The sequence below is a fragment of the Balaenoptera ricei genome, chromosome 2, assembly GCF_028023285.1.
Source record: "Balaenoptera ricei isolate mBalRic1 chromosome 2, mBalRic1.hap2, whole genome shotgun sequence".
Lineage (NCBI taxonomy): Eukaryota > Metazoa > Chordata > Mammalia > Artiodactyla > Balaenopteridae > Balaenoptera > Balaenoptera ricei.
In genome coordinates, this window is record NC_082640.1 from 140,631,160 (window position 1) to 140,755,149 (window position 123,990).

Here is a 123,990-nt window from a genome sequence, read left to right on the forward strand (position 1 = left end):
TGGGCCCAAGTGCAGAGCAGCAGCCTTGCTGAGTAGAAGAGGCAGAGGTCAGATTTGGGCTGCTGAGGTGGCTGCAATTTGCGGGTCAGTATACCCAAAATGACAGAGCTGTGAAGAGGGTAATCTCATAGGAGGTCATCTTCAGGACTATGGCTACGTGCTGGACTGCCCATATGCAAGTCAAGACCATGTGAGGCCTGCCAGTAGTGACTGTTAGGGGACTAAGAATGTAACAGAAATACCAGTGCTGAAAGAGTGTGGAATCCAATCCATTCAGACTGGAGGGATCTTACTGAGTACCTTGAACATTCAACTGAAACTCCAGTAAGGTCCATGCCCTACATTAAGGACAAAACCGGCGTAGGATCAAGGTGAATCAGTGTAAGCAACAACCTGCCAGAAAAAAAACTCAACACACTTTAAAGAAAGACAGTATCATACAGTTCCTCACAGTGTAGCAGCCAAAATTGTTCCACATACAGGAAGAAACTCTTAGAAAAGTAACTCAAGAAGCAGGGGAATGTGACCCTTAATCAAGAGACAAGATAGTCAATAGAAACATAAGTGACCCTGGATGATGGAATAAGTAGACATGGACTTTAAAGCAGCTGTTATAAATATTTTCAAGGGTTTAAAGCAAAAGATGAAGTTTTCCTTGAAAAGTGTGAGTGAACAGATGGGGAATCTCAGTAGAGAAATGGAAACTAGAAAAACAGAACTAAGTGGAAATTCTATAAGTGAAAATTGACAGCTAAACAGAGCTTCAGGGGAAATTTATTGTCTTAACTCCTTCTGTTAGAATTGAAGAAAGGCTGGAAATTAATGCTCAAAGCATAAAACTTAGGAAATTAGAAAATAAACAGCAGAATAAACAAAATGTATGGAAGGAGACAGTAATATAATAAGAGAGGAAAATAATAACATGTAAACAAATTTATACAAGGCCAATGTAAGAGTCATAACAACAGCAAACTTCTAGCAAGATTCATCAAGAAAAAAAGAGAATGCACAAGTAAACAATAATAGGAATGAAAAAGGAGGCTTAGAAGTGCTTCCAACATTAAAAAGATAAGATATTAACAAGTTTATGCTAAAAACTTTGAAAATTAGATGAAAATTGATAGTCTTAGAAAATATAACTTCCTCCAACTATCTCAAGAAGAAAGTGAATCTCTGAAAAGTAGTTCTGTAGCCATGAAATACATTGTCAATTAAAATCTTCCTGCAGAGCAAACTTCAGACCCAGAGTTCTACCAGTCAAGTAACAAACAGTTCCAATATTATATAAACTATATTGGAGAATAGAAAAAGAGATGAACTCCCCAACTCTGTTTATAAAATTGATATAACTTTGATATCAATATGTCAATGTAACTTAAGACAGTAAAGGACCTGTCCTGACCAGAGTGAAAATCTTAATAGTGAAAGTCTTAAATAAGTTCAGTTAGGAAATGGAATCTGACGTATGTAAAAGTGATAACACATCATTACCAGGACGGGTATATTTCACAAATCCAGGATTAGTTTAATATTAGAAACAAAGCGTGTATGATAAAATTCAACACACGATTTTTTTAAAATGCTTCTTAACAAACAAGGAATAAAAAGGACCTTTCTAGCCAGATAAAAGTTACCTACCAAATACAGCAGCTAACATTATTCTTAATTTGTTATGTTGAAAGCATTCTCTTTAAGCTCAGGAACAAGTCAGGTAGCATAAAGGAGAGAAGATCTAAATGGATCTCAGGATGAGAGACACCCCTGGAACTTTACCACACTGTGGCCCAATGTAAGGAAATAAAGAGATGTATCATGTTTATTGAGTATAAGACTCAATATTATTTTTAAAATAATTTCTTCCTAAATTGATCTATAGATTCAGTGCAATTTCAGTCAAAATCCAAATGAAGTTTTTGTGTGTGTATATGTATGTGTGTAACTTGTCAAGCTGTATCCATAATTGATATGTAAGAGCCAAAAATACACTTGTGAAGAAGAACAAGATGGGCAGAATTACCCTACAGATTACCTTATTAAAATATGTAGTAATTAAGGAAGGGTGATGCTGGTTCAGGGGTAGAAAAAATGACCAACGGAACAGAATAGAACACCCAACCAGAACCCTGCCTAAATGGAAAATTGATTTGTAACAGGCTTGCTTTGCAGATCAGTTGAAGAAAGAATGGACTTTAAAGAAAAGTGTTAATACAATTTAAATGCGTGACGCTAGACCCCTACCTCTCACCATGTGCTAAAATAAATTCCAAATAGATCAAAGGTCTAACTGAAAAGGGCAAATAATAAAACTTTTAGAAAAACACATAGAAAAATATTTTATGGTTTTGGAGTCCAAAAGGATTTCTTAAAGAAGAGCCAAAAAGTATAAATCAAAAGGCAAATATGACAGCCAAGACAATCTTGAAAAAGAAGAGCCAAAAATTGTAAATCAAAAGGCAAATATGACAGCCAAGACAATCTTGAAAAAGAAGACCAAAATCGGAGAACTTACACTTCCCAACTTCAAACTTCACTACAAAACTACAGTAATCAAAACAGTGTGGTATTGGCATAGGATAGACATATAGATTAATGGAAGAAAATGGAGAATCCAGAAATAAACCCTTACATTTGTGGTCAACTGATTTTCCTCAAGGATGCCAAGACAATTCAATGGGGAAAAAATAGTCTTTTCAACAAATGGGGCTGGGACAATTGGATATCCACATATGAAAGAATAAAATTGGACCCCCTACCTCAACTATACACAAAATTAACCAAAAATGATCTAGAGCTAAGTGTAAAGAAACTATAAAACTACTAGAAGAAACACTGAGTAAATTTTAGTGACCTTGAGTTAGGCAATGATTTCTTAGATACCAAAAACACCAAAAGGACAAGTGATAAGATAATAAATTTGAGGGACTTCCCTGGCTGTCCAGTGGTTAAGACTCCGTGCTTCCAATGGAAGGAGCGCAGGTTTGATCGCTGGGCAGGGAACTAAGATCCCGCATGCTGTGCCGTGCAGCCAAAAAAAAAAAAAAAAAAAAAAAATTGATAAATTGGACTTCATCAAAATTAAAACCTTTATAGGGCAAACTATACCATCAAGAAATTTAAAGACACCCCACAGAATGGCAGAAAATATTTGTTGAGGGTGGCAAAGAAAGCTCTCTAGCAGTGCAAGAGATGCAAATACTGGCAGTCAGGAAAGCAAGCCCTATTAATGTTGAGGCCTGAAGGCATATGGGCAGGGCACCAATAGTACCTGCTGCACAGTCCCAGACTCTCTTCAATAGTATTAGGCAGGCCCCAGTCTTAGCTTGGGTTTCCCCAGCAAGTATACATAGCCTGAGGCAAAAGGCTTATGTGGTATCACTTTATTAGGGCAAGACGGTCCAAGAAACGGGAATAAGAAAAAGAGTGAAGCAAGGAAGGAGGGAGAACCAGTATGAAATTGCGTTATGGAGTTGGCCATTATTAAATGCCATTGCTTGCTTGATCTCTTGGAATAGTCCTTAAGAAGCCTTAAAAAGCCCTTGGACTTTATATCCAAAGACCCAAAAAGCACCTGAATACAATTTTTAAAAGAATGATCAGTTTTCTCCCAAAGGTAGTTAATTGATATCTGTAAACTAAGACTCTCTTAGACCTCCTTCATACCTCAGGTTCCCTTTAATCAACATCCAACACATAATTGGTAGAAATGAATAGCAGGGATAATCGAAATCCACAGAATAATAGCTACCATTTAGTAAGCACAAGGCAGTTTTATATAATGTCTAATCCTCACAAAGTAGCTTTTGTTATACTGATTTTATTAATGCACAAACTGAGATTCAGCTAACTTAAGGAACTTGGCCAAGGTCACAAAAGTAGTAAGTAGCAGACCAGGTTTGGGAACCAGATCTGTTTTTTTTTTTTTTAAACTCTCAAAACAACGCTCTTTCTATTATACCATGAAACCTCTTAGAAGAAAGGATTGAGATTCCTAAATCTCCTCTTTGCCAATTTTCTTAAAAAAGGTTATTTGTTTTTTAAAAATAGGTCATACAAACACATGGTTCAAAATTCAAGAAATAACGAAAGGGTATCCAGTGAAAACTCTCCTTTTAACCCTGTCTACCCATCACTCAATTCCTCTTTTCAGGAGCAACTGATGTTACCAGTTTCTTGTGTATCTTTACCAAAGCATTTATACATAAATATAAATATTCTTTTTCACCCTTTTAACAGAAATGACATAAATACACACTATTCTCACCTTGGGTTTTGTTTTTTTTTTGCTTAACAATATATCTTGGAATTCACATCCATATCCGTACACAAAGCTTAGCTAACACTTTGAAATGTTCTCGTCACTATACCTTTTATTATTAAAGAGTACAAGATATAGTATACTAAAGTTTATTTGCTATTTCCCCTGTCCTAGTATCCACCACTGAAAGAATAAACAAGAAGCAAAATGGTTAAGGGTCAGGCAACAAGAAAGGAAAGGAGAAACATGAAATACACATAAGCTCAACAGTGGCTCTTAAAAGACTTTTCTTGTCTTCTCTCAGGTTGCTTTGGCCCTAATGCATCTGTAATTTTCAGGTGTGTTTCATAAAGTACTCTTCCCTTCTGCTGTTTTTGTTTATATGTATGAGTGGAATGTGACTATATGTTTGTCCTTCTGGCAGCTCAGACCATCTGGCCCCAATGTTCCAAGGTGAGAAGATAACGTTGTGAAAGTGAACGGGAAGCCTAGCTCTTGTTCTCCAAATTTCATAGTCTTGAAGTCTCCATCACACAGTATAGCACTTGATTGCATTTAGTCTAATGCTTTTCACTGGTTGTTTCTTTTATGTAGACTATTACAGCCTTCAGGGCTGAGACCATACCTCGCAGCATGGTGCTAAAGCTGTAGTAGGTGCATATTAGTAAGCACAGGAAGACAGAAGACAGATTTGGTGGTCCTGATACTTCCTCCTGCATTGAGAAGAGGCTAAGAGAGCTGGTGGGGGATGTGGAGAGAGTCAAGGATGGAAGTAGATTGGAACCACAAGGAAGATTCCTCAGATATATGTGCTAGTTCACCCACACTCCTATATCAGCATCTCAGTTGGGGAAGGGAGAGGGGAGGGGGATATATATTTTGAGAAAGCTTCTTAGATGATTCTCATATTCCTCCATCCTCATACCCCTAATTCATAATTGTGGTTAAAAGAAAGGAGAGGCACAAAGCAAATATCAAATACCCGCTTAAGCTGAAAATTATTAAACAATTTATTTTAAAGGGAAGAAGACAGGGCTTTCTTTTTCTTTCCTAATTTTCTTCTTATCATAGTAACACACAGAAAGGGCAAATGGTAATAGTGAAAGCTGCCCATACACATAATCTAAGAGGCTCGGATGGCCTGTTTTTGTTTTTTCCAGGTTATCTAATTTGTTTGGTTAAAGTTGTTCTATCTTCTTTGTCTTATCTTTCCAAAAGATTCACTCAGAAACATCCTGAATCCATGATGTTAATGTCCAGTAACATATACACTAATATTTTCTGATCTTCTAATTCAGTGGTTCTTAAACTTGAATGAGCATCAGAATCACCTGGAGGGTTTGTTAAAGCACAGATTTCTGGAATCCGTTCTCAGATTTTCTGATTCAGTACGTGTAAGGTGGAGTCCAGAAATCTTCATTCCCAACAAATTCCCATTTGATGCTGATGCAGCTGTTTGGGGATCACACTGTGAGAACTGCTGTTCTGGGTTGTTGTTTTTTTTTTTTTAATAAATTTATTTATTTATTTATTTATTTTTGACTGTGTTGGGTCTTCGTTTCTGTGCGAGGGCTTTCTCCAGTTGCGGCGAGCGGGGGCCACTCTTCATCGCGGTGCGCGGGCCTCTCACTGTCGCGACTTCTCCCGTTGCGGAACGCAGGCTCAGGAGTTGTAGCTCACGGACTTAGTTGCTCCGCGGCATGTGGGGTCTTCCCAGATGAGGGCTTGAACCCGTGTCCCCTGCATTGGCAGGCAGATTCTTAACCACTGTGCCACCAGGGAAGCCCCTGGGTATTATTAATTTCATACTTTCTGCTGTAGAGGGGTAGGGAATCCTGGGAAGTAAGAAGAGTGATTGGGAATGGCAATCCCAATAAATGTGAATAGGAGAAGATGTTATAATGCACGTTTATGAAGAAGAAATGCTCTTTTGGCATAGTAAGGTCCAGAAGTTTCTCTAGCATTTGGATGAGTCTTCTACATAGTCCTAGTGAGAGCTTTTGACCTAAAGTCCAACCTCCCAATGTGAGAATTCTCATTTAAAAAAAAAGGTGGAAGGAGAAGGTTACAACCCATCTTGATGTTTCTTTTTTCCAGTCCAGCATGAAATATGTTTTGGGTACACCTACTTTTCTCCATCTTTGTTGCCGTGATCCTGGTCCTAATCACTGTCATCTCTCACCTGGATACTGCAAGGTCTCCCGGTTACTTAACTTACTACTTAATGTGTGTCTCATAGACCAAGAGCATCAGCCTCGGAGCTAGGAGCTTTATAGAAATGCAGGATCTCAGACGCCCTCCCCCTCCCCCCATGCCAGAAACAGCACTTTAACAAGATCTCCAGGTGATTTGTATGCACATTAATGTTAAAAAGCAATAAATGTGCCTAGCTGTTCTATCAGATATCATTTTTGCCCCCTTCAAATCTGTTCTCCACAGCTGCAAGAATGATCCTCTCAAAACAAATTAGATCAGGCAGTTCCCCTCCAACAAAACCCCTCTGATGGGGTCCCATGGCTCTTGAAAGTCAGACTCTGGTATCTTGGCCCATAAGGCCTGAGGCGAGCTGGTCCCTTCCTCTCTAATCCACCCTCATCCTGCGTCTTGTTCCTCTCTCTCACTCATTGTGCTCCAGCCAAACCTTACTTCTCAGTTTGTCTCACAGGTGAAGATCTTTCTTGCCTTCAAACAAGTCGTTCCTTCTGCCCGGAACATTCTCCTCCAGCATCCCTTGCAAAATCTAGCTCCTTCTCATCTTTCAGCTCTCAGCCCCCCCAGAGAAATTTACCTTGGCCATCCAATTGGTACCCCACTTCCCATTATTATTTATTTCCTTCATGGTACTGATTTATAATTATTTAATTTGTCTGTCGACTTTGTGGGTCAAACACCACCCTTAAGAGGAAGTAAGCCTCTCTTGGTCACAGTGTCGGGTACCCAGTATGCATTCAGGAAATACCTACTGAAGGAATGACTCCTTGTGTCTTTACTGAGCAAGGGAAAATTGGATTGGAGGAGGGGAATAGTCTAGGATTTTAAAGATCACAGAGGATATAGGGCCTGTATATTTTGAGGTAAAGGAAGGAAGCGGGGAGTTCAAGAAAAAAATAAGAACAAAAAACAAGGTAGAGGGAGGTAAAGGGAAAATTTTTTGTTGGTTGAGGCATTATCCACATGGGGACACTCCAAAGGGACAGCTAAGCCCACTTCTCTCGTGTGGTAGCGGGGCCAGGTTGGTGAGTGAGTTAGCTAACTCCTTAGTTTGGTGCAACACCTGACTTGTGCTGCACTCACCGCCTACTCCCAGCCCCTTGTCAGCTGAATGGTTTGAATTCAATGGTTTGAATTTGAAATCGTTGGCTACCAAGGATAGAGAAGGAGGGAAATATGCTTCCACTTCAACAGTGGCCACCTGAGATGCCCTCAGTGCAGGTAACAGGGATGCTCAGAGTCCCACCCTGTGTGGAGCTTGCACTCACATGGTTAAAATTATACTTGTACCTAATGCTTCTCTCTCTCTCCAAAGGATATCTCCAGTCTTTCCCCACTCGCCCAGATTTTCTTTTAATACAGTGATATAATTCTCACTTGCACTACTGCATCCTATTTTGTGGTTGATAGGGTTAATTTAGATTAGAATGCTGATAATCAGATTTCTTAAACATATCTACTTCCTTCTGTTCCTAAACATCTCGAATTTCTAAATTAAGAAGTATTAACCTATAAGACATACTTCATTCACGTGTCAATTTTGTTGATGCTGACTTCTAATGTTCTCAAAAGGTGGTTGTGAGTAGTATACCATAAATAAGGTAGTGACAATGAGGTTAGTGTGGGTTTTATTTTGTACTGATCACTTAGATTTTTATAGAGAAAAACTGACGTGGTTATAAATACCTCAGCCAGTTATTCAGAACAGTGTTTTTCAAACTTGAGAAACGAACAGCCCTCCCATAAATACTCCTTGTAAATCTCTAAGAAGATGTCAGCAGAGAAATATTGACTTAATAAGCTAAAAAGGCTTTTTGTATAAAAATACCTTTTTTTTTTAAAATGTATTTATTTTTGGCTGCTTTTGGGTCTTTGTTGCTGTGCGCAGGCTTTCTCTAGTTGCGACAAGCGGTCTTCTCATTGCGGTGGCTTCTCGTGTTGCCGAGCACGGGCTCTAGGCGCGTGGGCTTCAGTAGTTGTGGCACGCAGGCTCAGTAGTTGTGGCGCACAGGCTTAGTTGCTCCACAGCATGTGGGATCTTCCTGGGCCAGGGATCGAACCCATATCCCCTGCATTGGTAGGCAGTTTCTTAACCACTGCACCACCAGGAAAGCCCCAAAATACCTTTTAATTGTGAATTCTGATGAGAAATAATTTACAAGTGGTAAACAACTGTTTTAAAAACAGTCGGGAATTTGGGGACCCTAGTTTAAGAAATCTTGAACTATGTACCAGTTGAGAGAGTGAAGCTGGCATAGTTACTCCTCACCACTGATGAAAGAACAGTTCCATAGGCTTGTCTGTCTCCTCGACTAAAATAAATAATCATTAGAACAATGTAGAAAGTTCACTAGAAGAGGTGAGAATAAGAGACACTTAACTCTGAAGATGACAGAAATCTTCCTGGAGGATGTGACATTTGAACTGAGTTTGGAGTTTATGCAGGACTTTAAAAAGCAGATGGAAGAATGAAAAACATCCATCCCAGGCAGCAAAAAAAACAAACAAAAAAAACCACTATATGCAAAGATGGGGGTGGAAAAGATCATGACTCATTTAGTAACTGCAAATCGTGCAGGATATTTGAAGTGCAAGACACGTGTGGGGGAGTGGTGGGCAATGAAGCTGTAAAGATTGTTAGAAGTCAGATATTTCATCCAGAGGAGCTTAGACTTGATGCTGTAAGTGATGGGGAGCCACTGGAGGAGCTTAAGCAGAGGCACCATGATCACATTTGCACTGTTAGAAGGTGTACATTGCCAGCAATGTGGAGAATGAATCGGAGGGGGTCAAAACAAGAAGCTTGGAGACAAATTAAGAAGTTATTGTTAAAAAAAAAAAAAGAAGTTATTGTTATAGCTCTACATGAAGATAAGGAGTGTCTGAACTAAATAATTCAAAGGGGGAATGAACAAGATGGGGCAATATTTAGACATATTAATGGAATAGAATTGCTAGAACTTAGTAGAAATTGGATATGGGTATGAACATGAGCGAAGAGTCACAGGTGAATCCCGAGAGTCTGGCTTGGATAACTGAGTGGTTTACGGTGTGATTAAACAATACGAGGAAATAATGAGGAACTGGTTTGGGAAATGAGCTCATAGTTTAGTGTTGGGCATGTTGTCTTAGTTGCTGCGAGATGTCTATAGATAGAAAGGTGGAACAAGGGTTCAGAGAGGAGGTCAGGACTAGAGAAAAAAGACTGAAAATTCTTGGTGATGCCTACCAGTATAAGGTTGCTGTCCGTGCTCTTTAACCTTATCGCTGGGCCTGGTAGTTCAAGTCCAGATGGCGGGTATAGATGAGGTTGTACAGTGAGAGTTACAAAAGGTGAGAAGAGAGCAAAAACGAGACCCTAGGAAACACTAATGTTTAAGAGATGGATGAAGGAAAAGAACTTGCAAAAGAAACTGGGAAGTAGAGAGGAAGAACAGGTGAAATCAGCTGCCTTGGGGATGGGAGAAGGTGGTGCAGAGACAAGAAATATAAATGAGTGAACTGGAAGGTTTTAGGTGTCAGAAATTAATAGGGAGTGATGGGTACTTTGGAGATTATGTCTCCTCCAAAGTGGGTAGCTGCGCCTTGTCACAGGAAAGTAGCCCTGATGTTTTCAGATATTTTGATTTTTCAAAAGACATCGGGAGTTTCAATTTTTATGCCAAATCTCTTCTTATACAAATGTTGATTCAAATTATAAAGACAACAAAAACTCTGTATGACCATGCTTGGTGGGATCTTTGAGATAAGAAAACCAGAGAATGGCACCATCATTGGATATACATTATTAGAGAATATTACATACCTGTACAAAGCTGCTTAGGTAAACCAAAAATGAAAGAGTTATATTTGATGATGGTATTTCCTGGGATTAGTCTACCAAATGTATACTATTGTTAGACATCTGAGACTATTAACAAGAATGGCTATGGATTTTAGGTTTTTTGTATATCAGAATGTGTAAAAAGAACTTTTCCAAGATGGCAGCTTTTGATGAATTCTGTTCAAACTGTAATTTATTATTATTTGCCATGTCCGACTAGTACCTCTGCTGCTCGATATAGCTTTTGTTTACCCTCTCTTTTCTGGTAAAGAGCCAGATAGTAAATATTTTAGGCTTTGTGGTCTCTGTCGTGACTACTCAACTCTGCTGTTGTAGCACAAAAGTAGCCATTGACAGTATGTAAGCAAATGGGTATGGCTGGGTTCCAATAAAACTTTATTTACAAAAACAGGCGATGGACCAGATTTGACCTGGAGGCCATAGTTTGCTCACTCTAGGGGATACAGTACTTTTTTTTTTGGCTGCGCCACAAGGCTTAAGGCCACAGCAGTGAAAGCCTGGAATCCAACCACTATGCCACCATGGAACTCCCTAGGGGATACTTCTTAAACTGAAAAACACACAGTAGTGTACCAGCAGATCAGCATGATGAAATAAAGCCCTGATTTGTACTGTTTGTCAATTTGGGGAGTTTAAATGCTGCCAATGAAATAGCTGATTTCAGGCTTACAGCAGTTTAGCAATTGGATTGCGAAATTCCTGAATATTTAACAGTTGGCTCTCAGGAGCTGGTGAGAGCCAGTTCCAGCACACCACTAGATGCATACCCCTGGGATAAGGACAATGTACTGGGAATAGGTAAAGCCAAAGAAAACATAGGGAGAAAAAAGTTTATCTTTTTTTTTTTTAACTAATCTTAAAGGGCTTAACACACATAAATAAGCAAAATTAGTTGATTGTCCTTTTCCATACTCACTAATGTTTATGTTGTTTTTGTTTGATTGTAAACATGGAGGGAACTAAATTTTATGTACATGAAATGATCACTTTTGCATTATCAGGAAATCTGATGGTATTAGCACTGAAGTTAAGTCAAAGTGAAAAGGGCTGGAACAAAAAAATGTGTATGTGTGTGTATACAATACATGCATGTATATATTATGTGTATATGAAAATTACATATATAATATTTTATATATATTATTTTCAGGTCTTTTTCTGGTTCAGAACTTGTTACTTTTTTCTATGTCTAGTGATTTTCTGTTTGATATCATAGATTATAAATGTTATGCTGTTGAATGTTTGCCTTTTGTTGTCTTTTTTCAAAGAGTTTTGAAGTTTGTTTTGGCGCACAGGTTAATCTTTAGGTTAGTTGTGGGTCAACCTGATAATTGAGGATTATTTTAAGCTTTGTTGGAGTGTGCCTAGAATAGGCTTTATTCAAGGGCTAGTTTAGCTTTAATACTAAGCCGTGACCCCCTCCAGGGTTTCTGTTGATTGCCCTATGGCTCAGTGAGGTCTCTCTACTCTGGTTGGCTAGAATTTGAACATCTTCTAATCTTCTGTGTGCTGAGAAATGTTCAGTTTGCAGCCTCTGGTAGTAATTCTTTGCCCAGCCTTGTGGAGGTTCATTCTGTGCTTGTGCAGATTGGTATTCAGCCAAAGACTCAAGAAGACCCCTGTACAGATTTTGGAAGCTCTTTCTCTGTATAGCTCCCTCCTCTCTGATACTTTGTCCCACAAATTCCAGCTCCCTCCCCTCCCAAAAATCCAGTCTCTATCTCCTCAATTTAGTGAGACCACTGTGCTTTGTTTGAGTTTTTCTTTGCTGTGCTGTAGTCTCAAATTTGCCACCAGGTAGGAAGCTGGAGCATTTTATTTTCCTTCTCTCAGATATCAGAGTCTTTGCCTGTCATTTGCAAACAGTTGTTTCATACCTTTTCTCCAGGTTTCTGGTTGTTTACTGTGGAAGAGCAAGTTCTGTGCCACTTACTTTATGATCAGTAGTGGAGCTTAGCATCTTTATGATGCTAAATCTTCTGATTCCTGTATATTTATTCAGGTCTTCTTGAGATTTTAAATAAACTTTTAAAATTTTCTCCATAAATTCTCTGCATAGAATCTAATATTTAGAGTTTGATTTATTCCCTAGCTTTCATACTTTTATGCTATTGCAAATGGTATTTTTTTTTAACCTACGAGTTGCAAGTATAAAGGAAAAAAATAAATTTTGCATATTGATTTTTCTACCCAGTAACTTTGTATATTGATTTTCCTATACAATAATTAATTGAAGTATTATTTTGAATTACTTAGATATCATTTTCAAATAATGAACAATGATAGTTTTGGTTTTTTAATTCTAATCCTTATATATATTTTTTTCTTGCTCTACTTCACTGTTTAAGAGCTACAGTGCAGTGTCAAGTAGTTGTTCCTTTCTATTTCTACTTAGCTAAGATTTTTAAAAGTCACAAATGTTGAATTTTATTAAATGCTTTTTTCTGCATCTGTTGAGATATTTGTATGATTTTTCACTTTAATCTGTTAATGTAGTAAATTACATTGTTTGGTTTTTATTCTAATGTGAAACCAACTTTGCACTTCTGAAATAAAACCAACTTCGTCATGTTAGATTTTCCTTTTTATACTTTGTTTGATTTGCTTTGCTATTATTTTGCTAAAGATTTTTGCATTTGTGTTTGTGACTGAGATTGTCCTGTAATTGTCCTTTCTCTTACTGTTTCTATAGGTTCTTACTTATATGTTACACTAGCCCTGAAATATTTTGGAGTTATTTATTTCTTTAATATTTAATAGAACTTGTCCAGTAAGCCATCTCAGACTGTAGTTTTGTGAAAATTTTAACCTCTTTATCTCTATTAAGGCTTCTTGCCTTAAAGTTTATTTTGTCTCATATTAATATGCCATACTAGCTATCTTTTGGTTGGTATTTGCACAATGTATATATTTTAACATCTTTTTACTTTAAACTTTTCTATCTGCCTTATGTTTTGGATGTCTTTCTTTTACAGAGGGTATCATTGGGTTTTTTATTTTACTTAGTCTGATGATCTAACCTTTTCACTGGAGCATTTAGTCCATTATTATTAAGTATCATTTCTCATATATTTAGCTTTAAATCTGTCATTTCATTTTGTGATTTCTATTTGTAAAATTTATTTATTTTTCTCTTCTTTATTGAATTCTTTTGGGTTGATTGAATCCCTCCATGTTTTTCCCTTTATTTGGAAGGTATACTATACTGTTTCTCTTCTTCAGTGATGACTAGAAATTTCAACATGCGTATTAACTTACCAAAGTCCTAAAAAGCAATACTTCTGCCTTTGGTATAACATAAGAACTTTAGAACACTTTTAACTTCATTTATCTTCCTCCTTATTTATGTTATTGTGATTGTGTATTTTAATTCTCTCTTTTCTTTACTCCATAAGCCATTATTATTATTTTATATCTGTACAGTATTTACCAATAAATTTGCCACTTCTTTTTGCATCCCAGACCATATAGACAACTCCTTTGGTTAATAACAGTCTTCATGAGTTCTCTTCTGCTATCTGTTGTTTCTGTTGGTTCTTACTCATGAGTCCTTGTTTCTTGTGTGCTTGGTTATTTTTCTTACTGTAAGCTGCTCATTTCCCTGAGAATTATTTGTGGTGATTCTGTGAGGCCTTGGATGAGGGTGAATTCCCTCAAAGAGTGTTGTACCCACTTCTACCAGGTTCTTAGAGTTCTCCTAATCCAGGACCACTTTAAAACTGTAGCTTGAGGTGTCAGGAATCATCAGGTGGTGTTTTAAAGAATATTTTAAATGTTTATTAAGCATTTTTATTTGTCTGTGGGAGGGACTGTCTGTATAAATGAGTATGCCATATTGAAATGGAAGACATTGTCTACATTTTCTTCTGAGTTTTTAAAATTGTGATAAAATATACATATCATAAATTTTACCATTTTTACATGCATGGTTCAGTGGCTTTAAGTACCTTCACATTGGTGTGCAACCATCACCACCATCTATCTCCAGAATTTTTATCATCTTGCAGAATTGCAACTCTGTACCCATTGAAGTAACTGCCCTTTCCTCTCCACCAGCTCCTGACGATTACATCTACTTCCTGTCTCTGTGAATTTGACTACTCTAGGTACCTCATATGAGTGGAATAATACAGCATTTTTCCTTTGGGATTGGCTTATTTCAGATATTTTAAGTTTCATCTGTGTTGTAGCAGTTATCCTTCTAAGAGTTTTAAAATGATTTCTTTCATAGTTAGATCCTTAATTAACCTAGGATTAATTTGTGTTGAGCTGTGAGGTACAGATCTAAATTTATTCCAATATTGATATCCTGTTGTCTCAATACCATTCGTTGATTATTCCATCCTTTTCACATTGATTTGTAATGTCACTTCTGTCATATATCAAATATTCATATAAATATAAGCCTGTTTCTGAGCTATATGTTTTGCTCAGTTGGTCTATTTATCTATTCTTATACCAGAAAACAGTTTTAGTTATTAAGGCTTGAAAATAATTCTTAATATATGGTAAGGTATATCCCTCCATCTAGTAAGTCTAGGGTTACCAAGCCTCAGCTCAACTCATAGGGAGCTGCCCACAGTCCTATAGTTGAGGGTTGAGAGAAGAGCAGGAATGTGGTACTGTCTGTGGGCCGAGTGTAAACCACCTGCATTGTCACTCTGCTTGTGCATTCAGGTCCTGTTGGGTTCAGTTCAGATATATTGTTTCGACCTGACTTCTGGAAATGGCTCAGGTTATAGCTAAGTGGAGCAGAAAACACCCACCTCATGGCACTGCTTAGACTCGGTGGTCTGCCAGGGTCCACTGTCTTTTCAGAGCCTAATAGCTGCCTCAGGAGTTAAAACATTCAACATATCCATTGAGTAAATATTTATTGAATGCCTACCATATGCTGGCACTGTGGGTGTAGTAACAATCCAAGCAAATGAAGTCTCTGTTCTCATGACATTTATGTAAACTATTCTAGTTTATTAAAAGGGAAGTAGTTATTTTTTTGTTGGGTTCAGTGCTTTACTAAAAAATGCTAAGGGTCTTCTACATGATTATTAATGAAATTTGGGCCTACTGGTCTTTGTTCTCTATATTTCACATATTTCTGAGGATATGAAGACATGTTGATTTGAAAACTGCTTGATTGCTGGTGATGAAATCTTCAACAAAGATCAGTGTTTTAAAGAGCATAGCATTCACTGGGCAAAAATTTACAGGCATTTGCATAATTGAGGCCAAATTTATGACAGCAAAAAAAAAAAAAAAAAAAACCCTGCAGGAGTGGGCAAGGCTGCCACCAAAACCTCGGCACACTCTGAACACACCTACCCGCCTGCGTCCTTCCTGAGGATACCTTACCCCAGAGAATGTACCTTTTTACTTTCTCAGTCTGTGAAGTGGGGTGGTTTAAAAACAAAAGTAAATTTTGCATACAGTTTTACTAATACTAGCCTTTTAATGCAAGCTAGTCAGTCACACAAAGAAGTAACTGAAAAATTGCTCTTTTGGATAGATATATGCTGGCTCAGGGGAAAGTACTGGCAGGAATTTCTTTGAGCAGGTTTAAGTTATTTCCCTTCATAGAGAACCAAAAAGATATCACAACAAACTGTTAAAATCTAAATAAGATGAATGGGGACCTCCCTGGTGCCTCAGTCGTTAAGAATCTGCCTGCCAATGCAGGGGACGTGGGTTCGAGCCCTGGTCCAGGAAGATCCCACATGGCGCAGAGCAGCTAAACCTGTGTGCCACAACTCCTGATCCCACGTGCCACAACTACTGAAGCCCGTGCGCCTAGAGCCCGTGCTCCACAACAAGAGAAGCCACCGCAATGAGAAGCCCACGCACCGCAACGAAGAGTAGCCCCCGCTCGCCGCAACCAGAGGAAGCCCGCGTGCAGCAACAAAGACCCAACACAGCCAAAAATAAATAAATAAATAAATTTAAAGTAAATAAATAAGATGAATTACTCCATTGTTCATCTTACAAAGTTGGCTTTATTTAGTAGATTCAGCTAACAACTGGAAGGCAAAATTATACATTTCTGTACAAGATTGCTGTAATTAACATTTATCTTGGCAACTATGAGTTATTTCAGATTCTTCACTCATATGTCATAGAAATTATAGTATTCATGGTAAAAATCATCATCTTCAGTCATCTTTCTTTTCTAAACAGTTCTCTGACAGATACATCTCTTAGATTCTAAGATAGACTGACAAAGTATCAGAGAATATTTTAGCCCAATAAATGACATAAATGTCTTACCTTCTTGCCAGGTAATACTTATCAAAATGTTACCAAAATTAGGCTGCAGTGTTGCATTCTATCACCTCTTTTGTGATGGTCTGTGTATATCTTGTCAAGGATTAGCCTGCCATAACTCACAAAGATTAAAAAATTGTTTGCTATTTATATCTCTATTTTTATGTGAATCTAGGTTCTCAAAATCCTGTGACTCAAAAAAAAAAAGAAATTGCCTGGATGGTAAACTTATATTTGCTATTGGCTTCCTTTTAATTAGTGTCCAAATTTGATATACCTTATAGCCTGACAAAACAAATGGGAAACTCTTTTCCTCCTTGATGCTAAATTAAAAACCATTTTTAATATTAAAACAAAAAAAATGGATCTATTGAATAGATACAAAATTGGCATGAATTGTTAATTGTTATCCTGTAGCAGGTCGCTTGAGGCAGCTAATGGTGGACTGCTCAAATGTTTCCACCAAAGTGCCTGGAAAAGCAGGGGAGTGTGGATTAAGGGCTGCCTCTACCTCGGTGTATTGTCACAACAGATTAGGTACTTTACCATCACATTTTCATGATAGTTTTTCCATCAGAATGGACAAGTACACCACGTTTCATTTATTCCACAGCTGTATATTAGTACCTGGTATGTCCAAGGCTCTGTGCTAAATTCTCTGAATATAATGGTGAATAACTAAAATACATCAGAATATTCAGAGGTAAGGACTTTATCACCATTTGACATAACAAAAAACTGTCTCAGATTTTCTTGTGAAAATTAAATAGGAAGACCTGTGTAACCTGGGACAGAGTAAGCACCCAATAAATGAATGCTTCAAAAACAACATAAACTACATGTAATTTGTAGTCCTTGATTGTTTTTTTAAACAGCTATAAAGGACGTCCTTGGGACAATTATGGACATTTGGATTTCAACTGGATATTAGATATTAGGGCATTCTTGTTGATTTTCTTGAGTGTGACAGTGACACTGGGGTTATGAAGGAGAATATCCTTGTTGTTAAATGATGCTTGAAGTATTTGGGGGTGAAGTGTCATGATATCTGTAACTCAGTTTCAAAGTTTCAGAAATAAATATCGTTACATAAAGAAGAATGTTAACAATGGTTAATGGTAGGTGGTAGGTGTATGGGTGCTAATCATACTATTCTTGCAACTTTTCTGGATGTTTGAAAACTTTCAGAATAAAAAGTTGGGAAAAGCGTTTAGTCCCTTTTTCTCTTCCCTGTTAAGAACAATGTATGATTATGCATTTCCCCAAAGGGAATCTATTCCCCGAAATATGAGTTAGAAATTGGAGATCATACAAACTTAAGTCAGTTTCAGAAAGGATTTTGTTGTTTTTCTTTTAAGTCTAAGTTACATCAGTCAAGGGTAAACTCAGGTCTTAGGCAACACTCTTTCTGAACGTTGTCACAACAGTTACTTAACCTTTATTTGCCCAAGCCCCCTTTTACCTTGTACATTCACATTTGCCAGAGGAATTGTGTCTGCATAGCCCCTAGCAAGGTACTTGTCACTTATTCCACAGAAACGTTCCCATTATGACAGGCCTGGAAGGTGGGGGGCTGGCCCCAAGCCATCAGAAGATGCAACTTCACTTGGCGAGCTTACAGTTTAGTTGAAAGGTTAAGCATGATGAAGCTGAAGAACACACTCAGAACAATTTAGAAAGTACAAATGAAAACAGTGCACTTCCAGAGGGGGTTACAGAAGCTGTTCTTAATATCAGCGTGGAAGCAAAGTGTTGTAATATTCTAGATGTTAACAGCGATTGGACATCCATAGACTTATCTTTCCATAGATTAAAATTTTCCTCAAGTCCAAGTAGATTCAGGGTACCACCGCTGGAATTTTTTGATGCTACCTGCGTTTTCAACCCAGGCATTATTTTCTCTGAAGTTGAAACCAGGGAGTGACATTGTGTTTTAATCATGGAGAAATTGTGTTTTTATTCATTCATTCATTCATTCATTTATTTGGCTGCATCAGGTCTTGGTTGCGGCATGCAGGATCTTCGTTGCAGCATGTGGGATCTTTTGTTGTGGCACGTGGGCTCTTCGTTGCGGTGTGTGGGCTTCTCTGTAGTTGTGGCGTGCAGGCTCCAGAGCATGTAGGCTCAGCAGTTGCGGCACGCAGGCTCTCTAGTTGTGGCACGCGGGCTCAGTAGTTGTGGTGCACGGGCTTAGTTACCCCGCGACATGTGGGATCTTAGTTCCCCTACCAGGGATGGAACTGCGTCGCCTGCATTGGAAGGCAGATTCTTAACCACTGGACCACCAAGGAAGTCCTGAGAAATTGTTTTTTGACCATGGTTTTCATCAAGTCCACAAAGCCTCAAAGGGTAAAGAATACCTCCAGTATGCCAAATATCTATTGTACACTACGATACATCGCATTGTTAAGTTATCGTGACATCTGTGGTCCTTAGAGTCAGACTTCAGATAGTGTCATGGATTTTCTCAAGCAATGCCAATTTTCTCAAGGTTGATCCCCTAAAAAAGTGATGGTAGGAGGGCTTCCCTGGTGGTACAGTGGTTAAGCATCCGCCTGACAATGCAGGGGACACAGGTTCGAGCTCTGGTGGGAAGATCCTACATGCCGCGGAGCAGCTAAGCCCGTGCACCACAACTACTGAGCCTGTGCTCTAGAGCCCGCGGGCCACAACTACTGAGCCCGCACGCCACAACTACCGAAGCCTGCGTGCCTAGAGCTCATGCTCCTCAACAAGAGAAGCCACCACAATGAGAAGCCCATGCACCGCAACGAAGAGTAGCCCCCGCTCGCCGCAACTAGAGAAAGCCCACGCGCAGCAACAAAGACCAAACACGGCCAAAAATAAAATAAATTAAAAAAAAAAAAAGTGATGGTAGGGAAAAATGAGCTAGATTTACACAGGAGCTAAGAACTCTTGCAGATGCTGTGACAGATTCATTTTAAAAGTTTGATCCTGTATTATAGAGACTATTAAAATTCTAATACATTTACTCAGGCAACTTTTGCTAATATAAAATTTATCAACTTGATATTTTGCTGAAGACTAAGATTGCTTGTTAACCTAGGGAAAATGTATAAAAGTATTTCTTTTTACCTCTAGGTGGTGCTGTGTATTGTTTTATGTTAGGCACAACACTGCCTACTTTTGAAATGGAAAGATTCTCAAAGATTATGCATCTTGTTTTACAGATGAACACATGAGACTCATTGAAATTTGGCCTGTTTAAGATAAAAATTCTGGTTTGAGGCAGAGCTAGGACTAAAGCCTCTTTTTTTGCAAAATGTTTTAACGTATGATTTATTTGAGGAAAAATTAGTCATTCCATAATTATTTCGTACAGTATTATGTATACTGTTGTGACAGGTTTAAGAGTTTATTTCACTTTATTGATCCATGAAGTTTTCTTTAGGAAGTTCTAAAAGAAAATAAGTTGCCCAATTAATGTGAAAATAGATTGTAAGGAAAGATAATGGGATATTATATATATATATATATATATATATATATATATATATATATATATATATATATATATATAATGTCTAAATTACTTTACCAAAGAAGAACTCTCAATGGTTGAAGGATCCAAAGAGGAATATAGATTGCTAGTAATTATGTGAAAATATATTACAACGCACTAACAATCAAATCAAAACTGAAGAGCAGTGTAGCGCCTCTAAAGTCTGTAACCCTCATCCTCAGAGATATGAAGGCAGTGGTAAGACGGGCACCTCATTGCTGGCAGAGGGAGTGTAAATCGGTACAACTTTTCTGGAAGTTAATTTGACAAATGTTAAAAAGAAACTTAAATTGTTCAAACTGACCTAGTAGTTCAGATTCTAGGCTCCTCTCTGTAGGAGTAATCAGGAATGTGGACAAGGGTTTACGTACAAAGATATTGATAACAGCATTATTTGTAGTATTTATAAATAAGAAAATCATTATATAAATTAGGGTGGGCTTATGATATAAGGCAGCCATTTACAAACTACTTGCAAAATAATTTTAAGTGACAAAAGAAAATGTTCATAGTACTTTACTGAATTAAAGAGGTTAAAAATCTATAAACATGGGTTATCTCATATAAAATATTACTGCATTTGGAGAAAAATAATGAAAAACATAGGCAAGCATTAATAGAGGTTACCTGGATGTGCCTGGAGATGAGTGCTTTTCTTCTTTTTATTTTCTCTCTGTTTTTCAAGTTTTCTACAAAGTATACTTTCTACAGAAGTATAAGAAGTATGCTTATAGACAGAAAAAATGTTATTTTTTCAAAGAAAGAAGTAGCATTTTAAATGATTTTGAAACCTGTCACTCTGTGGATCGTCTGAGGCTGGCAGCTTTTCTGCCTTCCTATTTTGTCCCCTTGTACTGATTGTCAGAGGGAGGAAACCCTACTACATTTTTTCCCAGAGCCAGAATTACTGTGTCTGACTCGCTTTCCCTTTTATCTCTTTGATTAAGAGTGACAGAAATCTAAACCCCAAAGTCTGAAGTTCATTTTGGACAGTGGTAAACAATCACCACGTCTAAACAAACCTCCCTCAAAATATGTTGTCCACTTTTCTTCTTCAAGATTTTCCTTCTCCCTTCTTCATTTTATTCTGTGGTTTTTACTGACTCAATTTTGGGGATCTATTTTTGTGCCTTAAAATGCATGTTAAGTTTTCTAACTAATATAAAGTTCACACATTTAGATATTTTGCTAGCTGTTCCTTAGTTCGTTCTTGAACTGGTTACTGAAAGGTTCTCAGTTTAATTGAAACTTAAGCTTGTTAAATTCCCAATCCCCAACTTAAAACCCTTCATTCTTGTCATAGGAGGAAATGTTGGCTCATCTGAACTTTCCTTTTTAAATTCAGATTGTCTTGTAATGATGCAACTCATAAAAAACGTATTCAGTGTTATATAGTGAGGAAAGGCTAGAACTAAATTGCAAGAGACCTTGACATTTGTCCCGGGGACTGCTTAGAAGGACAGTGAGGAATGAACAGTTGAGCATATCCATCTGGCACTAATTACTTGTGTGATCTTTGGCAAATTATTTATCCTCAGTTTCTTTGCCTATAAAATTAAGGTGGTGGCCCAGATGACCTATGACTCATGATCTGACAGAGGAGCAGAATATTTGAAATTGTGCTTGCAGTGAAAAATCTGGGTCACAAGTCTCCCATAGGTTTAAGATTCCTTCTGATTCTGAAATGCTTTTCTGGTCACAGTGTCCCTTTGAAACCACACAATTCAGACTGGGACTTGAACCCACTGGTTGGGACTCAAACCCAGCCAAAACTCAGACAGACTTGAACCCACTGTCTTTTCATTGATTGCACACCTGGCCTCAGGACTTGCTGAAGTCTCAGCGCAGAAGGAATTCAGTGAGAGGCATGGTGATAGGTAAGAAGTAAATTTATTGAGAGAGAGACACACTCCGTAGACAAAGTGTGGGCCATCTCAGACGGCAAAAGGCCCTGAAATACGGGGTGGTTAGTTTTTATGGGCTGGGTAATTTCATAGGCTAATGAGTGGGAAGATTATTCCAGCTATTTCGGGGGAAGGGATGGGGATTTCCAGGAATTGGGCCACTGGCCACTTTTTGGCCTTTTACGGTCAGCCTCTTGGAACTGTCATGGCACCTGTGGGTGTGTCATTTAGCATATGCTAATGTATTACAATGTGCGTATAATGAGGCTCAAGGTCTACTGGAAGTCGAATCTTCCGCCATCTTGGACCTAATTGGTTCTAACCAGTTTATGTTGTATTCTCAACAGCTATTTCATTCTTTTAAAGGTTGTGCCCTGCCCTCTTCCCTCCTGTTTCACCTTCATAACAGTATCTACAGCAGGAGCCTCCTGGGTCCTTGTCTTTCAAGTTTGCTCCCAGATCCCATAGTTTAGAGGCCACTGCTTCTATTTTCTTAGTTATTCAGAGAAGGAAGTACTGCAGCTTTGGAGCTGGTGGCATAGGAGCTGCTACTGAACTCCTAAAATAATGTATCAGCTGCAGCCATGAATACATCTGGAAGGGTACAGCAGCATATGCACGAATGTTCCTTTATTTTTACAGGGATGTGTTAGCAGAAACTCTAACGTGTAACAATTCCCTAATTCTCTCTATCCAGGGCCTGCCTTCAAGTGGACAGAATACATAGCTGGCATGATTTGAGGGGACACCAGACAGGGTGCTTCATTCAGAAATACTCTACTGCCTGTTAGTCCAACATTATTAAATAGATTAACTTTGGCTCTTGAAAGCTACCACAAATGCTTTAAAAACACATCTTTCAAAAACTGGAAAGAAATCTAATCTTAGAAGAACAGGAACATTCATAGAATACAGTAGGTCAAGTTCAAACTAAAACTTTGGTGAGGCTTCAGTGAGACGTTAAGAAAGATATTTCAGTGTATATATCCTCTGACAGGAGGCCAAGGACATCTACTTCTAACCCCACAAACAAGTACATCAGCATCTTCACATCTCACATTTCTCGCTATTCGTCCCTCGGTTATCAAGTGTACCATGCTTTAATGCTAAGTCACAAAGTCTTCTCTCAGGTTGCCTGTTTGTGTGTGAGTTGCTGTTGAAAAATAGATTTCAAGTTAAGACTTACTTTGTGCCTGTTTTTAGAAGTATTTATTTGATCTGAGTCATGTTCCATTTTTGGCCATCAATGTGTTTATAGGCAAACTTCTTACACTTATTTCTGGGTGCTTTGTTTTGACTACCTTTAAAGGCATTGATAATGAAATAAACGTTTAAACAAGAGATTGTGAAAATGTATTAAATATAGGGGAAATTTTTATGCCTTGGCGTTGTAAATTGTAAACAATGAACAGCTTTATTTTCTGTCAAAGTTCTTAGAGTTATTTATAGTTTATAAACATAGTGATGTTATATAAGCTTATAACATAAACTTATACTTTTAAACTTAGCTTATATTAATTAGTGATGAAGACAAAAGTAGATTCTGAGAAAACAGAATTGTGAGCATCCCAGATGAATAGTATAGTGTGACCTTGTTTGGCCAGAGCTTGCCTGTGAGATTTATGATGTGCTTGACCCATTTTGTTGATTTTTCTGTGATTCTTCTTCCTCCTGTACATTAAAAATATTCTCTGAAGCTTTAGACACCTATCCATTGGTTCAACAAATTATCTCTTATTCACCCACTGTGTTCTGGGCACTATGCTTGTGCTCCCTGTCAGTGTGAGTGGGTGACAAAGACAATGACAACGTGATGATACACAAACAGAAATAGGTTTGAGGTTCCAAGAGGTCTCCTGGGAAGGAGCTCCTTGTTCCGCTGGAAATGTCAGGGGAGACCTACCTGAGGGAACAGCTACCTGAGGAAGACACACCCGCCATCACGAGCTAGAACAGGAGGAGGCAGGTGTATGTGGTGCGCGCTTGGCTGAGGGAGCCCTGGGAGGCTGGCCAGGTGCACCTCGCCCCGCCTGAGAGGTTCTGGGGAGGTGCTTGGAGAAGGACCCACTAAGGGTTGGAGGAAAAATATGGAATAAGGGAGTCTTCCAGTAAGGCAGAGTGGAGGGCCAGGGCATGAAGGTGTTTGCTAACTTATTCAAACAGCTCAGAAAGGCTGGGAGACAGGATTTGTGAGGGGAGTTGATGAGGGAGTGGGTGGTGGCATATAGACCTGGGAAAGATAGCAGTAACTAGTACTTACTGAGTTCTTACCATGTGCCATGCACCATTCTAAACCCTGACATGTCTTAGCTCATTTAATCCTCATGTAACTTGATGAAGTTACTATTATTATCTCCATTTTGCAGAGGAGGACATTGTGATGGTATTAAAATATGTCCACAAATTCTTTGAGAGGCTTCCCTGTAAGTATACCCTAATTCTTCTCCCCTTGGGTGTGGGCTGGCTAATGACCTGCTTCCAACTAATAAAATATAGCAGAAGTGATGATTTGTGGCTTCTGAAACTAGGTCATAAAAGGCATTATGGCCTCCTCCTTGTTTTCTCATTCACTCTGGAGGAAGCCAGCTGCTGTATGATGAGGCCACTTAAGCAGCCTTACGGAGAGGCCCACATGGCAAGAAACAGAGCCCTCCGGCCAAGAGCCTCCTGCCATCTGCCATGTGAGGGAGCTGTTTCGGAAAGAAGATCTAGCCTCAGTCAAGCCTTCAAATGACTGCAGCCCCAGCCTTGACCGCAACCTTATGAGAAAGCATGAGCCAGCACTACCTAGCTCAGCTTCTCCCAAACTCCTGATCCCCCCTCCCCAAAGCCTCTGGGATAATAAGTGTTTGTTGTTTTAAGCTACTAAGTCTTGAGGTAATTTGTTACGCAGCACTAGATAACTAATACAGACACTGAGGCATCACATATTAAGTAACTTTTCCAAGGTCACATAACTCATAAATTATGAATTTGAAATTTGAACTCAGGCATTCAAACTCCAGACTCTGTTCACCTCAGCTGTACTGTTCTGGCTTGAAAAGTAGGTGGGGCCTGTCTCTGGAGAGCCAGTGCTTGTATTACACTTACACACACACAGACATACACATACACTCTCCCTCTCTCCCTCCCTCTTTATTTTTTTAGGACTTAATCTTGATAGTTGTAGGGAACCACTGAAAGCAGTTACATGTTGGAAAGATCCTTTGGCGTAGAGGCTTGACTGTAAGGAGCTCTAACCAGAATTAGGGAGAACAGTGTCAGGTAATGGAAGTCATCCAGACAGTGAACGTGAGGTCCTGAACCAAGGCATGGCATAGAAAGGATTAGACAGGTTCGAGAAGTATTTAGTGGGTAGACTTGAAGGACCCTTACATGGCTGACTAGGTATTTGTGGTGCTGGGCTGTGAGGGGGCGAGAAGAGTCACTGGGTAGATCTGGTGCCATGGTAGGTGGGTGGGTGGGTGGGAAGGGGATGTTGGCAGCTGGTAGAGGAGTAGGGGAGGGTCGTGATGAGTTCTGCCTTGGCTGTGGTGCATTTGAGACATTTAAGAGATACCTGAGGGACTTCCCTGGTGGTCCAGTGGTTAAGACTCTGCACTCCCAGTGCAGGGGGCACAGGTACAATCCCTGGTTGGGGAACTAAAATCTCCGCATGCCGCATGGTGTGGCCAAAAACTAAATAAATAAAAAAAACCAGTGGCTATGTAAATCAACCATACTTCAATAAAATAAAATTTAAAAAAGGAGAGAGAGAAATACCTGAGAGGTGGGATCCCAGCACCCCTGGACTGGCGTTGCTAAGGAGAGGTCTGAGCTGATGTGGGGACTTGGAAGTCATCAGCCCGCCTCTAGAGGATGCTGTAGTGATGGCACGGGTGACTGCACCCTGGGAGAATGTGTGGAATGAGAGGAGGAGAGTCTCTACGAGGAGGCCTGGCCTAACCTTGACAGGGGGTGGGCAGAGAGAGGAGCCAGAGAAAAGAGAACCAGGGAAAATGGCATCAGAAAACTTAGGGAGAGAGAATTTTGGAAAAGAGAGTATTTTACAGTGGCAAATGCAGGCTCAGTATCTGACAGGTGCCACTTTCTGAGTCTGTGAAACCTGGCCACTGTGACTTCTAGGCCGACCCCTTGAAAGAGCACCCCGCCATGGGGGTCTTTCCATTCCACCCTCTGAGGCATCCCTGAAGGTTCCCCGCGGAGCTTCGTATGGTCACCTGGTCTCGGTGGATCTACTTAACTTCATTCATTTCAGTTCAACAAACATTTATGTAAACTTTAGCACCTAGTAGGCACGTAATAAATGATTATTGGATGACTAAATACTTATTAAAAATATATGCAAGGCACTGGGTAGGGCAAGGCTTGACTCTCTGCACATGCAAAAGTAATATAAGACTTCTCCATGAGTCCATTGACTTATTAAGTAGCTGCAGATTTTAGTGAGGGTTTGATGTCTCCTATAGAGTCATAAAATTTTGTTTCTGTTGTGGAAGAGCTATTTGTGTTAATAACAACAGAAAAAGGAGTCAAAGGCCACTCTGAAATTTTTCCTGATATTTTACGACTGCATTTGCGAAGGTATTCTGGAAAGTTAACATGGCTTATTAAGCTGAAATTTTAAAAAGGGTTTCTTTAATGACATAAGCTTCTTTCAACTCCAGCTGTTGTAATGGCAGCTTCCTGTCTGAGAGTCATTATTTTTAAAAGTCGTATTTAAGGTAACTGAAATAAAACTCTTTTAGTAATTAGATATAGTGATTAGATTCTCTTTTAAAATTATGCTTGGATTTTCTATTAGGAAAACCATGGCAAAGTCATAAAATAATAGATCCATAATAAAGTTTCAAAGGTCTGAAAACTTTTATGGACTAAAATATACTGAATTTTCAAAATTGAATTCTGTGGTTTTCATATTAAAGGCAAGCAGAATCTTCCCACATCTTTAAATAATTAAGACAATTAGAAAACTGTAAACCAAACTTTGAATTCTATAGCCCTTCAGAGTATGAAAGCTCAGTTGTAAATCTGCTGGATTTATTAACTGGGGGTGCTCATTGAGTAGGGCATAAGCCATATCACATAATGCTACCTACTGAGGGCTTGTTTTGTTCCTTTGTTTAAACACTTCCCCAAAGTAAAAAGACTGGGAAGAGAAAAGAGTTAATTGAGTTCATCTGGAAGAACCTCCCTTCCCATCCCCCAGTCAAAAGCTTCTCACCCTTAAATCTGACCTCCTTTGACTCTGAGCCCTGCCCCTTTCCAGGCTCTTCTCACCTGCTTTGAATCCCTGTACTCTGTACCTTGGCATGGAGCCTTTCATTCTATCATTTTTTAATTATTCTACAGTGATTTCTGGGGTACTTAGTACAGGTTTGTCCCTACAGTTTACTATTCTTAAAGACAGGGTCCACTCTATGCTTTGTCTCCATTTTCCCACAGGAGTTTAACCTATGCTGATCACTGAACTCTCTGTTTCCAGAACTGTGATGGTTAATTTCATGTCAACTTGGCTAGGCTGTGGTGGCCAGTCGTTTGGTCAAACACTGGTCAAGATGTTTCTGTGAAGAAATTTTTTTTAGACGTGATTAACTCTTAAATCAGTGGACATTGAGTAAAGCAGATTGCTCTCCACAGTGTGAATGGGCCTCATCTAATTAGCTGAAGGCCTTAAGTGCAAAGACTGAAGCTCCCTGAAATAGAACGCATTCTTCTCAAGACTGCAGCGTAGAAACCCTGCCTGAATTTCCAGCCCACTGCCCTATGGCTCACACTCCAGATGCAATATTCGCTCTCCCCTGAATTTAGACTTCACACTTGCCAGCCCCTGCAGTCACATGAGCCAATTCCTTAAAATCTCATTCTCTCCTAGTGGTTCCGCTTCTCCGGAGAACCCTGACTGACACAAGAGTTAAAAACCTACATTAAACATAGATACAATTATAAGAGATTTCAGTGGGCTGTATCATTTTTATAGTAATCCTCTGAAGAAAGTACCTTCTGGCTATCAGTTTGCAAAAGTGATACGTCTTGAAGGAGCCTTAAAAACTTAGCCAGTCAACATTGTCCCTGTCCCCAGATCATGCTACACTCATGCCTCATTGATGTTTTTTAACTTTTTATTTGGAAATAATTTCAAATTTACAGAAGTGTTGCAAGAGTAGGAATAGTGCAAAGGAAACTCATATTTACTCTCCCCGACTTCATCTAGTTTACCCATTTACTTTATCACTGTGCATGCAGTGTCTTTCCCCCTATGCGTGTGCACGCACACACATTTGAGTGTAAATTATATATAACATAACTCTTTACTTCTAAATGCTTCAGTGTGTGTTTCCTAAGAAGAGGGACACTCTTACTAACCCAGTACAGTTATCAACTAAGAGAAATTTATTACTGATATAATACTTATATCTATTCCATTATCTGTATTCCGGTTGTATCCATTGGTCTGACATTGTCCTTTAAAGCATTTTTAAATTCTTTCCCATTATAGAGTATTACAAGATATTGAATATAATTCCCTGTGCTATACAGTAGGACCTTGTTGTTTATCTATTTTATATACAGTAGCTTGCATCTGCCAATCCCAAACTCCTCATTTATCCCTCCTCTCCCCCAACGTTCTGCTTTGGTATCTATAAGTTTGCTTTCTATGTCCGTGAGTCTGTTTTCGTGTTGTAAATAGGTTCATTTGTATCATATTTTAGAGTCCACATATAAGTGATGTCGTATGATAGTTGTCTTCCTCTATCTGACTTAACTTCATGTAGTATGATAATCTCTAGGTCCGTCCATCATGTTGCTGCAAATGGCATTATTTCATTCTTTTTTATGGCTGAGTAATATTCCATTTTATATTTTTATATATATATATATATATATATATACATACACATACACTGCATCTTCTTTATCCATTCATCCGTCGAAGGACACCTAGGTTGCTTTCATGTCTTGGCTATTGTAAATAGCACTGCTGTGAACATTGAGGTGCATGTATCTTTTCAAATTAGAGTTTCGCCCAGATATATGCCCAGAAGTGGGATTGCTAGATCATATCGTAACTCTAGTTTTTTAAGGAACCTCCATACTGTTTTCCATAGTGGCGGCACCAATTTACATTCCCACTAACAGTGTAGGAGGGTTCCCTTTTCTCCACACCCTCTGCAGCATTTATTATTTGTAGACTTTTTGATAATGGCCATTCTGACTGGTGTGAGGTGGTACTTCATTGTAGTTTTGATTTGCATTTCTCCAATAATTAGCAAAGTTGAGCATCTTTTCATGTGCTTATTGGCCCTCTGTATGTCTTCTTTGGAGAATGTCTATTTAGTTCTTCTGCCCATTTTTGATTGGGTTGTTTTTTTGTTTGTTTGATATTGAGTTGTATGAGCTGTTTGTATATTTTGGAAATGAAGCCCTTGCCAGTTGCATTGTTTGCAAATATTTTCCTCCATTCTGTGGGTTGTCTTTTTGTTTTGTTTATGGTTTCCTTTGCTGTGCAAAAGCTTAAAGCATTTTTTTTTTCTTTACTATAGGATCGAGTCTCTCTAATCTGGAACATTTCCGCAGCCTTTCTTTGTCTCGTATGACATAGGAGCCATCAATTTTGATGCAAAATTTCCAGGGAAATTGATTGTTTAGCTAATGCTAGTTTTAGCAAAACTCAGAGTCAGAGATAAATGAATTTAAGATGTAATTTTCCTCCTCGGAGTTCATAAGGATCACACAGAATTCTGGATATGAAACACATACCCTAGTAATGCCTGACTAAATCACTTGATGTCCCATTGCTCTCTATTACACTTTCCTAACCTCGGTTTTCCTCTGCCCTGGGCACAGTCAGTGGGTAAGGCAGACTTTGTGTCTGAAGTCCTATGACTAAAAGCTTATTCTGAATTAGAGCTGGGTTTGCAAATTAGAACCAGATCTGGTTTTCAGTTAATTAATTCATAAGAGAAAACTAAGGGCTTGAGATAAAAAAAAAAATTAATGAGAAAACATTGAAGTCACCGGGAATAAGCTTTTCCAAAATATGCTCCCTTCAGCTTTATTTAATATATTTTGTAAACAAACTAATATAATTAAGCTAGATTTAGCCCATAACAAGCTCTGGCTTCTTTCTTTCTTTCTTTTTAAACAGAGGGGAACATTTGATTAAATTACTATTCATCTGAAAATATTATTCGATGGGAAAAAACCCATTAGATGTATAAAGACAGATAACATTAAACAGTTAATTGTGAATAAAGAATCACATGATGTAACATAGATGACTGAGAAAAAAGAGTTCTTGGTTTTGAAATACATTTTTATGCAATGTCATATAGTTAAAATCACTGTCATGCTACCTTCTGGTCCAAAAATGGAAGTCATACAGTACATCATGTAACATCCTCATTTTGGCTGACTCGCTGTCTTGGCATGGTTTTTGCTGCAGATGAGTATAGAGACGGTTCTTGTCATACTTTAGAAAAATGTCATTGTTTAATAGAGTAGAAACACAAGTGAGTAAACTTCCAAATTATTAGATTTTTTAAAATAGAGAATTTAAAGATATATTCTTATGACCAGTGAGAACTATTGTTTTTAAACAGGAAAAATATTAAATTAGAATTTGATGGGGGGAGTGGGGCAGAGTGGAGAGGGTCGTGCATGTTTAGGTGGTTAACAGCTAGCTGACTATCAGTCAAAAATCCCCCCCCAGAGTAGATATTACTTTTGTGAAGAAAGCTTTTTTTGTTTGTTTTACTTATAGAACTTGATGAATAAGATGATGGCCATTAAAAAAATACTGAGTACCACTCTCATTTAGAGACCAACTAATTGTGGGACCTATAACCAAGGTCAGGAAGTTAGTAATAAAGTTTATTAAGACAGATGGCTCAGTTACCTAATTTAGTCAACACCCCTTGCTCTGGAAACCAGAATGGCCTTGGGCCTAAGGAAGATCTTCCCATACTAAGTATAAAGCATCTCTGATGAAGCAAAGGTTTCCAGACGCATTTCTACAACATTTTCCATTATTTACCACACAGGAGGTTAGGTGTGATGCAAATGAAAGGTAGTTATTTTCTGTTTGTGAGAGCCACCCACGCTTCCCTGGGACACCTTGACAAAGGACAAAGACACTGCTTTCTCATCATGTAAAGGGAATAAGTTGTTTTGCTCTGAATGGGTCTGTACCCATCTGGCTCAGTGCAGAAGCAGTCCTGTGCCCAGGGGTGAGTTCTGGCCTTTGCCTTCCAGCTTCTTCAAGTGGTTTTCCACCCCTTAATGTACCTAAATGGAATACAGAGAGGCTACTCCCCACTCCCTCCCAGAGAGACAGGTCCTCCAGTGAGTCATGCAGACAGACACGCTCCGGCATCCTGGGCGTTTTCTCTCTAAGCAGACTGGCTTGCGTCGCACCAGCATCCCGCGTTGCCCACAGCGTCAGCTGTTTCCCAGACGAGACTGCCAACTCTGCCGAATGCCACCACCCTGAGAAACCAAGGCCTGGGTCTAAGGATCCTACGGAGTGGGAGGGAAAGGGGGTAACTGATGCCCATTTCACAGGAGCAGCAAGGGTATGTGTTGGGGGATGGGTAGAAGTGTGCTGGGTCTGGGCTGAGGCGGACTGATGGACACAGTAAATGGGTCCGGACTTTGAAGTGCCTGCAACAGTATTTCAAGACCTAGACATTGCTCTTTAAATCACCATGAATAATTTTTTTTCCATTCTCCCAAGAGAGCTCAGATGTGAGCATTAAATTTTCTCACTTTTAGAAGATTATGAACCTCTGTGCTCAGCCACTGTTGGGTTTTATTTACCAGAACACAATTAGATGATTGAATAAATTATTGGTTACTTTGCCAGTAACTATGACCCCCATGGGATTATTGCTTTTGAAATGCTAAAATTTTTTTAAACTTCCAAGATTCCTGCTGATATGTGTTAAAGAAAAAATTATTCTGATACTTGTTAAAACAGTAAGGAAAACTTTTCCAGGACTCTTGTAAGTCAGAGCATTGCAGTAGGGGAGGGAGATGAGGCTCAACTCCAAATACAATAGACAGCCGGGGATTATGGCCAAAGAGCAGAGGGAGCGGGGCCAGTGGATGGAAAACTACCACGAGGATCAAGGGTAGGGAGATTCGCTAAACCTACTTAACAGGATTCTTGCTGAAGGCAGGTCAAGGACACGTACCTCAAATGTGAGGGATGAGGAACTTGATCCCAGCAAGGATGAGGGCCGAGGTCGAGGCCTGGTAGACCGGAGTCTGACTCAAGTTTGGTCAAGGAGAGTGTCTTTGGGATGTGTACTGAATCAGGGTTTCCACTGCAGAGAGGGGAGGAGGGGCTCTGGTGCAGTTGACCTGAGAGGGGAAAGGCCCTTCTCAGACTTGTGCTTGGCAGGTAATACACACAGGGTTGCTCTGCCCAACACTTCCCTTCTGGGCCAGGTGGGCCGATGGTTCTCAGGGCCAGACAGAGCTTCCAGGCCGCTGCCCCCTGTGCCCCATCCCCACCCAGTCCAGCCAAGCAATCTACTGTTAAACTGGGTCCAGGGACACTTGGAAGTTTTTATTGTGCTATGTTCCACAGTCAAAATAGAAGAATCAGATCACCTTTTATTAAGTTTATGTATTAAAAATATTGGAAACACAATTTTATTTATTTATTTATTTTAAATTTATTTATTTTATTTATTTTTATTTTTGGCTGCATTGGGTCTTCGTTGCTGCACATGGGCTTTCTGTAGTTGTGGCGAGCGGGGCTACTCTTCGTGGCGGTGCATAGGCTTCTCATTGCGGTGGCTTCTCTTGTTGTGGAGCACGGGCTCTAGGCACGCGGGCTTCAGTAGTTGTGGCACACAGGCTCAGTAGTTGTGGCTCGCGGGCTTAGTTGCTCCGCGGCATGTGGGATCTTCCCGGACCAGGGCTCGAACCCATGTCCCCTGCATTGGCAGGCGGATTCTTAACCACTGCACCACCAGGGAAGCTCTGGAAACACAATTTTAGATTATAAACTTGACCTTGTCAAGTACAGTTTATTCAGTTTTTTTAAGTTGGGGTAAAATAGACAATAAAATTTACCATTTTAACCCTTTTTAAGTGTACAGTTCAGTGGCATTAAAGTATGTTCACATTCATCGCTATCCATTTCCAGAAGTTTTCCATTATCCCAAACTGAAACTCTATCCCCATTAAACACTAATTCCCCGTCCCCTCCCTCCCCTTAGTCCTGGGCAAACATTGTTCTACTTTTTGTGTCTATGAGTTTCTGTCCTCTGTGAGTGCCTCTAGGTACCTCATGTAAGTGAAATCATACAATATTTGTCCTTTTGTGACTAGCTTATTTCTTATTTCACTTAGCATAATGTCTTCAAGTTTCCTCCATGTTGTAGCATACGTCAGAATTTCCTTCCTTTTTAAGGCTGAATAATATTCCATTGTATGTATATACCATATTTTGTTTATCCATGTATCTGTCAATGGACACGTGGGTTGCTTCCAACTTTTGGCTACTGTGAGTAATGCTGCTATGAACATGGGTGTACAAATATCTGTCTGAGTCCCTGCTTTCAATTCTTTTGGGTATATGCTAGATCATTTGGTAAATCCATTTTTAATTTTTTGAGGAACCATCATACTGTTTTCCACAGTGGCTATACCATTTTACATTCCCACCAGCAATGCACAAGAATTCTGAATTCTCCATATCCTCGCCAACATTTATCTTCTGTTTTCTTTTATAGTAGCCTTCCTAATGGGTATGAAGTGGTATTTCATTGTGGTTTTGATTTGCATTTCCCTCGTAATTGATGATATAAAGCATCTTTTCATGTGATTGTGGCCATTTGTTTATCTTCTTTGGAGAAATGTCTATTCAAATCCTTTGCCTATTTTTAAATTGGATCATTTGTTGTTTTGTTGTTGAGTTGTTAAGAGTTCTTTATATATTCTGGATATTAATCGCTTATCAGATATATGATTTGTAAATATTTTCCCCCATTCTGTAGGTTGCCTTTTCACTCTGTTAATAGTGTCCTTTGATACAGAAAAGTTTTGAATTTTGACAAGGTCCAATTTATTTATTTTTCTTCTGTGGTCTGTGTTTTGGTGTCATACCTAAGAATTCATTGCCAAATCCAGTGTCATGAAGCTTTTCTCCTATGTTTTCTTCTAAGAGTTTTATAGTTTTTAGCTCTCACATTTAGGTCTTTGACCCATTTGGAGTTAATTTTTATGTGTGGTGTAAGGCATGGGTCCAGTTTCATTCTTTTGCATGTGGTTATTCAGTTTGCAAGCACCATTTGTTGAAAAGACTGTCCTTTCCCCATTGAATGGTCTTGGCACCCTTGTTGATCATTCACTTTTATTTTACATTGAGAAGAGGAAACTGTTAGAATTACATTTCATCTTTTAGATTTACATTTCACTTTTTGATAGGTTTTCAAAATCTATCCATCTGCCACAGTTTTTTACCAGCCCTTTGCTCAAGAGTCAATGGGGGTAGTGACTTTACCTCTGTTAGGGATGACAAAACTCTGCCAGGCTGATGGCACTTGGATGGTTTGGGGAATCCAGACTGCTCCACATTTTCTCTGTTGGGTATCCTACAGATTGAGCTCTCCTCCTAAGGAACATATTAACAAACTTCTGGAATGCCAGTGCACATGGGAGGAATAAAAAATATTAGTCACTCACATGCAAGTGTGAATTCATTTACATTACTTGCCTCCCAGTTGATTACCGAGAAGAAGGCAATTTTAACTTTAACTTGATTAGAGGGTTGGGGCGAAGTAGAAGGAGAGGGAGAAACACTATTTTAAGGACAAGGCAACATTTCAAGAAGGGCAGGCCCAGGTGTGGTGCTACCCCAGACAACATGAGGCATCGAGCACTGTGGATGGACCCACAGAGAGGACCATGGCCCAGACAGGGAAGTAGGAGAATCTAAAGATAAATTTTGCATACTCCACAGCTGTGCCAGGGAGGGGCTGTGGAGGTGAGCGTGAGTAACCCAGAGATGTGCAGAGCCAAGGCCCGGCCCTTTCATGGTTATTTTAAAGCAGTAGCCCATATTTCTCTAGGCCTGGAGACATTTCTTTTAGGTATTGTCTGTCTAATCCTTCTTTTAAGGGAAAAATGAAAAGAGCGCAGAGCTGAAGAACATCTTACTGGGGGAGTGGGAGCTCTCAGACAGCTAATGTTTCTGTGACCCTCGCCTCCACCTCCAAAACACACATGCACACACACACACACACACACCCCTCTCGGGATTTTGTCCTCATTTTGTAATGATTTTAATTTGAGTTGATTGCACATATTTACATAACAGATATTTAAAATGTAGACTACATTGTTGATGTTGATGCTGGTGTACCTCTGGTGAGTACTGGGTATTTTAAAAGTTCCATTCATACGTTTCGAGAATTAGGATGATTTGTAAATTATTAAAGATCGACATTTTGTCCTGGAAGCTCCTATTCCTAGTCAAAATCGTCCCTACTACACAGTAGAGAAAAGTAGTTCTACAATTTGGTTCGGCTATTTTTTTTTTTTAATTTTATTTATTTATTTATGGCTGTGTTGGGTCTTCGTTTCTGTGCGAGGGCTTTCTCTAGTTGCGGCAAGCGGGGGCCACTCCTTATCGCGGTGCACGGGCCTCTCACTGTCACGGCCTCTCCCGTTGCGGAGCACAGGCTCCAGACGCGCAGGCTCAGCAGCTGTGGCTCACGGGCCTAGTTGCTCCGCGGCATGTGGGATCTTCCCAGACCAGGGCTCGAACCCGTGTCCCCCGCATTGGCAGGCAGATTCTCAACCACTGTGCCACCAGGGAAGCCCTGGTTCGGTTATCTTTAAAGCATCTTTTATTCACAAAGGGAAAGATGTATCTAGATCACATTCAAAATTTCACTAATGCCTCATTGATCTAATTAATTTGGCCACATAAGACTTGACCATTGCTGGGTGTTAGTCCCATAGAAAAGTATCACAGAGGCCACATCCTTAGCCGGGAGCTAAGGGTTTTCACTTTTCTATTACAGAACTACTTATCTCTCACTTCTCGATCTTTGTACTGTTACAAGAGGGTTGACTTGTGACACTAGAGTGCAGGATATCACAAAGCACTCCAGCCAATGCTTTTTCTCTTTAACAAATCACACTTGACCATTAAGTTAACAAGAGAGGCTATCTTATGCTATCATTAGGAAGCTGGGGCTTCCACTTTCCATTATCTTTCCATCAGCATCTACTAACTTTTTTTTTTTTTTTTTCCACTTATGTTGTCCAACACTTCAGGCCCTCAAATTGTGTGACTAATTTCCCCTACTTTCAGGTAGACTATGTGACCATCCCCTTAGCTGCAAATATATATATACATCAAACAAACAAAAATATATTTTAACACAGTAGTAGACATCTTGCTTGATTAGCTCTTATATATTTCCTTTATTTACATTTTGGGGGAACACATTTTTTTCCTATTTGGAATTATTACTATTATTTGAGGTAATCTCTGACTAAAATAGCTAGAAAGTTTTTGAATAGGGAAGAATAGAATAGAAAGCACCTTTAACCTTGGAATAAGATTTTTCTGATAACAATTTTTTCTTTTAAAGATTCCAGTGTGGGGACTTCCCTGGTGACGCAGTGGTTAAGAATCCGCCTGCCAATGCAGGGGACACGGGTTTGAGCCCTGGTCCGGGAAGATCCCACGTGCCGCGGAGCAACTAAGCCCGTGCGGCACAACTACTGAGCCTGCACTCTAGAGCACATGAGCCACAACTACTGAGCCTGCGCTCTAGAGCCCATGAGCCACAACTACTGAGCCTGTGCTCTAGAGCCCGGGAGCCACAACTACTGAGCCTGCGCTCTAGAGCCCATGAGCCACAACTACTGAGCCTGTGCTCTAGAGCCCAGGAGCCACAACTACTGAGCCCATGTGCCATAACTACTGAAACCCACGCGCCTAGAGCCCATGCTCCGCAACAAGAGAAGCCACCGCAGTGAGAAGCCCGCGCACTGCAATGAAGAGTAGCCGTCGCTCGCTGCAACTAGAGAAAGCCCGCGTGCAGCAATGAAGACCCAACACAGCCAAAAGTAAATAAATAAACAGATAGGTAAATAAATAAATATTTTTTAAAATAAATAAATAAAAATAAAGATTCCAATGTGGTATCATGGGTGTATGCGTATGTCCAAATTCATCAAATTGCAACATTAAATATGTGCAGGGGTTTTTGTGTATCAGTTATGTCTCAATTAAGCTGCTTTAAAAAAAATAGCTTTGTTTCTGTCAGGTAAATAGAGACTCAGTCTTGCCAAAAAAAAAAAAAAATTCCAATAAATGGAAAGAGATACCATATTCATTGATTGGAAGATTCAATATTGTTAAAATGTCAGTTCTCTCCAAAGTAGTGTAAAGATTCAATGTAACCTCAGCAGACTTTTTAATGTGTTAGAAATTAACAAGATAATTGTAAAATCTATATGGAAATGCAAAGGACCTAGACTTGTCAAAACAATCTTTAAGAAGAATAAAGCTAGGAAATAAAGAGGAAAGTATGGAGTAAGGACAGAACAGAAAGTCCAGAAATAGATCCTCACTTACGTGGTCAGCTGATTTTTGTCAAAGGGTCAAGGTAATTCAATCCAGGAAACAATAGTGTTTTCAACAAATGGTGCAGGAATAACTGGACAACAGCATGCATAAAAATGAACCTCAACCAGTACCTCACAGCATATACAAAACTTAAGATGGATCCTAGACATAAATATAAAAGCTAAAACTATAAAGCGCTAGAAAGATAACATAAGAGAAAACATTCATGAAGTGGGGGTAGGCAACTATTCAGACAGGACTCAGAAAGCAATAACCATAAAAGAAAAAATTTATAAATTAGATTTCTTCAAAATTAAGTATTTGTTTATTAGAAACACTATTAAGAAAATAAGCAATCCATGGCCTGGAAGAAGACAGTGGCAAAGGTATATCTAATAAAGGAGTTGTATCCAGAAGATATAAGGAACTCCACAATTCAATAATAAAGACAACCCACTTCTTCTTTTAACCTCATCAACGTTTATTGAATTGTGAACCGTTGCAAATACTGCTGAAATCTCAGACTCACTCACTCCAATCCCTCTCTCAGTTTCCGCTTGAAAAGGAAGCCTAGAGAAGGACCACCCCATACACACACACACAGGCAAAGACCAGGGTAGAAGGGAGCCATGGGGGAATGCAGGGAGATGGGACATAGTGGGAAGAGGAAGGAAGGAGCAGGACCAGCATGCATGGTTAGCCTCATGGGACACACACACACACACACACACACACACACACACACACACACAGGCAAAGACCAGGGGTGTCCATCTCTGCCCCACCTGCTGGCCGTGAGGACATCAGGGAAGGACCAGGCATCCATGAGACATTTCAGTCCTTCCTGTCATGAAGCGAAAGCCCACTTTTTAAAAAATGGACAGAAATCTTAAACCCACACTTCACAAAGGAAGATACATGAATGGTCAGCAAACACATGGAAAGATTCTCAACATAATTAGTCATCAGAGAAATGCAAATTCAAACGACAATGAACTAAGACTACACACCCATTAAAATGGCTAAAATTAAAAAGACTGAGAACATCAAATGTTGGTGAGGCTGTAAGCAACTCCTGTACAATGCTAGTAGAAATATAAAAGAGTATATCCACTTTGGGAAAAGGTTTAGCAGTTTCAGATAAAAATCAAACACACACCTACGCTTTGACTTGGAAATTCCACTCCCAGAGAGAAATGAAACACATGTTCACAAAAAGGCTTGTACAAGAATGTTCACAGGCGCTTTATTCATAATAGCTCGAGAATGGAAACATCCCACATGTGCCTCAGTAGGAGAACGGATAGACAAATTTTGGTGTATTCATACAAAGAATGAACTACTGATACATCCAACAACATTGGATAAATCTCAAAAACACATGGAGCAAAGGAAGCCAGACACAAGAGGACATGCTGTGTGATTCCATTTATAGAAATTCTAGGAGAGGCAAACTAAGGTGGGAAAAACAACAACAGCAAAGCAGTGGTTGCCTCTGAGAATGGGGAGGAACTGGGAAGACATAGAGGCACTTTCTGGGGAGACGGAATGTTCTGAATCGAATGAGGAGTGTGGATTACAGGTGTGTATCCACTTGTCAAGTTGTACAGCTGAGATTTGTGCATGTCAGTGGATGTAATTTTTACCTCAAAAAAACTGCAAAAACATAATAATTGAGTGAGGAGTAGGAAGACATAAAGGTGATGCAAGAATGTCAGGATATTGGTAATTGTTAAACGTGTGTGATGGATACGTGGAGGTTCATTATATAGGTTCATATAAAGGTTCTCTTTATATGTGTTTGAATTTTTCCATAATAAAAAGTTTTGAAAGTGTGTATGAAATTAAAAAGTGAATTGATGGATGGATCATGGGTTGCTCTGGTTGCCATACTTTTCTGGTTAATGTTCAATTATCCATATTAATGGGGGAGAGCAGTGGTTGAAGATTACAAGCTTTGGAACCATTTACTAGCTCCATGGCTTTGAGAAAACGCCTTGATTTCTCCATAGTTCAGGTCCGCCATAGGGCTTTGTGAGGTTTAAATGAGACGAAATACGTGTAAAGTGCTTTGCCAAGTTCTTGCTCAATAAATGTTAGCTATTACGATTAGCGGAGGGAAGATGTGGCAGAGATCACTTTAAAAATGTATTTTTACTTGGCTTTGAAAAAATCCTTTTCTGTGTAATTTGAGTGTGACTGTTTCTAATATTTGAGGAGTCGATATGATGGGATCCCACTGGGGAAAGTTTGGCTGAGAAGAAATTAGAAAAGCGCTGCTGCCCTTGCAGTGAACTTGGAAATTAACACCTAAACTTTATCTCCATGAGGTTGTCTTCAAATTCCTAACATGAAACGATGACGTAGACAATCCCAAAATCTTTTTTTCTTATTTGTTCGCTTTTCGAATTTGAACTTTTTTTTTCTTTTCTTTTGATAGCACCTGTCTCTGGGATGTTTTGCTTGGGCCAGTATTTAAATTGGCTGTTTTGTAACTTCAAAACAGCTAGTGGTAGGGAGAGAAGGCTAAGATGTTGGGACCTAAAAATAACAAAATAAATAATCCCCAGCTGGCTAATAAAAAACCAAGTATATAACCATATTCACTCTCAGGCCTTGGAGAACACTTGACTCTGAGCGTCTTTTGTTAGCAGCTTCTAACTCCAAGCCTTCCCATTGTTATAGGAAATCTTTTCCTTTATGGCTGGAATTCGTAACCTCATTCATTCAGGGGAAAACGTTTTGAGCACCTTGTTTATCCTGGCCGTCAGGCACTGGGGAGGCGAGGCCGAGCACGGCCCGCGGCTCTAAGGCTGGGACACACTCAGTAAATAAGGATGATCTCATGGGGACACAGGAAGGGTTGTCAGGGAAGGTCTCTCCGAGATTCATGGATGCACGTCCTGTCGGATGAGAAGGGCTCCGTTGGTCTCTTTTTCTTGCTTTACATACTGTTGGGTTTTGTTGTTATTTTTCTTTAAAGGACCTAAATGGAATTTGCCAGACAGAGCTGGCTTTGAAGACTGATTTGTGGTGACACTCTTTCCACTTCCCATTAGTTTCTCTGAGCACCACACATATTTCGTTGTAGAAAAGCAGATTTCGGCCCATCTGCTCAGGGTCAAAGTTCTCCACACACCCTCACGTGTAACAGAGAGGTTCCCACGCTTGGGCTCTGGGCACTGGCCTGTGATTCCCTCCTTCCCTCGCCCCTAAGGATGCTCACACGCTCCGATCTGTTTCCGCCCTCTCCCTCCTCATCCTGAAATGTAAGGAGAGTCTTTTCAAATGGAAGTGGCCTTCCCAGGAGTCTTCTCCAGGACATCTTGTTTTGGAAGCTTCAGTGTGTTATCCCCCTTTATCTTGCATTTTTATAAAACCTCTTTTGTTGTTGCCTTTTCATCTATTTTCCTCCGCTTTTTAAAAATAGAGGCATTTATACTAATTAAGGTTATAGCTGCTGCTTTACGTGTGTGTATTATTTTCCACGTTTCTTCAGGATGATTTTGAACGGCTTGTCTCCCTCACATGCTGGTTTCCCCAACTGTACTTCTGAAATAATTGGCTAAATTTAGCTTCATTTGAATAACTCAAACACATATCACATTACTCCACACGATTTCTCTGAGTATTTTAATCAGTTGGGTTTTTTTAAATCCCTCTTTTAGGTTTTCACAAATATTTATTGAGCACCTACTATTTCCTCATGTCAGGACTGGGATTTTCTCAGTAACCTGGACCCTTGCTTCTCACCCTCCTGCCTTCAGGCACCCCCCCCCCCCCAACACACACACACTTCTCTCCGTGTCCTTCCAGGCCTCGCCGGTCCGGTGTCCCCGTGGTCAGGCGGTGCTCCGGGGCTGCTCTGGCCCACGGCCTTCTCTGCCTCGTGAGTGCTTATCACCTCCATCACTGGCTTGGCAGTTAGTCATAAACAGCCATGTGACATGTACCAAACTTCTCCTGTACTGTCTTCCACGATTACTAGAGTCTTTTCATCTCTGGGCCCTACATCACTCTCTTCCTCCTGAGTGTTCAAAATATTAGATTTTTTAAAAAAAGATTAATAGCTACTTCTCCAGCTTTAGCTTCAGGCACCTACTTTGGTTTTCAGATGACCAAGAAAAGTTTCTCCCTTTCTCAAAAGAATAGTCAACCAGGCAGCTTTACCTGCGTCACAGAGGAACTCATCTGAATTTATAGATGTGTTGGAACAAAATGAGCTGACTGGCCTCCAGTGATTTGTGACCTCTTACTTAGAGACAGAACTCAATTAGGTATTACACCACCAACAACCCCCCTTTAAATAGTTGCCTAACAGATTGCAAAAGACTGTGCCCCAGGCTTTTATGGAGCACAGCTTCTTAGTGCAGTTTCTCAGAATATAAATCAAGGGCAAGGTTTATAATCAAATCTCATAGGCTTAAGAATCATTTTTGCTTAGAAATCAACATAATTTGATCTCAAACAGTTCTTGGGACTAGAGGAAATATTTTAAATTCATTTTGTTTGCCTAAAAAACAAAAATCAAAAGACAAAAACCCTCTAGAATTTCTACATTCCACAGATTTGTCTTAACCAGTGAAGATGAAAGAAAACATCTGTCCAGTCCCCTCTTTAAAGATCTTCATAGGAGGAATTCTGGGCATGTGAAAGGAGTCAAGGTCACAGTATAGGCTTCCATCTACAGTACAGCCAGGTCTTGATAGGGCGTTGCAAGGAACTCAGTTCTGGCTTCCTGCTAAGGATAAGTAGAAGGCATTTACTCTTCATTATGTGGTTGCTTTCAACAAAATTTATGAGAAAGCGAAAGGAAGTTTCTAAACTACTGCCATATGGCAAGTACTTGGAGCACTGAAATGAGACTAAAACCCAATCAGAAAGAAGCATAACCTATTTAGGACAAGACATCCAGGCCTCTTTTGAAACTGAAGCATTTCCAGACCTTCTGTAAAGACATATAGGCTGATTTTACAAAGTTATTTCTTGAGTATAACATTTAGAAATAAAAGTCAAACCTGAGTGACAAAGATGACCTCAAAATAGTCTCCTATTTGCTATCTGTTCTTTACTCTTGTTAAGTAAGTTTCTTCCCTGTTAAAGCTACTTTTGAAGCTTCTTTTTCCCCATCTTTTGTACAGAACAACTGGTATCATCACCCCCTGGTACAAATGATGGCTTTTCAAAATATACCCTTGTAAGAACACTTGATATGTATCTTGTTTAGTCCATGATTCTATGTGTCTTTTTCCATTCTCACTGAAGCCATGCTGAACTAGTCTTACTAATCCATTATTTTTAACCTTCTGACAGTTTTACTTACTTGCATCACTCCTTATTCTGGTACTTTCTGTATGAACAGGGACATTTTTAAAACAAACAAATCAAAATAGATTCCAGCTATTTTCAAGATCGCCCTGCTATGTAAGCAGTGGCTTTTATCTATCATTCCTATCCTGTTGACTTTCTGTTCATATATTTATAAAGCACTTTCAAATCATGGAAGCCTAATTTCTTGAGAGTCAACATTTTGTTCAGAATTCCTCTCTTATAAAGTCAGCATCTGTAGAAGGCTGGATCTGAAGGACACATTTTAATACTAAGGTGGGCAGCAAGGGAAGGTGTCAAGTAAGTTCCCTGACTCCTCTGCTATGACCTGGATGGTTTAATAAGATCTGGGTTGACATCCTCACAAAGGCTTATAAGTAACAATGCTGTGATTTGTATATTGACCAGAGCCTTGAGCTTTATTTTTTTTAATTAATTTATTTAATTTATTTATTTTTGTCTGTGTTGGGTCTTCGTTGCTGCACGCGGACTTTCTCTAGTTGTGGTGAGCAGGGGCTACTCTTCGTTGTGGTGGCTTCTCTTGTTGCGGAGCACAGACTCTAGGTGTGCGGGCTCAGTAGTTGTGGCTCACGGGCTTAGTTGCCCCGCGGCATGTGGGATCTTCCCAGACCAGGGCTCAAACCCATGTCCCGTGCGTTGGCAGGCGGATTCTTAACCACTGCGCCACCAGGGAAGCCCCGAGCCTTGATTTTTAAGTTGATTTTCTGATTGAGCTTATAGATCTTTTCTTATCCAGTCCCTCATGTGACTAAGCCTGCATGTTCACAGAATAGTGGTGCCGCCCATGAGCATGAAACAGAGCAAAACCAACTGGACCGCAAGGGGAATGAACCCCTGACCCTGGGCTCATTAGCTCCATTCGTAAACCAGGGCAGCCCAACAGTCAGCCAATTAGTGATTCACTTGGCAGGATGGGCCGGACCCATGTGCTGATCCAGTCCAGATCCAGGAAAGTCTATCAGAAGAATAGAGTGGCAGCTGTCAAGAGCAAGGCTCGCTTACTTCCATTTTTAATGTTGAAAAAATCTTGTACATTTTAAAACTTGAATCATACTATGTGTTCTGCAAGCTAGATTTTTGATTCATCATTAGGTTGAGATACATCTATGTTGTTTTGGAATTTATTCACTATTTTGATTGCATTTTATGACTATTATATTTGATCCATTCTACCGTGATGAACACTTGATTTCCGGTTTTTTGCTATTATAAGTAGTTCTGCTATGCATGTTCACGTTTGTGTCTTCTGGATTGCATGTGCAAGAGTTTCTCCAGGTTCTATACATACCTAGGAGTGGAATTGCTGGCCTATAGGATACATCTTTAATTTTACCAGATGATATCAAAGTGTTTGTGCAGGGCTCTGTTCCAGTTTATATTCCCACCAAGTATTCCAGTGATTACACATCCTGGCCAATACTTGATATTGTCAGACTTTAAACATTTTACCAATGTGGCATGTGTGAAGCTGTATTTTAATTGTATTTAAAATTCATTTTTTCCTCCATTTTCTAGAATACTAGTAGAGTTGTACAGTTTTTTGTAGATTTACTGGCCATTCAGCCTTCCTTTTTTGTGAAGTACCCATTCCAGTCTTCTGTCCATTTTTCTTTTGTCTTCATCAGTGAGCGTGTGTACTTACATTCCAGATGGTAATGCTCTGTCAATTATGTGTTGCAAATATCTCTCCCAGTTTGATTTGCCTTTTTACACTTTATAATATCTTTATAGTTCTCATTTTGATGTAACTGGTTTGTACTTTTTGTCTTATTAATACACAAGCTCTTTCCCCACTGTCATATAAATGCTCTCTTATGTTATCTTTTAAAAGTTTTATTCTTTCCCTATTTAAGTATTTAATCTATCTGGAGTTGACCTGGACTACTACATTCATAGATGGGGTTAGTGGTCTAAATTCCTTCCATAAAGATAACCACCAGCACCGTTTGGTGGAAGTCCTTGTGTTTCGTGCTGATCTGCAAGGCTGGCTTTCGGAAATCAAGTTTCCCTATGTGGGCATGTTTGCTTCTGGGGTCTGTTTGGGATCTTCGATTATTGTATTTATCTCTGTGCCAACACCACACTTTCCGTCTAGTGTTATACGACTTCTTGCTGTCTGGTAAGGCCTCACCTGTTGTTCTCTAAGAACATCTTAGCTATTCTTGGCCCTCTGTGCTCCTGGAATAGAAGAAATGCTGTTTTCTAAATGTTCCTTCTAAGAGCTAACTGAATTTGCAGTTAGGCAAGGAAGATAGAAACAAGATTTAGATGTTCTGAACAGTAAATATCAGAGTAAATGTGTTTACTTGAATTTTACTTGGTCATAAAAATTAAGTTCATGAAATTTAGATTTGAGATGAGAATTTATGTTCAGAAAAAGTGTTTTTTTAAAAAAATTGTCCAGTATCTACAAACCATATTAATACAGATATGTTAAACCTGTCTGGTTGGTCGTGCTGTTTTTATCACAAATTTAATTAACATTGAACTTGGACCACTTCCCTGAGCAGTAATGTACATAATGCTTGGCCAGTGAAGCCACATGAGACTATAACTAGAGCTCATGAAATAATGGTCTCAAATTATTTTGAGTGCTTGTAATTTTTAGTAATATGCAGGCCCAGGTACAGATATCAAAAGGGAGACTCAACTAGGGGTGTGTGTGTGGGTGTGTGTGTGTGTGCGCACTCTGGTAACTGCTCACTAAAGGAATAAACAGAGAATTTTAATGTACACATTCAGCCTGGGAAACTTTGTATTGTTTATTAAATAAAGCAGAGAAAGCAAGAGAGGAGTCAGCACAGCGGGAAATAAGGTCACCAGATAAGGCTTCTTTGCTACCCTGTTTCCTGTTCTGGATGGCTCTGCCGTCCACTCGGAGTTTCATTCCTCTTGCCCAGCTTGACAATTTCCCATTTCCTGTCACTCTCTCTGCCACCTCCCCCATTCTTGAGCTGCCAAACCAAAGCAGTTCAAACAGATAAAGACACAGTTAACTTGCTGAAGAGCACAGAGCTTTCAGTAAACACCTTCTTCCTGCATAGTACTGTGTAGAGATGACAGGAGCTTTATCAGCAGAATGAGAACTGGATCAACTTCTTACTGTACATGTCTATTAGGTCTACACCCAGATAGCAAGTCAGCTCACCTCTGCCTTTCTTTGCAACTATATAGCTGCAAAAAGAGGGAATGGCTACAGTAGCCACAAAAACGTTTTGGAAGGGGGTGGCAGGATTTTTTGGAATCAGTGTCTGCATTTTTAGAATAAAGCAGAGCATAGACGGCAGCTGTGCAGGGTCATGTGTGGAGGAGAGGCATTCAGGAAGTATCAGTGATGATACTCTGTCACAAAGGGATGGATTTCAGAAAGCCCTGTTCTTATTTTCTGAATTATCAAAGTGGTGAAGACATTACCATGTTTTGATTGATGGTCTAAGAACAGCAGCAGCCCTTGTCAAACTTAATTATAGGGGGTAGAAAGAATTATGAAAGGTACAGGATAACGATGCATTCCAGAGAATCAAAAAAGTTTTGAGTTTAAGACAACCTAACATTTTACTAAGAAACTACTACATTCAGTGTAGGTACAGTTAACTCTGTGTGGTCTTTCCTACATAAATTAAGGGTCAGGAACCTAGGTTGGTCTGATCCCACTACATCACTAACTGATAACTAAAGCACCTTAATAAGACTTTTAACATAAAAAAAAAAAAACTATGGAATACAAAATGAAATAAGCACTATCTGCTACACTGTTGCTTTTTGGCCTGTGTAAGAGCAAGTCAAGAACTGCCAATTGGCTTTCCTTCTACAAAGTTCATGTCTCTGGGGTTATAGCTGTGTTAATTAGCTAGGTGGTGGGAATCCTTTCATAGTGTGTACCTCCATCAAATCACAATGTACACTTTAAGTATCTTACAGTTTGGTCAATTATACCTCAGTAATACCGGGGAAAAATAAGTTCACATCTCTAGGTACCTGACTTGAAGTTCAAGGTTTTGTAAAAAATAATTTGTACCAAGTGAAGATTACTGATTACATCAGGGGCTTCCAGCTGGTCTCTAACCTCCTGATTTAAGAGAAAGAGTCAGAAGGGTGCTTAGTCTCCCATCCCCTGAGCCTTCCCATCCACTTAAAGCTGAGTCACTGAGCAGAAACCAGAAACTATGTTGCTGCAGGCCCTGACAGTGTTCTTTTCACGGACTGGTATCATCTCTGTAGAGAGATCACCACCAATAGGGTTCCCCAGGATTCTTGAAGGCTTTGTTTTTAATACCACTGGACAGGGAGATGGGAACCAGGGTTCCACTTCTAGCTCTGCCTTGGCACTTGTCAGTTATAGCTGTGTGACTTCAAACACGTCACTTGGCCTCTCTGAGCTTCACCTATAAAATGAGGTTGAATTGCACGAATCTTTAGATAATGTATGTGAAAGCACTTAGCATGCCTCTTAGTGCACAGTTGGTGTGCCAAAAATGTTTCCTCCGTATTAAACTATGCTGAGGCTGAAAAATTCTAAGTTGTAATAATTCCTTGATTTCCAAGATGGCCATCACTATATTCAATAAACAAATGTATGTTAACTGATCCTAGGTAGAAACCATGAGGCTCAGATCCAGTCCTCAAGGAAGTAGTAATTTATTAGGGGCAATAGGATATACTCAATAAAGATGATTGCTCTTAAGTTCCAAAAAGGACCAAATTCAATGGCAGTTCAGAGTAAGAGAAAATTTTTGGCTACAAGGAAACTTGGAAGTATCCATGGAAGAAAGAACACTTGAGCTCTTTCTAAAATTTGTAAAATGCTATAGAAAGTTGAGATTTGGACAGGTGGAGACTAGAAGGTTTGGGGATGAAGACATCGCAGGTTTGGGGAATGACATGGAGATGGGCAAGTGCAAAGTGTGTCTGCAGCCGCCCAGTTTGAGTGAAGTATGCAGAAGACTGTTGGGAGATGAGGGTGAAAAAATGTGACCTGGGAAACAGGCCACAGAAGACCTCTGAGCACTTAACTGGGGACTTTTAGCTTTTATGCTGTAAGCAACCAAGAGTTATTAGAGCATAGCCTGTTGCTGTGCTGGGGCTAAATTAATCTTGAAATCACTGGGAGGGCAATGGGGCAACCAGAGGCAGGGAAGTCAGCACAGAGGCTACTCTCTCCCTTGTGGGGAGGCCATGGGACCATCAACGGCTCGGGCACGCCATAGACTAAACATATTTTAGGGCTTTTAGCAAGTGACTGTACAAGTTGGTGATCTGTACTTAAGGGAACATATTATTACCTTTTTTTTTTTTTTTTTTTTTAATGGGAAGGAGCTCTTAAATTTATGTTATGACCTGGCCTTAGAGTACAAAGAAAACCCATGGAGAATGTGACACAGACCAAAGAAACCCCTGAATTCAGGGGACGGTGAGAGCAGTGACAAATGAAAGACACTGGGCTGCATGAGGGAAATATCAACAGGGCTTGGCCTGATTAACTGCAAGGGGTAAAGGAGAAAGTCCAGAACTGAAGTTCTGAGTCTGAATGATGATGGGATAGCAGTAACAATACAGAGGAGTAAATTCATAAAAATTGTGTTTTTTGAAACTGAGTCAGTCGTTTTACTGTTTAAAACCAGTTCTGCCCAAGTCAACCAGTGCGGTTCATCTGTCATATTTCTGTTTATAGCTATATTTCTAACATATAAATATTTTACAGTTCATTCCTAAGTAGTAGGAAAAATGAGGGGTTTCTATTTAAGTGGAAGACTCCATCTTAGAGATTAAGTACGTCTGTCTGGTGACACTCCAGAATACTAAGCCAGCTGTTCTTACAAGCTGCAGGTAAGCACTTCCAAAAGGCAAAAGATCATTTCTACAAAGTTAATGCCATGTAAACAGTAAAAACAAGAAGTACAAAGAAACGTTAAATAAAAGATTTTGCTTTTATTTAAAATAAAATGCATTTATACAGTCTTTAAACCATGGATTACTGAACAATACTGGTAATCTACCCCTCCCTGGCACCCTTCTGGGCTACGTGAGCTAGGAATTTTCTGACTAGCACCAATGCAGATTGTAACAGCGCAACAGACCAGAACACAGCCAGTCCAGGCATTCGAGTTAAGGACACTGTGGCAAATCATGACTATAATGAAGTCATCCTTAATTTAGCAGATATTAAAACTGCACATTAATTATATTTTAAAGAGCATTTAATTAATGCAAAGAAGCAACATCCAAGCCATTTGCTAGTTGTGAGTAGTTTTTTAAAAAACTGTACAATTTTATAAAATTTGTGTTTGTACATTAGTTACATAAAATGCATACTTCATAGACCTTTACTTCATATTGTAATGCAAAAGTTGCATATTTTAGGCAGACAGTGAATATGCTGGTGAATACTAAAAGTGTTGTAATACAATATGGTGTAAAAATAAAAACACAAGACAATATACATACATGCTTATTCAAGGACAAAAACAAACCAGGCATGACGACTAACAGCATTTTCCTTCAAGATCAAACAACGACAGTATTAAATATCAGGCACCTTCTGCAGGCCTGATTTACTTGGGGGGGGGGGGGGGGTTGGGGGCGGACGGATGACAAATGGCGACCAGAAGTAGGCTGTTTGTTTGAAAGATACAGGTCAAATTAAACATACATTAAAACACATGCATTAAACATGATAAATAGACTTCATATAGTTTAAGCCCTGGATAGCTTTAAAGTAGATGGCTTGAGTTTCTTACATACAGTTTGGCTAGCTTGAATCAGTGATGTTTTGTTTCTGACTTGCCCACTACTTCAGTTTTCAATTCATGGCCCTAAGGAACGTGTGCCATATTCAAGTCCATATATTGTATCATGATAGCGATTAATAGTCGTGCTTGTTAGTGCACATATTAACTGGTCTGGTAAGGCAAAAATGTTTTCATGATAAAATAATAAATTTCAAGCTTACTTTATTAAGCAGCATATAACAAACAACAGCTTTTAAACTTAAATAACTGTTATGGCCATGGAGCTTCATTACACAGCGTTTCTGTTCACACCCAACCACTGGTAAGTTTGTAGAACATCTCTTCATCTAAACTCTCATTTTGGTCTTTTGCACGTGTTGAGAGAAATATGTAGCCACCAATGAATTCATGAACCACTTTGCAATCTACTTCAGTACAAATGAAGGACAATCGTACTTCATCTGCAAACTCTACAGTGACCTAGAACAAAGACAGAGAACGATCAGTCCCTGCAGAACTCCAGATGGTTGGGTCCAGGTGAAGCTACTGTGCTTAAGGTCTGTCCTTATCACAAAATACTTGCTGGTCCTCAAATATTTTTTTAATCCTAAACTAATAATGCCTTTAAGTCCAAAAGCATAAGTAAAGTTTACTAGCCCCTCCCCTCCTCCCCTCCTCCTTTTTAGTTTTCTTGTTCTGAAAAGGAAGACTGAATGCAAGGGGGCTTTAGGTCATTAGGTTCCCAAATGGTCTCTGGTGATTCAATTAATGAGAATGTCTCTCTTGAAGTCCTGGGAGAAAACCTACTTCCTGTGTTTAATATCTGCTTTAGATATTTAACCTTTAGGTTTCATGTTTGAACATTTCAGAAATACAAGATTCTATGAAGTAACTGAAATCGATACAACAAACCCAGCGACCCTAAAACAGATGACTTACTAGTAAAACATTCTGTTTATTTTAAATGATAATCATGTACTCTAAGGCTAGGGGTAGCATGATGTGCCAGGCTTTAGAGCCCTAAGTATCCCAGTTGGAATCCTGATTCTGTTACTAAATGTGTGGTCACGGACAGTGACGGCCCTCAGTCCTCTAAATTCGAGTGTCCTCATTTGTAAAGTGGGGATAACCCATCAACCTTACAGGGCTGAGGTGAGGTTTAGAAATATGGTACAAATGTAAAACATCTAGTATCATGCCTGACACAGGCATTCAATAAAGAGTAGCTGCTATTTGTGAGTGGAAAGGATTTATCCGTTATAGAAAGATAACCTTAAAGATGAGGCAATATTGTAAAATATTATGTTCTTAGAATTTAATACCTAGGCTAGTTATGAAATAGGCAAGTTTAAGGAGGAAATGAATAGAATAACCAACCATGTTTTACACTTTAAGAGGTAATGGTACAAATAATCTTCAGAATTTATAGGCCTTTTTCTTCTTAATTCATTCATTTTTAGCAGACGGACTACATACGCATTCAAGTAGCATAGTTACAGCTTACCATTTTTATTTCCCAGTTTACATTCCACTGTTTCATGTTACTGAAACGCCAGGTTTTAATTGCATCTCCTGTGCTGGCGTCCATCCTAATCAGTCTGTTGTATGCAATTCCAATAAGTTCTTCTTTTTTGCCCCCTTGGAATCTACAGCATTAAAAACATAAATAAATGTTTTAAAACATGTTGGGGGTGGGAGGGGGACATGTTGGTCTGTTTTTCTTCAAGACACGTGTGTTTTAATTCTATAAAAAGTGCTATTCTTGCACAAAACAGAAATGCAATCATTTTGAATTTTTGATGAAACAATTTTAAGTATAGACAATACCATTCCAACGGTCTTTAAATTTTACTGTGTAACAGGTTAATGGGTCTCAGGAGGTAGCTTTAAATGTTTAATTTCTAATTAGATGAAGTAGATTAAGTAAAAAGGCACAGATTAAGGTTTACACATAGGTGCTTCGTAGAACCACTGACCTTGCAATAAAGTGTGTGATGCCGAATTCTGGTAATGACTGCCAAGCTTGAATAAATCTCATCTTGGCTTCAATAAGACTCATCTGAGCTACATTCTGATGGGCCTCCAAGATTCTTGCTGTTATCTAAACATGATTAAACATCATCTTTACCATTAGATATTATTCTTTCATGGTAGAATCAAGACAAAAAAAGATTAAAACATTGAATTATGTGCCCCACCCAAAATTATGTATTGCAAGAGTTGGAATTAGAAAATATCTGAAGCTACATTTGGGAATTTTAGTAAAATAATGACTTTCCAAAATAAACCTCAATATATATTTTTTCTTAATTTTAGTTTCCATATGTCAAGAAACAGTGAACTATTAGGAGTGCAGAACTGCCATTCTTGAGACATATTCAAGTACACATACATATGATACTGCATTATAAAACTATATTTTGTAATCCTCATATACATGACGGGTTTTAAATTCAGCACCAAGATATATGATCAGAATGAGTACCTGGCATACAAGTTTCTAGCAGGAATAATATATATTTTAGCAGCTTTAAAGTACTTGAAATCACTGTAATAACTTTAAAATGTTTCTAAAGCAATCATTAGAAAGGTTAATTTTTTAATTTAAATTATACTCACTTTGGGATGACTATTCCCTCAAAGAGTAGAAGGAAATTAATCCATGAGGGGAGATTGTATGTAGGGCTTTAAATATTTTTAATTATTTCTTTTCTTTTTCTTTTTTTCTTTTATTTTTTTTTGTAAATATGGCGAACTTACCAAATCTCTTATATAGCCTGGCTGTAGATGGCAATGCGAGGAAAAGAAAAAGGAAGCAGAAAGAAAAAAAGGCAATCAGAAAAAATGGCAATGAAGCAAAGAAAAAGTTGCGGTAACCTGCAAACCAAAATTCCAGCCAAAAACCATGCAAAAAATTACTTTAGATGGAAACCAAGCAAAGTAAACGCAAGCATGAAAATGAAAATGAGAAAGCAGCAATTACTTTCCATTTAGAATACTGAGAAACACTCCACATTATTTTAGATTGTTAAGTGTTACTAAAATTAAGGGTAGAAATTTGTAGGGAGAAAATTAAGAGCAAATAACCTTTCCCCCCTCATGTACCAGTTCTTACTGGTTAGGGTAAAGCTAATTATTTTAGTAGCAAAATAAAAATTGATATTCAAAAGCCTTTAATGTTGTCTCATATTGAGTCAGATAATATATCCATGCACCGCTTTTCAGAAATAAGTTGTAGGCATAAAATAAGTGCAGTGACCATACTGTTTTTTTTTATTTACACAAGAAAAGCAAACCCCTCAATTACCATCTGTTTTTTGCATCCTTTTTCCTGGAAGGGAAAATAAAAATATGCCATACACTACAGTAGGAGTGGTGGCTATAAACATATTGGTCCATTTCAATTTGGATTAACATGGATAAGAACAATTCTTATCCTTTAAAACGTAGAACAATTCTTTCCTTTAAAATGTTAAAATCCAGTTTGGGAGTCATCTATGTAAAAAATATCCATAGCAAATTTTATTAATATACAGTTTTTGGGAATTAAAGTAGATTAACTATAACAAAGGCTATATTGATGGACCCAAAGACTTTATGCCCTGGTAGGGCTGAATGACCCCATGGCCTGCACATCTTAGACCTACCTGACTCCGGAGTGCCACTGGATCATACAGTTTAACAAACAATTACTGAGCAATATATCCAACGACTACTACAGCACCTGACACAACTAAACTAAACTAAACTAAACTCCTGCTTCTCAGCACTTACTAGGTGTCAGGGCAATAATATGACTCAACCTCCAAGTCTAGTTAGGGAAAGGAGAACTCAAAAAGAATGTGCATTTGATAAGATGCCAATGTGGAAGACAGGGCTAGAAAGATCCTTAATCTCAGACCACACACATACTGCCATCCTGCCAGTTAAAGACAGTCACACATTCTCTGTTCTCAAGAGAATTTTTAGCTGACATCTATTCAAGAACTCACCAACAGAAAAGTACCTTTTTAAAGCAAAAACTATCATTTTAAAGGCTTCTGAGAAAACAATACCTGTCTGACAACTAAACCAACATTTGGCAGTCTTCACAATTAATACTTTAAGATCTTTTTTTCCTAATACCTGATAGTGAAATGAGACTGCTAAAGATCTGAAACTATTCATTGACTTTGAAGGCAAATGAATCCACTTTTAGAAACAAGTCTCTTTATAAATAATTTTTAAATGAATTAACTAAGAATAAAAAATGAAATTAGAACTCGATTCACTTTCCCTTTTTAACTTACAATCTACATTCCACAAAGCTCCCCAGGGCAGCATTTCCTCCATTCCTCACTACTCCCACATCATATGACCGTGGGATAGACCATTTCCATACAGTTTACACAACCTCTGCAACTTAAAGACAAATACTTGGTGATTAAAACTTCTGAACATTTCTAGCTAAGTGATTTCAGATCCATATGATAAAGACTGTATTTAAAGTTAAGAATTAGTAAGTGTTCTGGATATATCACTGGGCCTTTCCAGTAATGTTTTAAAATTACTCCTTAACAAAAATAAAAATGAAACTAGATAAAAATGAAATATTTATTTCAAAGTTCTTCTTCCCTCCCCTCCTAAACTGGAGCCTTTTCCTTTTATGGCATGATGCTGGGTGTAGAGAATACTGGGGGCTATCCCAAGTGAAACTCCCCTGGCAAAGAACCTTCTTTGTTGTACCAAAGAACCTTTTTCCTAAATAGCAATCCTCTTATGGTATTAGTTTCCAGGAAAGGAATTCTAAACAGAGGGAACAAAAGCAGTGAATTTCAATGAAAATTTACCAAACTTTGTCACATTATGCAAATGTTGCTTAGGTCTTGACTGTTAATGTTAAGAAAAGACAATGTTCAACGTGGACTATATCTACCCTCGTAAAGTTTATTTCCAAAGCTGAAAAAGTCAATTTTGACAGCAAGAAGAGTCATCACAGATTTGGTTGGGAAATGCTGGCTGTGCTTTATATCAGACTTACAGAACATCCTGTTAGCAGAGTGATTTCCTCAGGTTGTTTAGAATAAATATGCTCCCAATATTCCACCTCATTATCTTTCATATTAAAATAATAAGGCTTTTCTTAAACGACCAATTTAAACTGACTGAAAGCTATTTATTTCTTATTTTATATTTTAACCACCTGATATGAAACTAAGACTACCAATTAAAATGAAAAAGTTGTGTTTAAGAGGGGGAAACTAAAGTATATGTAGAAAATTATAAAACAAATCAGCAGACAATAGCAGATGAAGTAAAATGAATCAAGTACCTGCTTGTTCTTGTACTTTTTTAGATAGCGAGGGGACACCAAACATTCAGGATTTATATCAGTTGTGATCTGCTCTGGTATTAACTGAGGATCTGGATTTAAATGCTGCATCTTCAGAAAGGAAAGAATATTTTGAACTTCTAAGTTATAAGAACTGTCCGCCATGGTCTTGCCTTTGGAGGCCAATCTGCAGGCTGCCATCCAGTGTGCATACTGTTTTTCCTGTTGAAAAGAAATACTGAGGTTTGAAATCTATCACATGATGGGTCCTTTGAGTATAAAATATAAGAATGAATGGTCAACACACTAAGTAAGGAAGCAAAGAAAATTGAGGTTTACTTTTAATCAGAAAACTTACATTGTCACAACGAAGCCAGATTTCATTCATGCCCTCTGCAACTGGAATGAGGAGTTTAATGTTAAATTTTTGGCCTGAAATGTTCACATCTGGGGTAACTTCACACCCTGTAGTAAAAAAATTATTAAAATGATCAAATTTACTCTTAAGAAATCCCAAGCCAATATAGGCAGCCCTCATTTTATGGCATCTTAACATGTTGAATTTGCTGTCGTGGAATCTGAGTCAGGGAATAAATTCTTTATGTGCGGTAATTTTGTCCGGGGGTGGAGCAAAGAATCAGATCTATATAATATACAAGAGATTAAACTGCACAGAGTTTGTGGCCCTTGATTGAGAAGAGAAGGAAAGAGTCCTATTAAAAGGATATTTTACCAAAAACACTTGCACTCCATCCCACAAGTTTTATATGTATTGTTTTAATATCATTCAGTTCTTTGAATCTTAAGTTATTTGGGATTTTTTCCCTAAGTTTCTAAATGTACAGGGATTTTTAAATATCTTTCTATAATTAAATTCTAACTTAACTGTGTTTGGGTCAGAATAAATGACTTTTATGATGCTTTTTAAAAAAGGCATGTTTCGGGTGGATTACCCAGTTTGAGCTGGAGTCCTATATAAGGGCCTCCTTAGGACCCCACTGCTCCCTAACTCAACTGCTCTCCTCTCCTATTCCTGTGTGGAAGCAAGAAGCTTAATGGCACAGGGGAGGGGAAGCACAGGATCTCCTGATTCAACTGAATGCTCCTGGGCACAGGCCTCCTTCCAAAACTCCAGGGTGTTGGAATACTTAACAAGCAGTTCGATTCAGAGGGTGATCATTTGAACAAAAATAGTTTCTTAGTCATTTCTTTGTACATATGAAAAATTAACTGTAAGCACAATATATTAGAAGTCCATCTGGTATAGAAGGTAACATAAACTTATATACATGGGAAGTCAGTATGAAAATAAGTGGCATGCAGAATTTCACTCTACTGGCAAGTTTTCAGGAATACATACATGTATGGATTATAAAAATCCATGTAATCAACTCTGTTAACCATTAGCTGGTGGCTTTACAGAAGAGAACACAGATTTATTGAATGTATATACCCAGTTAGTTAGATAATGGGACAATGGTCAGAATAAATTAGTAACCAGTATAATATAGTGAAGAAGAGCTCTGCAAGCAGACAGATTTGGGTTCCAGACCCTTCTCAACCACTTCATAATCATGTCCAATTTATTTATGCCCAAATATCCTGACCTTAAACTCTACCTCACAGGGATGCTGTAAGGATCAATAAGATAATGAACATGTCAAAGCTCCCTAAAGAGTATTCCAACTGTTAGTACTTAGTTCATGTCACCCTCAATACGTGTTAAGACCATCCAGTAGGCTCTATGAGGAAGAATGTAAACTGTTAGCAGGGCCTGCTGTTGCCTTTCTCCTTGTACTGGAGCAACTTCTCCCGGCACAGAGAGTACAAGGAACAAGATAATAAACCTCTATGTATCTATCACACAAAAAGAACATATGTTTAAATTGTCATTTTTTTCCCCCATCACATAAATGTTTTAAGTATCATATAAAAGAAACAGAACATGTTAGATAAAGGAGAGATCCTCTCATCTCCAGAATTAACTTCAATCATTCATTTGATGGACCTTCTCCCCTCTTTGCTTTCTTTTTAGAACATTTACTCCACATAAATAGCTACCACATTAACTCCTATACAATCATTAGAAACAATTAGGAAGTTGTGTGGCAATGTGTTTAACCTTCAAAGTTAAAACAAAGAGATGTTTGAAGATACACAATCTTTTCCACAAATTTCATTAATCATGCAAGTAGATTTAAAGTACCCAAGCCCATAATAATTAGACCTCTTTTTAAAGTAAAATAGCAAAAACTTAAAAAGGGAGAGACCAAGCAAGTGTTAACTCAGGCACTAGTGTAAGCACAGAGGCACTCAGTAGCCACATTTCAGACAGTATTCACCCCATGCCTGCTCCAAGCACAGGCTACCTGCTTCCATGGTAACATGCTGGACCTCACTGTAACCCAATTACTAGTCCTCTGAAGCATTAAATGCAAACAGCCCACTCTGATCACAATCTTCCATCCTAAATCTCCTCAAGTTCTTTGAGAGACCCAATCCTGTGACCCCATCACTTTCTCCCCATCACGTTTCCACCTCTTCCTTCTCTGCAGTCCAGCCTGGACCCCGCTGCACCAGCTGTCGCCTCCAACTCCCCAGACGCACTGTCTTTCCATTACACACACTCAGCAAAACCTTAACCCTAGCTCAGCCCAGCCATCTACCACTTACTTGCCTGTGCTCTGGCTGCTGAGCACTCTACGAGGGAACGGGGGAGAGAAAAGGAAATCACAAAACCGAGCAGGTAAGTGTCACCAGAAATTCGTACATTCCCAACCTGAGCCTGCCCCTTGACACTGGCAAGCCTTCTGTGTTAACAGACCTTCTCAACAATGTTTATTTCACATCTTCTCAGGCCTCCTATGCCACTCACTCTCAGGGGACAACCTCACACGTTACTTTCCCAAGAAGACGAAAGCCATCGAAAGTGAGGTGCCCTAACTTCCTGCCACCAAAGCAGATAAACCTGGCTGCCCTTGCTTCCACACAGTGGAAGAGGTGTCTGTCCTCCCAAGGCTCTTCTGTCCGAGGGGGCTGAATTTTCTGCCACCCGTCAGGAACCTTGCTCCATCACAGAGATCTTCTCCTCCCACCTCCCTTCCTTTCTTTCTACTGTGACGTTTCCATCAGCATTTAACTTCCTTGAGTCTCTCATCTTAAACCATAAAACGCCTCTCTCCTCTACCGTATACCTCTCTCTTCTATTACTGCCCTCTTTCCTCCTTCTCTGTCACAGATAAGGTGCATCAAAAAGCTATCTTTGTTTCCTATGTACCTCTCAATGACTGTACTTTGGCTCCCATACTTAAAAGCCCACTGAAATCTGCTGAATCTGTTCTTAATCAAGGTTACTAACCACCTCCATGTAGCTAAATCCTGTGGAGGCTTAATCTTACTTTTCTGTAGCATGTGACACTATTGACTACACTGTCCTTTTCGAAACAACTTTTACCTTAACTTCCATCATGCCTCATTTCCATGGTCTTCCTATATATTATTTTTTGTGGTTTATTTCCCTTGCAAGTTCCTCCTCCTCTAATCTGCCCTGTCCCTTAAACATGGGTGTCCTGCACGGTTCTGCTCCTAGCCTTTTCATATTGTAGACAACTATTCCAATGGCTACGTCTACCATTAATACTAACTGCTACCACATCGCTATCTGCAGCATGGATCTCGCCCGTGCTCCAAACAGATACCCAACCGGCACCTCAAATTTAAAATAACCCAATTAAATTAAGCTCATCTTCCTCCCCAAACTCATCTCTTCTATATTCTCAATCTCAGTATCACCCTATCCACCCAGCTATACAAGCCAGAATCAAGTCCCTCCCCGAGCCTCTCCCAGGTCAATCACCCAGTCTGTTGATCGAACTTCCTCAGAATCTAATGAAGTTGTGCCCTTTTCTCCACCCATATTGATAAACGTAATTTGGATCACTATCACTGCTCTAAAATTACTCCTCTACACTGTAGCCAATATAAATATGATGGATCCCATCATTTTCATAATAATCTTTCAGTGTCACTTCATTGCTGCCAGTTTAAAAAACTTAACAATTTTATCCTCTAATTCCTGCCAATTTCTTCTGCCATTACCTCTCACAGTTAGCAGGAATGGATTCAACAGCTCTGAAGGAAGGGTTCATCCTCCCCCCTTAAACTCCACAGTCCGGAAGCACAACCCGCCCTGTGACTGCTGATGCTTCTCTCCACGCATGTGCACACCAGTCTCTTTTACCAACTCTCCTCCTTCCTTCCACAGATCACAATTTTCTCTTTTGGATCCTAACTGTGACATTATTTCCCCCACGAAATCTCTCCTAATTCTCTCCAACGTCACTGAAGACTAACTGATACAGCACCCTTACCTCTTTGCTCCTCTGATCTATTGCTTACTTTTTAAAGTACTATTTATTGCCCGAACTGTAGCTGTTTATCTCCTGACATGCTCTAAACATCTTGAAGGATGCGACTATAATCTGTTCTTGCTCCTGTCTCTCGTACCTGGCACAGTTCATGGCAGGAGATCAATCAGCATCTGCTGAACTGCACTTTTTAGAACTGTGCATTTTAGATATCTTAGGGGCCTTAGAGAGCATCCAGTCCAACACTCTCATTACTCAGAGGAAGATACTAAGGTCCAGATAGGCTACTTTTCCAAAATCACAGAGCAGAACAGAATCTAGGCCATTTGATTTAGTTTAGTGGCAGAGCAGAATCTAGGCTGTTTGATTCTTAGTCTAGTGTTACCTTCACCAGCGTGATGTGCTAGAAAACTGCTCCTTTGAGAGGACTTGGGAGAAGTGGGATTAGGACACCCTGTAGGCTGTTCTCCATACCAGGACTTAAATTCTCAGTTATAGAAGGAGAAGACTAAGGATGTAATAGGGACAGAGAAGACAGGGGCCAGAACACAGATTAAGTCTCTAAATAAAGAGTGGATAATTGCAGCTGGTCCTGAGCAGCTTAGAAGGGAAGCAAGAGGACAGCTGCAATAGATTTTGAGAGTAACAAATAATGGTAAAGACTCAAAAGTTAAACTCGTGACTTAGAGAAAAAGACAGTGAGTCTAACTAGAAGCTGTAGGAAAATTACAGAATTTCAACCCATAGGCACAGCAATCATCCACCCAGGGCAGAGGTCTTTCTATTTATTAAAATGTGTGTAACAATACAGCAATAGTTCAGATGGCTACTGGGCAGAGTAGAGATAGGGTAGAGATTTGGACATCTTGTTGAAATATACTAAAAATATACTAATGCACAATTTACTAAGAAAAATTAAGAATACAGATCTACCGATGTAACTCCAGAGCCCAGAAGCACCTAACTCCTTTCTTAACTGCCTCTCCAACCCCTTAACTCAGGAATTCAAGTCTCACAAGAATGCATCTGACTGGAATCTAAATCTCACTGGAAATGAGTCTGGAAAACGTATTTTAGTCTTCCAGCTTCTGCTGTAAGGGAAGGCACAGTAAAAGGAGTGTGGAACGGTGAGGAGCCCATCTGCTGCATCCTCCACCAAGCATGCTGGGTGCCACGGGGGCAGTGAGTGCTGTGGGAGCCTGTGGGAGAGCAGGCTTCCTGGAGGAAGTGGTATCTAAACTGGAAGTGAGCTGGCAGTTTTAAGTAACATCACCGCAAGTGAGAGGCTCATGAACAATCTGCAAGACCAGATAAAGGCTGCAGAGAATCACAGAAAGAGGCAGCAGGATGTCTTCCAGCCATAGAAGAACCAGACCAACCTGGAGAGGGAACTCTCCTACCACCTGAACCAGTGCATCCAACAGATGAGAGTGGTGAAGGAGCAGTGTGAAGAACCAACAGAACTCACTAAAACCAAGATGAAGCTGTAACTCCACAGACCTGAACAGAAAAAAAAAGACCAAAACCAGCAGCTCTGAGCCCTCGGCCAGGCTCAGCCTGGGCCACAGGAAGCAAGCCCGCCACAGCTGCCACAGGACCGTGGAAACAGGTCCAGCAGTGTGTGCCTCAAATACCAGCCCCTGTTTTGAGACAGCTTTGGATCTGAAGAAATAAGAGGAAACCAATGAGATTCAGGTCGTCAGCTAGGAGGAGCTTCAGAGGGGTATCCTGGGGCTGCCCCAGGAGCCAGGACGAGAGCAGTGTTGAAGATGACGAAAATGTGCAGGGAAGAGGTGTTGGGAAAGGGGAAGAACTCAGCCAAACCCTGCAGGTGGCTAACCCACTGGTGAGCCAGAAAACCAAGAGACTGGGGACCTGAGCGGGACCAGCTTGTTACCAGTGAAGGTCAGGAAGAGGAGCAGGATGCTGATGAGGAAGGGAGAAACCAGCAAAAACTGGGAGGAGATGACTACAGCACAGATGAGAATGAGGCAGAATCTGAAAATTCAGTGGGCAGCTCCTGCAGGATGAGGAAAACCTAAATGTCCTAATACTGAAGAACAGAAAAGAGACATCAATAAATTTACTTGGGATAAAAGTAGAATCACACACTTCAAGTGAGGACTGCACAGAGATTACAACAAAATATTCATGTGAAATTGAATACTAAACATAAAAAAGTACCTAAAGGAGTTAAGAAACTAAAAAACTAAAAAACTTTATCCCCCAGCAAAACAAAGTTTATTGAATATTAGCTAACAGATATTCCACCATCAATACTGGTCATTCCAAGGCTTCCTCACCTCTTAGGTTCATCTGATGAGCTGGTGTGCCACTGGATTCTTCTTTGCTCTTATAGCAAGAAATAGATGTGTCTTTAAAGGTGCACCAATACTGCTTGTAACCTTTTAGAGTCAGTTTTTTTGGCCTATGTGTCAAACAGAATTAGAAGAAACAAAAAAAAAAAACACTTTTGAAATAACTTTATCAATGCTATGTTTTAGCAGCAAAGTTTCACAATGTTAAAAGTCTGAGACCAAGTTTTACATATGCTGAATTCAGTTCCCTTTTGGCCAGTGTGTTACATTCAATGTTGCTGTTACTGGATTTGCCCCTCCTTTCTCAATCTACTCAGGAAGATCTTACAGTGAGTGGGCAGAGGAAGACGGTAAGGCAAACATTCCAGTATTTCTGTCAGTTGTAGCTGTCCCTATCACTAGCAGATCACATGGAAAGCACAGGAAAATAAAGGTGAAGTAAATGTCAATAATTGGAAGGTTCCTAGGTCCTGTAATTACCTGCAAGTTCGTGATGTCCATAGGGCTGCCTTTGGAGACTCTCTAAACAAGCAAGTTTACCTGGCAAGACTAAAGTGAGGGAAGTGCTTCTCTCTCAGGCATGTATTTCAGTGGTGGCTTTAACTTGTCACTCCAATGTCAAACATGAAGCATGGGGAAGAGAGGATAAGGAAAAGTGCAGGTAGATAAAAAAGGTGTGTAAAGGGAAAACAAAGTAGGGGTAGGGAGCAGCATTTGAAATTGTGCCATTAGCTCAGAAATGTTACATATGTGGAGCTGTTGTATGTTCACCTACAGTAAATGGTTTATTCCAAAATGGCTTTATGTATCTTATATTCCACATCACCTCCTTTCCTCTTTCTGCCTTAATGCCTAGCGCTGTTGATTCTGTGGAGTATGACTAGATTGACTGTTCAAAAGTCTAGATAAGATACACTGGAACCTTGTTATAAAATGTCCCATCCACAAATGAACAGAATTCAATAGATTCTGGGGCTCTAAACAAGGAAACAGCCACTGACAATAGCAGTTCATTATGTACCGCTTTCACCCAGACGGGATGCTTTATACTGATATGCTACTGCATGTTTCAGAATCTGCATGATGCAATCCATCTAGGTTTACACAATCTCCTCCCCCACCTTAAGGAAAATGTTTATCAGATAAAACAATAAGTACTGCAATTTTAATTTGGTAAAGATGGTTATTTTCCCTCATTTGCCAGTCAGAGTAAATTTCAAAAATGTGAACATGGCTATAAAACTGACATTTATTCATTAATATTTGGAATTCCTCCTCTTTTGTACTTACTTGAAAACTTTAATATAGTCAGCAAGTTCAGGAATGGAAGTGATGTCACCCTAGGAGAAGAATTAAATCATTTTTTTCTCATTAAAAAAAAATTGAAACTCTAATGTTTAGTATCTGATATCAAGAACCAGCTTATTCAGTAAACAAGGAAAATTACATAAAACACAGATTATAAAGATTTTAAAGGTACAATCATATTATATGGTCACATAGTACAATGGAATTTTCAAATGGCATAAAAAGCTATTAAAAATTTGATCAAAATAGCAATTTATACAACCCACAAGAATATAGTGTTGATTTTAATATAGCTAAAACTGCTTATAGCTGCATATGGAACTTTTGTAACTCACAACAGTCCTTAAAATAGTGTTTCTTCTGTAAAAACTAATACCTAAGCATTTAAAAATTTTCCTGAGATCTATTTTTCTCTTCTTTTTGTAATATTTCAAATTTGGAGATCACTAAATGGATTTTACCATGACGAGATTAATTTTTCCTCTGAAGAAATATTCTCCCACTACTTGCAAGAGAATGTGCAGACTGTCAAGATCTATCTTTACTGTGTTGGAAGCACTAGACACTAGAACAATATTAATGTTAAAAATTTCCCTGAAAGTTTCTGGAAAATTGATGTCTGTATTTTCTAAAGCGCTAAATATTTCTCTGTATCCCCCAAACGCTGCATGAAAACCTAATTCCACAGAAAGGTATAAACATCAGTTCAAACTAAATTAGTAGGTAAAAGATTCACCCTACCAAAATTGTTGATGTTTTACCCCCTTCCAAAGTAATCTCCAGGTCTGAAAGGGCAGCATCAACTTCATCCACTTCTTTGTCACTGTTGTTCAAATGATTCTCTGATGTCATGATCGACAGCTTATTGATATGATACTGAAACCAGAAGTGATATTTTATTTAAATGATTGTTCTAACTATAAATTTCAAAATGAGATTATTATCTGTATCTATACTGAATATCTTTCATCACCTAATCTGAAAAGCTAAACGTCTCTAAGAATTAGAAGGATAGGAAAATAATGGGCATGGCACCTGAAATCAATGTCCTAAACCTGCTAATAAATGTTTACTCAAAAAAGTAGGGTCCCTGGACAAATACAAATGAATTCAGTTTGGGTGTCCCTAGGATTTAGAGAGTTAACACCTCTCCCACTGAACTCTACATGAGCAGAGACTTTTTTTTTTTTTAAATAAATTTATTTATTTTTGGCTGCACTGGGTCTTCGTTGCTGTGCACGGGCTTTCTCTAGTTGTGGCGAGTGGGGGCTACTCTTCGTTGCGGTGCGCGGGCTTCTCGTTGCAGTGGCTTTTCTTGTTGCGCAGCACGGGCTCTAGGCACGCGGGCTTCAGTAGTTGTGGCTCACGGGCTCTAGAGCGCAGGCTCAGTAGTTGTGGTACACAGGCTTAGTTGCTCTGTGGCATGTGGGATCTTCCCGGACTAGGGCTCAAACCTGTGTCCCCTGCACCGGCAGGTGGATTCATAACCACTGCGCCACCAGGGAAGTCCACAAGCAGAGACTTTTAACTGTCTTTTTTCCCCACTGCAGTATTCCACGTCTAAAACGCAGGCTAGAACCAACAAGTATTGGATGAATGAACAGAATATGCATAAGGTCTTCTGTAGAAATGGATTAACATTGGTTACCTTATATTACTACTATTATCCAGCAGAGGAAATTTAGTTATCACTATTATGTTGAAAACTAAAGTTCCACTTTCCCCCATCCTTAATTCAATGCTGAAAACCTGATCAGAGAGAGATGACATTTACCTTCTCATTCATACGTTAGAATAAGGTAGAATACGTTTATATGTGAATACATATACCACCACTGACACACACGAATACTCCCATAAACATGTATGTATATATATAATGAGTAGTGATAACTCCTCCTATATGTAGATAGAAAAATCTTTGGGTATAGAACTAGTCATGATTTTAAATACACTTAGGTAAGTGGTTTAGAACAAACATTAATGATTAGATTTTGATGCTAAACTTTAGAGAGGTTTTATACAAAGTTAAGCAGAACTTTTAAATCATTTAATCAGTTACCTTTCAAAGCACTAAGTAGCAATCTGTATTTCTGAAGGATTCATTCACTGAATACAATCTATTCATGGGAACATTTAATGAACTAATCCTGAGCCCAAATATCAACGTTCCTCTGTATTTTAAGATTTAGTGAATTGGTAATGACTACTCTCTGGCTGTATCTTCAGTTGTGCTGAAATGAGATCCTTATAGTGGTGGAAATTTTCATATTCACAAATCATGAAGAAAAAGGCAGGGTGAGGCCCCCAGGCAGTGGCCGCAAATAGCAGAGCATATTAAGAAGCATATGGAGAGCTGGTTAAAAATATAGATGCTTAGGTTCGTTCACCCCCAGAGATTCTGACTCAGCAAATATGGGGTCCAGCCTGGAATCTGCATTTTTACTAAGTACCTTAGATGATTCTGATGCAAAAGGTCCTTCTGAGTTACACTGGAGAAATCCTGGATGTGAATGGGACTGGTCATAAAATCCAGTTTTGCTTTCAAAGGGGCATGGGGTATCTGTTAAATGTTATAATACATGACTGGACCTAAATACTTGAAAAACAGTGTTACTAGCTTACCTAATTTTTTTAATCCACAGCTTCTTACTTTGAATTATTTTGTTTCTTTTTACTATTCTAGATTTATTTTACACAAGGAACCAGAAGCTCTAAGGAGAGAATAGTTCAGATTGTAACCTATGTCTAAAATAAAAAATCCTAGGCGTCTCCTTGCCATACTTTCAGAGTTTCCCCCTTCTTGTATTGGATGGCTTCCAAGAGGCTTTGGGTCAGTCTCTTGGAAGGCTTCTAACAACTCAGGGGATTTGTAGTCCAAAATTCTCTCAATGAATCTAGATTCTAAAATGGTCCAGGAAAGCTATGCTTTGGGGCATTCAGTCTCCATGAATTAAAATCCATGGTTCTGAGGTGTTTTTCACTGAATCGAAATGGAATATCTAATGTTTATTGGGTTGGGGTGGGAGTTGGGCAAAGCTGAAGAATAATCCCATTTCTATGACAGCACGACTGTGTGTATAACCATTCAACAAATATTTTTTGAACACCTATGTGCTGGGATATATCTGTTGGCTTTTTTAAAAAATGCATTATTTTTATAATAAAAAGATAAGAAATACTATATAAGAAAACCTGTGGTTTTCCCCACATACATTTTACATGTATTATTATTCTGTCATTAGCAAAACTTTCACTAGAAAATTATGAGCCCATACTCTAAGTGAGAAAGATGTAGTGAGAACGCTATATAACCAAGTGAGACGCTTTGAATAAAATTGCTCCAGAATTTAATTAAAGAAATTCTTCAGGTAGTCTGAATCACCCAGAAACACAATATAAGAGTCTTAACTGATTAAGCAAGTCTCTAGAAAATAACTAAACTAATTCATCTGTCATTACCAATTTTCCCTGTCTGAGCTTCATTTTGATTCCCTTCTTTCAGTGTGTAAACTAAGGAGAAATGAGCTGCTCTTCCTCTCTAAAGGACAACTTTTTTGAGTCTTAACTGAGAAACTCTTCTGGGTACATAAAAACATTTGGAAGATTGAGAGCATTTTTATTTGTGTTCTAAGGAAATAATTAAATCATTGTGATAGTGAAAGATATTCATAACTGAATGTCAACCTTGCTTCCAGTACTTAAATAGAATTCCACCATAATCTGAGAACACTCACCAAAGCCTCACTCAGATATCTGAAATTATTAATCTAGAAAAATTAATCTAGTGGTCAGCCAGACCTCAGTGTCTCCAAGAATGATTTGTGGATGCCACCTTAGTATTACTTTACCAGAGGGGACAGCAGTAATGAAGTGGGCAATTAATTTTTTAATAAGCCCTACTGTAATTCTGAAACAGGTGGTAAGCAAGAACCACATTTGGAAAAATACTAGTTTAACGTTAGCTACCTACTTCTTAAAGATTACCATTCTAAAAACTTATCTATGTTTAGTTTCACTAGTCTCTTAAAATTTTATCATCTTAAAAGGTATTAATTTCTGCCATAGCCCATTTTACAAATATTACCATCCCCAGTTATTTATGAAGTTATGCAAAGCTTCATTTCAGAAATCTGACTCTTAATATAGATTTTATTTCCAGGGGAAAATTGGACAGTTTTAAGCTTATATACATCTAGGGGTGGAAGGATATTTTTCTCCTACAGGATATAGAAAAGTAACTATTAAGTATACCACTAATCTCTTATAAAAGACAAAAATTAAATTAAATTCACACATATTTTGCCTTCTAAGTGTCTATTCACTTTCTACATAGCAAAAAGTAAAACACTACCTATCAAAATGCTACTGGAATTACTATGCCACTTTACCATTTAAATAATTCCCTACCCTTTCCCCTGAAAAGTCCCATTTACCAATACTCGCCACTACCTGCAAGGCTGCAAACATCATCATTTCTTCTTCGGTGCATTCAATTTCTTCCAAGAGAATAGCCCATTTGGCCTGCTCATAAAGCTGATTAATTCTGATTGCATCATACTGCAGCAAAAGAGATACAATTCTTTTGTAATATATTACCTTTTACATTAACAATAAGGAAAAAAGCTACCTATAGGGTTACGTATACCTAAATATATCCACATCTAATTTTTCATTAAAAATGGCATTAAAATATGCCAAAAGATTTTTACATATTCAGTATTAGAAGTAGATTCTGTATGTTATTTTCCAGGGAAATAACCATTAGGTATTACAGCCCTTAATAAAAGGAATTTAACTTGAAGACATTAAAGTAAGGTAGAACTGACTGTTTTTCAGTATTGTTGTTGCAATTTACCACACTAACATGTCATAATCAGACAGTAAATTAATTATTTCGGGGAACATCTTGCTCACTGTGGAAAAGCATACCCAGACAAAGTGGCAGGTCCTTGGAAACAGTAATTATTTTAAGAATCCAAAATAGAGGGCATACACAAACATACATAAGCACACACACACATTTGTAGAAAAGATTTACTTAAATGTTATTGAATTATCCATTTAGTTATGTTAATAAAAATCAATAGTAATACTGTAACAGTACTATCTTAGAATGGTCACAAAATACATAGCCCCCTCCCACCCCATGCAAATATAACTATGTTCCCAGAACAGCTTTGGCTTTACCAAAATTAGGTATGATATAGCCTAAAAAGGGATTAAAATGATTTTTTGTAATTCTACTATATACGTTTTACTGTTGTATGAAGAATTATTTAAGCACATAATTTAAAATGATAAATATATACATTAAAATCTAGGCTATAATCTAGACATGAGAAGGATGAGAAGCAGACAAGAGAGGTCCCCTCACCCGCAAGGATGACATGAAAGCAAAAGACCCAAATCTCTGTGCCATGTGTTTGCTGGGGGAAAACACTCCAGATCTCTACAGCAAATTTAAATCTTATCAGAAAAGCAAAGTACTTCAGTAGCACAGATGATGCCAACCGTCTGATAGTAAAAACATATTACAATGTGTGGCTATTAAATTGAGAGAAATATAGACTTAAAAAGAATTTTTTTTTGAAGCAACATCTTCTGGGATATATAATTATGTACAGTTGAAGAGAGATGTTAAAAAAAAACACATAAACTAACTTTACCAATTCTGTAGTACCTAACTAGTTCCTTTAAAATACAAATCAACCAAAAATTCAATTATTTAACAAAAAGAAAAGGGTTTAGTTATGCTTCCAACTTACTAAAACAATAGACTACTTTAAAATACAGGTACCTTTGTCCAAAGCTTTGGGTTTTTAATATTATTCAAGACTTGCTATATGTATATCCAAACAATTCCTTACCCCACCAACTTCCAAAAAGCAAACAAAAAGGAACAAAAGACATCCCTCTAAACCCTCGGTACCTTTGGATTCAAATCAAAAAAGCTGTAATACTTGAATCGGAGCAGCAAGGCCTCATTTTCCTTCACGTCTTGTTCCATGAGAGATCTTGAGGAATCAAGCCACCTGGACAAATTAACAATAGTGGAACAGAGCAAGACAAAATTAATTCTACCTCTATGTGGATAAAGAAATTCTTAAATTGTATCTATATTTTAAAACTTACTCTTGGTTGGGCGGGATAAATTAGGAGGCTGGGATCAACATATACACACTACTATTTATAAAATAGATAACCAACAAGGACCTACTATACAGCACAGGGAACTATATTCAATATTTTGTAATAACCTATAAGGGAAGAGAAACTGAAGAAGACTATATATACATATATACATATACACACACATATATATATATACATACACATATATATACACATATATATACACACACATATGCTATATGTATATATAGCTGAACCGCTGTATATGTGTGTGTGTATATATATACACACACATATATATAAGTGAACCGCCGTGCCGTACAATTGAAACTAACACAATAGTGTAAATTAACTATAACTTCAGTAAAAAAAACAAAAACAAAAAAAACTTGTAAAGTAATTGGTAAACAGCAAAAAAACAAAACAAAAAAAACTTACCCTTGGTTGATTTTTGCTTTGTCAAGAAGGGCTTGAGGCTTGAACATTTTGGCCAAGATTTCTGGTGATGTTATTGGCTGACTGACAGCAAGTATACCAGGGTTGCCTTCTGACAAAGCACTGTCACCGAACCAAGCAGAAGTTGGTGACAAGGGGCTTCCATCGTGCGCATCGTAAGTGGGGGTCATTGTTTTACTATAAAGTCCTGGGCTTGAATATATACTTCCTAATAAATAACATGAAAAACAGGTAGTAAGTATGAAGTATAGTTATCTTAGTTTTCAGTAATACATGCTATAATGATATAAAGCATACTGTGAAACACAAGCTTCATTCTGGAAAGAAAAGCTTTAGTACATTATTTTACCTCTCTTAAAAACAAGTGAAATTAACTTTACTTGTATAACATTAAGAACATGTATAACAATAAGGTCAAAAAATATAACTAAGTTGGAAACTCTAGGGAAAAAATCAGTTCAAGAGAGTTAGAATATAAGTTAAGGATATTGCTGAAGCAGATAGACCAACACTTTTGTTTTTTAATTGTGCCAAGGCTCACCTTTCAGAGGGCCAATGTAAAGAACATCAGTGCCTATAGAAAAGGAAAGAAAGGAATTCAGAAGGTAAAGAAAGGCAATAATAGGAGACAGAAACAAAGAATGAAAATGAAAAGAAAATGGGAAGAAGAAAATACAGATTTTTTCCTAATTGTGAATTATAAACTGAAGTAAATATTCCAAGTGTATTTAAGAGTAAAGAACCTTAGAAGCTATAATCTAAGTAAAACAAGTTTTGTCCAATTCAGAACAATGAGGTTGGGCTTCCCTGGTGGCACAGTGGTTAAGAGTCCGCCTGCCAATGCAGGGGACACGGGTTCGAGCCCTGGTTTGGGAAGATCCCACATACCACAGAGCAGCTGGGCTCGTGTGCCACAGCTACTGAGCCTGCGCTCTGGAGCCTGCGGCCACAACTACTGAGCCCACGTGCTGCAATTACTGAAGCCCACGCACCTGGAGCCTGTGCTCCACAACGAGAGGCCACCGCAATGAGAAGCCCGTACACCGCAATGAGGAGTGGCCCCCGCTCACCGCAGCTGGAGAGAGCCTGTGCAGCAATGAAGACCCAATGCAGCCAAATAAATAAATAAATAAAAATAATTTTTTTAAAAAGTCATTAAAAAAAAAAAAAAAAGAGGTTGTGCTCTAGTCATGTGTTACTGACAAACATGTATACATTTATCACCCTTTGAAATCACTGTACCCTGTTTTAAGACAGCTCAATGTAACTGAATAAATTCACATAAATTAAGGGAATAATTTTCTCAGTGAATAGCTGAACTGGCTCCAACAGATTTACAAATAAAGTATTCAAGCAAAGGGATATATAAATATTGCCCTAGAAAGAGGCTAACAAGGTGCATTTTATAATTAAAGCCCTGAAGCTGTAGAGATACTGTCTTTTTAATCTTCTGCTTTCTCAGTGTTAAAGGGCTAGGTATGTAGTAGAGGCACATTAAAAAAAAATTGTTGAATTAGTCCACTGATGATCTATCCTCTGTCATTTAGACTATAAAAATTAAGGAGATTAAATTAAGACTTTAAAAAAATTCAGAATGACATTAAGTAAAAGCACCCCTTCAAAGTTCTAACTCTGTTAATATATTTTATCCTGTAGTCATAATTTTTAAAAAGAAAATGTGTAAATGGGTGTCACACTGTTAATGGATGATGTTAATGGAATGGCTGTTTTCCTTACCTAATTTAGGAATATGCTTAGGAATTTCTCTCCTTTCATCTCTAATGACATACCAACCCCCAACACACAATGACAGAAACAATTACCTATGAAAAAGTGGTGGTAATGCTAGAGATTTTTGAAGTTGTCAAGACAGAGTCTAGGAAGAGAACACAAAGTGAAAAAAAAAAAAAATCTCTTAACTAGCCTCAGGGTATCTGATTTGATACCCCTAAATGTATTCTCCCAATGGATACTTAAACAACTTGTAGAATGTGAACATTGTTAAATAAGCAACAAAGAAAGCTGTGAATGCTCCTTTTCAGCCTTTAAGGAAGAACACTGGGATATTTAGTTGTACCTTTAAAGCAAGAACCTTAAACTACAAAGGCATTTTGTGAAAGAGTTACTTATTAAAAGGGCTGAAAACATTACTCCAGCTCATCTGGGCAAAGAATAATTCTGCTATAGGGAGTATACATGTAAATACCGTGTGGAAAAAAAAACATTACCTTCTAGGCAGAATCTTCTCATTGTTTATTTCAAAGATCTAGCAAACAAATCTTTTACTAAATATGTCAGAATACTGAAAATTCATTCCTGGTATGAACTATAATTACTATTCAGAACTGAGTAAAGTTAGAATTGATTTAGAAACTTCTTTATGAAGTTTTTAAAACAGAAAATATATTCCCCTACATTACACATCATTTAATAGAATCAGCCACCCAATCAATTCCCTTCCCTCTTATTTACCTATACTTTATGTAATCTACACGTCGTATCTGATCACTTCATTTTTCCCGTTTGTTCTTTTTTGTTAGGCAATCTACAGTAATAACTCATTTAATGTTCCCAACAAACCTATTATTGTCATTTCAGAGGAGCAAACTGAGGCAAGGAGAAGTTAATATACATGTCCAATGTCAAGAGCTATTAAGTTGCAGAGCCAAACTGTAAATCAGCAGTCTGACTGCAGCTAAATACACTGCCCCCCAGGTACCGTAACGTATTAAGCCATTCCCAGTTGGTGTGCATTTATTCATTTTAGAGTTTTATTACTGATGTCACCACTGCTATTGCAAACAGTGCCTTCCGATAAACAGTTTTGCACCTATTCCCCAATTCTAGCAGCACTGCTGGGTCAGAGGGCATGTGTGTTTAAGTCCCAGTTCAGTGATAATCCCAGCCAGCCTGTATTCCTGATTGCCCAATTTAAGCCGTATTTGAAGCAGAAAACGAATACAGGGTAAGATGAAGTAGCAATAAAATATGAGTTTGCTGAACAACATGCAATGATAACTTAAAAACTATAAGGATGAGAAACAAAGACTTCAACAAGCACTACAGTCTTGGGACACCTACTATAAATATTAAAAACCCAATGTAACCTAATAGCTCCTGAGAGTATCCCTATATTTTAATACAGTAGAATCTGCCTCATAACTTAGTTATTATACTCACATATATCCTTTTTAAAAAAATACTGAAGTATTTAATACACTTAAGAAATTTTTCCATCAAAGTATCTAGCTCATACCATACTTAGAAAACACATTACAGGTGAATTAAAAATATGAATATTGATATTAGATAAATTAAAATATATAAATATGAAGTAATTATAAAAGTATTAAAAGGAAATATAGAAAATTTTCTGTAATATTTGTGAAGATTTTATTAACAGTGAAAACAGAGAACTACAAAATGAATGCCAGATTTGACTACATAAAAATGTAAGACTTTAGTATAGTAAAAAAGAGCACAGACAAACTTAAATACAGAATGCCAGTATAGGGAAAATATTTATCACATCAAAAGATTAATATCACTAAAACAAAAACATAGATAAAAGAAAATGGACAAAGTCTATAACTGAAAATTAAGAGAAGAAACAGGAATGGCTAATAAATATATGAAATATTATTCAACTATTGTTCACACTCAGTGTTTACCAGGAAAATAAAAAAGTAATTCTGAGATACCTGTCACACTGGCAAACATTTTTGTAAAGATTTACAACATTCAGTATTGGGCAGAATGTAGGAAAAGGGGCACTTTCATATACTGTTGATGGGAGTGCAAAACCGTCGCCTTCATAACTCTTTCTGGGAGTAAAGTCAACCCTTGAAGAACGTGCATCCACGTTTGAACTGCGTGCATCCACTTACATGTGGATTTTTTTCAATCCTAAATACTACGGTACTACACGATCTGTGGTTGGTTGAGTCTGTGGATGTGGAACTTCGGGTATGGAGGGGTAACTACAGGTTATATGCAGATTTTCGATTTCAAACAAGGTTGACCTCCCAACCCCACATTGTTCAAGGGTCAACTGTATGTCTGAATCTTGGAGAAACTTTCTGGAGTATATTTGACAGAAAAATTAGATACTAGTTAGCTAGAGAAACAGTTAAACGTAGTTCTTCTACATGGAAAAATTTGACACTATATACATAGAAGTAGGGAGACCTCTACTCTGACACACAGAAAGATCACCAAAACATACTGTTCAATGAAAAAACTCATACTGCAGAACAATATATAATATATATGTCTCTCATTAATGTTATAAAAACAAAACTAGACATGCAAGTAGATATAAAACATAGAAAAGGTACTGGCAAGTTGTACTCCAACTGTTTACAATATAGTTATACACAGTGATTAAGAAATGGCTACTTCTTGATAGGGAGTACCAAGGGAATGAACTGAAGTCAAATTTTCAGCTTTGGTTTAGTACATTTTCTATACTATGGTACTTCTATTTTTTATAATGAGGCTGTACTAATGTATAACTTTTGTAATTAAAAAATGATATAAAGTCCATTAGTATGTATCACTGAGTGAAAAAAAACCACAGATTATAAATGCATGTATAACACAGTCCCACTTTCATCATTAAAAACAAAAACATAATTCTGTAATATTTGAATTTTTACTATGAGCATGCATCCCTTTTATAATTTTTTTTTTGGCCATGTCACACAGTTTGCAAGATCTCAATTCTCCAACCAGGGATTGAACCCGAGCCACAGCAGTTAAAGCCCAGAATCCTAACCACTAGGCCACCAGGGAACTCCCATTGCTTTTATAATTAAAGAATAGTTTTTAAAAAAATTTTTTGATGTTTAAAATGGCAAATTCCAGTTAGGAAAAATGGCATCCTGCATGGTGATTTTCCTGACAGTGCCAAGCAAGTTAAGTACTGATTACTTTCTCTGTTACTTTAGGACCCAGACTTTTCCTTTGTCTAGCTGCTTTTAAGATTTCTTAGGAAAGTTTCTAATGAAGTAATTTTCTATTTCTATTTACATAATAAATCCTGAAATTGGTAGTCTGTAAGTCAGTACTATACAGTAAAGTTAATTCTTACTTGGAAAAGCTGTTTCCCCCAGACATGGGATCAGGCTACTTAAATGGTTCCCTCCTCACAGGTATTTGGAGATTAGATATTTACCTAGTTACAGCTATGAAGTGGCAAGGCACTCAAGAGTGTATCACTTGAGCACAGTCTGTAAGCAAGGTATTTAAAAACTCAGAATTTTACCATAATTCTGTATAAGAGTTTGACTAAAGTCTGAGAATCATTAATTCACTCATGATCCTTTACCTCTTGAAACATTACTTTTAAAAAAAGCTTTGTTGAGGTATAACTTACACACCAATATTTTATCAAATGTTCGTATTAGAATTCATAAAATATTTACTTTAAATGTTATAATTGGAGAGATGATGTTACATAATGGTTAGAAACATGAGTGCTAGAGCCAGAGTAACCTGGATTTGAATCCTAGCTGTGTCCCTAATTAGCTTTGTGACCTTGGGCAAATTACTTAACCCTTGTAATGTTCTTTCCTTGTAAGTAAAATGGGAATAATGCTACCAGAATCATAGGTGTTCTGTGAGGATAAAATGAAAGATAATGTATGTATAAATAATAATCATCATTTATTGAATATATACACACATACACATAATTGTTAACCATGCTCACACTGAGATGCTCACAATTCAAGAAGCACGTGCGCACTAAGGGAAACTGAGCCTGTTTCCTCCTCAGTAAAATGAAAATTACACCTACTCCTTACCACACCCTGCAGTACAGGAACATCCGTGAAGCACTGAGCACAGTATCTGACACCCCGAAGATGTCATAAACTGAGACATATGGACCTGTTGCTAGTTATTATGGGCACAACATGCAAGTGATCATATTTTTCAGTATTTGGTCCAATAATTGACTAACATGACTGATAAATCATAAAGTCATGCAAACTAGATATTTAATATTTGTTTTAAAAATTAACCACATGTTGGGGCTTCCCTGGTGGCGCAGTGGTTAAGAATCCGCCTGCCAATGCAGGGGACACGGGTTCGAGCCCTGGTCCAGGAAGATCCCACATGCTGCGGAGCAACTAAGCCCGTGGGCCACAACTACTGAGCCTGTGCTCTAGAGCCCGAGAGCCACAACTACTGAACCCGCGTGCCATAATTACTGAAGCCCATGCGCCTAGAGCCCGTGCCCTGCAACAAGAGAAGCCACCGCAATGAGAAGCCCACGCACAGCAACGAAGAGTAGCCCACACTTGCCACAACTAGAGAAAGCTTGCACGCAGCAACAAAGACCCAACGCAGCCAAAAATAAAATAAATTAAATAAATAAATTAAAAAAAAATTAATCACGTTACTTTTCATGTGTATATGGGACTTCTTCTCTACAGATAATCAGTCCTCTACATGTCACTCTATCTTTGTGTACTTTCTTAGGATTTCACATCAACTCCTCAAATATTTTTTTTAATTAATTATTTAACTTTTTTTTTTGGCTGCATTGGGTCTTCACTGCTGCGCGCAGGCTTTCTCTAGTTGCAGTGAGTGGGAGCTACTCTTCGTTGACGTGAGTGGGATTCTCATTGCAGTGGCTTCTCTTGCTGCAGAGCATGGGCTCTAGGCACGTGGGCTTCAGCAGTTGTGGCACGCGGGTTCAGCAGTTGTGGCTTGCGGGCTCTAGAGCGCAGGCTCAGTAGTTGTGGCTCACAGGCCTAGTTGCTCCGCGGCATGTGGGATCTTCCCAGACCAGGCCTCGAACCCGTGTCCCCTGCATTGGCAGGCAGATTCTCAACCACTACGCCACCAGGGAAGCCCCCAAATGTTTTTAATTAAACTGCTTGAGTGTAGAAATGTTTTTAATTAAACTGCTTGGGTGTAGACAAATAAAACCTTTTTTTTTTTTTTAATTCTTTCACTGAGAACACAGTCACTTCACAGACACAAGAGAGCACACATAGTGTATGATTCCATTCACATAAGGTTTAAGAACTGGTAACACTATTCTGTGCTGAGAGAGGCAAACAGTGGCTATTTGGGAAAAGGCACGCAAGAGGCCTTCTGGGGTGTTGGTATCACGCTATACGCTACATCAAGTTCTGGGTGGTTACAAGGTATATACATCTTCAAATATTCATCTGTAATTTAAAATCTGTTCATTTTACTGTATGTAACACCTCAATTTAAAACAAGAAAGAAAAGAAGCCCATAGTTACTTACTCTTAAAAGATTTGGAGCTTTCCCTTGTCTTAATTCATTATCTTTTGTCTTCAAATTGTATTTTCTTAAAGCAGTATATAAAAGCTCTCACTTGCAATTCTAAGACCAATCCTGACTGATTTCAACCACTCCAAAATCATACCATAAATATACTTTTCTATGTAGCTCTTTGTCTTAAGAATTAAATGAGTTTCCATTTAAACTAAAAAATAATTTAAAGCAGGGACTGTGTCTACTGTCAGATGCCTTCATCTATATAGTCAAGTCTAAATCAGATTTTTTACCTTATTCTAATGACAGACACATTCTTTCATTCTCTTTCCCCTCCTAATCTGTAGGCTTCTACCACTACTCTTTCCCCTCATTCCCTCCTCCTCATTTTACTGGAATTAAATTTGATATTTTCTAAAATAATGATTTGTTCATTTTGTAACATATTCAGAAACCAATGACTCTACAATACACTAGCCTATATTCCTCAGCCTGACATTAAATACCCTCCAGTGTGATCCAGAAGTTCCTTGGAGGTCTCTCTCCCATGAATTGGCTCAAATGGTTTATTTACACATCTTGTACTTTTCTTTTGCCAGGATGTTCTTTGTTAATATCATTCTTTCTACTGGGATTGCCTTTTCTTCCCATCAAAATCCTTAGCCACTGGAATCCTAGCTAATTCACAAACTTACCTCCCCAATCCCAAAACTGAATATACCCTATTTGGAATTGCTTTGTCTTCTAAATTCTTATAACATTATTTTCTGCAACATTCATTTAACATTGATGTATTACCTCCTTAAATATAGTACCTGTAATTGTGCTTTTCAATGAGCCTATAAACTACTTAAGAGTAAGGATTGTCTTATTTCTTGGTATCTCCCAAATGTAATCAGTACATGAGTAGTGACATAAAAGTTACAAGGTATGTGACCTTAGACATTCCTACTTATCTTCATCCTTATATGTGAGTAATAACATAATCCACCTCAATGGGTTGTAGTGAGAATTAAATGAGTTTCCATGAGTAAAATGTATGAAATAGGTCTGGGCATACATTAACCTCTATGTTCACTGTGTACTTTCATTACCATCATCATCACCCCAGAATTTAAAAAACCAAGAATGAACTGAATAGTAAAATTAGTTTACTTATTTGCTGCTGGGATCTTTCCTAAGAAATGGATTTGTAAATGTGTGGCCAATGGAAACATGAGAAACTAATTTCCCGGGACTAAAGAACCATGTAATCTAATTAATTAGTCATCTAGCTTCTCAAAAGACACTGCCTATGTTCCTTTTGCATGGCATATGCTGAGCTGGGTCCTGGTAACAAAAAGGTAAGAAACAGTCTCTTCATGCAGGGGCTCACGATTATTAGGGGAGAACATGTAGTATAATACCAAACACAGAAAAGTCTGGTGACTTATGACAGAAGGATAACCTAATTCAGGTCGGGGAGGTAACAGAAGGAAATCTGAGAAAGCTTCTTAAAGGAGCAACACCTTAAAGGAAAAAGAGAGGCACTAAGAGACCAGCATATGCAAAGCACAGAGACAGTTTTAAGTAACCAGATAAAAACAATAATGTCTTAACTAAATACTGGTGGTTTTCACAAAATACCCAAAAAATGGAACTAAATGCTAAAAAAAAAAAAAAAACTGTCCAATTTCCACAAAGCAAAGAACTGAGGCCAGTTAAGGTACTGTCTCCTTTTGACTCTTCCTGAGCAGAGAACCAGCTTTTCTTTTTATTGACGCAACTGCTAACACCTGACATGATGATCTGCACATAACAGACTCTGATGATTTCAAGTTTGAGGGAAAAGATGCTGAGGGACAGTGTTCTTTAACTTGACCACTCTCCTGACCTACACAGTCCATTTATCCGGATCTCAAAAACACAGAGGGAGACCTACTGTATAGCACAGGGAACTATACTCAATATTTTTTAATAACCTATAAGGGAAAAGAATCTGAAAAAGAATATACATATTCTTTTTCTGATTTACACACACACACATGTATGTGTGTATAAATGAATCACTGTGCTCTACACCTGAAACTAATACTATATTGTAAATCAACTGTACTTCAATTAAACACATACACACACACAGAGGCATACAGTCCATGGTTCTCACACTGAGCCCATGCTTAGTCAAAGCCTCACCAGATCCAGGAGTGATAAGAGGCCCCTCTAATTCAAGTGCCTCATCTTCAGACTGGTCATCTAGCTTTTTCTTTTTTTTCTTTGTTGGATCTCTGGGTTTTTTCAATAGAGAAAGCTCTTCAGGGTGTCTGATATCTGTTAAAATAAAAAAACATTATTTTACTAGCATAACAGAAAATTTAAACACATTACACTTGGTAAATCTATTAATCCATTCAAGAAAAGAATTTGTAATTTCCTTCTGTGTATGTGTGTGTTTGTGTTTTGCCAGATACTAATGCCATGCAAAAGATTGGAGTATGACACTTTTAAAAACCATATACCAAAGCACTCTTAATTCATAACTATCCAATAAATGTAGTTACCTCAAAGTGGAAAGATAATAATCTACTAGGGTACAGAAAGAAAATATCAGAACTCTTATTTATATATTTTTAAATCCAAAACTGTAAGAAATTAAGGTTTATATTATATGGTAGCCCTCATTCATTCTGTATGCCATAAGTTAACACAAGATATGTGAAGTAAATGTAAAGAAAATATTTTCCCATCATTACCAAATCTCAAAATTTTAATCAACTCTAACTTTTCTACCTTGATATCGAATGGCTACAAGTTTTTGTGTTTATTCTATTCATTTTCATGTGCAGAACCTGATGAGAAGCAAAATGGTTACATGAAAGTAACAAAAAGAATTAAAAATGACCCAAATAAGTATAAATATTACATTACATATTATATATCATGTTTATAAATTGCAAGAATGGTTAAGAAGTCAGTTCCCCCCAAATTGAGCTAAAGATTCAATGGAATTCTCATCAAAATGCCAGCTTACTCTTTTGAACAAGTTGATTGTAGAATCGTTCTCATTTCCTTATAAATTTTATGAGTCAAAGCAATTTAAAATAAAGTTGGAAGACTTATACCACCTGATTTTAAGACATCATAAAACTACAGCAATTAAAACAGTACAATTACTGGCTAAATGATAAGACGTATAAATGAATGGAATAAAAGAGAGGACCCAGAAACAAACCCAGATACAGGCAGTCAATTATTTTGGACAAAGGCGTCATGGCAATTCAAGGGAAAAGGGAAATCTCTTCAATAAACAGTGCTAAACAAGAGATTCATGTATTTTTGTAAAAGAACATTAGCCCTCACCTAACACAATATGCAAAAATTAATTCTAAATGTATCACAGACCTAAAAGAAAATTTAAGTAGACAAAGGTTTCTTAGATAGGACACCCATACCTCCCATAAAAAAACTGCCCTTTACTACAAGAAAACAACACCACCACCACCCTGCTCCTTGAAAGACTGTTAAGAAAACAAATGCAAGCTGTATATTGGGACAAAATATTCACAAAATATATTATGCATATCTGACAAAGGAGTTGTATCCAAAATACATAAAGAACCCATACAACTCAATAATAAGCAGACCAGTGAGCTAAAGATTTGGACAAGCACTTCACCAAAGAATACATAAGAATAACCAAGAAGCATATGCAAAGATGCTCAACATTACTGGTCAGGGAAGTGCAAATTAAAACCACAACACACATATACACCCATCAGAGTGGCCAACATTAATAAAACTGATAATACCCAGTGTTGGTGAGGATGTGGAAGAACTGGAACTCTCATAACCAGCTGTTGGGAATGTGAAATGAGAATTTTTGAAAACACTTTGGCAGTTCCTTATAAAGTTAAACATATACAACTCAGACACTCCCCTCCTAGTTATTTACTTAAGATAATGAAAAGCATATTTGTAATAGCTTTACTCACAAAAGCCAAAACTGGAAATAACCCAGCTGGATAAACAAAATGTGATCCTTTCATATCAGTGGAATACTACTCTTACAATGTAACACAACTCATCAGTAAAAAGAAACAAACTATTAATACATGCAATAACCTGAATGTATCTCAAAATCGTTATCTAAGTGGAAGAAGCCAATTAGAAAAGGGTATATACTGCATGATTCCATTCACAATATTCCAGAAAATGACAACAAATCTATAGTGACAGAGCAGAGCGATGACTGTTAGGCTAGAGTTTGAGAGCTAATGGAAATGTTCTATATCCTGACTGTGGGAGTTACAGACATGTAAACATCTGTCAAAACTCATCCAACTGTACACTTTAAATGGGTGCAGTTTATTGTACATCAATTATACCAAAATAAAGTTAATTAAAAAATAAAGAGTGTAAGGAGAGGGAGAGCAAAGACAAAACAATAAAAGAAAAAAGCAGCAAAAAAAAAGAAGCACTAGGTCGTATCTCACAGTGTTTGGTGGCACTACCCCCTATGTCACAGACAACAAAATCCAAGTTGCTGCATAACTTGTAATGATGCAGACTGCTAAGTCACTGGATCAGAATTTGACAGGGGGTAGTCTGTACCTTCAGGAACCCACAGTATTCACTAGATTCAATCCAGCATTACAAATTCAGGAAGCTTTTTATCAGTAGGGGAACTCAAACTAGGATGGACCACACCTGCTGCAGAGCTGATGCGGCACAATTTGAGGCAGAAGCACACGGCCAAACTACCTGGATCTCAGCTCCACTATTTATTAGCTGTATGACTTGGGCAAGCTACTTATTAGCCTGCCAGCATCCAAGTTTCCTCAGCTGTAAAATGAGACTAATACTACCGCAGGAGGTTTTTGTGAAAATTCAATGATTAATATGGGTAAAGTTTCTTGCACAGGGCCTGACAAGTACTTTGTAAGTATTTATGGTTTTTTCCTAATTTAAAAAAATATACAATTATGGTATAAATTTGGAAATTATGAAAAAGTATAAGACATTTAAAATCTGTTCTTGAAAAATGGAATATGACTGTGTGAATCAGTGATCATTTTAATAGATGTATAAAATTGTATTAATATAACATAATTTAACAATTCTTCTAATACTGTGCCCATTATAAATAATGGTTCTACAAACATCTATCCATATACATATTTTTCCACATTTTATTTCTTTAGAAATTCATTGGAATAGAATTACTGGATCAAAGGTTATAATAATTTTAAGGCAAAAATGGAGGAAGATGGGCACCTGTGTTTTTTTTTTAAAGCTTTATTTTTAAAACAGTATGTTTATCTGCTTGTTTTAATTACATTTCTTTGATTAATACTGATGTTGTTACACTTCCTCATGGGTTTTTAGCCATTTATATTATTTCCTTCCTTTTACTCATTTTTCTATTAGATTTCTTCAAATCAAAGTTAAATTGCATATAAAGATTAACATGGTAGCAATCACTGCAAACCACACTGAACTTTCTTTTTAATTTTATTTTATATATGTCTTGTACCATGTTTAAAAAAAATTCAAATAAATCTTTTAATAACTATATGGATTTTTTGTTTCTCTGTTGGTTATTTGATTTTTACTATTAGGAACACTCTGGTACACATTAGGTTTTTGTTTTGTTCTGTTTATTTTTTTTTATAAGTTGAGTCTTATTTTTTTAATATTAATTTATTTATTTAGGCTGCACCGGGTCTTAGTTGTGGCACACGGGATCTTCGTTTCAGCATGAGGGCTCTTTAGTTGCAGCATGCATGTGGGATCTAGTTCCCCGACCAGGGATCGAACCCGGGCCCTGTGCATTGGGATCACGAGTCTTACTCACTGGACCACCAGGCAAGTCCCTTGTTCTGTATTTTACATGCTATTTTGGGAGGAATATTATTCTGAAACATGAAAATGGAATCAGCAGTAAAATTGTCCTGAACAAATACTTTACCAGAGAATAGGTGAACATAACTGCTCCTTACTTATTCATAAATTAATAACTTTGGGCTAAGTACATCTTAGGTACTAAACAGTAGAAATCACATTAAAAATAAATTCTTAAATTCTGTCACTTTCTTAAAAGCTTCCAGGCATGTCTTTTTCAAGTTAAAAATAGGACAGCATATTCTTTAGCTAAACTTACAAAATTATGGGACTTCCCTGGTGGTCCAGTGGGTAAGACTCCCCGCTCCCTAGGCAGGGGGCCCGGGTTCGATCCCTGATCTGGGAACTAGATCCTGCATGCATGCCACAACTAAGAAGTCTGCATGTCACAACTAAAGATCCCTCATGCAGCAACTAAGACTCAGCGCTTCATGCATGCATGAATAAATAAATAAATAAAGTTACAAAATTAAAAATCAAAGATTTTCTTCAGTCTTGTATATTCAAGTTGAGATAGGCTGGGACCTGGGACCCTTTACCAGAGTGCTTGCACCTGGACAAATGTCTCCTCAAGCAACAGAATACACAGAAACTATTAAGGGACTAAAAATAGCTGCATGTATGTGCAGTTAGGGCAATTATGAACAATAAGATACAAAAAGGCCACAAACCAACTGCCATTTTGGAGGTGCTGGGAAGCAAAACTAGGGTACTGAGCATGATCCCTACACACAGCACCAAGGGGTGGGCAGACCATCTAAGCCACCGCTCCAGCCCCGCCCACCAACCTGCCCCTACCCTCACCCCATTTAAGGATCCAGCCCGCCCTCCTCAGAGAGAGAGCAAGGGAAACTGTTGCTTGTTTTTGCTCTCCTGTGCTATAGCACAAGTCCCAGTAAAGCCTTGCTGAATTCCTTGTCTGGCCTTTTATTGATTTCTATTGATTAAAGAGTCCAAGGGCACAAGTCGGTAACAAAGTTAACCCATTTATCCTCAAAAGTAACTTTTGGGGTTTCAACCAGTAGTGCTAATTGCTAAGATTATGTAGATTCAGAAACTCAGAAGATATTTCAAGTATGTCTTTTGAGCCATATTTATCTAATTAACAGAACTGAATCATCATTTCCTAGACTACTTTTAAAAGAAACAAGACTTAACATGCTAAGAGACCTAATGATTTACGGGTTGTACTTTCAGTTCTCAACGTACCCTCAGCTTTGCTATCACTGCCATGTGGGGAGAAAATAAAGGCTTTCGAAAATTCCTAGCTTCTGAATAATCACTTGTCCCCTCTGCTTCGGTATTAAGTGTGGGCAGGGTGGTAATCTATCTCTCCACCCATTCATTTCCCCAAAGTAAATCATAAACTGGTACAGGGTGAAAAATCTAAAAAGTATGTAAGGACATAAAACTAATCACGCCTGAGAGATATGACACGCTTCTATCACAATTTACCAAGTTTAGCGGGAGAGGGGAAAGCAAGCATGTATAATTGGAAAAAGCCTCCTAAATGTTTCTGGTATGTCGTTTCTGCTTGAGAAACACTGCACTACATGATTCATCCTTTGAGATTTTTGTTCCTAGGTCATTTCCTGTCAGCTCACAAGCCAACTATTATTAGAAAAATCAGTATTGTTAACTAGCTTTTTGGTCAGTCATAGGCAGATGAAGCAGCTCCTAACTTGTATGTGCCCATGAGAATTTCCTGTGATGTAAAAATAATTATATTAAAAATATATGCTTAGGCCACACCCCCAGATAATACTCTTAGTGACTCAGGGGTTCCAACAGCTTGTTTTATGAAAGTTCTAGTGATGGATGTTAACTAAACTTACTGTGGTGATCATGTCACAATATATACAAATACTGAATCATTATTTTGTACACCTGAAACTAATATAATGTTATATGTCAATCACATCTCTATTTTAAAGAAAGCTCTATCGGTAATTTTGATTCCAACTTTTCCTTGAGAACTAGTAGCTTAGGGAAAGGGGAGGAGGGAGAAGAACGACATCTTATTTCTCTAATGACAGGTAGTTCTCTATTGGAGCAAGGTAGCCATTGGCTACACATGAAGTATGTGAATAAGTGGTTTTCATTTCATTACAACAATAACAGAAAAAGTGAGGTAAATCCATATAAAATACTACTTCATTGATACAGGAATTTAGGACTTCTTATTTACTGTGTCTTATATCAAGAAGAAATTAAACTAGTGAATTTAGGAATCTGAATCACATGTATAAGACTGGATTTGGTGAAGAGCATAAGTAGTTAAACAAGGTTTATACTAAAATAAAATACACCTAGAGGACTATGAGTTATAAAACTTTAAAATAGGCACACCAAAATACAATGCTATCTTTCCTTTATGCTAAATTATAGTTCAATAATAAAGATATACTAGCATTATGAGTCACTACACAAAGCAATAATCCAGGATCTATTTATAACAAAAGGATAAACTACATAGCAATAAAATTTAACGTTCAAAATCAATATAATGTTATCAAGTAGAATACAAATCTAGTGGAAGACAGACTACATAAATCATCTATATAATTATGTAATTATATATAGTACATATATATATCTCCAAAACTATGGGGCTGAGGAAGTGGGAAACTAAGGAGCAGAGAAGGGTTCTCAGGTAAAATAATAATCATTTTAGTTTAAAAATAAAATTTTCTGGAGTGTTTCCAGTTAAACATGTATGTTGAGTTTGTGCATTTACTTTCACTCCTTTCCAAAAATCATACCAAAATGTAAAGAAATAAAACATGAACCTAAAAGGACAAAAATAATAGGAGAAAACATCAGATAAGCAACATCAGAAGAATGCTGAGACAAAAGCCAGATGGGAAAGAAGCAAATGACTTAGCAAAGTGGACAAATAGGAAATCAAGGTGTTTGCAGGAAGTACCAATGGGAAACACACTGACTCACTGTGCCAAACATCAAGCATGATCATGTACTGAAAACAGAGAGACAAGAAAAATGAATCCTGCCCCACATCGGATTACACCTACCCCTTTGATACGCACCCTTTAGAATTCCTTAGAGGAAAATCTGAAAAGCCCTAGGGAAAAGATCTTTTAGATACTGACATTTGAAAAAGTGTGCTCAATGTCTAAATACCCTGCAAAAGGGTGACAAGCTAAACCCCGTTCAACTAGAGTTTCCTATTAGGTATATGTATGAATGGACAATTAAAATGGACAATCAATGACTGACAGATCTTATAGAAAGGACTCTGAGATAGGCAGAATTCTAGAGATATCTCCTTAAAATTCCTGTCCCTGGTTATACAATCATACGCTAATCTAGGGACTGCTGTGAAGAGACTTTGCAAATGGAATTTAGGTTACTGATCAACTGATTTTAGGGAGATTATCCTGAATTCTCTCAGTAGGTCCAATGCAATCACAGGAAGCCTGCCTAACAGAAGAGAAAGGCAGAAGAGGGAAGCAGAGGAGAGATAAGAGAGGAGAGGTCATATAGATTTGAGGAGTAAGAAGAGCTGGACTTGCTGTTGCTGGCTTTGACAAAGGAAGAGACCACAAGTCAAGGAATTCAGGAGGTCTGTGGAAGCTAACAGACAAGCCAAGGGGAGCGTCAGTCCTATAGCCACAGGGAACCCAATTCTACCATGCAAAATTCTTTCTCAGGGCCTTCAGGAAGGAACAGAGCCCTGCTGACACCTTAATTTTGGCCTTATAAAATTCTAAGCAGAGGATCCAGCTGAGCCATGCTGTGCCCAGACTTTTCACACAGAAACCGTGAGATAATAAATGTGTGTTTTAGGGTGCTAAGTATATGGCAGCAATGGAAAACTCACAGACCTTCCAATGTGAAAGAGAGCAAATGAAATGAAAAAGAACAACATATGGAAACAGAAATAATGCAAAGAACAGAATAGAATAAAACAAAAACCTCTTAATTACAAATCTCAGAAAGATAAGACAATGGCATCCGTGAGAGATGAATAGGATGTTAAAAAATAACCAGAGGGACTTCCCTGGTGGCGCAGTGGTTAAGAATCCACCTGCCAATTCAGGGGACACAGGTTCAAGCCCTGGTCCGGGAGGATCCCACATGCCACGAAGCAACTAAGCCTGTGCGCCACAACTACTGAGCCTGCACTCTAGAGCCCGTGCTCCACAACAAGAGAAGCCACCACAGTGAGAAGCCCACATACTGCAACAAAGAGTAGCCCCCGCTCACCGCAACTAAAGCCCGCACACGCAGCAACAAAGACCCAATGCAGCCAAAGATAAAAAAAATAAAAATAAAAAAAATTTTTTTTAAATTAAAAATAAAAAAACAGAGATAAGAAGGGGCTCTTGGATATTAACAAGGGGGAGGAAGGGTCCTTTCCATTTTTAAAAAGAACTATTTTGTTAAGGTTTAACTTATATAAAGTCTACAACTCTTAAATGTATTCATAAATACCTGGGTAACAAAGATCCAGATAGAAATATAAAACACTGAAAAATAAAATTTGAGAGCCACAATAAAAAAGCAACAGACAAAATATAAAGTCACGTAAGAGGATCAATCCAAGAACAATATTGGACTAATTACTAGCAACAAAAAGAAGAAAAAAAAACACAGGGGAGGAATTAGGGCACATTACTATGAAATTTCAAAATGGCAGAGAAAAAAATCCTAAAACATTCCAGAGAGAAAAAGCAGTCTACAAAGAAAGGATGAAAATAAAAATTAAGAACACTATCAGGACTATAAATAGCAATACTGGAAGCTAAAACAACTGAACAATGAATTCCCAATTCTGAGGGAAATTAATTTTCAACCCAACAATTCCTATCAAAGGACAAAATAAAGACATTTTCAAATATAACATCTCAAAAATTTACATCCCATCCACCTTTGATGACGGAGGATATAGTCCATCAAAATAAAAGAGCAAATCAACACTGAGAAAAATGCAAGGATCAAGTATGAGAGAGAAGACACTTTCCTTGGACAATGGTGGAGGGAAGTTCTGGGGCTATGACTGTACAACTTGCCCTAGAAGCCATCTACTCCAGATTGGAGCAGGAGGATGGAGGGACTTCACAGTGTGTTTAGGAAGAAAAAAAAGGAGGGAGGGAGAAGATTATTATCAGATAATGTATTTGATCATGAAAATTATAGAGAATCTAGAATGTAGAAGAATCAACAACAGAGCAGTTTGAAAACTAAGTAAATGATAAACAAAAAGGCATATAAGATAGAAAAGGTAAAAGTATACACTTTGGTTCAGCAAGTAAAAATATTTACCTTGTTAAAATAATGCAAACTGATACTGATTTAATAAAAAATTATAATAGTTATAATAAAGTGTGAAAGAAAAAGTTGAGAAAAAAGAAGTGAACAGATATCTAAAATGGATAAGTCAAGAAATAACAGCATAAGCACATTATTTAAATTATGGAACTAAACGAAACAGTAAAAAAGTAGAAAGTGGTAGGGAATGTGCTTGGGGTTGGGGAGAAATAGGACAGAAAAGTCCTTTTATGTTATATGCTTTTTTAGCTTTAACTCTGTATCTATGGCTTTGATTAAAAAAATAATTTCAAAATCTTTCTGCTTATTGTGTAAAGAATAAATTGGAAGGAACAAGGATGGATAAAGCAGACCACTTAGGGGCTGCTGGACCAGTCCAGAAGAGAGATGGTGGTGGTGTGGCCTATGAGAGCAGTAAGGATGGTAGAGATGGAAAGATGTGAAAAGATTCAAGACATATCTTGGAGGCAAAAGTAACACTTCTGGGTGATGGATGAGATGTGTATAAGGAAGAGAGTGGTGCTAAGGATCACTCCCAAGTTTCTGACGTATATCCGGGATGGTGCTTTTACTGCTATGGAGACTTCTGAGGGGCAGAGTGGGAAGGGCGGAACACAGAGATTTGGAAAGGAATACCATGAGCTCAGTTTTGAACATGTTCAGTTTGAAATTTCTGTGAAAGAAATGGTTTTGTTATTATAAATAATGCTTCAATGAGCAAATGATGGCTTTCTAAAAAAGGTACATGGCTAGAAGAAAATCAAGGATGAGTTAAGAATGGTCTCAACTAAGACGGAGTAACAAGAATTTGATTTACCCTCCTGCTTTACTGAAACAATAAGAAAGGAAAAGAAACTTTTTCAGATATTAGACAACAAGGAGCACAGGAGAGAAGAGAAAAAAAACAGAATGAGCTCTTTGACTGTACCAGCTTACTGCCTAGAAGTAGTTCGGGGTGGAGAGGGGGCAAACAGAGTCAGGTCTTGCTGAGTTGAGAGATCTGAGATGGAATCCAGGGAGGCCAAGATGGCTAAAATTTGTGGGTCAGAGTACCAGAGAGAAGAGAGCTCCACAGAGAGATCTGGAGAGCTGTAGTTATCCACTGGGATCTGGGTGAATACTGATCTGTGCATTTGTGAGGGGGAAGTCTTCCTAATACACAGGATATTGAGAAGAATCCCCAGAAGGAGATTAGCCCTGGACTAATGGTGGCTCTGGACCTGCCCTAACAGAGCTTAAAAGCAAGTGTCAGGGCTTCCCTGGTGGCGCAGTGGTTGAGAATCTGCCTGCCAATGCAGGGGACACGGGTTCGAGCCCTGGTCTGGGAAGATCCCACATGCCACGGAGCAACTAGGCCCGTGAGCCACAACTACTGAGCCTGCGCGTCTGGAGCCTGTGCTCCGCAACAAGAGAGGCCGCAACAGTGAGAGGCCCGCGCACCGCGATGAAGAGTGGCTCCCGCTTGCCACAACTAGAGGAAGCCCTCGCACAGAAACGAAGACCCAACACAGCCAAAAATAAATAAATAAATTTAAAAAATTTAAAAAAAAACTTAAAAAAAAAAAGCAAGTGTCAAAAGGATCCAACTGATTCCAAGTAATTTGACTGAAAAATTTGACAGAAAAAAAGCCAATGCTTTTTAAAATTAATTAATTAATTAATTAATTAATTAATTAATTTATGGCTGTGTTGGGTCTTCATTGCTGTGTGCGGGCTTTCTCTAGTTGTGGCGAGCAGGGGCTACTCTTCGCTGCAATGCGCGGGCTTCTCACTGCAGTGGCTTCTCTTGTTGTGAAGCACAGGCTCTAGGCACGCGGGCTTCAGTAGTTGTGGCAAGTGGGCTCAGTAGTTGTGGCTAGCGGGCTCTAGAGCACAGGCTCAGTAGTTGTGGTGCACGGGCTTAGCTGCTCCGCGGCATGTGGGTCCTTCCCAGACCAGGGCTCAAACCCGTGTCCCCTGCATTGGCAGGTGGATTCTTAACCACTGTGCCACCAGGAAAGTCCCAGCCAACGCTACTTTAAGGAATACAAAAAGAAATCCAGCCACCAACAATGAAAAATTAACAGACTCTAGCATTCAATCAGAAATTACCAGACATAAAAGAAGCGACCCATTACCAGGAGTAAAAGGGGGGCAAAAGTAGCAGAAGCAGAAATAACTAATGATAGAATAACTAATGATAGAATCAGTAATAACTAATCAGTAATAACTAATGATAGAATCAGTAATCAAAGATATTAAAATATCTATTGTAAGTACACTCCATATGTTTAAGAAAGGAGAGAAAAGCATAAAAATAAGGAAGAAAAAAATTAAAGATTTATGTATTTTTTAAAAGGCCAAAATCAAACTTCTAGTGATGAAAAATACATCTGAAATGAACACTGGATGGGATTAACAGCAGATCAGCAGAAGACCAATGAACTTGAAGACAACAATGGACACTATACAAGATGAAACATAGAGAATAAAGACCGAAAAAAGGAAGAGAGCATCAGTGACCTATGGAAGAATAACAGTTGCTCTAACATATATGAAACAAGCCCAACAAAGGATAGGTGTGGGAAGGGACACCAAAAATTATTTGAAGACCTAGTAGTTGAGAATTACAGAAATCTGACGAAAACCGTAAACCCACAAATCTAAGAAACACCAGGACCCTAGAACAGAATAAACCTAAAGAAAACTATGCCAGGACACATCAGAATTAAATGCTGAAAACCAGGATAAAGATAAATTCTTAAAAGGTTAACAGAGAAAACATTCAGAGGGGAACAAATAGAAGAGCCGTAACGGACTTTTCTGAAATTATGCAAACCAGAAGACAAGAGAAAATTACTGAAAAGAGGAAAAATCTAGAATTCTTCACATAGCTGCAATATCTTTCAAAGATTTTTGTAGACAAAGTTAAAAAATAAAATTATCACCAGCAGACCTGCACTATAAAAAGGTCATATGAAGTTCCTGAGATAGAAGAAAAAGGATATCACATGGAAAGTATTCTTACAAAGAACGGTGAAAAATGATAACTGCGTGGGCAATTATAAAAGACCATTTTTCTTATTTTTTAATATTTAAAAAGACAATTATTGTTTTAGGGGAAAATAACGTTGAGTTTTAGCATATTTGAAAGTAACACATATGACAATAGCACAAAGAACAGGAAAGGGGAAATGGAACTATACTGTTTTAAGATTATTATGCTATGTATGAAATGGTATACTATTTGAGCACAGAATGTGAATAAAGTTAAAGTCATACACTGTAACCCCAGAACAACCACTAAAAAGACAAAAGTGGTAATAGCTAGTAAGTCACAGGTGACAATAAACATAACTGTAACAAACCCCCCTCAACTTAAAAGAGGGAAAAGAAAAAAAATAGAACACACAGAAACCTTAAAATAAATACCATATAAAAAACAAATACCAAGGTGGCAGATTTAAACTCAGCGACACTGATAATCACATTAAAAGTAAATGGTCTATCAACTGTGTTTCATGCCAATTTGATAGTATCATTATAAAGCAATATTACACTTAGAAACCTAATTGTTTTCCCATAATCACTGAATTCTCTGATATCTTTTTTCCAGCTTCCTAGCATTTCCTCTCTGAAGTATTTAAATTAACTGTCCTGGATGAAGTTTCCTTTAAAAGGCAATGTCTATAAAGTCCTATGGCTTCAACATATTCAATTTTGTTTTGAAAGGTAATAAAAATAGTGGATTTCTATTCCTACATCTAAACCACTGGAAAAAAATAAAATAAATAATCGAATGGAAGCAACCTAAATGTCCATTGACAGATGAATGGATAAAGAAGATGTGGGGTGTGTGAGTGTACATGTGTGTATGTAATGGAACATTACTCAGCCATAAAAAAAGAATGAAATGATGCCATTAGCAGTAACAGATAGACCTAGAGATTACCATAGGAAATGAAGTCAGACAGAGAAAGATAAATATCATATGATATCATTTGTATGTGGAATCTAAAAAAATGATACAAATGAACTTTCCGTTTTCTCTTAACAAGGCTCGTCATTTGTAAAGCCTGCATGTCAGAACCCACCTTACATAAAAGAACTTAGCATGCTTTGCAGTGTTTCCTTCAAAAAGGAAACGAAAATGTAACTAAAAACCTCATTTAATCATTACACAGAAGCATCTTCTTTAGAGTTATGTTATAAAAAAATCAAGATAATTTTTACCAAATAAAAAACTTAGACAGCAGTCTGCCAAAACTCACACAAGAAACAGACAGTCTGAATGAGTCTATACCTATTAAAGAAATTGAATCAATAATTAATAACCTTCCAAAACAGAAAGCACTAGGGCCAGACAAGTTCACTGGTGAATTCTACCAAACATTTTTTCTAGTTTTACTGAGGTATAACTGACATAACAACACTGTGTAAGTTTAAGGTGCACAGCATAATGACTTGACTTACATAGTATTACCACAGTAAGTTTAGTTAACATCCATTATCTCATACAGATACCCAAAAAAAGTTTATTTTCCTTATGTTAAGAACTCTTATGATCTAGTCTCTTAACAACTTCCAAATAAACCATACAGTAGTGTTAACTCTAGTCATCGTGCTATATACCACATTCCCAGTACTTACTTATCTTGTAACTGGAAGTTTGTACCTTTTGACTACCTTAATGCAATTCCTCCCCTTAGGTTGTTTCCATGTCTTGGCTATTATAAATAACGCTGCTATAAACATGGGGGTGCAGCTATCTCTTCGACACAGTGCTTTCATTTCTTTTGGATATATTCCCAGAAGCAGAACTGCTGGATCATATGGTAGTTCTACTTTTAGTTTTTTGAGGAACCTCCATACAGTTTTCCATAGTGGCTACATCAATTTACAATCCCACCAACAGTGCACAAGGGTTCCCTTTTCTCTACATCCTTGCCAGCATTTATCACTTGTCTTTTTGATAACCATTCTAACAAGTGTGAGATATATCTCATTGTGGTTTCAATTTGTATTTCCCTAATGATTAGTGATGTTGAGCACATTTCCATGTACCTGTTGACCATGTGTATAACTTGTTTGGAAAAATGTCCATTCAGGTCCTTTGCCCTTTTTTTTTTTTAATTTTTTATTTATTATTTATTTATTATGTTTATTTTTGGCTGTGTTGGGTCTCCGCCTCTGTGCAAGGGCCCCCTCCAGCTGCGGCAAGCGGGGGCCACCCCCCACCACGGCGCGCGGGCCTCCCACTATCGCGGCCTCTCCTGTTGCGGAGCAGAGGCTCCGGACGCTCAGGCCCAGCAGCTGTGGCCCACGGGCCCAGCTGCTCCGCGGCATGCGGGATCCCCCCAGACCAGGGCCCGAACCCGCGTCCCCCGCACCGGCAGGCAGACTCCCAACCACTGCGCCACCAGGGAAGCCCTGCCCATTTTTAAAATTGGATTATTTGGGGGTTTTTTTGCTATTAAGCTATATGAGCTCTTCATATATTTTGGGTATTAACTCATCAGATATATGGATTGCAGATAATTTTTCCCATTCCACAGGCTGTTTTTCATTTTGTTGGTCATTTCTTTGGCCATGCATTAATTTTTTTGTTTGATATAATTCTACTTGTTTATTTTTGCTTGTGCTTTAGGTGTTATATCCAAAAAGTCATTGCCAAAACCCATGTCAAGGAGCTCTTTTCTTGACATTTGAGGAAGAAATTAAACTCATTCTCTATAATCTCTTTCAGAAGATAGAAGCAGAGGAAATACTTCCTAATTCATTCTATGAAGCCAGCATTACTCTAATACTAAAATCAAACAAAGACATTGCAAGAAAAGAAAACTATAGACCAATATCTCTAATGAACATAAATGCAAAAATCTTTAATAAACTATTAGCAAATCGAATCCAACAATGTATAAATAAAATTATACACCATGACCAAGTGGGATTTATGCCAAGTATGCAAGGCTGGTTCAACATCCCAAAATCAGTATAACCCATCACATCAAAAGGCAGAAGAGGAAAAATCACATGACCATATCAATAGATGTTAAAAAAAAAAAAAAAGCATGACAAAATCCAACACTTATTCATGATAAAACACAGTAAACTAAAATAGAGGGGAACACTTCCTCAACTTTTTTTTTTGGCTGTGCTGTGTGGCTTGTATGATCTCCCTGGTGGTCTAGTGGTTAGGATTCAACACTTTCACTGCTTCAGTCTGAGTTCAATCCGTGGTTGGGGAACACTTCCTCAACTTGATAAAGAGTATCTACAAAAAACCTTCAGCTAACAACGTACGTAATGATGAGAAACTAGAAGCTTTCCCACTAAAATCAGGAACAAGGCAAGGATGTCCTCTCATATCACTGCTTTTCAATATTGTACTGGAAGCCCTAGCTTATGCAATAAGACAAGAAAAGGAAATAAAAGGTGTATAGATTGGGAAGGAAGAAATCTGTCTTTGTTCACAGATAACATGTTCATCTCTACAGAAAATCTAAAAGAACTGACAAAAACTCCTGAAACAAATAAACAATTATAGCAAGGTAAAGGACACAAGGTTAATATACAAAAGTAAATTGCTTTCCAGCAGTGAGCATGTGGAATTTGACATGTAAAACACAATACTATTTACATTAGCACCAAAAAATAAAATACTTAGATATAAATATGACAAAATATGCACAGGATCTATATAAGGAGAACTACAAAACTGTGATGAAAGAAATCAAAGAAGGAAATAAGGGGAGAGATATTCCATGTTCATGGTCAGGAAGACTTGATCTGTCAAGATGTCAGTTCTTCTCATCTTGATCTATAGATTCAATGCAATCCCAATCAAAATCTCAGCAAGTTATTTTATGGATACTGACAAACTAATTCTAAAGTTTATATGGAAAGGCAAAAGACCCAGGATACCCAACACAATATTGAAGGAGAAGAGCAAATATGGAGGATTGATGCTACCTGACTTCAATTCTTATTGTAAAAAGCTACAGTAATCAAGACAAGGTGGCATTGGCAAAAGAATAGCAAACAGATCAATGGAAAAGAATATAGAGCCCAGCAAGAGACCTACATAAATATAGTCAACTGGTCTTTGACAAAGCAGCAAAGGCAACACAATGGAGAAAAGATAATTTTTCAATAAACAGTGCTATAACAACTGGACATCCACATGCAAAAAAAATGAATCTAGACCCAGACCACACACCCTTCACAAAAATGAACTCAAAATGGATCACAGACCTAAATGTAAACTGTAAAAGCCTTAAAAGATAACACAGAAAAAAATCTAGATGACCTTGGGTTTGGTGATGACTTTTTAGATATGATAACAAAGGCATGATCCATGAAAGAAATAACTGATAAGCCAGACTTTATAAAACTTAAAAATTTCTGCTCTGTGAAAGAAACTGCCAAAGATAATGAAAAGATAAGCCACTGACTGGGATAAAATATTTGCAAGACATATCTGATAAAGGACTGTTACCCAAAATATACAAAGAACTATTAAAACTCAACAGTAAAAAACCAAAAAACTTGACTGAAAAATAGGCCACAGACTTTAACAGATACCTCACCAAAGATGTACAGATGGCAAAATGAGCATATGAAAAGATGTTCCACATCATATGTCATCACGGAAATGCAAAATTAAAACAATGATATACCACTATACATCTATAAGAATGGCCACAATCCAGAACACTGACACCACCAAATGCTGGTGAGAATTCAAAAGCAACAGGAATTCTCATTCACTGCTGAATGTGAATACAAAATGGTATAGCTACTTTGGAAGACAATTTAGCGGTTTCCTACAAAACTAAGCATATTCTTACCATATGATCCAACAATCATACTCCTTAGCATTTACCCAAAGGAGTAAAAAACACATGTTCACAAAAAAAAAACCGGTACATGAATGTTTACAGCAGCTTTATTTATAATTGCAAAACTTGGAAATAACTAAGATATCTGTCAGTAGGTGTGGAAAATAAACTGTGGCACATCCAGACAATGGGATATTATTCAGCGCTTAAAAAAATGAGTTACCAAGCTATGAAAAGACATGAAGGAAACTTAAGTGTACATTACTAAGCAAAAGACACCAATCTGAAAAGCTACATATTGTATGATTCCAACTGTATGACATTCTGTAAAAGGCAAAACTATGGAGACAGTAAACAGATTAACAATTGCCAGGGGTTGGTAGGGGAGGGATGAAAAGGCAGAGTACAGATTTTCAGGGCAGTGAAACCATTCTGTATGATATTATAATGATGGATATGTCATTATACATTTGTCCAAAGCCGTAGACTGTACAACACCAAGAGTAAACGCTAATGTAAACCATGTAGTCTGGATGATGATGATGTATCAATGAAGGTTTATCATTACAACAAATGTCCCAGTCTGGTGTGAGGTCTTGATAGTGGGGAGGTTTTATGTGTGGGAATGAGGGTAAATGGGAACACTCTGTACTTTCTGCTTAATTTCGCTGTGAACCTAAAACTGCTGTAAAAAAAAGTTTATTAAAAAAACTGATAAATGATATAAACAGGCAATTCAAAAAAGAAACTGAAATGGCCAGTAAAGACATAAAAACATAGTTATCTTTATAAACTAAAATGAAATACTGTATTCTTTCACTCAGAGAAGCAAACACTAAAAACTGACAACATTCAAGTGTTAGTGACAACTGGAGGCAATGGGTTTTCACACATTGACGGTTGGAATGTAAACTGGTATAACCACTTGGAAGAGCAATTTGACGGTATCTGAAATGAATTACGTGTACACTTAAAACACAGCAATTCTACTTTCTACTTCTACACAAACACAAAAGAGAAATTCCTCCACACTCGTGCAAAATGGCATTAAGAAGATGCCTGCACAGCAACTGCAGTAACATTTTGTTTTTGGATATATACACTCACAGATGTGGATACATGTATGTATGTTTACATATTTTCAAAAGTACTGGAAAGATACATACTAACCTTATGACGGTAGTTGCTTTGTGAAGGGAGATTAGATGAGAATATTAATCAAGAAATTTACCTATATTATTTTGACTTAAAAAATAGTTTAGCAAAATGATAAAATATCAGCTACTAATTCTAGATAATAGGATTTAGGTAAATGTTACATAATTCTTTGTATTTTTCTGTATTTTAATTTGTGTCTTAGAAATTCCATTAAACATAAAAGAACCTTGTAATTTGAGTCATTAGAACAAAACAGTAACGTCCTGTATCTCCCCAAATCTATGGTACAATGGAATTATGTACTAATGATAAGGACAATGGTTCACATTTTCTCTGATGGTTGAATATTTCCTGTCATATGACAGAACTGGGTCAGCCAAAAGTAATCTACATCTCATTTCAGAAAATATAAACAGAACTGCTACAAGAGTGTTCAAATTGTAGACTGGTTAAGGAGGATATCACTCATGGTCATTTCCTTAGGAGCTGTGTCAGGCCTTCAATGAAGGAACACAATCTGCCTGAATCACTAAAATCAAATATTGACTTACGTTGAAGGAAATACTACAAAAGCTACATCACTCTGAAGATAATTGCCTGTTCTCTTCTCCTTCCCATAAAAATAAAGTCATCAGAATGAGGTATTAAATAATAATATATATTTCTAATAAGGAAATACTAGACACCTCCTGTTCTTCCTTAACTCAACATTTCTTTACCTTAAAGTAATATAAAAACTTTAAAGAATAAAGTAATAATTTCACAAATACACAAACACAGATAGCTTACCCCAATCCCTACTCCTTGAGATAAACTCAATGTCAGTCATCAGTCATATACATATCATGCAAGTCATAATTTCATGAATTTATCTAATACTTACTAAAAGTCTTACAGATGTCAGAAACAGCTTTGAAGACTCTGTCAGAGAAATTCACTTTCACCTTCACATACTTCATGTTGGGAAGTTGCAGGCGGAGCAGCTTGTGCTGGGGGGTGAACTGAAGCTTAGCATCTGCCTGAACGCCATACTTATCCAAGGTCCAATGTGTCTTGAGGAGCCAAGTTCTCTTCTTTTCCCACCACAGAGCATGGTCAGACCAATCTTTTTTTACATCTATTAAACAAACAAACAAAACACTTCTAAAAATCAGCAAGATTACCTTGAGAGAAATCATAAGCAGAAAACTAAATAACTGGGTATTTAATATGATCAACTAATTAAATACTAAGTGCCTGTTTTGTGATAGGTACAAAAAAATACTAAATAGCTGAGAAAACATTCTGCCCTTGAAAGCTAGTACAGAAGGGAACTGCAGCAGAATACACAGGGTAACTAGTAATGCTTAAGGTGGACACACCAATGACGAGGAGAGTAAGTACTCTCTGTAGGCATTCCGAGAACAAAGGGAACCCTGGGGACTAGAATCAGAAGGGTTAATGATGAGGTGGAGCTGGTGGATTCTGAGCCCAGCCTCGAGGGATGGACAATATTCTGATGATAAAATAGGTGAGAAGGCTGAGGTATAAGAGGCTGCAGAGGCATGCTGAGGTTAATGAGTGGTGAAAAGCAAGATGGAACCAAAGTGAACAAAACCCAATATCCTAGGTAGAGAAGAGACTGGAAAAGAAAACATCCACGAGTAACACTTAATAACTTATTAAGAGAAAACAAAAACAAAAAAACTACATTCCCAACCACACACCCAAATACATTCCAAGAAAAGTAACTTATAAGTCACACTGTCCAACTTTTTTTCCCCAATATATTTCGGTACAAGAGAAAACATTAATATCTGTTATACTCTTTAACATCCTTATGCAATTAAATTAAATGAAAATAAATTTATACCAAATAAAGAGTATAATTTACACAAGATTTGGCTACCCCCAGATACAGCAGATCATAACAATAAACTTGCAAATAAAAGCCAACTTTAACTAGTTCTTAAAGTAGCAATAAAAGTAAAGCCTTTTTGGATCAATTATATGATAAACTAAGAACCAAAAAAGGGGGACAGGATATTTAAAAAAAAAAAAAAAACAGTATTAGCCAAACAAAGCTTTCCAGGGGAAGAAAATAAAAATGAAAAATATTATCATGATTCTGATACAAAGTTCATTTTAATAGTTTTTAAAAGAACTGGTCAATTTTAAGAAGATAAATTTAAAAGTATACACTAACCTGTAATGTTTTTTTAGCACCTGTCTACCAGAAAGCTTCAGAGTAAAAAATCAAACTACCACATTGATTATGAGCCTAGAAACACTTTCTATAATGGTGAAATTTACTTGATATAATTAACTTCTCCTCATTATGGAAGAAACACATCACAGGTGGGAAAAAGACTTTCAATTCCCCCAGACAGTAAAAGAAATATTTTAATTAGTAAGTACTTTAATGGGAGAACTGTAATTACTTGTGATTATATTGCCATTTTGAAATTTCAATATTTGTTTCGGGAAAGCCCAGTCAATTATGTTATTTGAAGTTTGGCTGCAGAAATACATATTTTACAACTACTTACTTAGTTGTGACACAATGTATATAGTACCCTGCATCTTAAATTATCTTCCAGCACAGAATTTATCAACTAAATTTTAGAAACAGCAAATCTGATCTAGCTCACAAGAAGACAACCAAGGTTGGGACCTTTTCATATACTATGCGGTAAATGTCACACACGTTACAGATGGTTTACTTTTTTCTTCAGGAATAAAGAACCCAAGGCAGAAAAAGATAATTTGTAAAGAATGATAGTAACCAAGCAGGGCAAGGCTGAGCTGAACTGAATTAATTGTAGGTAGGTATCTAATACTTTCTTCCCCATATCTCAATCCATTCACTTCCGCTGCCAATATCAACCATTAAGGAAGCTACAACATATATTCCCAGTGCGGGGGAGAAGAGAGGAAAAAGCTGTACACCGCGAATAATAATAATAGTTTTGTAAATACTGACTTAAGTCATTTGGGTTCCCTTTGACTTAAATCAAAAGACAATCCTGAAATAAGAACTTTGGCACAAGTAGCTTATTTGGGGTTGGGGGGGGACCCCAGGAAGCATACCTGAGGGGATTAGGAAAAGTGAAACAGAGGGAGAAAAGTCTATTAAGGATTCATTAACTTCTGTGGGTAACTGGAGTTCAGTCCTGTGAGATACCCTCCGAGGAATCACACAGAACATGACTTAGAATTATCCCCCTAAGGAAAGAGAAAGCTGGGGTATCTATCCAATTCCTTGGTTGAGGGTTGCTCCTAGGGCCATTAAATTCCCAGCATTTCCCCAGCTGCCACGCATGGGCTGGCCTCCCTACACTCAAGCAGTTAACTCACCAAGGCTGAAATATTTACTACATGGACTTTTACAGAAAGACTTTGTAGGCCCGGATGCAATAAAATCTCAACTTTGCATCAATTAGGCTTCAAACGCTGACCTTCAGAAACAGGTACTTCCCGTGATCTTCCTCTTTAAAAATTTAACCCTCCCCATCAATTCCACCTTGGTTTTTTACACCAAAGGAACGGCACCCCTGCATCCAATAAGAATAAACATTGACAAGAAGGACATATAATCCAAAGACTGTGTACTAGAAACCTATGAATAGTTTGTTTACCCACAGAAAGAGAGAAAATCTTTTACTGACTGGCAACACTGGTAAAATCAGTCTTTTTTACCCACAGAAAATAGTAGATAAGTAACAATATAGGAAAGAAAAATTACCCCAAATAAAAGCAGAAACAGGACACCAGAAAAGATCTGAAGTGTCGATAGGGCACATGCCAAGAGACAAAAACAGAGAAAAGCAGGCATTCTGACAGCAAAAGAAGTAGTTAGTGCTAGAAGATGGAATGGTTGGACTACGGGAACCTGAGACATATGTTCAAATAGTATAATTTTTGGTAGCATTCTTGAAGACTCAAAATACCAGCAACCTAATCAGCATTAATTATAAGATAATCACTACTACAGAACAAGAACAAACAGCATCTATAAAATATTCATTAATTCCACAAATATCTGCTGAACATTTACTATGTGCCAGAAGGCACTATTCTAGTGCTAGAGATACAGTGATGAGAAGAACAAAGTTCCAGCATCTTTGAAGAAGGCCAATATGACTAGAATTGAGGAGGTGAAGCATCAGAGAGCTCGGCAGAAGCCTTGTATATTATAAAGTTGTTCAGCTTTTATTATGTGTGTGAGAGAAGCCACTAGAGCAGTGTTTTTCAGCTTGTTTGGCATTAGAATTATCTGAGCAACTTTTCAAATAGAGTAATGCCTGGACTCAGCCCAAACCACTCTGGGTGTGGGTCTAGAAATTGATTTTAAGCAGGGGAGTGATTTTTTATTTCAAAATCATCAGATAATTCTGAAGAATGCAGGGGCAGGGGTGTGCATGAGTGAAATTCAGAGGCCGTGCAAGAAGTTAACATGGGAGTGGACAGGATGAAAGTTTGAATTACAATGGTTGGGCAGCAAGGAAGGAGAAATAAGGAATACAGACAACTTTTCCTGATTATTTTGTTATAGTGGGGAGCAGAATCATAGATGGCAGATGAACGGAAAGGGGGTGGCAAATCCAAGAAGTATTTTCAGTCTTGTTTTTAAGAACGAAACCTATTTCAGCATTATTTAAATAGTGATGATCCTATAAAGCTTAAAGCACATTTCCAATTATCATTCTTTCCTTTGACTGCCCCTCCACAGAGAGTCATTGTGTCACAGTGTCATTTCAAAACTTTTTAGAGACTTGATTGAGCTCTCTTAAATATGCAAGACAATATTTTCCCACTTACTAGAAAATCTTTCTTTGGTTCTGGCTTTGTATCACACTATGTATCTTATTTTGAAACTAACAATAGCTACACATCAAGTCCCACAATTGACTCCACTACAGATGTCATAAGAATCTATTTATTCTATTCAGAAGTAGCAAAAACAATTTTACACTCTGATCAAAATCCTGAGAAAGATGATGTACCAACTGAGAATCATTAACCAAGGCAAACATAAGCGCCAACTGCACATCAAAAATACTTAACTACACAAGGTGTGTGTGTGTGTGTGTATGTGTAAAGCTGTATATCTTAATGCAATAGCTCCTTCATTTCAAACCAGGTAGATTGAAACAACTATTATAAATTTATGGCCAACAGGATCCAGGATAGCACCAGGCAATCCTACCATGTTTCTTCTATCCACCACTGTATTTCAAACTTGTCATCCCCCCTCACTGCCTGAGTATCCTCCTTCTCAGTAGACAACCACGGATTCTACTTTAGAAAACAGAGAAGCCATCAGATTGGAACTATTTCACCTAAGTGCCAACCAAATGTACAAACCTTCTTGCATCTGTACCTGTACGGGTCTCCTGCCTTTGTGTTATGATGAGAGGAGCGTCTCTCCTGTTTATCTGAAACCAATCCTGCTACCTATGCTCTGCTGCCCTTCCCACCTTCTAGAGACCATGCACTTCCCACTCTGACTCCTAGGTATCTCATCCATTCTTATGGCTTTACATGGTATCTATACACTTACCTTCCTAATTTTTATCTCTAGCCCAACCTTCTGCTTAGAGCACCAATTTATACATCCTACTGACTATCCCACATCTCCACCTGGATGTCTCACAGGCATCTCAAACTTAATATGTGCAAAACTTAACCCAATTTTCTCCTAGCCCTACTGTTATTAAATAGCCCTAACTGTCAACCCAAGTTGCTCATGCCAGAAATCTAGTTTATTTATTTATTTGGCTGCACCGGGTCTTAGTTGCAGCACGCGGGATCTTCACTGCTGCGTGCAGGATCTTTAGTTGTGGCGTGTGAACTCTTAGTTGCGGCATGTGGGATCTAGTTCCCTGACCAGGGATCGAACCGGGGCCCCCTGCATTGGGAGCACGGAGTCTTAGCCACTGCACCACCAGGGAAGTCTCATGCCAGAAATCTAAAAGTAATGAATTCTTCTCCTCCCCGTAGTCCACACATTCATCAAGTCAGTTCCACTTCCCAAAATCTCCACTTCAGTCTGCACTGGCACCATCCTGTCTTTCAGGTAACCATCATCTCTTACACCGACTACTCCAACAGCCTCCTAACTGGTCTCCTTGATTCCGTCCAGCACTTTCCACACAACACCCAAAGTGATCTATTTAACGCTTTCATGTCATTCCCCTGCTGAAAATCTTTTAACAGCTTCCAACTACACTGAGAATGAAATCCAAATGCCTTTGAGTCTACACAGTGCCACACAGTGTAACGCACCTACTCCTCCATGTTTATCCTGCGCTATTCCTCCTCTGCTTCAGCCACACCTGCCTTCTTTCTACTCTGAGAACTGTCAAGTAAATAAGCTCTTTCTTGCCTCAGTGGCTTTGCACGTGCCATTCCACTCTCTGAATGCCTAATTCCCTCTTGTCTTTCAAACTTTAGTTTAAATTCCATGTTCTCAGAGAGGCCTTTCTTAACTACCCTATCTAAGATGAGACCTCCAATGTCCTATGTCCCTCCTTTATTCTCTATTTCAGTACACTGTAATATCACTTATCAAAATTTGCATTCATTTTGTTTGTTGTTCATGGGATGGGGAGGTATCTTTCTTCCCTACCAAACTCTGAGAAGACAAGGACAATGCCTATTTTGATCACCATTGTATTTCTAGCACATTGCACAGGTGACTGGCACACATTTGATATATGAATGAATCCTCATATTGAAAATTTTAAAGATCCTTCATTACTTCAAGAAAACATTAATCCCAACGAAGAAATTATTCTTAAACCAACAAGAAAAATTATAATAAGATTTATTAATTTAGTTGTATGTTTAAAAAAATCTGTCTTATCTTCTTCAACTTCAGAATTAAAACGTGTCTACACTAACTAAAAGTATGGCACAGATTCCGCTGGACATGGGGAATCAAACCCTATCGACTTCCTCTTCTTTCTCACATCTTCTTTTGCTCAAGACAATCCCTACTATATGAAATGATTATGTTCCAAAAGTTCTTTTAAGTCTTAGAATTTAGATTTGCCACAAAGAAACATTATAAATAGGTTCCAAATCAGACTGTTACTCAAATCTAAAATAGCCCAAAGTATACCACTAGCAATATTACACTAAACTGGTATCATAAGGCTTTTGCAGAATATATGGTTGATGTTCAACTAGAGATGTAAGGAAAACTGCTAAGTGGCACCTGCAGACTGTGGGTTGGATGGAGAGGAAGAAAGACAATGTTGCTGGTAAGCTGTGAGGGAGACAAGGGCTTCCTGCTAAAGTAGGGCACCTGGCTACTCCCTCGTCACCCTTCCATAAACTCCAGGAATTAACTGGCCTCCTTCCTCTTTCCCAGCTACAATTTGTTGTCTTAGGCCAAGGTTTCTTTCCTCTACTAAAGCTCCTAAAAACAGAAGAGCTTTACCTTCTGCTTTCCTCTCTAATTCCTGAAACATACAACTATTCTAATGTTTCTAATGAAATGTTATTGCCAATAATGTGTAAAGACAAGGTCTACAAGTAAAATTAATGCTTAAGTAAGTTTAAAAAATTATCTCTATAATGTTATCCCTAATGTTTATTGAAATGTAAAGGACATTAAATATTAATTTCACTTTTCGATCACATAATCTTTTGTTCTTAAGAACTCCTCACTCTCACTCTTTTAGGTCTCTCTCCTCCCAAACTCCTTTTAATTTCAGAGGTGAGGCAGCTGAAGATACTGCTCCCTTGTTTTTAGGATGTGCCCTCTTGTTCTTGTTTTTAATCACTCAGACCTTCAAAAAAGGAAATAGGCAAAATGGACGAAGTGCTGCTCTTCAGGTACACAACCAATAAATGAATCAATAAACATTTTCCAAGGACCTACCATATGCCAGACACTAAGCTAGGCCATGGGAATATATAATTAGTTACGTAAGAATTCCCATCAAAGAGTCACTTACAGTCCAAGTGAGGGACACAGACAGTGGCAGAAAGATCAGAATCCTGTTCTAATAGGTATCTAACTGGTATCTCAACTGAAGAGTCAGCATGAAAAAATGGGCTCAAAGACTAAACTTATGTTCACTCAGCTCTGCCCAAGGTAAACAAACTCTGTCTCCCAGGCACACAGAGACCTGGTATTTCCACTTTACTTAATAATTTCTTTACCTCCTTACAGATGTCCAATCTGTCCTCTTCCTCACTCCTAAATACCTATTTCCTATAAGACTGCTATTTCATTAGGGTCTCAAAGAGCTACAGGGAAATAGTCACTCAAACCACTCCATTTCTCTGTTCCAATACTATCCATACTTTGGAATGTCAATTTATTTATATATAATGGACCCCAGTCCCCACCATACACCAAGAAACTAATCAATTCAAGATATATCCTAAGAAAGATAAGGATTACACCAGATAATTAAGGACTAGACCATGGAAACCGTGATTCAAGTGAGGGCTGGTTTCAGGAGGTCCTGCCTAGAACCGGCCAACACTACAAAGTCACTCATCAGTTCACTCTCAAAACACCAAGTGTGAAGGAATATTTATATTATGCATGTCTTTAACTGATTTAACAATGGCAGCTACAGACAATAAAACTCAAAAAGGTTATGGTTAGTAGCTATTTTACTATTTGAAGAATGCGTATAGTACTATGTAAAATTAAACTGAGTTCAAAATAAGTGAAGAACACAAACATATCAACTGCAAAGACGCAATTTAGAAAAATGATGTAATTAACCACTCTTGATTTTACATTAGAAACTAGAATTATAAAATGAATACTCTATCATCTAAAAATAATTGAAATAACTTCCAAGTCATTCCTCTCTTCCTTAAGACTGTTCCACAGAGACCAGAAGTAAATTCCTCAATTATTTTTAATCTTATTCTAGAAGAGTAACCCTCTCTTCCAGACTACGCTTCATTCTAGAGGAATAATCCCCAACAGATTCTCAGCAGTGTATTCTATACTACATTACTACAACGCTATCTACGACTGAATCAAAGTTACTATAATAGGATTATTAGTACACTAGAAAGAAGTATATTCCTGATTTTCCACAGCTATGAAAAGCAGAAACAGACTGCTTTAAAAGAAGTCCCAGAGCTAACTCAGCTGACATACTTTTGTTAATCAATAAAATGAAAACAGGAAACACTAGCAATGAAGCATGTAAGTATTCCGTAATTCAGTAACTGTCCCCCACTCACCCCGTCCATTCAACAAATTAAGGGAGACTACACCAAGATCATACAAATAGAAATTATATTAACCTAATCTTTAAATCTTTAAAATTGAATATCTCTCTCCAAGGTCTAGTTTCTTCCTCAGTTTTTCTTTCTATCCAAGTACTATGGAATTTACCTCTCAAACAGCTGTTAAATTTGTCCCTTCCTTTCTTTTTATTACACTGCTTTAGTTTAAGTCCTCAGCATCTCTTGTCTGAACTACTATAATCCCATTTTTTACAAAACTATCTGAGTTATCTTTTAAAATGCAAATTTGATCATTTTACTTCTCTACATAACTTTACAGGTCCTTCTGTTGCTGAAGTGTTTTATCACCTCTTAGCAGGTTGCACAAATCTTAACCATCTGTGCCTCACACTGCTTGGCTATCCCCAGGTACAGCTCATGCTCTGGCCCAGTTTGTGAAACAACTTGATGTTTTGTGCATCCTTGATTGGATACCTTTCTCTTCCCCCCCATCAGGCTGACAAAATCCTACACAAAAACCAAATATTACCATCTCCAAGCCTTCACTGACCCTCCTGTTAAAGCAGTTACGTACATCTTAGCACTCTGAATAATATACCACACTTCATTATAATTGATTTTATGTAACTACCTTCTTCCACTCGATTAAGGGTCTTTGATCTTATTTATCTTGTACCTCAAAGGCAGAGCCCAGGGACTTTGCTGGTGGTGCAGTGGTTAAGAATCCACCTGCCAATGCAGGAGACACGGGTTCGATCCCTGGTCCAGGAAGATCCCACATGCCGCAAAGCAACTAAGCCGTGCACCACAACTACTGAGCCTGCACTCTAGAGCTCGTGAGCCACAACTACTGAGCCCTCATGCCACAACTACTGAAGCCCACGTGTGCCTAGAGCCCATGCTATGCAACAAGAGAAGCCACTGCAATGAGAAACACATGCACTGCAAGGAAGAGTAGCCCCCGCTCGCCGCAACTAGAGAAAAAGCCCGTGTGCAGCAATGAAGACCCAACATAGCCGAAAATAAATAAGTAAAATAAATAAATTTTTAAAAAGGCAGAGCCCAAGGCCTGGCACATGGAATTAAACCAATAAATATTTGTAATATGCAGGCAACGTGCAAACTCTTAAGTGTATACAGGCAAATGAAAAAATAAAACTGATATTTACTGTACTGTAATTTAAAACATTAGAAATATTGAGAAGTGTTACACTTCTTTGTAAAAACTTACCAAGAGTAGTTTTATTCATTTATTTATTTTTGCTGCACCAGGTCTTGCTGCATGAGGGATCTTTAGTTGCAGCATGCAGACTTCTTAGTTGCGGCATGTGGACTCTTAGTTGAGGCATGCATGTGGGATCTAGTTCCCCGACCAGGGATCGAACCCGGGCCCCCTGCATTGGGAGCGTGGAGTCTTACCCACTGGACCACCAGGGAAGTCCCCAAGAATAGTTTAAATACCACTTGTCTATGCCCTGGCAAATTATCATACTCCTTTCTAGGTTTGGATCAATTTCCAACATTTTATCCTGTGTACTTTCAATGCCATGATATATCTCCGAGAGTTCCTTTAATATGCAGTTTTTTGCTGGTGTCACTTCCTCTGAGACATCTTTGTCTTTTTTGTCATACCACTTATCTCATTTATGTCGATAAGTTTGCCTTCACTAAATTCCTCTGGCTGTATATCTAGAGTCTCTCAAATGGCGACAGCACCCACATTCCCGTGGTGAGCTGTTTCTTCTATAACTCCATTTATGCTTGATTCAAATTTCAGTTCTGGCATCACCACTTTTTGGGTTTTTCTGCTGCACATTTATCTTCGTTGGCCAATTCCCTCTTTCAGTTATCCGTTTAAAAAAAAAAATCTCATGAGTTTATCAGTGGGAGAAAAAGAAGCAACACAACTACATATGCTGTCTATGCATGAACACAAATATACAGTAACCAATCATGGACAGACTGAAATATGTGCTATAACTGGTCACTGATCATGATACACATGTTATTGACACAGTGAGTTGTAGACTGAAGAGCTAGAAGCAAAGTTGGTACTTTATGCAATTACTCAAAGTATGGTGGTAACTAAAATGTGAACCATGTTGTTGGATAACTGGTGTTAACTAAACCATGATAACTGAAACATGTGCATACTGAAACTGTGCAAAATACTGATGGTTTCCAAAAATCTGATATGTCCTTTTCTTAAAAAAATGTTTTTCATCTGTTAGCATAAGCAGTAAACTGCTTCAAAGTTTACATATCATTCAAATTGCCAAAATATTTCAATTAAAATACCCCATTCAATTTTAGCTTAAGAAAATTATTGGTTTACATTAAGACTAAAGCAGATGCATCACCCAGTTTTCAAAAACATTTAGAAACTAAACTCCTGATTAAAAAGTGACTGATGTTTCTTTGACATAGCTAACTTGATTGAAAATTAGGAATTCACTCATCAAAACAAAACAAAATCAACTAAGTTTACAAATGGCCTTCTGAAGTTACTCACAAACACAAAATAATGTTTATCAATTTCAATATCAATTATTTCCTATTACAAAATACACTAACTCAAAGTAGTTGAGAAGCTTTACCAGACGACATACATGCATGCAATTACAGAGTACGCACAAATAGAAGTCATGTCAATTATTCATTTCCAGAGGGTGGGTAACTTTCTATCCAATCCAAAGGCTTACTACTAATTTAGTTCAACTTGACTTAGTTCCTAGAAGACTGGACTCAGAGTCCATGCAATGTCAACATGTAGCAAATTCTAAGAGAGTTAACATCAAGGCTGAATTTATCAGTTAGTATTTGACTCACAGAAGTAATAACTGGATTTGTCTTTTAAAGTTGGTCAAAGGCACTAGCTATTCTATAGTTCAAAAAAGAAGTAACTTAAGAATATTTTATTGGCTTTGACATTTAAAATTTATCTCAGAAACAAATTCTAATATAGGACTGGAGTGCAGACTACTGAAAAAATATTTCTTGGAATCCAAGAGGCTTATTACTGCTTGTATCTTATGTTACTGACACATATGTACATGATGAACTCCAAATTTGTAAAGATCTAATGTCTCTTCCAATTTAAAATCTATTATTGGTATCTCACAGCTCTTAGTACAACACTAAGTCTTTTAAACCTGGTTTACAATGCACTTTAAGCACTTGCTTATTTCTTAAGCCTGTCAAGTCACCGGTTCCCCAGGACCATTCCTCCATCATCATTAGACTTCTTTCAGTTCCTCAAATGGCAGCCTTCCCTTGTTCCCATGCTCTCATGCTGGGACTTCTCATCTTCTCCCAACCTGTTGTTCTTTTATCCCATGCCCCCATGCTAAGATCCTCTGTCACTCTTCTGGTTAATTCCTACTCTACCATCAAACCTCGTTTTAAAAGTAATTTCCTCCAGAAACCCTTCCCCACTGACTAGGTCAGGTTCCCCAGTACATACTCTCATAACTATTTCAATTATCCTAACACTCATCACATTATAGCAATTACTTATTTAAAGACTGTCTTGCCCCTAAGACTACAAGTTGAATGAGTGTAAGGAATAAGCTAATTTTGTTCACTTCTTGTCTCTCCCATTCATAGTATGGTATCTAGCATTCAGCAGGTTCTCATTTAAAACATTAAGTGGGTGAGTGAAGGAATAAAAGAACAGAATATCATTTCCTCACTTACTTAACTATAACTTTCCTCTCTATAATTATTATCTTCTACTTCTCTAAGCTAGTCTCCAGAACACCATAAACACTGCAATCCTCAATCCAGAATGCCTTTCTTCCTAACTTTTCACCCTGGCCCTCTTTAAATAAAGCCAGTTTCTCTTCATGCTTCTAAATCTCCACCACCTTCCTGTACCACTTATTTGGCACTTCACAACCAGACTGTCAACTCAAAGCAATCTTCTGTTTTCATTTTGGTACTAGAAAGCTGCTCACATTTTGAGTGGGGACTATGTCCCATTACCTAATATAATGGTTGGCCCTCCATAAATGTTTTGCTTGCTGCTACTACTAATGAGGTCAAGTTCACATACCTCTTTAATCCCCACAAAAGTCTCATGTTATAAACCTCTCTAACCTATTGAAAACAGAATATGAGTGTACAGACTTTAGGTAGGAATATTTACATGTGAATGTCTCCTCTTGTTCTAAAGCCCCTCTTTCCTAGTCTTAAGTTCTTTAAGGCATTTATTCCCCAAACTCATAAGGTAAGATATTTAATAGTGAGATATCCCAGAGGTCCATTAGGACCCTCAATAAAATAACACCAGTTACTCTAACAGAACTTACTATGTGCCACTGTGTGCTTTACACATACGTATTCATTTAATCCTCACAACAACCCTATGAGGTAAGTATACCATTATCTCCATTTTACTTGTAAGGAAACTAAGTCACAGCAATGCTAAATAACTTGACACAAGGTCACAAAGCTTATAGGGAGTGAAGCCAGTATTTAAACCCAAGGCAGTGTGGCTTCGGGGAATATATTCAGAGTTCAGAACCATTAAACAAAACTTACAAAAGCAAGAAAATAAGAAGGGGTTTCTGGTTAAGTACTACATAAATACAATGAAAATGAATTAGCCTACTTCAATCCACAGTTCAAATTTATGTTTTAGGTTTACATAGTATTTGAAGGACAACTGAGGATAACATTTTTTTGAGCTCTTAATATAGGCATTCTACTTATTACCAGGGATTCTGTTAATACTTTTAACACCATACTCAGTTGGTTAACTGAGTAACTCCAAGAAACAGGTAAGTAAACTAAGGTTAAGGTTAAATGAGACTAATAATCAGGATAGGTTAAAATAACATGCCAAGGTCATATATAATTCTAAGTGGCATGTCTTAGACTTAAGTTCTTAAACATTAACAAAGTTCACCTTTTAAAGAAGGTACTTGCCTAAACCAGAATATTAAATTTATTGGAAATACCCTCCATTTAAGCATAGTTTATCTATAATTTTGTACATATTGAAGCATAAAATCTACTGCTTCTAAAACATGTTATACTTTTTAAAAATATTACCCATAGTGATGCAAGTTAGCATAATAAAGTTAAAATGCATTCCTAATATGGTAGAGAATAAATCAGTACTATTTGGCTTACCTTTATAAATGACACTTTCTCAATCTTTTATAAAATATTATTTCTCTAGCTCAGTAAAAGGGAACATTTTACACAGCTACATTTCATCATCAACATAGTTACATTTACAAAGGCTATTCTAAAACACTTCATATATATTAACTAACTGAATCCTTATACTAATCCTAGGATAAAGATACTATTATTATTCCCATTTTACAGATGAGCAAGCAGAGGCACAGACAGGTAGGTCACAGAGCTGCACAGCTAGAATATGGTAAAGTCAGGACTGTGACACAGTCAGGAGGCCCTCCCACAGTCTATGGTCCACAACAAGGGCATTCTATCACAGCAACAGATTTCATCAACACCTTGCATAAAACCTTAAAATGATACAGCAATTGTTTGCTTTCTTTAAGTTATTTTTAATTTCAAAGGTTATGAAATTCAGGAACTGCATTAAGGAATAAGCTGGGAGGCACTTATCCAATAGACATCTTCGTCTACAATAAATAATGCTGGCACTTTATTGGTGATTTATTCATAACCTTGAGTGTTCCATTAAGATATCAAAACCATCAATACACTGATGCTTTAACATCACAATTGATCTTTAAAATACTTAATGTAGTTTTTAGTTACAGCATAATATAAGATAGGTAAATATCTCAGAAAAGATTCACTACAGATTCCAAAGCAAATGTCACCTCCTCTGGGCTGAAGGTTATCGGCTCCATAACCTTGAAAACTGTATAAGGGTTGCCCAAGGATACACTGAAACTGGATGGTCCTTATAAAGCTAAATAGTAGATAATCGAGACTGAAAACTGAATCGTGAAAGGAAATTGAAATGTAAACTCAACATTTCAATGATTTATTGCTTATCTTCTTCTCTTAAGTACACTGATTCACTTCGAAGCAGAATTATTGAAACTGAGAGAAAATATCAGAAAATAAAATTTTCAAAACATTTTACCATGTAACTCTGAGTCACTATGAATAAATAGTGTAGTATTCTCAACAAAGGAAGGTAGACCAGGATTCGAATAATGACTCTTTATACACAACAGTACTGTTTTAGTTTATCTTCTAGTTTAGAGAGATCACATTTGAAAAATAATTTTCAAAGAACTCTAATAACATTACAAAGTTAAGGGAACAAACATAAATGAAGGCTTATTCTGTGTTTATCTATATTGTACAAATAAGGAAACTGAGATCCTTAACGTGAAAACCCTGACTTAAAAAATTAAAAAAATCACACAGCTATTAAGTGGGATGGTCAGGATTGGAATCCAGACTTAATTCTTTCTATAACATTAAACCCTAAAACTTTTATTATTCAATGATGCTTTACTATAGATCTATTTTTATGACTAAAGTTCTAAAAAATCTAACTTTTCTAGTAGATTGATGATAAATCAGTGTTCATTGGACTATTATTTTACACCTCAGATTCTACCAAATTAAAGTTGTAATTACATTATTTTAAATTGACATGATGCAATCATTTCCTTTCTAATACATTATCACTACTGTACCTCACCTATTCCTCCTTATTAACATACAAATAGACAGAAGCTATACAACTTTCAGGACAAAATCTTTGAGACCTTGACTAGGCCAATTTCCCTGCATGAGACAATTTTTTAAAAGTTCAATCCAGAAAAGAAAAAAACTTGATAAAATGAACTTCCTCAAAATTTTTAAATTTTGCTCTTTGAAAGATACTGTTAAGAAAATAAAAAGACAAGCCATAGACTGGGAGGAAATACTGCAAAACACATATCTGATAAAGTACTTGTATCTAGAATAAAGAACTCTTAAAACTCAGTAAGAAAACAAACAACACAATTTAAAAAAATAGGCAAAAGATATGAAGATTGTTCACTAAGATATACAGATGACATATAAGCATGTGAAAAGCTTCCCATCATTAGTCGTTAGGGAAATGTGAATTAAAATCATAATGAGATACCACTACATACTTTATTAGACTGACTAAACAAAAATAAAAACAAAAACACCTGACAATACCAAGTGCTAAGGGAGGACTGAGAGCAATTGGAACTCTCAAAAAATGTTTTTTTAATTCTTATGCCATGCTGATAGGCATGCAAAATGATGTGGTCACTTTGGAAAAGCTTGGCAGTTTCCTAAAAAATTTAAGCATAGGGGGATAGTGGGAGTGGTGGTGGTGGGATGAACTGGGAGATTGGGACTGACATGTATACACTGACATGCATAAAATAGACAACTAATGAGAAACTGCTGCATAAAAAATAAAATAAAATTCAAAAAATAAATTTAAGCATATACTTAGGATACTACCCACCAATCCCTCTCCTTGGTAGTTATCCAAGAGAAATGAAAATACACATTCATGGAAATGTTTACAGCAGCCCAATTCATAATCTCCCCAAACTGGAAACAACACTGGTAGACTGGAAACACTGGAAACAAGTGGCAGATGGATAAACTGTGGTACACATCCACACAATGAACTACAGCTCAACAACGACAACAAAATACTACTGATACACACAAATCTAAAATGTATTATGCTAAAAATATTTTTTAAATAAAATAAAATGTATTATACTAAGCGAAAGAAACCACCCTCAAAGTTCCATGGTTCCATTTATATGACATTCTAGAAAAGGCATTCAGTGGTTTTCAGAAGCTGGGGTTGAGGGGATGGGCTGGTTATAAAGGAACACAAAGACATTTTCTGTAGTGTTGGAAAAGTTCTATATCTTGATTGTGGTTGTTTTACATGACTGCATGGGTTTGTCAAAACTCAGCACATTATACTAAACAGTATGAATTTTACTATATGTAAATTATACCTCAGTAAGCTTGACATTAAGAAAAAATTAACAAGCAAAAAATGCAATAATTATGCAAAAATTTGTTACAAATGAATTATACTGGATGTGAATTTGTAACCACAAACCCAAGTGTAGAATGTCATTTAAAAAATTTAAACATCTCGTTTAAAAAATTATTTTATAATATTCTTTTAGAATATTTGTTTACCTCACACTGGGCATATATACCATTTTGTAATGTGGCATTACAGTGGCATCAGCATTATTAATTTTTATTTCAGTAATATAATTATTCAAATAAAAATACTGAATACATTACCTTTTTTCTTAAACCACTTTCATCAGTTTCTAAATGGGCTTAATGTTTTCATATGCCAAGACACAATTATATATCATTCCTTTGTTATAAGTGAATAAAAAACATACTACTGAGGCCTTCGTGGTTATAAATTTTTCAAATCTCTGGAATACCATCGTCCACTTGTTGGTCCATTCCATTTCAGAAATCTCATGAAAACAGTAGTTAAATAGCTCTTTGCTACATTACAGGGGCAGGTGTGTTTGGAAGTGAGCGAAAGAGCGGAATGATAGCTATTTTCCTTGCTGTTTAGGGGGTGAGAGCACAAAGCAGTCCCAAACTAGGCTCCTTCTGAGGAGTACAGTTCTCCACGATTAAAGCTGGAACCTATTAAACAGTCTAGATTATATCTTAACTCCTTTCAAAAGGAGTCCCTCCCCCACCCCCACCCCCAGTTCAGGGTATTCAGGGACTTTCAATGCCACTCTCATTTGTATAGCACAAAGAGTCCATGTAATGCATTTTCACATGTAGTATCCCTTTTCCCACCAAGACCTATGAGAAAGTTTTCTTAAATTTGCATTTTACAGATGTCAAAACCCACTCAGCAGATTGGATTAGTTGTCCAGTGATCACACAAACCAATATGTGGCAGAGCCAGAATACTGTTTATTATTCTATGTATGCATTAACATTTACTACAGTCTAAAGACAACCAACACTATGGGAAATCTATACCCAATGATGTCTAAAACTATTATCTATACCTTATCCAATAGAAAGCTAAGAAGAAAACTGAACTTTAAAGATAAAAGTGTATGAAAAAGAACCTGTAAAAATATCATTCTGAAGTGAAATTCACACTGATAAAGAATCTTATGATTGAAAAAAGGTAAAACAATGTCTTGAAAAGACAAAGGCTAAGGAACTGTTCCATAGGGTGGCTATGAAGTCTGAAAACAGGTACAATTGCTGTACACGTATCTTAATGCAATATTAATAGGCCACATATTACATACTCTCCTATGGTTCTAAACTTGGTAGCCATTGTGTATATTAAAGGAAACTAAGTAAAGAGGTCAATTTAGTGACAGTTAAATGTAGAATGAAATCCTGGATGGAAAAGACAAAGGCCAATACTGGAACAACTGGCAAATCTGAAATACGGATCCATGTCAGACAATTAGTATTGAACATGTTAGACATGTTAGTACTGAATCAATGTTACATTTCCTGAATTTGATAACTGTAACGTAATACCTAAGAGAAAGTCCTTGTTCTTACGTGATACATATTTTAAGTACTTAGTAAGGATGAAGGGTTATGATGTGTGCAACTACCTCAAATGGTTCCCAAAAAATGTGTATGTGTTTACATGTACAGAGAAATCAAATAACAAAATGTTAACTGATGGTCTAGATGAAGATTATAGTGTTCACAGTTATTATTCTTGAACTTATAAGTTTGAAATTTCAAAAAACAAAGAGTTGAAAATAAAAAGCAAAACTTTAAATTTTCTTTCAATTTTCTTCAATAGCTAATAGACGTTTCCAACAAGATCTTTCCTAAGAAATTGAATAAAAAAGATATATTCTTTCTAGTGCCTCTGTAAATAAGTTAACTCTAGTTGGAATCAAACAGTATTTGTTGATCTTTTAAAAACTGGGTATAAAACACGGGAGCAAACAACACATAATGTATCCAAGGAATAGCTTATACTTTATTAGGTGCTATGAGAATTCCAGTAAAATTTACATACTGTCCTTTATTTTAAGGAGCTTAAGATATGCTGAGAAACATAAGATTCAATGTCCAGCTCCTGTGGATCATTAACAGTACTCTAAACACTTCATAAGACAGTACATATTTAACTAAAATTTTACTCACTCTAATATATATGATTTCACCATTAGGTGTTTCTCCCACCCCACTCCAAAAGATTTTCACATTTATTTTTATCTTAATATATTTCACTACGAATGCAGTGAGGCTGCATCATGTAGACATTTTACTTCCATGAATTCAACCATAAGCTCTCAGGGGGAAAAACTGAGGATTTCAACAGCACAGCACAATTCCACGAAATAAGCATACCTTCCCCAAGGAGCACTAAGCAGGAGTATAAGGGAGCTGTCCAGTAACACATGTGTCTCTCCCTGTGTGCATCTTGCCAAGCTCTGATCCTAGCATTCAAAGTATTTTTGTGTAACAAAACCCCTAATGCAAGCCAATTTCTTCATCTGGTGCTCAACTAAAGAAATTTATTTTTGGAGCTTCTGAAGGAAAAACTAGCTATTTTGCACTTCTGTGAGATGGAATGAATGTATGGAAACCATACTTCATGATGACTTTAAGGGATTTTTAGGGTAATTTGAACCAAAATCTTTTTTTTGGGGGGGGGGTCATCACGTGTGCTAAATTCACAGTTTACCTCAATCCTAACATGCAACTCCAACGCAAATGTACTCTATTTCATTATTATAGCAAGAACATGACACTTTAAAGCAAGGATGACTTCTTTCCAAAGGCTACATCCAGAAACATATTCCTCAAATTTTCTAAGTCAACTTCATGTATTTTTTTAGGTACTCCTGAGTCTGCCAATTTACATTTTTTCCTCTGGATCATCATTTAATCTGATTTAATCCAACTTCTACATTCTTCCTACTCATAGAATCAGAGTTAGAAGAAACTTAGAAATCACACAGCCTATTCCTCCCTCCAACCTCACAGAGATGTTGGCTGGAGATTTCCATTCACTAAGTTCCATGTTATAATAAATTCCTTACTCTCCAACTACCATAAATTTTTCTAGAAAATTAAAGATCTAATTGTACACAGTTCTAAAAAGACAATTTTTATAAAGTGATACTAAAATGCAGTGAAACAAAGCATCTCTTTGGCATTTTGAATCCTCAACACTTACTAACCTCTGAATCCTATTGAGTAGAACAGTTTTAATAATTCTCAATGATCTCCAGAGGAACGTCAGGGAATCCCATAAAATTGGGCCTCTTCCTTACAACATTTATTTTGAATACAATTATTTTATAATTTTATCCTCTGATGTCTTATTTTTATAATCCTTAACCCTGATGTCTTATATTTAAACTCTTTCCTTAAAAAAAAAAACAAAAAACTAGGGACTTCCCTGGAGATCCAGTGGTTAAGATGCCGTGCTTCCACTGTAGGGGGCGCGGGTTCCATCCCTGGTCAGGGAACTAGATCCCACATGCCGCCTGGTGCGGCCCCAAAAAAAAAAACAACTATAAGCTTTCAAAACTGTTTTTAACAAAAAGTACAATAAGTTTTAAAAATTCTATTTAAAGCTTCTAATCTGGATTTTTAAAAAAATAAAGTGAAGTAATTTTTCATTTTCAGAATGAGGTCGAAATTATTTGTCTAGTAGCAACCTAAAGTCACAGATGCAAAAAGTTTCTGTGACGTCAGGATATAATTCCCTAAAGCCCACTTTTTCACGGTACACACTCTTTATTTTCTTGTAAAAGATTAGTGCAGAATGACAAATGTGTTGTGTACTAAAATTTAAAAGGGATCGTTCAGATCTTTGAATGAAAGTCATAAATCTAAGAATCATGGGTGAATGACCTTAGCTGAAGAAGCACACAAGTTCTTTATAAAATTCTAACTAAATATAAAGATGTTGTTGACATGCTAAGGAACCATTACTTACTTTTAGAACTTGCTTAATTAAAGTGCCTAAGTCTGGGATGAACACTGTACCTTCAAAATAAGGCTGACCTTCAAGGGCCAAACCTTATCATAACCCTTTTTTTGATCACAAACCTCTTTGTGAATCTAATGAAAGCTAAGAAGCCTCTTCCCAGAAAATTTCACATGTGCACATACATGCAAAATTTTAACACAACGTTGAGGGAAGGAGTCATCATGGACTCTATCCATCCCAGAGAAATAATTACTGTCACTGATTATATGGAAGACAGCCTTAAAACATAATGCTTTGGTGTTCATACACACTCTGATGAGAATAAGAAGGGTATCAAACACGCATCCCGGAGTTTGAAAACGCAGGTGAAGGCGGTTCTGCGGTACCGTAAGTGTTCTGAGGCCAGAGCACCCTGGTCCTGCTAGCTGTCCATCCCTGCTCTGCAATCCCCTCCAACATGAAACCCTGCGCCTTCTCATCCCTACCATGACCTCCACCTCTTATCTAGACTCGGCAAGCTGCTTTGATCTACTTCGTTGACAAGTAACCATCCAGTCTGCCCTTTAATACCTTCAGTAACACAACTTAGGGCTTCAGAAGGCAGGCCATTCCAGTTTTAGGCAACTCTGAAGAATTATAAAGTTCTTTTCTAATCTGATTAGCCTGGTTTGTAAATTTTAAATGCTGTCCTGAATTTCTCCTCTATTTATTTGCCAATAGGTAACAAAATAGCTTGCCATTCAAAGTATCTAATCCTAAAACCAGGAGCAAAAAATCATTTAGCCTTACTTTTTACCGAACAGGAGAGTCAGAATTTCGCTGAAACACACTTTCTATTTGAAAGTCAAAATCTAAGAGGATCAGTATTGGCTCAGTTCAAGAAAGATGTAAGGCTTTCACGTACACAACATCTCCTACCTTGTTGGGCTTCTTTTCACTGCATATAATATTTAAAATGCATCATTAAAAGATTAAAATTATAGTCACTGCAAATTAACATCAGTTGTGTCTAAAAAGTTTATTCTCTGTATTTCTATTTATGCCTGTGATTCTGTAATAAACAGCTCTAATCAATGCAATATAAATATAGAAGTCATTATTTATTCATTAGATAAAGACTGGCTTTCAAGAACTACAAGTTATCTCAGTCACCTTCAACAGGTCCTTTTTCACAATAAGAAATATCTCTTATTGAAACCGGAGTATTAATAAGGTCCATTTATCATATATAAAGCAATCTCTGAAGAAAATGCTTGCTTCCTTTGAAAACAAAGGAAATACAAACAATTATATTTGATATTTTCTTCCTTAACCGTAATCCCTCACTAGTGCTCAACAAAAAAGGTTCAGAAATATTTTGCACAGTGATTGATTAATCAGATAAGAACAATGCTAACCAACAGTTAAATGGATAAACACACAGCAAAATCTCGTTTTCAAGGGGCCACCCAGGGGGGGCTCTGTGCTGGGTTATGTCTCAGAGAACCAAACAATGCACAGTCCTAAGGAGGAGGCTACCCTGCAAGGAGCTTCTTTATGGTCCTTCAATAATTAAACTTCCTAAAGGAATCCAAAGAAGGCCCACCTAAATGAATGCTGTCTTACACTGCAAATTACATTGGAGCACTATTTCGGTTAAGTTTATGTGGTAGGTATACACTGATCCCTCGGTAAGAAATACATTTCCTGATAAGTAACCACTTCTCTACTTTTCCAGAATGGCCAGAAGAAGGAATGCTGTGTTTTAAAAAGACACACACACAAAGCCTAAAAAGATAATGCCATGCATTTCCACTTTTCAGAAACTGTATTACAAACAAATGGCACGTTAAAGCTCAGGAACAGTCCTCCAAGCACTTCTCTTGTAATAAAAGCATCTACTGAATCATTTTAGTTGATTCTTCCAGCTGAAGATGGTTTCATCCATCACAAATGTGTACTAAAAAATTTTCTTACACTTCACATTGTTGGATACCCTATTATTTAAGACTGAGTCAGTTTTAAATCAATCAACAGTTTTAAATCAATATATTTGTACCTAAGCAAATATTGTCAATCTCGAGTAAGTTCAATAATGTCTGCTTTTTAAAACAAAATTCTTCCACCAGCTTGTTATTCATATAAAATCGAACGCGGGAAATAACTTACTTAAAACACGGACTATAGGTAGTCAAACACTGCCCTACCCCTTGTAAGAGTGGATGACTGCAACATTTTAATATACTCCATCACGTAGTAGTACAGCTACAAAACCTTCATATCAGCGCCAGAAGTTGAACAATTTCCAGTAGAATTTATTCTTAAATAGATTCTGCATCATTCTCAATACCAAACGTCACCAACATCCAGGTACACTGAAGGTAAGTAATTGATAACCACAAACCCTGTAATATAACCCTCTCAACATTCACTTGCGCACTCTTCTCATTTCTTTTAATGTGAAATCGCTAAGTGTAAAGAATTAAGGAATCTTCTCCACTTACTACGCAGTTGAGCGTTATTAATCGGGAGGCTGGAATCACCACATTATGAAAATTTCAGAGTAGCAATACAAAACAAGATTCAAAAGGAAAAAGGTCTATTTGCTTAAATACGGAGAGAGCTTACATTTTTTTAAAAAGTATTTGCGGGATGCCAACCAAAATTTCCAAAATCCACCCCTCCTCCCGCCTTAAGTCACCCCCCCAACACCCGCGCCCAGTCTGGGTAGTCGTTACTTTGACGCGGCCGGGATGCTACTCACCGAGTTTTTCCACCAACTTGAGCATCACCCCTCCAATGTGCACCTCCCCGGTCACTCTTAGGGTGACATCGCGGTTCAGGTCCGTCACATGAACGCTCAGTTCCCACGTCCCATCCGCATAGCAGCCATCTGGCATCCTTATCCCGTCTAGAGCCATGGCTCCTTCCTGCAAGCACGGAGGAAATGGCTCTCGTCAGCGTCACTCCCCCAAAGGAAGGCAAATCCCACCGAACTCGCAGTGTCGGCCGCGGGGTGAGAGAAGGTGGAGAACGCGAGGGTTTCCGCACGAACCCAAGTTAGGGAGAGCGGCGGCGAGACCAGCTGCAGGCAGGATCCTGCGCTCCGCGCCCCTTCCCGGCGGCCGTCCCGCGCTCCCGCCCCGCGGCGGCCCTCGGCGGACACGGCGCCGCCCGCCCCGCGCGGCCCCAGCCTAGCGGCCCTCGCCTAGCGGACCGCGGCGGGCTTCACCTGCCCGCCTGCTGGCCGCACCCAGGCTCGGGAGACGCCGCCCGCGGGCTCCACAGTCCTCCTCCCCGCCCGCGCTCCCCTCAGTCCCCGCCGGGCCCGGCCCCTCACCTCGCGCTCCTCGCGCGCCCGGCCCGGGGCTCGCGCGGCAACAGGCGCGGGGCGAAGGCTCGCCCGGCGGCGGCGGCGGCGGCGGCGGCTGCGAGTCCCCCTCCTCTGCGGGTGAAACGCTGCGTCCCTGCCGGAGCGACTAATGGAGTCCGGTCGTCGCGGCCCCTCGCCTCTCCCTCGGCGCTCCACCCCTCTCTCCCCGCCCCCTCAGTCCGAGTCCGGCTCCCTCCCCCTCGCCCCGCCAAGGCGCACGCAGCGGGTCCGGCCGCCTCGCCCCTCCCCCCCGTCCCCTGCGGCCGCACTCGGGGCCGAGGCCGCGCGGACTCCCGGGCTGGGGGCGGGGCGGCGCGCGGCGGGGGAGCGAGCAGTGCGGGGGAGGCGGGGGCGCCCTCGGCGGCAGCAATCTCTGCCCCGCCGTGCCGCTGCCCTTTTATGGAAATGAAGGACCCGGCGTAGGGATTGAATCCAACATCCGGGCTCTCGGCGGCGGGACCTGAGGAGGGGGAGCCACGGGAGCGCAGCTGCCTTGCACCGGGGCGCGGGTGAGCGTCGGGCGCTGGGTTCCGCGCTCGCGTCTCTGGCTCGGCGAGGGCCCGCGACGGTGGGTGTCGGCGCTTCCAGCCGGCGGAGGGGGCTCGTCCGTGAGAAACGGCCACAGGAAATTCCCAGGGCAATGTCGTTTGCAGGGAACAAAGTCCCCCCGCCCTCTTCCCATGCCTGGAGCGAGCCCAAAAGTCTCAGGGCGGTGAGAGGGGCCGCACTCCGGGAGCTGGGAGACAGGGGATTGGGGACGTAAAAACTTTAAAAAGTAAATGCCCAGGCCAGCTCCGTGAACCTCCAACAAAAGAATGAGAAAACCCGGAGGGAGGTGAACCACAAAAATTGCTTTGCAAGCAATGTCCGGCACAATCAGCAACTCCTACTGGACTCCCAAGAGTTTGCTTGCGCTCTTAACCCATTCGGAAGCTCCAACCAGAAGTGAGTCATTGAGGTCCTACGATGCGCTTGTTAGAGGCGAAAAAAATCAGGGCAGTGAGTTTTACTCGGAAACTTTTTTTTCCAGCCTTTTCAACTCTTTGTATGTATTTGTGTATTTTTATATGCAAAGCACTAACAGCCTACTAAGGCATTTAGAAGGATATACAACCATCCTCAACCGCACCCTGAGCCACACCTTGAAGGAATTTTAATAGCTCTGGACCGGTGCCAGCAGGTACAGGAAAAACTAAAGAATGTTACCTGTGGAGACTGACCAGTGATGGAGAACGGTCCTCCTGCTTCCCACTTTACTTCCACTTCCCCCTTTTACCGGCGCGCTCTGTGGAGAGGGCTCCGGTCAGAAGCAGCTAGCCGGGGAAATTGCCTCGCTGGCAAATGCATGGCTCGACGAATTTAGGTCAGGAAGACGCAGATAAGATATCCCGGATCCTACAAAAGACCCCAGTTTTAAAAGTCTCAAAGTCTTCTTGAACTGTGTCAAAAAGACGGACCTCACCGCCCCCCCACCCCCGCAAATAACCCTGTGTTCAGCAACACAATTGGGAAACGAGGTTAGAGGCCTCAAGTAAGGGGTGGGACCCATAAAGGAGTGAAAGAAAAGCAGCGAAATTTAGTCAGATGCTAGAGGTTTGGCACCAAAAATAGGGAAAACCACTACAGTATTTTCAGCTAGTCATCATGGAGAAATTGATGCCTCGAGTCTGTAGTCTCTCCACTCGCCAATCATTTCTACTCATGGAGGGTCTAAATAGTGCCCTTGGAAGCAGTATGAACTTCCTGAGAGGAGGGAATGTTTATGTAAATTATGGTGTTGGAAAAATATAGGAAAATATTTTTAATAAAATAGAGAATAGCTTGTGAGGGTAAAAAAAAAAAAAACTCTACAGAACTGTACATGCAGCTGTAAAATTACAAGCGTATCTAGTCCTAAATATTCAGAGAAAAAATACTGAAAGGAAATACACCAAAATGTTAAGAAGCTCTCTGGGTGTTGAGATCAGGAGATTTTTTTTTTTTTTCCCCCTCTATTCTTTATTTTCTGAAAACTCCAAAGCTTTGCATTCAGGACTTGTCTGTCGCCGGCTTTAATTGCATCCAGCATCTCGATTTCTCTGGGCATGCCATTACCTTCACAATGATAGACACAACTGATAGAGCAGCTGCTGGACACCTGGACAGGACTTTCAGAGGTTCCCTTTTCTGTTTTTTAATATCCCCAAATAAAACATGAGTTCTTTGAGAGCAGGGACTTCAAATTCTTTGCGTTGCCCACAGATTCACAAATAGCTTGGCACAAAGAAAACGGAAAACATGCTGGTACCAAATCAACACAAATGTCAAGGAAACACTAGGTCTGCCCCAGGGAGAGATTTCATTTTGGGGGAAATCCTGGCTTTTAAATCTATGTGGTTTATTTCCACACCTTATCCCCCAAAGACTTATGGCAATGTATAAGATGCATAAACTATGAGATAGCATACATTATAAAAGGCACAAAACAACAGGAAAAAAGGTGGGAAGTGGAGGGTTAGAAATTTCAAATAGAGCCAGGAAT

General features: G+C 38.1%; 1 protein-coding gene across 6 annotated transcripts; it reads right to left on the reverse strand.

Annotated features, from left to right (window-relative positions):
- Positions 1-48,853: 48,853 nt before the first annotated feature.
- On the reverse strand, positions 48,854-121,626 carry FERMT2 (FERM domain containing kindlin 2). Of its 6 annotated transcripts, XM_059914247.1 has the most exons (18): positions 121,437-121,626; positions 120,861-121,026; positions 97,859-98,092; positions 79,001-79,135; positions 70,110-70,142; positions 69,551-69,776; positions 68,910-69,012; positions 67,430-67,537; positions 63,719-63,853; positions 62,960-63,009; positions 61,655-61,779; positions 55,343-55,449; positions 54,985-55,206; positions 52,981-53,004; positions 52,434-52,454; positions 51,650-51,774; positions 51,178-51,319; positions 48,854-50,153 (listed from the first exon to the last, which is right to left on the reverse strand). In XM_059914247.1, exons 2-18 carry the CDS (start codon positions 121,015-121,017, stop codon positions 49,980-49,982), a joined length of 2,121 nt encoding a protein of 706 aa, XP_059770230.1. In that variant the 5' UTR covers positions 121,018-121,026; positions 121,437-121,626; the 3' UTR covers positions 48,854-49,979. The 6 variants fall into 6 exon arrangements, with proteins under 6 accessions (XP_059770230.1, XP_059770227.1, XP_059770226.1 ...); XM_059914244.1 differs by lacking the exon at positions 70,110-70,142 and having other exon boundaries at positions 121,437-121,511; XM_059914243.1 differs by lacking the exon at positions 52,981-53,004 and having other exon boundaries at positions 121,437-121,511.
- Between the last annotated feature and the right edge of the window lie 2,364 nt (positions 121,627-123,990).

What these genes read in the sequence shown, in the direction of transcription:
- FERMT2 (XM_059914247.1), bottom strand. Translation starts at nt 121,017, where the DNA reads ATGGCTCTAGACGGGATAAGGATGCCAGATGGCTGCTATGCGGATGGG. An exon ending in CAAGTTGGTGGAAAAACTCG is followed by an intron (nt 98,093 to 120,860) that starts GTGAGTAGCATC and finishes TTTGTTTAATAG; the next exon opens with ATGTAAAAAAAGATTGGTCT. An exon ending in AAAAGTACAAGAACAAGCAG is followed by an intron (nt 53,005 to 54,984) that starts GTACTTGATTCA and finishes TTTCCCTTCCAG; the next exon opens with GAAAAAGGATGCAAAAAACA.